At 48.0% G+C, this 113,522-nt stretch overlaps 2 protein-coding genes across 4 annotated transcripts; both read left to right on the forward strand.

Moving 5' to 3' along the window:
* Positions 1–41,120: 41,120 nt before the first annotated feature.
* MECP2 (methyl-CpG binding protein 2) lies at positions 41,121–100,957 on the forward strand. Of its 2 annotated transcripts, none has more exons than XR_009692051.1 (3): positions 41,121–41,256; positions 46,326–46,449; positions 65,855–67,731. XR_009692051.1 is itself a non-coding variant. In XM_061137378.1 (3 exons), the coding sequence occupies exons 1-3, from the start codon at positions 41,195–41,197 to the stop codon at positions 92,333–92,335; spliced, it is 1,497 nt and encodes a 498-aa protein (XP_060993361.1). In that variant the 5' UTR covers positions 41,126–41,194; the 3' UTR covers positions 92,336–100,957. The 2 variants fall into 2 exon arrangements, 1 of the variants encoding a protein (XP_060993361.1); XM_061137378.1 differs by lacking the exons at positions 46,326–46,449; positions 65,855–67,731 and adding exons at positions 89,818–90,168; positions 91,252–100,957 and having other exon boundaries at positions 41,126–41,256.
* Positions 100,958–103,265: 2,308 nt separating this feature from the next.
* IRAK1 (interleukin 1 receptor associated kinase 1) lies at positions 103,266–110,803 on the forward strand. 2 transcript variants are annotated; one of them, XM_061137993.1, is made up of 14 exons: positions 103,266–103,454; positions 103,554–103,721; positions 103,845–103,976; positions 104,111–104,214; positions 104,372–104,560; positions 104,806–104,870; positions 105,076–105,190; positions 105,573–105,691; positions 106,155–106,362; positions 106,611–106,676; positions 107,770–108,006; positions 108,581–108,992; positions 109,408–109,551; positions 109,838–110,803. In XM_061137993.1, the coding sequence occupies exons 1-14, from the start codon at positions 103,319–103,321 to the stop codon at positions 109,897–109,899; spliced, it is 2,157 nt and encodes a 718-aa protein (XP_060993976.1). In that variant the 5' UTR covers positions 103,266–103,318; the 3' UTR covers positions 109,900–110,803. The 2 variants fall into 2 exon arrangements, with proteins under 2 accessions (XP_060993976.1, XP_060993975.1); XM_061137992.1 differs by having other exon boundaries at positions 103,266–103,721.
* Positions 110,804–113,522: the final 2,719 nt, after the last annotated feature.

Raw genomic sequence — 113,522 nt, forward strand, 5'->3', positions numbered from 1 at the left:
TGTGAAGCCAATGTGGTTTGAAAAATGCACATTTGATATGATGGTGTCCTTAGGGGCTTCCCTGGTGGCTCAGATGGTAAAGTGCCTGAAATGCGGGAGACCCAGGTTCGATCCCTGGGTCAGGAAGATCCCCTGAAGGAGGAAATGGTAACCCACTCCAGTAGTCTTGCCTGGAGAATCCCATGGATAGAGGAGCCTGGTGTGGGCTATAGTCCATGGAGTCAGAAGGAGTTGGACATGAGTGAGCGACTTCACTTTCTTTCTTTCCTTTTGTATTCAGAAAGGACCCCTCCCCCATTCATGGCATCATAAAAGCTAAGGGGAGCAATGGGGTACAGAGGCTCTCTGGGGTGGAGGGGTGGCCAGCCAGCACACCGCTCACAGCCACTTGGGCCTGTGTCCCTGGAGGGCTGTTCCAGCCAGTCCGACCCAGCCTGCTTGCTCACCTCTGGTGGAGTTGCTGTTGGTGTAGGTGAAGATGCTCCCCTGGGTGCTCTCCTCAAAGTTGGCCTGTGGCTGCCCACCTGCAAGCCTTTGGGGGCCCCACTCGTGGGCCATGGCTCTGTAAAGCCCTGTCCCTGATGCCCGCCAGCCCTGGCACTGCCCAGGGGGCCACAGCGCTTTATATCAGCCTGTGGGATCAGCCCAGGCCTCCTCACCTTAAAAGCCCCCAAACTCTTCACCATCTGATCTCTTAATTGGGCCTGGGACTTAGACCTCCTCCTCCCCCAGCGCTGGGCCTGCTGGCTCCTGGGTGAGCCCATGGGGGTGGCTCAGAGGAATTTGCTGGGAGCCAAACTCTGAGCCAGGGTGCTGCGGGGGCCGCTTTGGGCCCTCGCTCCTGTTTCCCTGTCCTCTCTTCCTTTCTACCATCCAGCGCCTGCTCTAGGCCAGGCAGGCCCAAGCAGCGGGCTTTTCAGTCCAGAGCCCAGCCCCGCCTTTCACAGCGGCTCCTCCCCAAGCAACTTTGGGCCAGGACCTGGAGCCTCCTGGAGGGTCAGGCCGCGTTGAGGGACCAGGTGGCTACAAGTTGCACCACTGGGGCTACTTCCCCAGGAAGGGATGGATATCCCACCATCCATCCAGCTCTCCCTGCCCCTCCTACCTTGCTCCCCATGAGCTGCAGCTCCCCTGGTCACCAGGGGGCTCATCCAGGCCCCCCAGCAGCCCTCCTGAAGCCCCTGAGGGTGCCCACAGGCCCCACCTGTCCAACTCTCCCTCCCTTGAATTCACAACTTTCCTTGGACTGCCCTTGACTAGGACTTCCTCTAGACGTGCCTTCGAAAGCAAACCTCTCCGCAGAACGTTCCAGACAGGCTGCCTCTGCCATCCCGTTGCACCCACTACTGTCTGGCTGCCGCTGGCTGAGCACTTGGCAGGGGCACCAGTTACTTAGAAATCGCTCGATTCTCCAGCCTTGCCTGTCTTCACACAAGAAGGCAAATACGCATGTTCAGGGCAGCATCATTCGCAAGAGGTCAAACTGTCCCAAAGTCAATCAACATGTGAATGGACACCCAACCAAATGTGGTATATCCACGCACTGGAATATTATAAAGTCATAACAAGGGATGAAATCATGACACATGTTACAACATGAAGGAACGTCGAAAAGATGATGTTAACTGAAAGGAGCAGACACAAAGGATCTCAGATGGTGGAAGGCCCAGAACAGACAAACCCACAGAAACAGCAGATTGGTGGGTGCCAGGGGCTGGGAGGAGGGGCATGGAGAGGGATTCCTTAGAGAAAGAGGGATACCTTGGGGGTGATAAAATAATTCTAAAATTAGATGGTGATAGTACAGCCACTGTGGAAAACAGTTGGACAATTCCAAAGATTGAAAAATAGAATTACCATGTGACTCAGCAATTGTCCTTCTGAGTCCATGCCCAAAAGAACCGACAGGGCTTTTGTTTACAGCATGAACAGAGCATGTTCGATGGCACTTGATATAACGAGGTCAGATCCCAAGAACGCCACCCCAGGTTCTTTCAACTCCCAAGGCCATGCTTTTCTCTCGGGCCTAGATTGCAGGGGGCTCAATCTGCCTGTCCCCACCCGAGTCAAAGAATCAGCATATCAGAGAATGTGAAAGCTGGAAGTGGGCTCCCTCTGAGTGCTGGCTGCAGGACCGCCTGTTGCCAGCAAGGCCATGGACTGGCTGGGTGGTCTTGGGTGGGATGATCCCTCTGTCTCAGGCCAGGTTTGCCTTCTGTCTAAAGGAAGAAGACCCATCCTGCCTGCCCCCACCCACCCCACCCTCTCAGGGGGCTGCCAGTTGGATGGGGGAGGGGGTGCTCCCAGCGATGCTGTGCCATTGGGAAGCCCCTTGTGAATGTGAAGTGCCATCTCAGCCAGACATCCAGACATGCCGGGGAGCCTCCAGCCAGAGCCTCAGAGCTGACCCATCCCGCCTGCTGCCCCCAGACCCTGGGGAAGGGGGAGAGGGAGCAGAGGTGATAGCAGTGAGTCCTGGACACCCCCCCCAACCGTCTGCAGAGTGGGGGTGCTAATTGATGATTAGGGCTAACAGAAGATCAAGTCCCGTTTTAGCCAAAAGCAGATTACTGCCCTGGAAAGTCCCCTAGCACCTGGGTGCACACGTGTGCTCCCTGAGGCCTGGCGGAAGCTCACTGGGGTCCTGCATCCGACCCAAGGTGGAGAGAAGGGGCGGGGTTCTTGGGAGGGAGCTGGAGACCAGGAGGGTGGGGCCAAAATGTGAATGAGCAGCAGCTGGAGAAGGAGGCGGTGGGGAAGGGAGGAAGGAGAAGGGGCCAAGGCGGGAGGCTTAAGTGCTTGGGGAAACTGGGGCTCCTGGGCCAAGGCGAGGCCCTCCACGGGGCCCTGGGCCTCCCGCCCTTGCCCCACTTGGGGCCCCCCTGGTCAGGCTAGAAGAGGAGATGCCAGACTTGTCTCTAATCCGACTATGGAGAAGTGACTCGATGCAGGGTGCTGATTAGCAGCCCTGGGAGGTGTCACCTTGATTCTGCTCTTGGCTCTGGCCAGTAGACCAGGGGCTTAGTCATGAAGAGTCCGTGGCCACCACCACAACATGGCAAGGAATCCTTTGGCCATTTGCCTTTGGCTTTTTTTTTAACTGTGATAAAATATACATGACATCAAATTTAGCATCTTGACCATTTCTAAGTGTCCAGTTTGGTGGCATTAAGTACGTTCACATCGGTGTGTGGCCATCCTTACCAGCCATTCCCAGAACTGTCCATCTTCCCCAGTGGAAACTCTGTCCCCATTAGACACCAACACCCCCTCCCCCAGCCCGTGCCCCCTCCCCCATCCTCCTCTCTCTGTGTAGGGTCTAACGACTCTAGGCACCTCATACCAGTGGAGTCATATGGGATCTGTCCTTGTGTCTGGATTCTCTCACTTAGCACAGTATTTTCAAGGATCATCCATTGCCTTTGTGTTTGGCAAAGATTTATATACATTGAATTTTGATTTTTCTGTGATGAAATATGACTCCATTTCCATTTTTGTTTCTGTTGAAAAGTTCTCCCAACTTAAGCTCTTTAGATATCTGTAAACAGAGACCTTGGATATGAAGTCTAAAGACAAGGGCAGGCTGTTTCCCTGTTTCTGTGACCATTCCACCAAGTCCTGATGGCTCCACTCAGAACTGATAGTGAAGTGAGTGAAGTGAATGTCACTCAGTTGTGTCTGATTCTTTGCGACTCCATGGACTATACAGTCCATGGAATTCTCCAGGCCAGAGTACTGGAGTGGGTAGCCTTTCCCTTCTCCAGAGGATCTCCCCAACCCAGGGATCAAACCCAGGTCTCCCACATTGCAGACAGATTCTTTACCAGTTGAGCCACCAGGGAAGCCCAAGAACACTGGAGTGGGTAACCTATCCCTTCTCCAGCAGATCTCAGAACTGATAACCATCAGATTTTCCTCACCTGTCCATGTGGCTGATACCCCAAACCAGCTAAAAGTTCGTCGTCAGTCTAGTCTGCAAATGCTTACCTCGGGCCCACACTCCTAATCCATCTGTCTTCTGCGGTCATCCTCCAGGACCTTGAGCAAGTTAGCCACCATCTCTAGAGTGCATGTCCTCATTGGAAACATAGGGAGAACATTTACTTGCTGTAACGCTTGAATGAGGTCATCCTCTTGAAAAGTTCTAGCCATTCATTCCACAGCTACCCAGCAAGTGCGTCTTGTGGCCAGGCCCTGTTCTTGGCTCCAGGTGAACAGAGTCCTCTTGCAGCTGCCCTGCTCATTGGGGGCAGGAATAATACAACATGAACAACATGAACATTAGATGCAACAAATAAGTTGTGTTGAGCAGGATGGAGGATGAGAACAAGAGAACAAATGGAAAAAAATAAAAATAAAAAATAAAATAAAAAAGAGGACAAATGGAATGTAGAGGGTGGGGAGAGAACGGATATCTGTTTTCATAGGGCATCATGGTGGGACTCTCTGGGAAAGGGACGTGTGAGCAAAGTCTCAAAGGAGGGAGGGGGGCATGCAGAGATCTGAGGAGGGCATCCCAGGAGAGAGCCCAGAAGTAGTGCAAAGGCCCTGGGGCAGGAGGGTGCCTGGTATGTTAGAGGCACAGTAAGGAGACCAGGGCAGCTGGAGCAGAGTGAACTAGTAGGGCCTAGGAAATGGAAGATGACAGAGGGAATGAGGGCCAGTGTCTCTGTGTGTCCCAGAGGCCATTTTCAGCATGCTAGCTTTCACTGTGAATGAAATACAGAGCGTGTTATGATTTTTGGAGTCAAAGTGAAAATCACTTTCATCTAGAGTTATTTAGATGATGGCACACTCCCTCTGGTCGATGTTCTGAGAGTGTTAGGGGCCAGGGAGGTAGCAGGGGTATCATGTAACAGGCCCTGCGGGCATCCAGGTAATAAGAATGTCAAGGCAATCAGCAGGCAGGGCTCACAGAGCTTTTGGGTGGCTGCGGTGGAAGCCCGTGAAGGCAGGGAGGAGTCAAAGCCAGCTCCAAGGCTTGGAAACTGAGTAAGTACCAGATGGAGTGGTCCGCAGTCCAGAAGTCAGGGCGGTGCGGGTGTGGCTGGTGGAGGGAAGGTCTGAGTGGCAGGAATCCAACTGAACAATGACAAGAAGCCAGCATCTCAACCCACAGATGTTACCCAAAGAGGACAGACGTGCTGACAATTTGATCCCAACGGATGTGAAAATTTAGATGAAATGGACAGACTCCTAGAGAAACACAAATTAACCAAATGAGCCTGAGAGGAAACAGGGAATCTGAAGAGCTCTGTATCTACAAAGACACTGAAGCCCTAACTTCGAAGCTCCCCACTAGGACTGCCTCTGTTCTGTTCCTCATCCCCACAAGGCTTCAGTTGACTTTTGGCTGGAGGAGGACTTTTTTGGTATCACCTTCATCAGTAATTCCCACACCTTTGCAGCTCATCCATAGGTCTTTATTCCCACACCAACAACAGAATTAACAAGGGATACCTAAAAAGTTTGGGTGCAAATATCTGAAATTTGAATGGATTAAAAGTTGTCATGCCTCTGTCCCCCAATTCTGCTCGCTGTGACCACCACTGAGGAGAAACACACAGCTTTGTTCATTTCCAATGTTACAGAATTTAACTCCAAAAACACCTGTTGGGCTTTTGTTGCTTTTTCTTTGTTTCTTCTTCCTTGTATTTGAAAATTTATTTTTCACCTTTTTACTTGGAGAGAAAAGTATTTTATTTCCAATCTGATCTATAGTTATAATCCAGTTTACAGGCAAGCCTTAAACTGCAATTTCCATTGTAATTAAACTAGTTTGGAATATAAAGAGCCTTGAAAAAGACATATTCTCCAAAGCCAGTTACAAAAGGACATGATTCCATTTTTTAATGAGATTCCTAAAGTAGTCAAAGTCATAGGGATAGGATGTAGGAGGGTGGGGGGCTAGGGGCTGGGGGAGGGCAGATGTAGAATTAGTGTTTCATGGCCCCTGGCTGCACAAAATGTAACACTACTGAACTGTACATTTAGAAATGATGAGCTTAAGTGTGTGATGCAAATACAAATGAAAAAATATATATATATTTTTCATGATGCCGTCAACGACATCACACCCCTGTTGTGCCTTTTGGCAACAGCGTACGTACCCCATCAAGGGAGAATTGCTCAGCCACTCCCCTGCGACTAAAAAGAACACGAAGAAGTCGTTACATGGCTGGCACTGAGGTCTCTGTGGGCCTGTGACGGCGGGCGGCTCTGTGCCTTCGAAATTATTGGTGTCCTGGTTGCGACCACTCCAAAGAGGCCAACCAGGCATCTGTCTGAGCTAGAAGCTGCGTTGGGCCAGGGCCTGGGGTTTGTGGGAGCCGCCCCTGCCCACCTGAGGCCCAGGGGAAGCGTCTGATCTCGCAGGAACGTCCCGTGGGAGGGGGAACCCACACGCCAGCTCGTGCAGCGATGGGGCGCTGAACTTGTGGAAACCGGCGAGAAGGCGTGGGAGGGGCTGTCCGCGGCCACACCAGTGATCCTTTGAGCATCGAATGGAACCGCTGACAGTCGCGGAATATGTGCCAGCCTCCAAGTCCGCACTGGCGTGCAAAAATGCTTCGCTGGGTAGGATCGACTTGGCTCTTCTAACCCCCATCTCTCGGTGCCGGGACCCTACGGGGGCGAGGGGCGGGGTCCCAGGGGCGGGGGGCGGGTCCTGGAAGAGATCCGCTCTGAGCCCTGGCGCCGTCTCTCGGGCGCCCTCTCCTGGCGCCGCCGTGCCACTTCCCCTGGCTAGGCCTCGGCGCGCGGCCGCCTGGGCCGCTTCCGCCCTCTGCACCTCCAAATCCCCTCTCGGGTTCGGTCCTGCGTCCCCTCGGGTCCGCGCACCGCACTCTCCACGCGGCATCGGGCCGGCTCCCGAGGGGCTGGATCCCGGTCGGTGCGCCCCGGGGACGCCTGGGACCCTTCCTGCCGCCCTGCTGCCCTGCCACGCCCTCGTGGCTTCTGGTCCGACGGATTCTTGCGTTTGCCCGTTGTCTGTGCCTCCCGGTTCCACGAAATGTGTGAACTGGGGGTGGCGGGGGTTTCTGCGCTTTTAAAAGTGGAGGAGTTCGGGTGTTTTGCTGCTCCCTACTCCTCCCTGCACCCAGAAATCTCATTGTCCTTTTTTTCCTCTTTTTAAAAAAGTAGTTTTTAAATTGTGGTAAAACACACATAACAGAATTTACCATCATAACCGTTTCTCCGTGTACACTTCAGTGGCATTAGTACATTAGCACAGTCTTCCTTGTTCTTTTGCTATTGAGATCACGAATCTCATTTGTAGCCCAGTTAAAATTTTAAAACATTTTCACTATCACAAACAGTGGAAATCAGACAAAAGCTTACCCAATATTTATGCAATTAAATTATCAACAAGATGTGTGTATACAGTATGACTCCCTTTAACTGTCCACTCTGGTTCCAGATGAAATTCCAAACAGAAGCCTAGGGAGAAGCCTTTTTAACAGTACTGTTTGCTCAAGCTCAGGTCTCTGTGGTTTTACTGTGTGTATTCATGTTATCTGTTACTGTGTGTGTTCCTTTTGTCTGTTCTGCCTTTTATTCACACTTCAAAGAGAGATATGCTGCCTTGTTTTCATTGTTCTGGAAAGGTTTTTACTGTCTTTGATTCAGGGAGCCAAATGGAAGGTGCCCCTATTTCTCTGGGGAAGTGACCTGTTTGCTCCTCTGTGAGAATGTGAACTTCCACATCTTAGGCGATGCCCCAGGCCATTTTCTGCCTGGTTCATTCGAGCTTTCTTCTCTAAGTCTGGATGTCTGAATCTGATCAGTTGCCTTTTACCTTATAAGTGACATTTCTGGTTAGGTTGTGATTATAAATTCAGTTTATCCAGAGGCTCACCTTGGATGGACCGATGCAAATGACTGCTTTCCTCTGAAGCCCGGTGGCCCTTGGGAAGAGGCCCAGCACACCCTTGGCAACTGCCTTTGGTGAAATTCTTCGCTGACTTTGGCCTATGTGCTGGTATTAAGAGGTGAGGCCTTTGGACACTGATTAAATCATAAGGGCAGAACCCTTGTGAATGAGACTGTGCCCTCATAAAAGAAGTCTGAGAGAGACTTTTGCCATGTGAAGATACAGCCAGAAGTCTGAAATTCCAAAGAGGGCCCCCACTTGACCATGCTCATATCCTCATCTTTGACTTCCAGCCCTCAGTGCTGGAAATGAGTGAGTGAAATCAATATTTGTGTTTCATAAGCTCTTCCAGCCTATGGTATTTTGTCACGGGGGCCTGAACAGACTAAGACAGGAAATTGCTAATGAATAGTTGGGGTGTTGCTGTAACAAATACTTAAAAATGTGGAAGCAGCTTTGGAACCCTGTTGGGAGTAGAGGCTGGAAGAGTTTGGAGGTGAGTGACAAGGACCCAGAAGTTAAAGAGAAGAACCTCGGTCTTCCCAGGGAAGGCCTAAGGGGTCGTGAGCAGAATGTTGGTAAAGGTCATTCTGATAAGGTTGCAGAACAGAAGTGAGGAAGAAAGGCCCTCTCTGTTGGAAAATGGCAAAGAACGTGGCCACCCCGGGTTCGTGTTCTTCTAGTGTTTTGTAGAAGCTCGAATGTGTAAGCGTGAAATTGGATGTTTGGTGAAGGTGCAGCTTGCCTTCCTTTGAAAGCTCACTGTCCAATCTGAAAACAGAGAAATAACTTAAATATGGAATGACTAATCCAAAGGGAAACAGAACCTAACATTTTGGAAAATTCTCAGCCTTCCCATAGCGCAAAAAAAGTGGGAACACGTGTTCTGCAGAGAGTACTAAAGGTGTGGCTGAGGGAGCATTTGATGAGCAGACTGGCTTGACTGTGGCTACTCCAGCTGGAACTGAAGGGGACGGAGACAGGAAGGAGTGAAGGGAGGCCGTGGGACTTCTCAGAGTTTATGAGATGAGACAGTGGGATGATTCTTTAAGACCTGGGGTGGACCCCAAAGGCTACTTGGAGATCATCAGCACTACCTGCTCTAATCCAAGGCGGGGGGATATCGTCTGGGTTTCGTCAGGCCAGATGATCTCCATCCAACTGGTGGGGCAGGCCAGGGACCCAGGCAGAGGGCCTCAGCCCAGGGAATATACCCAGTGCAGCTGTGGGGCTGGGGCCATCCACGGAGCCCCCAGACTGGCCGAGCCATGGGCACGTGACTGGAGCCTGGAAGAGCTGTGGGCACCCAACCCTGGTCCATTAGAGCTACTGTGTGGACTGTGCCCAGCTAAGCCCTAGGGACAGGGACCCTGCAGAATGTCCGGAAGGCTGGGCTCCCACTCAGCTGGATCTGGTGAGCAGAGCACTGGGGTCAAGAAGCTGATACTCGAGCCTTTGCGTTTAATGTTTTGCCAGACCTTCTTGACCTGTCGGCTCTTTCTGATGTCTCCCTTTCGAAATGGCAGTGTCCAGCCTCTACCTGTCCTGTGGTTGTATTTTGGAAGCACAGAACTTGCTTCCTTTAGCAGTTTCCAGCTGGAGAGGAGTTTGCCTCAGGACGAATTGGATGTCGAGTCTGACACACAGCTCATTTAGATGCTATTTACATGTGGCTTTGGTAGCTCAGTTGGTAAAGAATCCTCCTGCAATGCAGGAGACCCTGGTTTGATTCCTGGGTCAGGAAGATCTTCTGGAGAAGGGAAAGGCTACCCACTCCGGTATTCTTGGGTTTCCTCTGTGGCTCAGCTGGTAAAGGATCTGCCTGCAATGCGGGGGACCTGGGTTCGATCCCAGGGCTGGGATGATCCCTTGGAGAAGGGAAAGGCTACCCACTCCAGTATTCAGGCCTGAAGAATACATGGACTGTATAGTCCATGGGGTTACAAAGAGTTGGACATGACTGAGTGACTTTCACTTCACTTCACTTTTGGACTCTAGACTTTTGAGTCAGCGCTGGGACCAGTTAAGACTTTGGGAGCTGTCAGGATGAAATAAATAATATTTTGCATATGAGAAAGATATGTCTTTAGGCAGGGGTCCAAGGTCAGAAGGGTAAGAGAGATATAAATGAATAAAAGTCAAGGTTAATACACTATCAAAAGACCAATTTCTCTATCAAAAGACAGTTGTGGACTTTTGAATCCATATGGGATCCAGTGAATCTGCACCTGGTTCTGTAGTTATCATCTTCGGGTTTTCTGGAACATTTTCTGCATGGTAGTACTTCCTGTTCACATGGTGACATCAGGGAAATCTAACGTGATCCTGATGTCAATGGGCTGTGAAGTACAATCTGCACAGGCGTAACCTCTTAAATTGAGAACGAGAGAAAGAGTAAGAAGAAAAGACTATTAGCAAAAGGGACACTAAGGATAATCACCCCAAATGCCAGGACAGATCATGACAACTGGTTCTTCCTCATCAATTTCACTTGTTCCCTGATCGTTTCTGATGATTACATCTTGCTCATGGGTCTTTGGCCAGCAGCCCACCTCAGGAAGTCATCTGCTTCTGGTCAGGGTTGGTCCTAGCAATCTTGAGGTTTTGTCCCCTCTCACTTGACATGGGTTCTTCACATGGTTTCTGGTTGTTCTCAGGAGTTTACATACATTGGATGATTTGGGCTGGATCTCAGGTGTTATCTGCTCTCTAGTGTTGCTTACCAAGCCACCCTGAAATCACAGTGATTTGTTATTTCTGAGTCGATGTATTGGCTGAGCTCTGGGGGGTGTTCTTTCATCCACATGGTATTGGTTGGGGTCCCTCTTGTGACTTGATTCAGCTGGGTGCATAGCCAAGGAGGCCCAAGCATTCTAGATGGCCTCAGTCCCATGTCTGGCAGTTGGTGCTGGCTGAGCTGGGTTTTATTATTCTCTTCCACGTGGCATCTCATCCTCCAGGGTCTTTCTCTCTGTGGGGTCTCTCAAGCAAAATAGCCCAAACTTTTTTTCCCCATGGGACTGGATTCCAAGAGGGTAAGTACAGAAACTGTGAAGCCTCTTCTACTTAGGCCCGGAAGCTACCCCGTATCACTTCTGCCACAGTCTTTTAGTCAAAGAAAGTAGCAGGGCCAGGCCTGGTCAGGAGAAGGGGAAAGAGACTCTGCCTCTTGTTGGGAGTAGGAGTGGTCCAGGTGTATTGCAGGAGGATATGCAGAATGGGAGCCACTGCAGGGGTCATCTCTGCCCGTCCACTGAGAAGTGCTGCCCGTGCCCGCATCTGAGAGAAAACCCAAGACCCAGGAAGACACTATTCAAAGTTGACGAGGATACCCAACATGATACTGTCTTGTGGGGCCATGTGTTTCCAGCCACCTTGGGCCTGACAATCTATTTTGTGTATCCCTAAGATTGTTAATAAGCAAAGGGATTTTAAACCTTGGAATATGCTCCATGGGCTTCCCAGGTGGCACTAATGGTAAAGAACCCACCTGCCCATGCAGGAGACAGAAGAGACATGGGTTTGATCCCTGGGTCGGGAAGATGCCCTGGAGAAGGGAATGGCAACCCACTCCAGTATTCTTGCCTGGGAAATCCCATGGACAGAGGAGCCTGGCGGGCTACAGCTCATGGGGGTCCCAAAAGAGTGGGACATGACTGAGCAACTTAGCATAGCATGATCTCTCAGCAGGTATAAAAGTCATTGTGCTTGGAGAAGGAAATGGCAACCCACTCCAGTATTCTTGCCTGGAAAATTCCATGGATGGAGGAGCCTGGTAGGCTATGGTGCATGGGGTGGCAAAGAGTCAGACACGACTGAGCCACTTCACTTCACTTCACCACACACTGGGCTTCCCAGGTGGCTTAGTAGTAAAGAATCCACCTGCCAGTGTGGAAGACACAGGGTTCAATGCCTGGGTCAGGAAGATGAACCTGGAGAAGGAAATGGCAACCCACTCCAGTATTCTGGCCTGGGAAATCCCATGGACAGAGAAGCCTGGTGGGGTACAGTCCATTGGATCACAAAGAGTCAGACATGACTTAGTGACTGAGCATGAGCACATATTACTTCTCCATCTAACCTTACAAATTTGCGTGTAGCTATGCTCTGGTAAAGACCATAGATGGGGCAAGGTTTTAGAGATCATCTAGTCCAACATTCCCCATATGATTATGGGCAAGATGTCATTCAGATCCTGCTTGAATAGTTTTATGAACCACTACCTCACCAAGTAATCCATTTTGCTAAGGAAAACTACAATTATCAAAAGTTCTTCAACCAAGCCATATTTATCTCCCTGTGGCTTTATTTGCTTAAAAGATTAGATAGTGATATTAATTAAGAAAGCACCATCTCATTTAAAACAGCTATATAAATTGATAAAACAGGCATTATATATCTTCATATCACCAACTCAGCTAATTGAGAAGACTTGAATCCAGACTGTCTAATGAAAATTGATAATACTAGGCCAATTCCTTTCCCACAGGCAATCTCTTCAACTATTTAAAAGAAGGGCTCTTAAGTTGGAGCCCATGAATAGTCAATGGGTCAGCTTTGGGTGGTCCATGGGACTGTTAAAATTGTGTTCACTATACACAAAAATAAGCTCAAAATGCAAAGATTAAAGGTCCAAATAAGTGTAAGACCAGAAACTATAAAACTTTTAGAGGAAAACATAAGCAGAACACTCTCTGACATAAATAATAGCAAGATCCTCTATGACCCACCTCCCAGAGTAATGGAAATAAAAACAAAAACAAACAAATGGGACCTAATTAAACTTAAAAGCTTTTAAACAATGAAGGAAACTATAAGCAAGGTGAAAAGGCAGCCTTAAGAATGGGAGAAAATAATAGCAAATGAAGGAACTGACAAAGAATTAATCTCCAAGATACACAAGAAGCTCATGCAGCTCAATACCAGAAAAATAAATGACCGAATCAAAAAGGGGGCCAAAGAACTAAACAGACATTTCTCCAAAGAGGGCATACAGATGGCTAACAAACATATGAAAAGTTACTCAACATCACTCATTATCAGAGAAATGCAAATCAAAACAACTATGAGGTACCATCTCATGCCGGTCGGTATGGCTGCCATCAAAAAGTCTACAAATGATAAATGCTGGACAGGGTGTGGAGAAAAGGGTACCCTCTTACACTGTTGGTGGGAATGCAAACAAGTACAGCTACTATGAGAACAGTATGGAGATTCCTTAAAAAACTGGAAATAGAACTGCCATATGACCCAGCCATTCCACTGCTGGGCATATACACTGAGGAAACCAGAATTGAAAGAGACACATGTATCCCACTGTTCATTGCAGGACTGTTTACAATACTGTTCACTGTTTACAATAGCTAGGACATGGAGGCAACCTAGGTGTCCATTGGCAGACAAATCGATATATGTGGAATTTAGAAATATACACATAAAGATGGTAATGATAAGCCTGTATGCAAGACAGCAAAAGAGACACAGATGTATAGAACAGTCTTTTGGACTCTGTGAGAGAGGGCAAGAGCAGGATAATACGGGAGAATGGCACTGAAACATGTAAATTATCATATGTGAAACAAATCGCCGGTCCAGGTTCGATGCATGATACAGGGTGCTCTGGGCTGGTGCACTGGAATGACCCAGAGGGATGGGATGGGGAGGGAGGGGGGTTCAGGATGGGGAACACATGTACACCCATGGTGGACTCATGTCAATGTATGGCAAAACCAATACAATATTGTAAAGTGATAAATAAATAAATAAAACTGGAAAAAAAGTCATTGTGCTGACTGCTTATCTCAGCTCTTGCATGAAAATAGGAGCATTTAAAAATTTATCTTAAAAAAATTTATCCTAAGAAGTTAGGCAATTGCCAAAACATATTTTAAGTGTTTTTATTCAAGAGCAATTTATATAACATAAAATTAACCATCTTAAAGTGTGCAATTAAGTGGCATTTAGTACCTTCACAGTGTTTACAACTATCACTGCTGTCTAATTCCAGAACACTTTCATCATCCCAAACAGAAATCTAGTGCCTGTTAATAGTCACTCGCCATTCCCTGCTCCCCCCAACCCTTGGCAACCCCCCATTTTACTTTCCATCTCTATGGATTTGCCTATTCTGGACATTCCATTTAACTGGAATCATGCAATATGTGGCCTTTTGTGTCTGGCTTCTTTCGCTGAGCATCATGCTTTTGAGATTCATCCAAAATGTAGCATGAAGCAGTATTTTATTCCTTTTTGAAGTGAAGTGAAAGTCGCTCAGTTATGTCCGACTCTTTGCAACCCCATGGACTATACAGTCCATGGAATTCTCCAGGCCAGAATACTGGAGTGGGTAGCTTTTCCCTTCTCCAGAGGATCTTCCCAACCCAGGAATCAAACCCGTGTCTCTTATGTCTTTTTATCAAAGACATAATTTATTTATGTATATAATAATTTAGATATTTTCAAAAATATCAAATCCTCCACTATTATTGTGGTATCATGGTATATCAATTTACCTTTTTATGTCTGTTAATGTTTGCCTTGTGTATTATGGTACTTTTATGTTGGCTGCATATATATTTACGGTCATTATGTCTTTCCACTTGGATTGATCTTTTGATCACTATGTAGTGTCCTTCTTTATCTCTCATGACAGTCTTTATTTTCAAGCCTACTTTGTCTGATGTAAGTATTGCTACTCTGGCTTTCTTTTTATTTCCATTTGCATAGAATACCTTTTCCCATCCCTTTATTTTCACTCTATATGTATCTTTAGATTTAAAGTGAGTCTCTTGTAGGCAGCATATATATGGGTCCTTTTTTTCTATCCATTCAGCTAGTCTGTGTGTTTTGGTTGGAGCATTTAGCCCATTTACATTTAAGGTAATGTAGTGGAAATCACTGCCACCAAACAGAAAAGAGAATGAAAAGAAATGAGGACAGTTTAAGAGACCCCTGGGAGAAAATCAAGCACACTACTATTCACATTGTGGGGATTTCAGAACAAGGAGAGAGAGAAAGGGACTGAGAAAAAAATTTAAAGAGATAATAGCTAAAAAGATCCCTAACCTAGGAAAAGAAATAGGTACCCAAGTCCACGAAGCACAGAGAGTCCCAGGCAGGATAAACCCAAGGAGAAACACACCAAGACACACTGTAATCAAAATGACAAAAATTAAAGCCGGAATATGAAAAGCAGCACGGGAGAAGAAATAATACACAAGGGAACTCCCAAAAGGCTATCAGCTGATTTTTCAGCAGGAACTCTGAAGGCCAGAAAGGGAGTGGCACGATATATTTAAAGTGATCAAAGGGGAAAACCTACAACCAAGAATACTCTACCCAGCAAGGCTCTTGTTCAGGTTTGATGGAGAAATCAAAAGCTAAAAGGATTCAGCACCAACCAACCAGCTTTATGACAGATGTTGAAGGAACTTCTCTAGGTGAGAAAGAAAAGGCCATAACTAGAAACAAGAAGATGACAAAATGGAAAATCTCACTGGTAGAAGCAAACGTACCAGAAAGGTAGGAAATCATCTACACACAAAGTTAGTAGGGAGGTTAGAAGACAAAAGTAGTAAAATTATCTGTATCCATAATAAGCAGTTAAAGTGAAAGAAAGTGAAATCGCTCAGTCATGTCCGACTCTTTGCGACACCATGCTTTACCATCTGGGGCTTCCCTGTTGGCTCAGAGGTTAAAGCGTCTGCCTCCAATGCGGGAGACCTGGGTTCGATCCCTGGGTCGGGAAGATCCCCTGGAGAAGGAAATGGTAACCCCCTCCAGTATTCTTGCCTGGAGAATCCCATGGACGGAGGAGCCTGGTAGGCTGCAGTCCACGGGGTCGCAAAGAGTCGGACACAACTGAGCGACTTCACTTTCTTTACCATCTGAGCCACCAGGGAATTCTTTAGCAGTTAAGGGATACACAAAACAATCAGACATAAAATATGACATCAAAAACAGTACTCATGAGGAGAGGTGAGTACAAACGCAGGGTCTTTAAAATGCATTTGAAATTAAGAGATCAGCAACTTAGGGGCTTCCCTGGTGGCTCAGCTGGTAAAGAATCTGCCTGCAATTAAGGAGACCTGGGTTTGATCCCTGGGTTGGGAAGATCCCCTGGAGAAGGGAAGAACTACCCATTCCAGTATTCTGGCCTGGAGAATCTCACAGGATTCTGTATAGTCCACGGGGTCGCAAAGAGTTGGACACGACTGAGCGACTTTCACTTTTTTAGGGCTTCCCTGATATATGTATGTGATAGAACAATAACATATATATATATATATAGATTGTTGTACAAAAACCTCATGGTAACTGCAAAACAAAAATCTATAATAGATATACACAAAAAAAAGATGAATCCAAACACATCACTAAAGATAGATAGCTGTCAAATCACAAGAGAACAAAAGAAGAGGCAAAAAAGACCTACAAAAACAAATTCAAAGCAATGAACAAAATGGCCATAGGAACATACATATGGTGCATTCTGATCAGGCTTCATTTCTCCTGACCACCCCCCGCCACCTCCCGCTTTATTCACATGTGCTGTATGGTGGGTCACTAAGCCAGGCAAAGGGGCAAACCTTGCTGTTTTCCAAACCCTGTCAGAGGAGACTGGTCAACTGCTGAATAAGAGCGCAGCAGGCACCCTAGAACCAGAAATGCCCATGGCCTTGACAGTGTAACCAGAGTCACAATATTTGATAACAACATGCAGGTGAAAGTAACACGATAACCAGTAAGAATTTTAGCTCCTCCGTGAAGGACGGTCCTTTGCTACTTGTTCTGTTTTCTTGTTTCTTTTCTTATAATTGGCCTCAGTTCTGAAATAACCATACCCAGGGGTGGCAGGACAGCACCTCTGCTAGCAGAATTTTGAGCTCTCAATGCCTAGTATGGTGATGCAAAAAACTCCACTCTCTAGGTACAATACCTGTGCTGAAAAGATATTGACTACTTAAAGACCCTTTCTCCTCTGTGTGCTCAGGCCTCTCTACTGTATTATACATAAGCTTTTAAAACATTTACTGACTTATTACACTTTATATGTATTATGCAAATTGACACAAACAGTGACAGTGAAAGATGTTCCAGTGGCAATATTCTTTAAAGTGTTAAGATTTTAAGGTTTTGAATATAATGAAAACTACCAGGCTGAACACAAAACAATGTTTATATTACAGTAATTTTCTGAATTTGAGTGTCATGAAGGGCAGTTTTGTTTATACACAGACAAGAATGTATCAGCAAGAAGTGATCATGTCCTTCTGTATTCTCTGTCTCTATGAATTTTAATTCCTTTGGAGATTGTCCAGGTAAAGATTACTTGCTAATTACCTCAATTTATTATTCATCCAAGGTCTCAAAGTCAATGGATTAGGGAATCTTAGAAATTATAATGGGTCAAGATAGAAGAAAACTATGCTCACAGTTCATGAATGAGAATCACTCACTGTACAATATGGAGTAGCTTTGTAGGGTTACACAGTTACTGCTATTGTTGGAAATTTAAAAGGATCAGTTGTAAAAAAAAAAACACATTAGTTTAACTCAATTAAGTTAAACTCATGTGTTTACATTTACATAACCATAGCTATTTAGTCTAATAAGTCCTAATATATCTGATCTATAAGATAACTCTCAGGAGTTTAGGAAGTTACATTTAATAGTTTCTTATAAAAAATTAATAAATACATCTCAAATCTTGCAAAAATCCAACATAGTATTTTCATGGTATTTTATATTGTGATAAAATTAGGGAGAAGACAGAGCTATCTTTTAAATGAAAATTAAAAAATCAATTTATTCAAGGATTTACTTTGCATAGAAATATTGAAGGAGCTAGGAGTTTCAGACTATTCCCTCGGATTTACTTTATCAAGTGGAGTACAAGTAAGGTCACGACTTGATACGTGGGTCCAAACATTTTAATCAGAAGATTAAACCAGGGTTGTGTCATTTGGAGATGAATGCAGTGACTGGGGCCTTTGCAATCTGAGGCCACCCAGTTAAATGGCCTTAGAATCCCATGACTGGTGGGAACTTGAGAGGACTCCCAAGTGTTGGAGCCTGGTCATTGTCCCTGGAGGTGTGTGGAGCAGGCAAACCTCTTGGATTTCCCATTCCGATTTGGCTCGAAGGTCACTGCCCAGTTTATCTCTCTTATGTTGTTAAAGCCCTTGACATATTGGTAAGTGTGTTTAATACGGAAGGGGTTCCTGAAGCTTCTTGGTCTCTGTTAACATTTGGCCTGATAGCAATATGTGTTTCCTTTCCCTTATCCTGTAACTTAGCAACCAGGATATTTCAACAATTACAGAAAAAAAAAATCCAGTTTTCCATTTTTCTCTCCTCCAAAAACTTTTTTAGAGAGAGAAAGTGCATATTGAGGAAACCCTACTGCTTAGACTTTTACTATAAGAGCCTAGTCAGTTTTACATGGTTAGGTATAGATTTTGACAACTTATTAGAATATAATAACCTCAAATTCTATGATCTTATTGATTAATGTTTCTCTTTTCCTTTTGGAGCATTTAGAAATTATCTTTGTGCACAGAAAAAAAACATGATGCGGTGTGGTGCCCACAAGATCAACTTCTTGAATTCACTTAAGGATCTGAATAGGTTTATCGACCAGAAATGCCAACAAATTACACACTTCAAACCGTTGGCTACTACCACAAAACAACAAAAACCCGCAAAATTCTGTTGTTGTATGATCACTTCAACTTGAGGGAACGATGTTATCTTTTTCTCACTTCATTTTGGCTGCACACTCTGATCGCATCTTTATAGGACAGTAATTGTGAAAACACGATTTTCTTTTGAGGGAATAGAATAAGTAAAGCTGTCTTCCTGCCAGCCTGCTTGATGGCAATGCCGGACTGTAGATGATTTAGAACAGTCTCTTTCCGTTTTACTGGTCCTTGTTGGGAAAGCCATCTTAGGAGCTTCCTCTGAGGTTTTTGCTCAGAGGCCCAGCTCTTGGAGGTGAGCTGTGAGTGTGCATGTGGCCCGGACCCTGCCAGCACTCCAAGCCAGCCCACAGTTTCTTCTGTGTCCTCACCTCGAGGGAGCAGGACTTTTACATCCTTGTGGGTGTGGAAGCTTCCACTTCCAAAGATTTGTGTCCTGAGACTCTTTGAGCCCAACCAGAACAGGGGTTCTCTGGGGTTTTGAGAACCTCAGTGTCTTTGCTTGTTCATTTCCTCTGGAAGCAGTTAGCTTTCACAGGAAACTCCTCCTACTGGTATACATACGGAAGAGAAAGCCGTGTCCTAACCCAGGAGAAGTATCTTCTTGAACTCTCTGGTGGGCTGGAGACTGTCCAGAAGTACTCCAATGAGGACAGGAGTCCCCCCTACTGCAACTGTGCCCCAAATAGGGGTCTTGATTGGATGCATAGGAGCTCAGGCACTCCTGGGTGTGAGTTGGCAGGCAAAGGGGACCTCCCATGTGAAGGTTCCAACCTCACGCTGGCCCCCAAAGCTCCTCCCACCCTCCCATCTTGGTGTCTTTTCCTGATATTCCTCTGCTTCTTCAGAGGGGAAGAAAGACAGAAAACCCACAAGAAGATACCATGACTCACGCACCAGGTGAACGAGAATGAACAATCCCAGCTCTGACAGTAGTGCCAAGTGGGCAAGGGACGCCAAGTGTCAGGAACGCTCGGGCACTGCTGCTGGGACCGTAACTTGGTGCAGGTGTCTCCCTTGGGTGACTGTTCCCAATGGAGAGACATGCTGGGCACAGACTCCAAGATGAACTTTCACAGAACGTTTGCCTCTTTGTCACGAGCAAAAACTGGAAAGCATGTAAGTGCCCATCAGCAGTAGAACAGAGAAATCAACTGTGCTGTATTCAGACATTGAAAGATCATATTGGAATGACAATTATTTAAGCATAGTTGGGTTGAACAACACGGTGAATCGAGTAAACAGTACGGTGAGTGAAAGAAGAGACACACAAACTAACACATAAAGTCCCAAAATAGGCCAAGGGAAACTCTTGTTTGGCAAGCTTCTTTAGCAAGCAACAGTCTAAAGAAGAATGAGGATGTGATGATTGCAAAAATGCAGACAAGATGTGGAAAGAGGGCTGACTGAGCTGCCAAGTGCTGACCCAGGTGTTCACTGCAGAATTGCTCTTTACAGTGTAAAACATATTTCCTGTGCTTTATTTCAAGTAGCTTTATTGAAGTATAACTTACATATGAAAAGCATATTGTTTAAAGTGACAACATGGTACATTTTGGCACATATATACACCTGGGAAAGCACCACAATCAAGATGAGTGTAGCCATCACTCCAGAAAGTTCCTTGTTCCCCCTCTAAATCCCTTCCCTGCAGCACTCCAATCCCTGGGCAATCCCCCTCTGCTTTCTATCACTATATGATTGTTCTCTGCATTTTCTAGAGTTTTATTAATATATCAATGGACTCACAATATAGACTTTTTTTTTTCTCTTGGCTTCTTTCACTCAGCACAATTACTTGGAGGTTCACCCAGGTGGCTGCATCTTTCAGTATTTCCTTCCTCTTTGTTGTTGAGCAGGATTCCCTTGTGTGACAGACCACAGTTGGCTCCTCATTCATACTCTGAAGGACATTTGAGATGTTTCCAGTTGGAACTGTTACAGTAAAGCCGCTCTGAACATAAAAATGCACAGAGTTTAATTTCAAGTTGAGAGAGCAGACTGCACGTCTGTATCTAATTCTGCCCTTCAGTAAACTACAGTCCAGAGACTTTTGAGAGAGAAAAAAAACATGAATCTCCACGAAACTGGAGGGCAGAGGCTAAGGCTCCAGCAATAACATTTTGTGAGCTGAGAAAACATGTGGGTGACAATACAGTATATTAACACATATATATGGAATTTAGAAAGATGGTAATGATGACCCTATATGTAAGACAGCTAAAGAGACACAGATGTAAAGAATAGACTTTTGGACTGTGGGGAAAGGCGAGGGTGGGATGATTTGAGAGAATAGCACTGAAACATGTATATTATCATCTGTGAAACAGATTGCCAGGCCGGGTTTGATGCATGAGACAGGGCACTTAGGACTGGTGCACTGGGATGACCCTGAGGGATGGGATGGGGAGCGAGGTGGGAGGGAGGGTCAGGATGGGGAACACATGTACACCCATAGCTGATTCATGTGAATGAATGGCAAAAAGCACTACAATATTGTAAAGTAACTAGCCTCCAATTAAAATAAAGAGAGAAAGAAAGAAAGAAAAAAAAAACATGTGGGTGAGTGGAAACTAACTTAGCCAACAACAAAAGTCAGAGAATCAAGCAAGGGGTCAACGGGTTGTGAAATTCTACCTGGACAGGGCGAGATTCTTTTTCCTCTGTACCCAGATTGGGGCCCCTAGGCAGGGTTTACAAGTGTCTTCTCTGGGGAATCCAGATGGGACTGACCTTCCAATCACTCTCCCAGAATTGCAGGACAAGAACTGCCAAATTGAGAAGGCCTCACCAAGACTAGCCAAATCAACACCCCCGATGCTTTATTCAGAGCACTGAGGACAAAGGGAAGAGTCAACAAATTTACAGAGAGAAGGGCCAGAAGTCACGAGAAAGACTCAAGATTCAGAAGGGCAAGCCTTGAAACCAGAGCTAAGGCACAAATTCCTCTAGATGCCGGAGTAGAATCATTTCCAACCTCAAACTGTGTAAGTAGCCCAATAGGCAGGATAGAGACATCATCAGACAGCGAGTTCTCATAAATGTCCCTCCTGCCTACTCCTCTCAGGGACCTGAAGGTCAGCCCAACAGAGGAAGGCGAGAGCTACAGGGAACCAAAGCGCTGATGGGGGAGGAACCCCCGGAGGAGGGTCAGGCCTAACTCCAGGTCCCAGGGCTTGAGGCAGCCAGCCTGGATGGGAAAAAAAAATGTTAAAGATAGCCACGTGCGGTCCTGGGTCTCCACCCCAGCCCTGCCAGATGCCCAACCAGGGAGCCCTGTTTCCCAGTAGTTGCTCATGACTGTGCCTACTGGCATCTCCGAAAGGGAGCTCCCTGAGAAGCAGAGGCCAAACCACAGCTCTGTCCAGCTTCCCATCTCTGGGGAGTCTGGATCCTTCCGTGATGACATGACAAAGATGCTATTTCCTTCCTGCTTCAGATAACAAAGGCAATAGACAAGCAGGTGTGTCTTGGGAGTTTCTCTGTTGGGACAACTGATGTTCGAATGCCAAGGGTGGGTGCAGAACAAGGTGCAGCCTTGCCCCCGTGGCGCATACCTTTGGGTGGGGGGATGAAACTCAGCACGTCTCTCAATCCTGTAAAGTTGGGGAGAGATGGTACCTGGAGTAGGTGCAGAGCTCAGGTGTGGAGTGGGACGGTATAGCACAGAAGTGGCAATTATAGGAGCTGTGGGTGGGGAGGACTTCTCCAAGCCCAGGACACTCAAGTGATTGCTTCCAATTTCCTTTGAAGCATACTCTGGGATCACTTTTTGTCAATTTCTCCTTGGAACCAGGAAAATATGTCTTCCGGTAGTATACTCTGTTAGGTCCATACCTATATCATGGAAGAGAGTTTTAGCTGACTATGTGCTATTGTAAATATTTATAATGTTTCTGTAAATTATGGGGCTTTGACATTCTGGCTGGGGAAACATGGCCCTTCCCTGGGCCATCCAATTTCCTGAGATAGCAAAGGGTCCAGGCAGGTGTATGTCTTAGATGTGCAAACCAATTTAGTGCCAGGCCTCCTGCATCTGTTTCAACAGCCTGGGAGGCAATATTCCTCCACCCTCATCATCCCAAAGCCAGCTGCTAGACTGCTAGCCAGCAACTAGAGACCCCCACCCCCAGCCCAAAGCTCACCAAGACTAGCCAAAGCAGCCATTCGTCATCACCCTGTTCACAGCTATTTATCCTGTCCTGCCTTGCCCTCAGAGACCCCAATAACAACCTTAACCTACAGCTTCTCCTGACTCCTGACCAACCTGGGGCTTCCCCATGTGGCCCCACAGGTCAAGCGTCCTGTCTCTAGGACCTGAGAAGGGAAGGCACTTTATTTTCCTGGGGCCCTGTCCCCTGTTGCTGCCTGGACCCACTGTATCAACCTTTAAGACTATGAAACACCAACTCAAAGTCTTTTCTCTGTCTCGCCCCAAGAAAAACGCTGCTATATTCCTGCCCATTTCGTCTTCAAGCATTTCCAGCAAATTGTGCTTTCTCTGCTTCAGTGAAAAGAAAGAAAGTAAAGTCGCTCAGTTGTGTCCAACTCTTTGCAACCCCATGGACTGTAGCTCAAGTGGAGCCCAAGGCTCTTCCGTCCATGAATTTTCAAGGCAAGAGTACTGGAGAGGGTTGCCATTTCCTTCTCCAGGGGATCTTTCCAACTCAGGGATCAAACCTGGGTCTCCCACATTGCGGGCAGGCGCTTTACCAGCTGAGCCACCAGGGAATCCCAGGGAATCATCAGTCACCAAGGAAACTGCTTCAGTGAAGGGCTGCTCATAAAGATTCTTCACAGTGACTTCTTGTTGGCAAAGTACTCTCCTCATTGACATGAAATGGTACTTTTTGGGTCCCACTTCATATTCTCTGAATTCTCCTTTGTCAGACACCAATGTTGCTTTTTCTATTAATTTATGAAGGGGGCAGCTGAGAGTGCACACTTCTCTGAAGAGTACAGCCAAAGCACACGCTGTTTAAATGAACTGGTACATCTAAGGGGCGAACTGGCTAGGAGTGGTAAGCCCACGGGGTGGAGGGGCACCAGGGTCATCTTTGTAACTGCTTCAGGTGTAATCAGCCCATTCTGGAAATGAGCGATTATCTGAAAGGAAACACTCTGTAGAAGGATGGTGAGTATGAAGTCCATGAAGATAAGGAGTTGTTGCACCAAATGCAACATCCGTGTCTGGAAGGGTGACTTTACGGAAATACTAATTCAGAAAAAGAAATCTGGGTTAGAGGGAGAAGAGACGGGAGAAATTTCCAGTGGACTGACTTCCTTATCTTTCAAGAAGAGCTATAGCACAATGTTGTTCAATCAAGTAGTATATTGTTTAATTATTATTTGATGATATTGTTTGATGATAATTATCTAATTATTATTATTATTGAAGACCCAGATTCCCCCACAGTCAGTCCCTCCCATCAGGAAGCTTCCACAAGTCTCTTATCCTTCTCCATCAGACGGCAGACAGAATGAAAATCACACTCACAAAAAAACTAACCAAGCTGATCACATGGATCACAGCCTTGTCTAACTCAATGAAACTATGAGCCATGCCATGTAGACGGGTCATGGTGGAGAGTCCTGACAAAACTGGAGTCCTGGTCCACTGGAGAAGGGAATGGCAAACCACTTCAGTATTCTTGTCTTGAGAACCCCATGAACAGTATGAAAAGGCAAAAAGATAAGACACTGAAAGATGAACTTCCCAGGTCGGTAGGTGCCCAATATATTACTGGAGATCAGTGGAGAAATAAATCCAGAAAGAATGCAGAGACAGAGCCAAAGTGAAAACAATGCCCAGTTGTGAATGTGACTGGTGATGGAAGTAAAGTTTGATGCTGTAAAGAACAATGTTGCATAGGAACCTGGGATGTTAGGTCCATAAATCAAAGTAAATTGGAAGTGGTCAAACAGGAGATGGCAAGAGTGAACACTGACATTTTAGGAATCAGTGAACTAAAATGGACCAGGATGGGCAAATCTAAGGGCAAGAATCCCTTAGAAGAAATGGAGTAGCCCTGATAGTCAACAAGAGTCTGAAATGCAGTACTTAGGTGCAATCTCAAAAGTGACAGAATGATCTCTGGTCATTTCCAAGCCAAACTACTCACTAGCACAGTAATCCAAGTCAATGCCCCAACCACTAATGCCAAAGAAGCTGAAGTTCAATGGTTCTGTGAAGACCTACAAGACCTTCGAGAACTAACACCCCAAAAAGATGTCCTTTTCATCATGGGAGACTAGAATGCAAAAGTAGGAAGTCAAGAGATACCTGGAGCAACAGGCAAGTTTAGCCTTGGAGTACGGAATGAAGCAAGGCAAAGGCTAACAGAGTTTTGCCAAGAGAATGCACTGGTCATAGCAAACACCCTCTTCCAACAACACAAGAGATGACTCTACACATGGACGTCACCAGATGGTCAATACCAAAGTCAGGTTGATTGTATTCTTTGCAGCTGAAGATGGAGAAGCTCTATACAGTCAGCAAAAACAAGACCGGGAGCTGACTGTGCCTCAGATCATGAACTCCTTATTGCCAAATTCAGGCTTAAATTGAAGAAAGTAGGGAAAACCACTAGACCATTCAGGTATGACCTAAATCAAATCCCTTATGATTATACAGTATAAGTGACAAACAGATTCAAGGCATTAGATCTGATAGACAGAGTGCCTGAAGAACTATGGATGGAGGTTTGTGACATTGTACAGGAGGCAGTGATCAAGACCATCCCCAAGAAAAAGAAATGCAAAAAGGCAAAACGGTTGTTTGAGGAGGCCTTACAAAAAGCTAAGAAAAGAAGAGAAGTGAAAGGCAAAGGAGAAAAGGGAAGATATATCCATCTGAATGCAGAGTTCCAAAGAACAGCAAGGAAAGATAAGACAGGCTTCCTAAGTGATCAATGCAAAGGAATAGAGGAAAACAACAGAATGGGAAAGACTAGAGATTTCTTCAAGAAAATTAGAGATACCAAGGGAACATTTCATGCAAATATGGGTGCAACAAAGGACAGAAACAGCATGGACCTAACAGAAGCAGAATAGATTAAGAAGAGTTGGCAAGAACACACAGAAGAACTATACAAAAAAGATCATAATGACCCAGATAACCATGATGGTGTGACCACTCATCTAGAGCCAGACATCCTGGAGTCAAGTGGGCCTTGGGAAGCATCACTACGAACAAAGCTAGTGGGTGATGGAATTCTAGCTGAGCTATTTCAAATCTTAAAAGATGATGGTGTGAAAGTGCTGCACTCAATATGCCAGCAAATTTGGAATACTCAGCAGTGGCCTTGGGACTGAGAAAGGTCAGTTTTCACTCCAATCCCAAAGAAAGGTGATGCCAAAGAATGTTCAAACTACTGTACAATTGCACTCATCTCACACATTAGCAAAGTAATGTTCTAAATTCTCCAAGCTAAGCTTCAACAGTATGTGAACTGTGAAATTCCAGATGTTCAAGCTGGATTTAGAAAAGGCAGAGGAACCAGAGACTGAATTGCCAACATTCGTTGGATCATAGAAAAAGCAAGAGAATTCCAGAAAAACATCTATTTCTGCTTCATTGACTACGCCAAAGCCTTTGACTGTGTTGATCACATCTAACTGTGGAAAATTCTTCAAGAGATAGGAATACCAGACCGCCTGACCTGCCTCCTGAGAAATTTGTATGCAGGTCAAGAAGCAACAGCTAGAACTGGACATGGAACAATGGACCGGTTCCATATTGGGAAAGGAGTACATCAAGGCTGTACATTGTCACCCTGCTTATTTAACTTATATGTAGAGTACGTCATTAGAAATGCCAGGCTGGATGAAGCACAAGCTGGAATCAAGATTGAGAGGAGAAATATCAATAGCCTCAGATACGCTGATGACACCACCCTTATGGCAGAAAGTGAAGAAGAACTAAAGAGCCTCTTGATGAAAGTGAAAGAGAAGAGTGAAAAAACTTGCTTAAAACTCAGCATTCAAAAAACGATGATCATGGCATCCGGTCCCATCACTTCATGGCAAATAGATGGGAAAACAATGGAAACAGTGACAGACTTTCTTTTCTTGGGCTCCAAAATGACTGCAGATGGTGACTGTAGCCATGAAATTAAAACACTTGGTCCTTGGAAGAAAAGCTGTGACCAACCTAGACAGCATGTTAAACAGCTACGGGACTGCCCCAGGCCTTTTTGGCCACAAAGCATGCCTCATCTCTGCCTTGCCCTTCTGGGGCAGGCCTCACTGCCTCCCTCTCCCAGGCTCTGGGCTCAGTGGGCTTCCAGCTAGGATGGATGGCAGGAGGCCTGAGCAGAGCCTAGAGGGTGGGAGGGACTGAGTAGAGGGGTACTGCCTGTCTCCCTCTCTGCCCCCAGGGCACCTGCTGCAGCTCCTACCGAGGCCCTCCCGGATTCCAGATCTTCTCTTGCCTTCTTCCAGTGACTTCATGCCTCACTTCTTCCCATCTACTTCCCAGTGGTCCTAGGTGCCCCTTTCCTGGCATTCAGTGCCCTCAACCAGAGTGGTTTCTGGGAGGACCCCAACGGATAGACTAGCCATTAGCCAATAGATAGGAGACCACAGTAAGGAACAGCCCCTGCTGGGTGTCATGTTCGAGCAGAGTGACAGATGAAACAGTGACCAAATATGAAGCTGAAACTCCAATAAAACAGAAAAGAAAGTAATCCAAAACACATGTTTGGCATAGAACGTTAGTAACAAAAATGGAAAAGAAAAGAAAGAAAAAGCCTACCTTTAGAATTTAAAAGGACTTGCTTTAAATATCATCTTTGGTAAAAAAAAAAATTCACAGGAAAACTTGTAGAATATTTGTATGTAGTAGAAATTGTAGAAAATTGTAGAAAACAGGGATGATGAGAACAGAAAGTACTGAGTTGGAACACAGAGAAATCAGAGAACTAATAAATGAATCTCTAAACTGGTTTTCTGAGAACCCAAAAACGAGACCAAAAGATAGAACAGTAGTCAACCTAAGCAAGGGAAAAAACAAAGGTAAAAACCTAAACTAGAGGGACTTTCCTGGTGGTCCAGTGGTTAAGACTTCACCTTCCAATGCAGGAGGTGCAGGCAGGTACCATCCCCTGGTTGGGGACCTAAGATCCACATGCCTTGTGGCCAAAAAAATAAATAAATAAAATAAACCCAAAGACAGAAGAAATATTGTAAAAAATTCAGCACAGACTAAAAATAAAAAAGAAAACCTAAACTAGGAAATAACAACACACACTGATGAAGTCTCTAATCTCCCAAGGCCTCACAGAAGTGGCTATAAGCCAGCCAAGGGCCACAGGCACCTTGTGATTGAGACAATGGACAAAGTAGTTATATCAGAGGAACCCTTAACCACAGAGAAACTTCTAAAGAGACTCCCAGGGCCTGATTGAGCTACCACCACCATTTCACATGTCATCTTCAGCTGGTCCAAGCAGATTAGAGAGGCTGAGGCCTACCAGAAGCCCCTGAAGGATCGGCCTGAAGTTTTCTTTGGGTAGAACTAGGTCGCAGGTCACCGCAATTCCTCGCAGCAGGATTTCTTTATGAATCACACAAGAGTGGAATTCAGAATCTAAGCAGAGTTCGGCTGACAAAGCAGAAAGAGGATCTGCCCTGACTGTGTCTGGGTCTTCTCAAGGGTCTTCTCAGTCCCGTTGATATTTTGCCTCTTTCAGCCCGTTGATATTTTGCCTCTTTCAGCGCGAAAGCTGCACTCTTTTCCTCTTTGTCATTTCCACGTGTGTTTGGGTAGCTGGTATGGCAAGTCTTCCTTTGAGTCAATATTTTCTTTACTCATTGTGTGCCTTTATTCTGATGAACCTTAGAATCATATTGTCATGTTCCATGACTCTCAGGTAGGAAAAAAATGGATAGGATTTCTTTGTTGTTGTTCAGTTGCCAAGCTGTGTGCGACTCTTCAAGACCCCATGGACTGCAGCACGCCAGGCTTCCCTGTCCCTCACCATCTCCTGAAGTTTGCCCAAGTTCGTGTCCATTGACTTGATGATGCCATTCAACCATCTCACCCTCTGTCACCTTCTCCTCTTTCTGCCTTCAATCTTTCCCAGCATTGTGGTCTTTTCCAATGAATTGGATGTTCATATCAGATGGCCAAAGTATAGGAGCTTTAGTTTCAGCATCAGTCCTACCAATGAATATTCAGTGTTGATTTCCTGTAGGATTGACTGGTTTGATATCCTTGCGGTTCAAGGGACTCTCAAGAGTCTTCTCCAGCACCACAGTCCGAAAGCATTAATTCTTTGGTGCTCTGCTTTCTTTGTTGTCCAGTTCTCACATCCGTACATGACTACTGGAAAGACCATAGCCTTGACTTAATGGATGTTTGTTGGCAAAGACATCACTTTATGTCTAGGTTTAACACCCTGTCTAGGTTTGAAATAGGAGACTGAAAAGGCTGGCTTAAAACTCAGCATTCAAAAAATGAAGATCATGGCATCCGGTCCTGTCACTTCATGGCAAATAGATGGGGAAACAGGAAACAGTGACAGACTTTATTTTCTTGGGCTCAAAAATCACTGCAGATGGTGACTTCAGTCATGAAATTAAAGGACAATTGCTCCTTGGAAGAAAAGCTATGACCAACCTAGACAGCACATTAAAAAGCAGAGACTTACCTGGCCAGCAAAGTTCCATCTAGTCAAAGCTATGGTTTTTCCAGTAGTCATGTATGGATGTAAGAGTTGGACCATAAAGAAAGCTGAGCGCTGAAGAATTGATGCTTTTGAACTGTGGTGTTGGAGAAGACTCTTGAGAGTCCCTTGGACTGCAAGGAGATCAAACCAGTCGATCCTAAAGGAAATCAGTCCTGGATATTCATTGGAAGGACTGATGCTGAAGCTGAAACGCCAATACTTTGGCCACCTGATGCAAAGAACTGACTCCTTGGAAAAGACCTTGATGCTGGTCGAAGGCGGGAGGAGAAGGGGACAACAGAGGATGAGATGGTTGGATATTATCACCAACTTGATGGACATGAGTTTGAGCAAGCTCCAGGAGTTGGTGATGGACAGGGAAGCCTGGCGTGCTGCAGTCCATGGGGTCACAAAGAGTCGGATGTGACTGAGCGACTGAACTGAACTGAATTGAACTAGGTTTGTCAAAGTTTTCCTGCCAAGAAGCAATCATCTTCTAATTTCTTGGCTGCAGTCACCATCTGCAGTGATTTTAGAGCCCAAAAGGAGGAAATTTGTTACTGGTTCCACCTTTTCCCCTTCTATTTGTGATGAAGTAATATGGCTGGATGCCGTGATCTTAGCTTTTTTTTTTTTTTTTAATATTGAATTTTAAGCCAGGTTTTTCATTCTCCTCCTTCACCCTCATCAAGAGGCTCTTTAGTTCCTCTTCACTTGCTGCCATTATAGTGGTATCATCCACATATCTGAGGTTGTAGATATTCCTCCCGGAAATCTTGATTCTAGCTGGTTACTCATCCAGACTGGCATTTCACATGATGTGCTGTGCATATAAGTTAAACAAACAGGTTGACAGTAAACAGTCTTGTTGTACTCCTTTCTCAATCCTGAACCAGTCAGTTGTTCCATACAGGGTTCTACTGTTGCTTCTTGATCCACATACAGGTTTCTCAGGAGACAGGTAAGATGGTCTGGTATTCCCATCTCTTTAAGAGCTTTCCACGGTTTGTTATGATCCACACAGTCACAGGCTTTAGTGTAGTCTGCAGATGGTGACTTCAGCCATGAAGTTAAAAGACACTTGCTACTTAGAAGAAAAGCTATGACCTCCTCCTCCACCTCCTCCTCCTCCTGCTCCACATCCTCCTCCTCCTCCACCTCTTCCTTCTCCTCCTCACCCCAAATGAACTGTGACTCCATAAGGCCCTCGTCCTCTCTTGGATCCTGAAAGACTTGCTCAGGCTGGTGGAGTTCATGCATCCCTTGCATGATGACCAGGGTAGAAGTGCAGACAGGAGTGAGGAAGGGGGACAGATGGGGACCCCGGGCCTGTGGCAGAGGGGGGTTGTAGTCAATGAAACAGAGTTAGATGTTTTTCTGGAATTCCCTTGCTTTCTCTATGATCCAGCAGATGTTGGCAATCTGGTTTCTAGTTGTTCTGAGGTTTCTAAACCCAGCTTGAACATCTGGAAGTTCTTGGTTCACGAAATGCTGAAGCCTAGCTTGGAGGATTTTGAGCATAACCTCACTAGCATGGGAGATGAGTGCAATTGTCCAGTTGTTTAGTACTGCCCGTCTTGAGAAGTGGGATGAGGATTGACCTTTTCGAGACCTGTGTCCACTGCTGGGTTTTCCAGATTCGCTGACATATTAAGTGCAGCACTTTCACAGCATCAAACTTTCAGGACTTGAAATAGCTCTGCTGGAATTCCATCACCTCTGCTAGCTTTATTGACAGCAGTGCTTCCTAAGGCCCACTTGACTTCACACTCCAGAATGTCTGTCTCTGAGTGAGGGACTATATCATCGTGGTTATCTGGGTCATTAAGATCTTTTTTCACAGTTCTTCTGTGTATTTTTGCCATCTCTTCTTGATCTCTTCTGCTTCTACTAGTTCTTTACCATTTCTGTCCTTTATCGTGCCCACCTTTGGGTGAAATGTTCCTTTGATATATCCAATTTTCTTGAAGAGGTCTCTAGTCTTACCCTTTCTGCTGTTTTCCTCTATTTCTTTGCATTGTTCATTGAAGAAGCCCTTCTTGTCTCTCCTTGCTATTATTCTCTGGAACTCTGCATTTAGTTGGGTGTACCTTTCCCTTTCTTCCTTGCTTTTCGCTTTTCTTCTTACCTCAGCTATATGTAAAGCCTCCTCAGACAACCACTTTGCCTTCTTGCATTTCTTTTTCTTTGGGATGGTTTTGTTTGCTGCCTCTTGTGCAGTATTATGGACCTCTGTCTAGAGTTCTTCAGGTGCTCTGTTTACTAGATCTAATCCCTTGAATCTATTTGTCACCTCCACTGTATATTCATAGGGGACTTGATTTAAGTCATACCTGACTGGCCTCATGGTTTCCCCTGCTTTCTTTAGTTTAGGCCTGGATTTTGCTATGGGGAGTTGATGATCTGAGCCATAGTTGGCTCTTGTTTTTGCTGAGTGTAAACAGCATCTCCATCTTCAGCTACAAAGAATGTAATCAATCTGATTTCAGTATAGACCATCTGGTGATGTCCATGTGTAAAGTCGTCTCTTGTGTTGTTGAAAAAAGGTGTTTGCTATGACCAGTATGTTCTCTTGGCAGAATTCTATTAGCCTTTGCCCTGTCTCATTTTGTACTCCAAAGCCAATCTTGCCTGTTACTCCAGGTATCTCTTGACTTCCTACTTTTGCATTACAATCCCCTATGAAGAATAGAACATCCTTTTTTTTTGTGTTAGTTCTAGGAGGTCTCCTGGGTCTTCATAGAATTGATCCACTTCAGCTTCTTCTGTGATTTCTTGAACACCTTCAAACCCCAATATGCTTTTGTTCCCTGAATTTCCTCCAGTCTCCTACCTCCGCCTTAGTGATTATCTTTTCATCTTTATCAGTATGGTATATAATGCTATGGTATTATATGGTATGTAAATGGTATATATGGTATTATATGGTATATAAATGCTAACTCTGACAATATAAGTGTAGCTGATACCAAGTGGTCAAAGATACATGGCTATAGAAAGTTAATAGAGCAAGAGATCTTAGTGTATTATTCAAACTTACAAAGAACTAAAGATAACAGTGTGAATATCAAATATGGTATGTCAGGGGTCACCAAGACCACCCTCAGAAACACCCAAGGCTGATGAGTTAACCCTTTACTACCCCTGGGGGGAAGAGAGCTGTGTCCCACCCTATAAAAAAACCTCTCTGTCCATGTTTGGTGCATAGGTTGACTCTAAAAGTTGAAAAATCAAAGACAAAAATTCACATTAGGATGTTTCTGTAAATATTTTAAAAAGTCCAATCAAAAAGAGGATTACATTTCCTTCTTATAAGTCTAATTTGAAAACCCCTGGGCCATTTGAAAAGAGAAGTTTCTTAGTGTCAAGGGCTAACAGATTCTCCTTTCTTAAACATCATCAACTGGTAGAATTATATTTTACTTTGCTTCTTATTTTGATGATAGCTTACAGTGCAGTTCTTTTTTCCCCTGCTGTTTCTAACTGCTTTCCTTATTTTCTTGAACTAATTACCATGATCAAATTCAATTTTCTTCAAACTCCCAATCACACTATCTAATATGTTGAGTTCACATACATACACTTTAAAAAGTTTTTTAAAAGAATTTTTTTAACTTTTCCTCTCTCCCAGAGCCTGCCATTCTCATCTTCCAATCTGGACTGATTGCCAATCAGGCCTTCTGCCCAGTTGGCAACCTTGGTATTTCCTGTCACAGCTTTCCTGGATTTGATCCACTGTCTTATGGATCCTATGTCTTCCTTTTTCTTGGCTTATGCTCTTGTTTTACTGGAGAACATCCTTAAGTAGCTTCCTAGTGAAAGTTGCTCAGTCGTGTCTGACTCTTTGTGACCCCATGGACTATACAGTCCATGGAATTCTCAGGCCAGAATACTGTAGGGGGTAGCCTTTCCCTTCTCCAGGGGATCTTCCCAACTCAGGGATCGAACCTAGGTCTCCCTCAATGTAGGTGAATTCTTTACCAGCTGAGCCACAAGGGAAGCCCAAGAATATTGGAGTGGGGAGCTATCCCTTGTCCAGCAGATCTTCCTGACCCAGGAATTGAACAAGGGTCTCCTGCATTGCAGGCAGATTCTTTACCGATGGAGCTATCATGGAAGCCCAAGTAACTTCCTAAGAAAATATATTTGAGAGGTAAATTTTCTTAGGTATTACATATTTTTATTTCACTGTCACACTTGATGGATATTTTGGCTGGTGTAGAATTCTCAATTGAAAATCATTTTCTCTTGGAAGTTGGAAAGCATTGCCTTATTATTTTTTAAAATTGTTGTCCTATTATCTTTTATCCTCCAGTATTATTATGAAGTCTGATTCCTATTTCTTTTTCTTGCTTTTATTTGACAAAAATTATTGTTGGCTGCTGGCTGGACTTCCTAGATCACTCACCAAAATCCTTATGTTTTCTCTCATATTTTTTGTCTGTGTTGCTTTGTTCTATTTTCTAGGAGACTTCTTCAGTTCTATCTTTCAATATTTCAATTGAAATTTGAACTTTAATAATCACATTTAATTTCCAATAATTATTTCTTATCCTCCACTCCTTTTACATAATATTCTGTTCTTGTTCTTTGGATAAAATATTTTCTTAGTTCTCTGATATGCTAATTAAAATTTTAAAATTTCTCATGTTTCCCTCCACATTTTCTGGGATTCTTCCAAGTTCATTTTTCACCTATAGTTGTATTTGACTATTTTTCACATTGAAGGCTCTCTTCAAATTTCTGATGATGCTTTTTGATTGGTTTATATTCAGCAAAGAAGGGCTGGATAGCTTTGGAGATTTAATCAGGTTTAAGGGGAATAGGTCCGTTTTCCTGCTATGAGTCCTCAGTGGAAAGCAAGGAGTTGAGGAACAGAGTTGCCCACATGCATGCAGGAAGCCCTAGTTTTCAACAGACGTTTCATTCAATTGCTTTAGAGAACCGTCAGGTATTTTCCCTGCAGGCCTGCTACAGCTGCTAACTCAGTTGTCTGGTAGAGGAGAGGAGGTTTCAAATGATGCAACCACTCTGTACTGGGGCCTGCAATGAATCCGCAGTTGTTCAGACCCATTTAATTCTATTGCCTTCCACCACATGCTTGCTGATTGTGAGCCTACTCTCTGGTGTTATATCTGGCCAACTGGCTCCCACCTACTCCATGGTCCCTCTGTCTAATATTCTAGGCTGAATTTTTCCTGCCTGTTTTATTCATCAACTAATTCCCATCTTGATCTCCAAAAAATTGTTGAAATCTGTCAATTGAGGATAACCTCCCATCCTCACCACATTCCCTTCACTCTGATGAATTTATACCCGTTTGTTCCTGGATACTTTTCTCGTAGTGAGCGTCTCACGATAAAGAAAGGCGATCCCCTGTGTGTGTACATGAGGGTGTGCACACAGAAATGTGAGCATGGTGTGCCAGAATCAATTCATTTCTTATCTATTTTCCTCTTTTTAGTAAGTCTAATGTTTCTTTGTTTTTTTATATTGAAGTATAGTTGATTTACAATGTTGTGTTAATGTCTGCTGTACAGCAAGATGACTTAGTTACACATATAGACATTCTTTTTTTAAAAAAATTCTTTTCCATGATGCTTTATCACAGGATATTGAATATAGTTCCCTGTGCTATACAGTGGGACCTGGTTATTTAGCCATCCCATATACAATAGCTTGCATCTGCGAATTGCAAACTCCAACTCCATCCGTCCTCTATATTTTCCTCTTTTCTAATAAATGTAGTTACAGTTATTAATTTTTCTAGATGACCAGTTTGGCCACATAGCATAGGTTTTAATATGTAAGGCTCTCATTGTTGGTCATTTCTAAAGAGTTTATAATTTTACTCTAAGTTTCCTCTTTAACCAAAGAGTTATTTTGAAGCCTATTTTAAAACTTTCAAGTGGAGAGTGCATTTTTGGTTTGGTTTTGTTTTACTTTTGCCCATTCTTTTGTTCTTAAGTTTTAATTTTATTGTATTGTTGCCAGAGACTGAACTGCACGATTTCTACATTTTGGAATTTACTGAGTTTAAAAAAAAACAAACTTTAATTCATAAGCAACTTTACAAAATGTTCCATAGTGTTTGAAATATATTTGTGTGTTTCATGTTTTGTGGTATCATCTGGGATGTTAGTTCTAAAATTTTGAACTGTTTTACCTTTCTTATTTTCTGTGGTCATTTTGGATTTACTCTAAAAATATATATGCTCTCTATCAGTTCAGGGGTTTTTAGAAAGACAGAGTAAAAGTTTATGATCTGCCATATCAGTAAAATCCTCCAGGTTGTGGTTTTTCTGTCAATTGCTATCTATACTATATTGTTCTTGTTTTTTATCTTATATAGTCCCATTTTCAAGGGGATGCATTTAAAAATTTTTTATAGTCATCTTATTTTTTAAATTGGCCAATTTAAAATTCTACTAGTAGATACTTTAGACTCTAGTTTATTTTTCTACTTTTCAATGGCAAGAGTGAAATTGTATCATTTAAGTCCCATTTATTCAAACTAAGAAATTTGTCAAGACCCTCACCATTGGTTTTCTGTTTCAAACATGTCTTGAATACTTACTCTTCTTGATCTAGAATTAACTTGTTAAAAGTCCATAAAACTGCCTAGATTTTTGACTCAGGCAAATAATTTCCAGATTAATTTATGAAGAATTGACATCTTTATTATGTCAGCTCTTCCTTTCCAGAACTGTGGTAGTTTCTATTTTTTCAGGTCTTCTTTTTTTTTTACTTAATTATTTTTATTATAAAGTTTTACTTTATTTTTTTCAGTAAAGTTTTATACTTTTTTAATATAGTTTTTAGCATGTTTTATTGTTTATTCCAAAGTGTTTATAAATTTTGTAGCCTAAGTTGAATGCTTTTTTTTCCCATTTCTTTTCCAGCTTGTCACTGGTTGGATCTGTATGCCTGCATCCTAACAGCAAGGGAATCTATTTGGGGTTAATGGGTCTTTCTCATCACAGTGAAACTCCAAGGATAAGGTTTAAAAGAGAACGGGTGGTGAAGGATGTGTGCTTTATTTTACACGAATGATGTTGCACCAAAAATCTTCTGTTCTTGCTTTGTTCCCATTAACACCATTAAACATGATGTTTGCTTTAAGTTTTTTAATAGGTGATTTTGATCAGATTAAGAAAATTCCCTTCTATTCATAGTTCTCTAAGTTGTTGTTAGTTTTGTTTTTATTATGAGTAGGTATTGAATTTTATCAAAGGCTTTTTCTGCATATATTGACATGGTCATATGATTTGCTTCCCTTAAATCTGTTAAGTCTGATTTTCTAATTTTAAACTATCCTGGGAATCTTAGAATAAAACTCAGCTTGGTTAGGATATATCAATATATACTGCTGGATTTGGTTTGTCTAGAATTTTTACATCCATTTCCATATTTTGTGTCATCCTTTCATTGGTTTGTTATAGTAATTATATTAGTCTCATAAAGTAAGTTTGAAGGAACTTCTTTCTTTTCTGTTTATGATTGGAATTGTTGTTGTTCAGTCACTAAGTCCTATCTGACCCTTTGCAACCCCATGGACTGCAGCATGTCAGGCTCCCCTGTCCTTCACTATTTCCCAGAGTTTGCTCAAACACTTGTCCATTGAGTCAGTGATGCTATCTAACCATCTCATCCTTTGCCACCTTCTTCTCCTTTTGCTTTGACTCTTTCCCAGCATCAGGGTCTTTTCCAATGAGTCAGTTCTTTGCATCAGGTGGCCAAAGTATTGGAGCTTCAGCTTCAGCAGCAGTCCTTCCAATGAATATTCAGGACTGATTTCCTTTAGGATGGACTGGTTGGATCTCCTTGCATTCCAAGGGACTCCCAAGACTATTCTCCAGCACCACAGTTCCAAAGCATCAATTATTTGGCACTCAGCCTTTTTTAGGGTCCAACTCTTACATCTATACACGACTACTGAAAAAACTATACCTTTGACTCTACACTTTTGTTGGCAAAGTGATGTCTCTGCTTTTTAATACGCTGTCTAGATATGTCATAGGGCTTCCCAGGTGGTGCTAGGAATTAAGAACCTGCCTGCCAATGCAGGAGACATGAGAGACATGGTTTCGATCCCTGGGTCGAGAAGATCCCCTGGAGGAGGGCATGGCAACCTGCTCCAGTATTCTTGCCTGGAGAATCCCATGGAAAAAGGAGCCTGGTGGGCTATAGCCCATAGGTTTGCAAAGAGTTGGACACAACTGAAGCAACTTAACACGCACAGGTTTGTCATAGCCTTCTTTCCAAGAGCAAGCATCTTTTTATTTCATGACTGCAGTCACCATCCACAGTGATTTAGGAACCCAAGAAAATAAAATCTGTTACTGCTTCTACTTTCCCCCCATCTATTTGCCATGAAGTGATGGGACTGGATGACAAGATGTTAGTTTTTGAATGCTGAGTTTTAAGCAAGGCTTTTCACTCTCCTCTTTCACCCTCATCAAGAAGTTCTTTAGTTCCTCTTCACTTTCTGCCATTAGGGTGCTATCATCTGTGTATCTGAGGTTGTTGATCTTTCTCCCCGAAATCCTGATTACAGCTTGTGATTCATCCAGCCCGGCATTTTGCATGATGTACTCTGCATATAAGTTAAATAAGCAGGGTGACAATATACAGCCTTGATGTACTCCTTCCCCAATTTGGAACCAGTCCATTGTTATAAGTCCAGTTCTAACTGTTGCTCCTTGACCTGCATACAGGTTTCTCAGGAGGCAGGTAAGATGGTCTGGTATTCCCATCTCTTGAAGAATTTTCCACAGTTTGTTGTTGTGATCCACACAGTCAAAGGCTTTGTCATAGTCAATGAAGCAGAAGTAGATGTTTCTCTGGAATTCTCTTGCTTTTTCCATGATCCAACGGATGTTGGCAATTTGATCTCTGGTTCCTCTGCCTTTTCTAAATCCAGCTTGAAAATCTTGAAGTTCTCAGTTCATGTACTGTTCAAGCCCAGCTTGAAGGATTTTGAGCACTACCTTGCTATCATGTGAAATGAGTGCAATTTTGCAGTAGTTTGAACATTCTTTGGCATTGCCTTTCTTTGGGATTGGAATGAAAACTGACCTTTTCCAGTCCTGTGGCCACTGCTGAGTGTTCCAAATTTGCTGACATATTGAGTGCAGCACTTTCACAGCATCATCTTTTAGTATTTGAAATAGCTCACCTGGAGTTCCATCACTTCCACTAGCTGTTTGTAGTAATGCATCCTAAGGCCCACTTGACTTTACATTCCAGGATATCTGACTCTAGGTGAGTGACCACACCATCGTGGTTATCTGAGTCATTCAGACCTTTTCTGTACAGTTCTTCTGTGTATTCTTGCTGCTTCTTCTTAATCTCTTCTGCTTCTATTAAGTCCTTACTATTTCTGTTCTTTATTGTGCCCAACTTTGCATGAAATATTCCCTTTGTAGCTCCAATTTTCTTGAAGAAATTTCTAGTCTTTCCCATTCTATTGTTTTCCTCTATTTCTTTGCATTATTCACTTAAGAAGGCTTTCTTATCTCTCCTTGCTGTTCTTGGAACTCTGCATTCACTTGGGTATATTTTTCCCTTTCTCCTTTGCTTTTCACTTCTATTCCTTTCTAAGCTGTCTTTAAGACCTCCTCAGACAACCATTTTTGCCTTCTTGTATTTTTCCTTGGGATGATTTTGGTCACTGCCTCTGTACAATGTCACAAACCTCCATCCATAGTATTTCAGGCACTCTGTCTATCAGATCTAATCCTTTGAATCTATTTGTCACTTCCACTGTATAAGGGATTTAGTTTAGATCATACCTGAATGGCCTAGTGGTTTTTCCTAATTTCTTCAAGTTAAATCTGAATTTTGCAATAAGGAGCTCATGATCTGAGCCACAGTCCACTCCAGGTCTTGTTTTTGCTGACTGTATCGAGCTTCTCCACCTTCGGCTGCAAAGAATATAATCAATCTGATTTCAGTGAAAGTAAGATCCAATGCTGTAAAGAAGAATCTTACATAAGAACCTGGCATGTTAGGTCCATGTATCAAAGTAAATTGGGTGTGGTCAAACAGGAGATGGCAAGTGTGAATATCAACATTTTAGGAATCAGTGAACTGAAATGGACCAGAATGCATGAATTTAATTCAGATGATCATTATACCTACTACTGTGGGCAAGAATCCCTTAGAAGGAATGGAGCAGCCCTCATAGTCAACAAAAGAGTTAGAAATGCAATCTCAAAAACAACATAATGAGCTCTGTTCGTTTCCAAGGCAAACCATTCAACATCACAGTAATCCAAATCTGTTCCCCAACCACTAATGCTGAAGAAGCTGAAGTCAATCGGTTCTATGAAGATCTACAAGACCTTCTAGAACTATTATCAGAAAAAGATGTCCTTTTTATCATAGGGGATTGGAATGCAAAAGTAGGTCAAGAGATACAGGCAATTTTCGCCTTGTAGTACAAAATGAAGCAGGGCAAAGGCTAACAGGGTTTTGCCAGGAGAAGACACTGTTCATAGATAACCCTATGGGGGAATAAAATGAGAGCAAAAGCCAGTGGACATCTAAAGAGCACCCCTTTCACCATTGCTTTAACTACCCCAAATTCTTATCACTATGTGACATTTTATTTTATACTTTTTGTATGTTCACTCTGAATCTTCCCCTACAAGAATGTTAATTTGGTGTCTTCTTCAGTACTCTGCATCCAGAGCCTGTAACAGTGCCTGGTACATAACATGGATTTAATAACTGAATGGGGGTGGGGTAGGGAGTCACATCAGAAGGTTCCTTCTTAACCAGAGAAGTAGCAAAAAGAGCATTGGATGTATTGGATGATAGCTGGAATCAGAGTAAAGTTGCTTTGACAGACAGTCCTATCCTGAACACTCCATTAGCTAAAGTGAAGTGAAGTGAAAGTCACTCAGTCGCCTCTGACTCTTTGCGACCCCACCCAGGCCAGAATACTTGGAGTGGGGTAGTCTTTCCCTTCTCCAGGGGATCTTTTCAACCCCAGGATGGAACCCAGGTCTCCTGCATTGCAGATGGATTATTAACCAGCTGAGCCACAAGGGAAGCCCCCATTAGCTAAAACTTTTTTCATACTCTTAAATATTTTTCTATACCAGCGTTGTGGGATCCCCAATCACCTCTTCCGGGCCGAGCGCTGACTTCTCTGTGTTCCCACTGCCCCCTCTGTCCACTCACCCCAAACCATCTCATCCAACCATGACAGGTTTCGTGCAAGCCTTGGCATGCACCCTCTTGCCCCACCAGAGTTGCAAGAAGGTCAAGGCTACAATTCGTTGTTCAGTTTATTCCCTGCCCCTCTGAGAGTGTGGCACACGGTAGGTTCAAATGAAAGAACGCCTTGGGTAGGCCTCGTAAACCAAGGTCCCTTGTCTGGAACAATGTAAAGCAACTTTGCTGCTTGTACTGAAGGTGGTGATACTGAGAAAATGTGGCTGTTGCGGGAGGCTTATAGCAATGTACTTTGTGTTTGCGGACAGCAGGTCAAGAGCCCGGGATGGTCGCTCAAACAGGCGTCTGGAGCCTAGGCCGTCGCTTGCCCCCAGCATCCGCAAAGGCCTATTAATCCTTAATATTCAAATTCCGCCCACTAAACCATCCCCTCAGCGCCCAAGCCGCCTATTTTCCCCAAATGACGGCCGTTGGCAGCCAATCGGCAGCTAGACGGGGCGTCCGCCCCCTTTTCCCTCGCCGGAACGGACACAGAGTCCCGCCAATTGGGGACGCCGCCACCGAGGCCCCGCCCCACCCCGGCCGCCGCACCCAATGGCGCGCCGGCTCGCTCAGGCACCGGGGGCGGGGCGCAGGCGCGCAGGTGCAGCTGCGCGCAAGCCGGCCGGGAGGGCGGGGCGCGACGTCGGCCGTGCGGGGTCTCGGCGTCGGCGGCGCGCGCGCTCCCTCCTCTCGGAGAGAGGGCTGTGGTAAAAGCCGTCCGGAAAATGGCCGCCGCCGCCGCTGCCGCGCCGAGCGGAGGAGGAGGAGGAGGCGAGGAGGAGAGACTGTGAGTGGGACCGCCGCGGCCGCGGGCGGGGACCCTTGCTGGGGGGCGGGGGGTAGGGGCGGGACGTGGCGCGGGAGGGGCCCGCGGGGTCGGGCGACACGGCTGGCGGATGGCGTCCCTCCTCTCTACCCTCCCCCTCCCGCTGGTGACGGCACCCCCCCCCCCCCCCGCGGCCCGTTACCCGCACTTGCGGGTGACCGTCCTCGGCGCGGCCTCCTCAGGCTGTCTTTGCCTGCTTCCCCCCGCCCTCCCGCCTTCCGCGCGCATCCCGGCCCCCCGGCCCTGCGGGCGCCCCTGTCGCCTGGGCTTCGCCTGTCGGGGCTGCGCGCGCGTCGTGCCCTTCGCGGGGCTTCGGGCCCGCGGCACCGTCGCGCGCCCGCGCCCCCGGCCTCTCCCTGGCTCGCGCTTTCCCGTCTCCCTCCCTCGCGCGCCCCCTCTCCCGTTACTCGGCCCCCCCACTGGCGCGCGTGCGCAGTTCGCCTCCCGTCGGGAGAGTGCGCCACAAGGGCTCCTGGGCTGTCGCCCCCATCTCCAGGCTTTGCCTCCCCCTCCTTCTCGCCCATTCCATGACTTTCTGCCCCCCCCCGCCCCCGCCGCGAGCGAGTTCCTTTCGCATCTAGCAGGAACAAGTAGGTGGGAATTATTGTCCACCCACAAAAGGCACTAGACATTGTGTTCTTGGCCCCAGAGCTCATCAGAAAGAGGCGGTGATAGTTGCCATCAGGAGCCTTGGGGAGGGGACGGGGTGTCCGGCAGCACCCGAAGCGCTTCGATGGGAGCGCGCCCCCAGGGCGTTTGGGGGGGCCATGGCCTCAGAATACGAGCGCCCTCCCATCCTCCCCCCCCGCCCGCCCCCCTTCGCCGGCGATCTTCCAGTTACATAAGTGGAGTGGGACTCAGTCTGTGACGGGCTTCCATAGTCCCGGAGCGCGCCCGCCTCAAGATCACCAGTACCAGATGGGGCAAGTTCACCGTATCGCCGGGGTGCCTATCACTTGATCCCTGAAAGTTTATTTTCTTTCTAGTTTGCTTCTGAGTCACCCAGACTGAAACTGAGGTGACTGATTAGTGGCGTGGCAATATTTTTTGTGGTTTTGCACTGAAGACTTAAGGTCATGGTGAAGAGTTTAAAAGATTGCTTTCACAGAGGATACCGTTCATGGCCTTGCTGAGTGTGGATTCCAAGGGGGGGAAGCTGGCTGTGGAATACACCACTGTGGCCGTCGCTTCTACTGTGAGTGTGTTCGGTGAGGATTGGTCACAGCTGAAATGGGCTCCACCACAAAATTGATATTCCTGACTCATGGTCAGGCAGATGTGTGCTTCTCGTTTTTCCAGGAACAGGAACGGGCTGCAGAGCCATTCAGAGTTGTGTCTGTGTTGTGCCGATCAGTGCCCCAAATTGTGAGATGGTAGCCTAGAATTCTGTGGGTGGTTGGTGATCACAGAACCGAACCTACTGGCCTGTGAGGCTGAGTGGCTTAAGAGTTGAGGACTCTGGCAAGTTTTAGACATTTTGTTACATTACGAAAATGAAGCATATTTGGGCCTTGGTAGCAAAAATCATTATTAACAGGCAGTTGCTATCCAGGAGAAATTTGGGTTCCACTGTCAGAATTTTCATCTGCATCTGAACGATTTCAACTAAGAATGCCATTAACCTCTTGGGTCCTTTGAAATATGCTGAATCTTTCTTTTTTTTTTAAATCTGGTTTTTAGTTTTAGGTCTTTTGGGAATTTCCACTAGGGATTTAGGGAAATAGATTTATTTATGGGCTTTGAAGGACTTCTAAATCCTAGTCCTGGAACCTAGGAAACATTTGCTTTCATTTTTTACACGGACGTATCAGAAGCTTAAAGGGCACAGTCAGTTTCAGAGGTGTAGAGTTGATTGAATAAGTTGCCACAGAACACCCATTCGTGGCATGTCAGCGAGGGGGCTGATCACTGAGGTGCATTCCTGTCTGCACACACAGATACACAAGCCTCAACGAAGATTCCAAGGTTTGTACATCTGAGCCTCAGATGTGACCGGCAAGGGCTGTTTTGTTTCACATCATTGGCAGTGTGTTAGCTGCCTCGAGTGCCCCTCCAGTGAGCCATTCCATCATACCCCTATCCCTTTAACCTGCACAGCCTCCAGAATATAGTTTGTCTGCAAAGTACCTGGCGGCATCTGAAGTCATGGTGTCCTAACAGCTTGAGGAAACCCTCTATGGCTTTCTTGCCAGTACACACCGTGCTCTTTTTTTGTTGTTACAAATTTGCCTGGAATGCTTGCAACCTAGAATCCCAGGTCTTTGTTTCACCTGACAGAGCATGATGCAGTCCAACCATACTCTAACTTTTGCGCTGCTTATGTTGGCAGGAGGGTTCGAGTACAGTTTTGCATTTTATTTGCAATTTCCAGCCACAGCCCTTGTTTCCCGGCTGGCCCTGCCTCTTTGTGGCTGAATCTAGTGGGATGGGGAGGCACGCTGTGGAATTTGACAGAAGAATTGGCTAGAGGAGTCCAATATGATGATGTCCCCCTCCTGAATACCCGTTCCCCCATGTGGAGACAGAATGAGAACCTTGCTTCTCGAACGAACCTAGAATAAAGAAGAACCGATGGAAAAGTGTTAGTTCCTTCCTGGAGGGCGGTTTCCACCGTTAATACACCTGCCCGGGGTTATTTACATGATAAATGATGTCTCCTTGAACCTGTGATCTTTTGTAAAGGTGAATATCAGTGAAAATCTTTTAACTGGCTAAGAGCAGTTTGTGGCCAGCCTGCCCGAGTTATCTATGAGAAGAAAATTATAGAAAGGGTTTGACATTTGCAGTTAACTAGTGTTTCAAGCACAGTGGGGGTAAAGCATAGTCCTAGACTGGTGGTTCCAGGGAGTGTGGCAGACACCTGTTTGTTCTCCCCGCCTTTGCTGGTGATATGCACGCAGACCAACCTTGTGTGGCTGAGGTTCGTGAGAACCTTGTTCTCAGTGCTTCTGTACCAGTGCCTTCCAGTCAAACTGTCATTGTCACCACTGTGCCTTTACCTCAATTTGGGTAGGATGGATGTAAATAAGTCTCTTTTCCTTGGACTCACTGACACAAAAGTTGTGCTCTTTTACATTTACCTGGTCTCTTCTGCCTTTCTTTGGCACGGAGCCCCTTCCTATCGAAACCTTGCTTTGTACGCCATTGCTTAAATACTTGGTTCTACCCCTTTGATGGTAGGTATGGTGTTGGGGGGAACTGAGAATGGGAATTCGGGGGCTGGCAGGGCATGGCCACCCCCATATTTAAGGGGAGTTGTGACCATTCTGTTACAGAGTAAAGCCTTGGCCTTTTTCACTTCTTCAAGGTACACTTACGTTGGTTCTGCTGGTGTATGAAATGTCTTGAGCATAGCTATTTTGTTATACTACAGAAGTCTGGACTCTTGGGATCAAGCCTTAGAAAGGCTTCCGTGCATAAGAGCTGGGGGCGCTCTATATACATATATATAGACCTGCAATTCACTGCTTTATTGGGTTTTCACCTAAGTGCTCTCATTTGCTGGCTCTTTATTATTTTTTTTCTCCACGAAATCTTGAGTTATCAGAGATGTTAAACTTTCGGAGCTCGAAGGAACCTTAGTCTACGTCCCTCAGTTTACAAATAAAAATGCAATTTACCAAAAAAAATACAACTGTGAGAAGTTGTGGCTTTTCTAGGGCCTCCCAGCCAGGATGCCAGTTTGATTTTTATTATATAGCTAGGTGAGTAATAGCTCAGCTGGTAAAGAATCCACCTGCAGTGTGGGAGACCGTGGTTCGATCCCTGGGTCAGGAAGATCCCCTGGAGAAGGGATAGGCTACCCATTCCAGTATTCACGGGCTTCCCTGGTGGCTCACATGGTAAAGAATCAGCCCGCAATGTGGGACACCTGGGTTCGATCCCTGGGTTGGGAAGATCCCCTGGAGGAGGGCATGGCAACCCACCCCAGTGTTCTTTACTGGAGAATCTCCATGGACAGAAGAGCCCAGGAGGCTACAGTCCATGGGATTGCAAAGAGTCGGACACGACAGAGCAACTAAGCCCAGCACAACTGAGTTATACTGTGACTTTGACTTCTGGGATTTTAGAGCATTCTATGACTCGACTGTTTAAGGGAATTTTGAGGCCTCACTGCACCTCAATAGATAATTCCAGATACCATCCTGGTAGTTCCAGATCAGCAATAAAAGACTTGGTTGGTGTTGCACTTCTGAGTTTGATTACGAGTAATTGTGTGAATGGTCTCTTTAAGTTGTACACGCTAGGTTTTTTTAGTCTAAAGATAAAAGTGCAACTCTTGGGCCAGCAAGGTATCAGAAATTAGCTAATATGGGGCGGTTGAGGTTTTAACAAGGAAATGATGGTTGTCTTGATGAAAAGTATAGTGGCAGAAGACTTTCTTTGAACATGTGTTCAAAGGCAAAAGAGAAAGTATCATACTGTTAACTCAGTTTGTTGAACATTTTACTGATCTGAGAGACCTAAAAGTGAGTGCTCAAAAACAGTCTTGTGTATATCTGAGGATGGCTTAGGATCTCCCGGGGTACTTGGTTTCTGTTGGTTCCACCTGTTTTTTTTCTCTCCTGGCTAAAGCCTCTTTACGTGATGTCACAGCAGCTTGTTGCAACTTCAGCTGCTTGAAAATGACAGGAGACTTTGCCTCTACATTTCATGTGTTCTTGGGATGACATTTTGATGTTGCGTGTTCTCTGGAACATATCTTCTGTCTCTGGGTATTTCTGTGTGACGTGTTGCACGAAGTACTTACTGGAGATCGCTTCCTAACTGTACGTTTTATACTGTCAAAATGTTCCTCAGAGGTGACAAGACCTGTGATAGTGTCAGTTCTAACACTCAAGAATCTTTCCTTTAGCACTGTGTGTTATCTGGCAGTAAATTTCAGTGTATCCTTTGTTTCTAGCTAGGTAAGCTGGGAAATAGCAAGGTACTTTGTCTGTATGTGTATCTTCAAAATGTCCCAAATAGCCCTGGGAAAAAGGTCGTGCAGCACGATGGGGGCTTTCAACTTACGATTTTCTTTGTTTTAGGCTCCATAAAAATACAGACTCACCAGTTCCTGCTTTGATGTGACATGTGACTCCCCAGAATACATCTTGCTTCTGTAGACCAGCTCCAACAAGATTCCATGGTAGCTGGAATGTTAGGGCTCAGGTAAGTAACCTTCCTTTTTTTTTTTTTAGTATATGTCCTGGTTTGGCCATCTGTTTTTAAAAAAAAAAAAAAGGAATCAAACAAGATCTACTACTCTTGAACCGTTATCAAAGTACCCCAAAGACTAAAGACATAACGGTGCCAAACTGTGCCATATAATAAAAAAAAGTCACTTCCCTGAGCCCTGAAAGGTCAGTTGGGTTAAGGCTTCTTGGTAGCCATGGTATGATCCGGGGGTGGGTGTCAGATTAGAGCTGGAACTGGTGACCTGCCCCTTCAGTTCACCTTCAAGCAGGTCAGCTGAGCGGAGAGCGCTGGGAGCTCTTCACCCGCTGCTCCGGCTCTCACCTAGCGGCCTTCAGCGTGGTGCTCTATTTGCTCTGGTCTCGGGTAAATGACTTCCTGGTCAACATTAGCGAGTGGCGGTGATGCATTTGCAGACACGGGAACCCTCGTGTGGTCCCCTAGAAGGACGACTTCCTGCAAGCTGTGGCCAGACAGCAGAAATAAAGAAAAGAAAGTGAAGTCACTCAGTCGTGTCCGACTCTTTGTGACCCCATGGACTGTAGCCCACCAGGCTCCTCCATCCATGGAATTTTCTAGGCAGGAGGACTGGAGTGGGTGGCCATTACCTTCTCCAGGGGATCTTCCCAGCCCAGGGATCGAACCCAGGTCTCCCGCACTGCGGGCAGATGCTTTACCATCTGAGTCACCAGGGAATTGAGTGTGTGTATGCTGCACACCTCCCACAGGGGCCACAGAGAGCACGCTGAGGCCCTTTGGGCTCTTGAGACTTTAGAGCAGGAGGAAGGCCTTTTGAGAAGCTGGGAAGCTAGGCCCTCTGAGTCTGCTGTGCAGGGGTCCTGTCACCTGTGTGTCAGGTGTTTGGGCACCACCTCCTGGCCTTTGTATTTGGTCACATCGAACAATTCCTTCATTTCTAAACCGGCAGGCTCAGTATCTTAAGCTTTTTTGGAGGCCACATCCACATTTGATGTTTTGACATCTGGATTGCAAACATCCCGTGTGGTAAGACTGAACACGCTAATTTGATTTCTCCATTTCTTCTCCAAAGAAAAACACGTGACTTTACACATATGCGGTTCTTGGGATTCCAGCTGACCCCCTCAAGTTGTGAGCTTAGTTGTCTCTCTCTAGCGACTTGTGATGCTTCAGTCTGAAGCTGTGTGGACATCCGTCTTGGCCCATTTCGGGGCTGGGAGAGGGGCAGAGAGTTTGGGTGGAGGAGCAGAAAAGGTGTAGACAGAAGTGAAGAGCATCACGCTGCCTCCAAGTCGCAAATTTGGTTCTGCTTGTGATCCTGTGACTTAAATTGTCATTCCCATTTACCACTGCGGGGTGTGCTCTGGGCCCTGCTGACAGGACGTTCTTTGTACACCACGTATTTATGCTGGTGGGAGTCGTTTGGCTGCCGCTTTGTGCATTGTCTCAGAAACTGTGTGGACGAAATGTAATACAGGCAGTGAATGGGTTTCTTCTGATAGATATTAGGCCTGAAGGGGTGATTGATGTTTTTAATAGTCTTTTTCTCCGATTGCAAATGGATTTCATAACACAGATGGTGGCGACTCTGTACAGTTTCTTCTAAACAATGTAGAAAGGAAGAGATGTTTTTAAAAAATAACTCTTATTACTTATGAATGGGAGAGACACAGCCGTTTGAGCTTCAAGGGACTTTGAAGTGAGTGTGAGTGTGAAAGGCGCTCAGTCGTGTCCGACTCTTTGTGACCCCATGGAGCATACAGTCCATGGAATTCTCCAGGCCAGAATACTGGAGTGGGTAGCCTATCCCTTCTGCGGATCTTCCAGGAATCGAACCAGGGTCTCCTGCATTGCAGGCAGATTCTTTACCAACTGAGCTATCAGGGAGCTTTGAAGGGAATTCTCAAAGGACAGAACCTGTCTTTAATAGATAAGTACTTGATCTCTTACTACTTTTCCTTTTTAAGAAATTATAAAAAATAATACATGCTTTTTTTTAAAAAAGAAAAGTCAAACTATTTTAAAGTATATCAATAAAAAAGCAAATGCTCCCAGTACTCTCCGCACCCACTACCCAAAGTAACCGCTGTTAATAGCGTAATGTAGATCCTTCTGATTCTTCTTCCCAGGCTCTGCAAATATGTTCTGTTTGTATTTTTGACAAAATAAGGATCACATGGTACATATTCTACATCTATCAATGTGATACGTTTCTCTTCCTCATTTCTGTTAAATGGAAGCATAGTTTGGTGCCAATTTACTGTCATGAAGTGTTCCCCTTTTTGGTTTTCTTGATGGTTCACTATTAAAGATGCTATTGGATTGAATGTCCTCAGGTGCCAGTCCTTATGAAGAATGGCTGCCTAGACTTGAAGTTGCTGGTGGGAACTTAACCACACCGCCTTCCAAAATGTCTATCCCATTTCCCGTGACAGTCTTAGCAAGTGCCACTTCCCTTATTTCCCATACCCTCCCAGAATTGGATGTCCTTTTTAAATATGTGTTTCTTGGGTTATTACTAGGGTTGAACGTCAGTGGTCACTGGCCATTTGTATTTGGTTTTTGTGAATTGCCTGTTCATGTCCTGCATTTATTCTCCCATCAGGGTATTTCTTTTTAAGTCAGTTTATAAGAACTATTAATATATTAAGGATATTAAATCTCTGTCATCATGCAGAGATTTTTCTTTGTTATGTGACATGACAATAATCATCTAGATTTTCTTTCTTCCTAAAAAACTTGATGATGTGCTATATTCGTACATACATATTTGATATATGCAAAAGATTCGTATAGGTAAGTTGTCTTATGTTTTTTGTATGGTATTTGGGATACTTGTTTCGGTATTTAACTTCGGGACGGGATGAGGTCTCGAGTCCCGCTAGCCAGTATGTCATAGCCATTTGTTGAGCTATCTGGTCTTCACCTTTATTGTATGCCAACTTCAAGTGAATAGAGCATCTTTTACTTCTTTCTGAAGTTTTTTCTTTGTGAGGCTCTTGAGGTCAAGCCCGTCCACAGATAATGGTTTATGCATTCATCCAACAAATATTTTCGCTCCTGCTTTGAGCCAGGGATGGTGCTGGGCCCTGCATGTGCTGCCTTCTTCACTGGCCGTGGGGTGCTGGGGAAGGTGACAGAGGTCGTGATGCCAGCTGCATGGCTCCCTTGCCCATTCCGAAAGACTTGAGAAAATAGCAGATCTTCACAAAAGTAGGTTTTAGGTAAACTAGGAGGACTTCAGAGGGTGTATATATGCATGTGTGTGTTTTAAATTCTGACACGGAAGTCGGAGCCATAGGGTAGACTGCAACATAAGCATAGTTTGTTTTCTAACTCGGATAATTGCGGGCTGATTTGTGTCTTGATTTATGATGAGGGCTTTTTGCCGTTAAAATAGTTTTATATTCAACTGCCTTGGTTGTGATGGAGTAAAAGTTGTGCTCTGATAAAAATGGTAATTTTCTTCTATGATGATTTTGAAGCTTTCTGTAATAGCTGATAAAAATAAAGACAGGGTTTTGGTGAATGTGATCTTTGGGGAACAAGTGTAATTTTTTGCGGCTGGCATCATTTAAATCTAATAAGTACCCTCAAAACTGAAGTGGAGTCCTAATTTCTTTTTGACTTAAAGAAATGACATAAGTGACATGTGATTAAAGAAAAGGCTTCTTGTGTAAGGCTGAGGTTTTTTAATGATTATTTTAAATACATATATAACAGTACAGCATTAAAAAGGTGGTATAAAAAGTTACATGGTATAAGATCTCTTTGCCATCCTGTCCCCAGACATCCCTTTCTCCCTGAAGGCAACCATCATTACCAGTTTCTTATTAATCTGTGAGTGTGCATGTGTAATTTTGAAATTGTGAAATGTTCATAACAGAAAATTTTCTGTTTTAACTATTCAATGTGCAGTTTAGTGACATTGAGTACATTCTCTTTGCTGTGTGGCCATCACCACCATGTATCTCCAGAGCCCTTTTATCTTGCAAAACTGAAATGATACCCGTTAAATGAGAACTCCCCACTCCTCCCCCTCCCTCAGTCCCTGGCAATTGCTCATCTACTTTGTCTTCTATGAAATGGACTATTCTAGATACCTCATATTATTATTTATTTTTATATGTGTGTTTATGTATATATTTTGTGCAAGTGGTTTTTTACCAAATAGTAAAACTGCACATTTGCACAGTTTGCTCTTTTTAGTTAATGTATTTTGATGCGTGTGTGATATCAATTTCTGTAGAGACATGTCACTCATTTTAAGGGTTGGTGTAGTAGTCCATTATGGATACATCATAATTTCTTAACTGATTTTCTCTTGATGGATATTTATGTTTCCAGTGTTTTTTATTTCATTAATGTTGTAGTGAATAGTCTTTTATATAATACCATTTTTCACAGTCAAGTTCTGTAGGAGAAATTCATAGAGCTGGAACTTGCTGGGTCAAAGGATATATGCATTTTAACTTTTGATAGGTAATGCTAAATCAAGGCTGGCCTTCCAATTGCGTGGTTTTAGAGGGGGAAAAAAACTACATTTGAGTAGATAAGCACAAATTTGTAGAGATTAGAGAGCTGTTTATTCGGGTAGGAAGAAATCATTTTCAGCAGTTAGCATGAGAAAGCAAAACTTCAGACGCTTCCATTTCACGACCTAGTGTGAACAGAGGAACTGAGACGGGACCCTTTATTTGGCAAGGAGAACGTCAGCCTGTTCTCATTTGTGGATCATGAAGAAAATGGAGTGTTTTTATTTTGGTACGTTCTAACTTGCAGCGGCTCCTTGGGACTCAGGGTTGAAGAGCGCCACAGCTGCTCAACATTCTCTCTCATTTGTGTTGTGATGTCATAAGGAGTACCCTGAAAGTATTCAGGACCATATTGCTGTCACCTCATTTCTCGTTGACTGTGGTACTCTTTCTATTGCAGTCCTTTTTTCACTTACCCTGGACTATTTGAGCATCTTTTATTTGTCAGTTCCTGCCCTAGATGCTAGGGACTGTTCATACAGTCAGTGATTTTCTGGTCTAAAAGACAACAGGCCAATACGCCTTTATTTTACAATGGGCTAAAGGCGACAGTGGCCACTTAGAGTGCACGGAAACATTAGACAGATCCCACCTGGTATCCTGGGTAGCGTCAGGGAAGAGACTTCTTTGAAAAATGACTCCCCCCCCAGGACCTGAATGATAAGGCACCTTTAGATTCCAGGAGGAGGCACATGCAGAGGAGAGGGCTGTCTGGAGGCTCAGACGGGAGAGAACTTGGAGAGTTCACGGTGAGAGGATGGGGCGGCAGGGGTCTCAGAGCAGCTGCGCTGGCAGGGATGCTGGTGGCAGAGCAGACCCAGCTGGCCCGGCTGTGCCAAATAGGCTCAGGCTTCCTTCCAGTGGCCTCACTCTGAGAGGGTCCCGAGCCCCGGGAAATGGTGGCAGGCACTCCGGCCACCTGGCCTGTCCCCCCAACCCTGGGCTCTGGAAGCCATCTGCCCATCAGACCCCAGGGGCTCCCGCTCCATGTCTCCCCCTCAAACCTTCCTTTCCTCCCTGATCCTGGAGACTGAGAGGCTGTCCATCCCCCAAAGGCAATGGGGTTACTCCCCAGCCAGGCTCCGTGCTGTGTTCCACGGGCCAATTTATAACCTTTGAAGTACTTTGCGAATTCCCAGGACAGTGCCCTACCGCAGGTGACATTCTGCAGCTTGTGCTTTTTAAGTGCTCCTTGGCTTTTGAGCCTGGGCCGTGTTGCTGTGTGCAGCCCTTCATTCATTTAACTTGTCTCCTTGTGCTGTGGAAACATCTTTACAACCGAAGTCCCACCAGAGCCCTGAGGGAGAATGGAATTGTCGAAAAACAGGGATTGACATCTGGTTTATGTTTACATCCTTCGGCTCTATTAACTGAGAAGATATTTTTATTTCGGTGTTTGTGAAAACTTTCCACAAAAAAAGGCATCCATTTTCTAGACTTATTAATAGAGCAGTCCGAAGGTTTTATTTTTAGTTTTGAAAGAAATCAAAGCAGGCTTCTGAGATAGGCACATTTTACCTCATTCCCATCTCCTTTTCACGTTTTGCTGCTAAGACACCAACTTCAGTGCTTTTCAGCAGGAGCTGACTGTCTTCATGTAGATTATTTTTGAAAAATGTAAGCACTTGGGTTTTTCTGGGGTTTCTTCTGGTACTTTTGACATTTCTTTGAAAAGTATTTTAAATCTGTATATACATTTTTAGTAATTTGTTTTTAAAATACAAATTTCCATGTTTCTGGGTTTTCTGTTTTTGTAAACAGCAGAAGGTATTAGTCCATATTAAGTACTAATTTGCTCTAATATTTTCAGCTGTTTTTGGAATTACACTTGGCAAAAAAAAGGAGACAAATGTCTGCAGTTGTGACAGTTTGTCTTTTTGTTCCTTTTAACTCCAGAATAAATAATTCTAGTGAATTTTTTTCTAGGCTTGTAAGAACACAGGAATGATTCAAGTCATTGTAATAAATAGTTAGGCAAAATTGAAAGTCTTTTTTTCAGTGGCATGACCCTGTAAGAAACTGTTAATATAGCCTGTGAGCAACTGTGTAAAATTTCTTAACCACTCTTCCAGATTGTTTAAGACAAAAGAAAATGAACAGCCAAACAAAAATAGTGTTCATTATGCTCTTTATTTTTAATTACATAAGTAAAGCATCATTCTAGGAAATTTAGAAAATGCATGTGGAAATTACTCTGGAAATTCCAGCATGCAGAGAAAATTGCTGTTACAGTTTGGTGTGTATCTTTCTAGACTGAGGGTTCTGGCTCAAGTTTGAGAAGTCAGGGGTTCTGTAACCTTGGATGGGAGAAACACTTGGCCTTTATTTTTACTAATCTCTCACTAAAAATTTAATAACAGATATAGGCAGCAGACCATGGTAGTGTTAGGAGTACCTGTACTTGTGTCACCAATAGAGATCAAAGATGCTTTCATATTGTATTCCATGCAGTTACGGAGATTTTGAAATATTGCTCGTGTTCATCACAACTCAAACTTAGTTGTCAGACTCACCTCCAGATCTGGCTATTTAGTGGTTTACTAAAGAGGCACATATTACTCTAATACCAATTCTTGAAGTAAGTTGTTAATCAATTTCTATGTATTTTATTTTATGCATTTGAAAACGTCCTTCTGAGGAGTGGTTCAGAGGGCCAAAGTCCATTATGCCATGCAACTCCAGATAAAAGAACGGCCAACATTTGAGTGGTCGCTATGTCGGGGAAAGAGATCAGGAAAGCCCTAAAACACAGGTGCAATAAAGAGAGACAGAATGACATGAAAAGTGAGTTTAAGTTACTATATCAAATATTTTTTATGAACACATTAATATTTTCCAGATCCTGTGCAAAGTGTACTGCGACTACAACTGGCAAATAATAACCTAAAGATTACCTTTGCTATTGGCAATTTAAATATCCTTCTAGAGTCTTCTTTACACACCTGTGTATACGTGTCTATGTTTTACTTATTGAATATTTATTTGTTTTTTAGCCGCACTGGGTTTCAGTTGTGGCACATGGGATGTTCACTCCTCGTAGTAGCACGCAGGATCTTTAGTTGTAGCCTGCACGGTGGATCTAGTGCCCTGACCAAGGATCGAAATCTGGCCCCTTGCATTGGGAGCATGGAATCTTAGCCACTGGACCACCAGAGAAATTCCTACATGTTGATTGAGATAAATGGGATCATATAGTATGTACTGTTGTAACTTGCCTTCTTTCCACATTGATAATGCCATAGATATCTTTTCATGTCAGTAAAAATACGTATCATTACCTTTCTCTAAAATGAAAATAACTTGTGTTTTCTAATTATAAAAGTAATAACTGTCTTGTGGGGGAAAATGTTTTTTAGAAAATTTGGGAAGAGGAAATGGAAAGATTGTCCATAAAACTGCCATCTACACATAGATAATGTTTTTATGCCATCATTTTTATTTTTTATTTATTTATTTTTTAAATTAGGGCTGTTTCCATTATTTCTGTGCTTTCATTTCTGTGTGTGGCTGTGTGCTGACCATTCTACTCTGTGCCTGTGTCTCTAGCTTGCATCTCTAACCTCATTTATTTTTGCTTTTCTTAATTACTTTATTTTAATTGGAGGATAATTACTTTACAATATTGTGATGGTTTTTGGCATCTCTAACCTCTTGAGCCCCGCATTGGATGGCCTCTTCAGTCTTTCCCCTGGAGTTTCTCCTAGCCATCTCAAACTTAACGAGTCCCAAACAGAACTCTTGCTTTTTTCCCTCCTTCAACTCTGCTTCGGACACAACTGAGTGACTGAACACCAACAACAATGGATCTGCTTCTCTTCCTAGTTTTTGTTTCATTAAATGTCATCAGCATCCACCCAGTTACCAGTCTAAAATTCTAGATGTCCTCGATTCTCACCTTCCTCTAATCCACCAGCAAGTACTGTGGGCCTCCACATTCAAAATGTACCCCAGAACCAACCACTTCTCACCACCTACACTAAGACCTCAGTCCCCACCACAAGTCACTTCTCAGACAGATGCTCTAAGAGTTCAGGTCACATGTTGAGCAGCTTTCTCACCCACACTTGGAAACAGCTACATACTTCATAGGCCTATTTTTTTTTACAGTGGTACTTAATTCTAAGTGATTAAATGTTTCCACATGCAAGTACTGGGTTCCTTGCTGCTCTGTGTTGAAGGATCTGCAGTTCATCAGGCTGTCATCCAGCCATTCATCCCATGATGGAGTTAGGTATCTACGGTACCTGGGGCAGTGTGGTAGGCAGGCTGTAGGGTGACCAACACAGAGTGGCATCTTTTTTGCATGGAGCTCAAGTGTGACTGGAGAGACAGACTTTAAATAATTCCTGAGTGATTATGTAATTACAATGGGTTCAGTGTTCTAAAGGAGGAGTTGGAAGAGGGTTCACTGTGATCATGTATAATGGAGGAATAGCCCAGCCTTGGGAGGGATATGGAGGCCCACCTGAAGGAGGCAGTGCTGAAGTGAGGGACCAAGGGGGCAAAGCCCAGAGTGGAGGAGGGCTTTCCAGGTGGAGAAGAGTACCTGTGAAAGCCGAGTCTGGCCAGAGCTTCATCAACTGAGATACTTAAGCAGGCTGCGGCAGAGCAGGGGTTAGGGGCTGAGATGCAGGCTGAGAGGCTGACACAGTGGGTGCAGGATTTTTGATGTTAATGTCATAATAGTAGGAAGCTATCGAAGGGTTAGGTTGTTTGGATTTTGATTTTATAATCAAAAGTATTATAGCCACTTGATAACAGCATAACCTCGAGGTTATAGTGAAAACAACAGTCTAGCCCTCTCCTTTCCTGTTCCATGACCCAGAGATGTGATGCCAGCTTTTCATGGTGTCTCCTTTGAGTTTCTTTGGTTCCTGTCAAAACTAAATTGTATGTTTGTGCATCTTTCTTTTTTTATGCATCTTTCTTGGTTTGACAGTGTTGGGGAGTTATAAAAGAAGACAGCTTACATCACCTCCCTTGTTGGCATTCATATTCACAACAGTGGTTCTTGTTCCATCACCTTTAGTCCATAAAACACTTCCCCTCTATGGAAGGGGATATAATAACCCTGGATCAGTATAAATATTAAATGTTTGCTTTTGATAACTAAATTCCAGAGTAAGGAGCTGGTGTAACGATCACCTAAAATGGTGGCAAAATATTTGCTGTTGTATTTTCTGTTCTCTTTCATGTCAATATAGACTCATGGAATTTTACTTATTAAATGTTCTACTCTGCAGCCAAAGTCACTATTCTTTCTTGATCAAATTATTCCAAATGTGGCCAATGAGATTCCCTTTATGCTGGCACCTGTGTCATCTTGGACATACCAAGATGTCATACCCTTATTAATTAGTCTTTGAGTGATTCTTTTCTTTCTGGGATAAGACATTCCATCCCAGTGTGTGCTTTTCCTACCCCAGAACTGGTTCCAGGAGTTCTGGATCCTTTTAGTGGGAAATGGTATTTAGAATCCAAGATTTTGGTGTTAGATGTGCACACTCTTACTGGGGTGCCATTGTATCTATGATCTTTCAGTGGACAAAGCTAGAAAACGTACTGAAAAGCTTTCTTACCTCACAAATACATAACGATATCTACAATGGAAATTAACATTAGAGGGTTTGTCATTAAATTAACATTAGTGGGTTTGTCTTCAACTTTATTTTACCCTTGTATATCGTTTTCTTACACAAAAAAGTTCATTCCTAATTAACATTAAAGGTTACTTACTTTATCTTGTAATATACATAAAATAATTATCAAATTATAATATCATTAGTACTGCGAAAATAATAATTATGAATGAAGTTTCAGATTTCTTCTTATCCTTAGGCTATATCTCACCAGGGACGTAAAATCAAGATTATTGTGTTCAAAAACCACCTGGAGGATTTGCTTCTAGTAGTAGTGAGGTAGCTCATTTTGGACTACCTCCCACCTCCTTGCAGATAACAGCTAACAACTTAAGACAAAAATAAAAAACCAGTTGTTTTAAGGCACTAGAGAGAGACTGAAAACAGGCAGAAACTAGAGGGAAGTCGATACTTGGAAGAAGGAAACTGCATTAGACGAAAAGCAGCTATTTACCCACAGACAGCCCTCCTCAGTGCTGCTGCAGGGAAACAGAGATTTTGATAGAGACCTAGACTCGAGGGTTAAGGAATAAGAGGAATGAAGGCAGAAATTCTGGAAAGCAGATTAGCCACAGGCAGTGGGGAAGGTAGGCAAATTCTTCATAGAAACTCTACTAAACTCCAGCTAAGGCAGAAGGAATGAATAGAGATTTCAACTGCTGCTCACCACAGGGAAGACTGAAGATCTCTTCAAGAAAATTAGAGCTACCAAGGGAACATTTCATGCAGAGATGGGCACAATAAAAGACAAACGGTATGGACTGAACAGAAGCAGAAGATACTATGAAGAGGTGGCAAGAATACACAGAAGGACTACACAAAAAAGATCTTCATAACCCAGATAACCAAGATGGTGTGATCACTCACCTAGAACCAGACATCCTAGAGTCTGAAGTCAAGTGGGCCTTAGGAGGCATCAATAAGAACAAAGCTGGTGGAGGTGATGGAATTCCAGCTGAGCTATTTCAAGTCCTAAAAGATGATGCTGTGAAAGTGCTGCGCTCAATATGCCAGCAAATTTGGAACACTCAGCAGTGGCCTCGGGGCTGGGAAAGGTCAGTTTTCATTCCAATCCCAAAGAAAGGCAATGCCAAAGAATGTTCAGACTACTGCAGAGTTGCACTCATCTCACACACTAGCAAAGTAATGATCGAAATTCTCCAAGCTAGGCTTCAACAGTTTGTGAATTGAGAACTTCCAGATGTTCAAGCTGGATTTAGAAAAGGCAGAGGAACCAAAGATCAAATTGCAAACATCCATTGGATCATAGAAAAAGCAAGAGAATTCAAGAAGAACATGTACTTCTGCTTCATTGACTGCACTAAAGCTTTTCACTGTGTGGATCACAACAAACTGTGGAGAATTCTTAAAGAGATGGGACTACCAGACCACCTTACTTGCCTCCTGAAAAATCTGTATGCAGGTCAAGAAGCAACAGTTAGAACTGGACATGGAACAATGGACTGGTTCCAAATTGGGAAAAGAGGCTGTGTATTGTCACCCTGCTTATTTAACTTATATGCAGAGTACATCATGAGAAATGCCAGGCTGGATGAAGCACAGAATGAAATCAAGATTGCCAGGAGAAATATCAGTAACTTCAGATATGCAGATGACACCACTCTTATGACAGAAAGTGAAGAGGAACTAAAGAGCCTCTTGATGAAAGTGAAAGAGGAGAGTGAAAAAGCTGGCTTAAAGCTGAACATTAAAAAAACGAAGATCATGGCATCCGGTCCCAACATTTCATGGCAAACAGATGGGGAAACAATGGAAACAGTGACAGACTTTATTTTCTTGGGCTCCAAAATCACTGCAAATGGTGACTGCAGCCATGAAGTTAAAAGATGCTTGCACCTTGGAGGAAAAGCTATGATCACCCTAGACAGCATATTAAAAAGCAGAGATATTACTTTGCTGACAAAGGTCCATCTAGTCAAAGCTATGGTTTTCCCAGTATGACTCTGGGAATGATCATGATTCTCACATCCCAGTCATGTATACGTGTGAGAATTGGACCATAAAGAAAGCTGAGCACCGAAGAATTGATGCTTTTGAACTGTGGTGTTGGAGAAGACTCTTGAGAGTCCCTTGGACTGCAGGGAGGTCAAATCAATCAATCCTAATGGAAATCAGTCCTGAATATTCATTGGAAGGACTGACACTGTAGCTGAAGTTCCAGTGCTTTGGCCACTTGATGTGAAGAACTGACTCATTGGAGAAGACCCTCATGCTGGGAAAGATTGAAGGCAGGAGGAGAAAGGGACGACAGAGGATGAGATGGTTGGATGGCATCACCAACTCGATTGACATGAGTTTTAGCAAGCTTCGGGAGTTTGTGATGGACAGGGAAGCCTGACGTGCTGCAGTCCATGGGGTTGCAAAGAGTTGGACGCGGCTTAGCAACTGAACTGAACATGCCATACATGAAATTTAATTCAAGATTAATTATGGATCTAAATATAAAGCTTTTAGGAAAAAGCAGGAGAATGTCTTCACAATCTTGATATAAAAGTTTCTTAGCATACAGAAAACAGTAATTATTAAAGGGGAAAATGGATTCATTGGACTTAATTAAAGCTTAAAACTTTTGCTTTTCCAAAGGTAAGATTAAGAAAATGAGAAGACAGAAGTCACTGAGAAATAGTTGACACAAGTTGTTAATAGGAAAGTCGTATATCTGACAAATGACTTATACCCAGAATATATAAAGAACTCTTACAACTCAATAATAAAAAAGACAGTCTATTTTTGAAACAGGAAAAGATTTTAGTAAGTACTTAATAAAGGAAGGCATCTGAATGATGACCAGTTTTCACGTGAAAAAATGCTAACATTAGTCATCAGAGAAATGCAAATTAAAGCCACAATAAAATACCACTACATACCCACTGGAAGGGCCAAAACTGAAAACTGACAACACCAAATGTTGCTGAGGATATGGGGTGGGGCTGACTGGAAACTGGTGCCAGGGAACTTTCTGTGACCATGATAACATCTTTTATCTTGATAGGTGTTTGGCTTATACAGGTGCATACACTTGACAGAACTCATCAGATGGTACACTTAAAATTTGTCATTTCACTGGATGTAAATTTTATCTAAAAAAATGAAAACGAGTTTTCATCTCTAGTTAATGATATACATGCTAACTTGTTTGGAGATGAAGTGTACTGGTGAACTTTGAAATGCATCAAAAATAAGATGGATTGATGTGTGGATGAATCATGTCAATAATGGTAGAATCTGGGTGATATATATGTGGGTGTTCTTTGTACAGTTTGTTCAATTTTTCTGTATGTTGCAAATTTTTCTTCATAATGTGTTGGGGAAAAGTCGTTTGGAATAATTCTTTTTTGTGTGGTTATGTTACTGATTTGATGTAGTTAGCTTTATTTGTTTTCAATGTTGTGGTTTGCCTTTTTCTCTTTATTTGTAGAATACGTATTTGATGGTCCAGCAGTCAAGCCTAATTTAATTGGCGAAGTGCTCCTTTAGCAAATTTCTTCAGTTATGATTGTGGAATAACAGTGTTATGATTTTCATAATGATTCTTTATGTGTGTGCTAAGTCGCTTCAGTCATGTCTGACTCTTTGTGACCCTATGGACTGTAGACCACCAGGCTCCTCTGTCCATGGGGTTCTCCAGGCAGAAATTCTAGAGTGGGGAGTGGATTACTCTTTCCCCCTACATGATTCTTTGTATTAATAGCCTATATGCACACTTAATGTACATGTAAACAAAATGTATGGGTTTTATAATTCTCTTTTGTTATACTTATTCTGATCAGATGTATTGAAATGAAATTTGGTATCTATTGAATCTAGTGTAACAGGCTTGAATTTAAAAAAAAAAGCCAAGCCTCAGATGATAACTAGACTTGTGGTGGTGACCACTTTGTATTGTATAACAGAAGTCAAATGCTGTATACCTGAAAGATATAAGTTTTAATAGGCCAAAAAAATTTTAATATGAAGAAGCTAAGCCCATATAATGCTCAGAAGTTATTAGTTTCTTGTTTATCCTTCTACTGCTTCCTCTTGCAAAAAGATAAACCAATATATACATATATTCTTATTTAACCTTCTTATACAAAAAACATGTTTGATATACCATTCTGCATCTTTTTTTGTTTGTTTTCACTTCCTCTGTCCTGGAGATCACTACCTACCAGCGTTGTTACCCTCCTTGCTTATAGTGGTATGGAGCTCTCCCTTCCGCATTCTTTTTGTTCCTGCTGCACAGACTCTGTTATGTGGATGAACCATGCTTTAGTCAAGCAGCTCTCTGTGGATAGACATTTGGGTACTTTTCAGTCTTTTCCTGTTGTAAACAGTGACGCTCTGTTGTTTTGTATTTGTGCCTAATCCATTTTTAACCTCTGAACTCCTGTTGTCTGTTTCTTTCTTGTTTGTAGATGTTTCTATTCTGGTTTTATGGCTAAATTATCTTTGAAAACATGAGAATATTTTCTTGTGTCCTCTAGGAACAGAATTGATCTCTCTTCCAATTGCTGGGTCTCTTCCCCGAACCCTGGGGAGCTGTTCATGTTGGGGACGGGAGGCCTGGGTGACTGGCCCCCTGCCCCTGCTCGCTGATGGAGTCACCCCTGTCCTGTAGAGTCCCTTCCCCTGGGGAGGGTGGGCATAGGAGTTTTATGGGAGTGGAGGCCCGAGCAGGGCAGGCCGACCTGCAGACTTGGCTCTGGTGGGAAGCAGACAGACGCCATGGACAGAGGTGGGCTTCGCTTGGGCTACTGTCAGCCCCACCAGGAGCCTTGCAGGGAGGAGAGGAAGGTTCCAGCCACAGACTTAGAAAAAACTGTCTGGTTTCTGGCCTGTGGGAGGAAGTGGCACCTTGCACTCCACGTGTGCACACTCACCAACCCAGTGCCATCACCCTCACTTGGGAGCTGGCTGAAAATGCCCTGTGCTCAAACCTTCTGGATCAGAATCTGATTGTCAACAACCCCCAGGTGACTTGTCTGTCCGGGAGAGGTTGAGGGCCACTGCTTGCCCCAAGTCTGGTCTGCTCTGATCTGAGCGTTTTGAGGCGTTTGAACAGGGGCTCCCCTCTCCTTTGTAGCTTCCTTGACTAACATTCACTCTGTTAGTCCACACACTATTTCCAGCATCTGGAAATTTGTGAGGCATATCTCATGTGTTCAGAAGTCTCCTCCTGCTATCATTTCTGTTGTCTTTTGGATGATTCTTCCTCTTTATACATCTGAACTTTGTTTCTTTGAGATTTGGAGGGCTAAGAGCACGTGCATGTACACAGTTGGTCATCCTCTAGTGAAGGATTTAAGCAAGGAGCTGGCTGTAACATGGGGAGCTTTATCAGAGGGAGTGAGGACAGAAGCCAGATTAGAATGGATGGGTGGGAGGTGAGGGAGTGGAGGCTGGGTATATACAATTCTTTCTGAGAAGTTTTGTTGTGATGAGGACCAGAGAAATAGGGGTGGACGGGATCAGTGTCAGTTGTGGGGTTGCAGAGGGTCTTTTTCAGGTAGATGGATCTGAGAGCATGTTCGCATGAGGAGGTGGAGATGGAGGAGATGGCATCTTGGACAGGCAGAGTCCTTGCTTGATGAGAGGCCACGGAAGGGTAGGCTCCAGGTAGGTGCTTCCTCTTTGAAAAAGATGGGGAGGGCAGAAGGTGCATAGATCCTTTGTACAAAGCTCAGGAGTCTAGTGAGAAGTAGAGCTCAAATAGAAGCTGATGAATTTATGAGATAGCTGCGTCAAAGGACCCCAAAGTGGGCAGCTTCTACCAACAGCAGGACATTCTGGCACGGTGCCAGAGGCCAGAGGTCTGAAATCAAGCTGTTGTGTGGTTCTGCTCCTTCTGGAGACTAGCAAAGGATTCTTTTGTGCCTCTTCTGGTGGCTAGTTGTTGTTATTCATTCACTCAATTGTGTCCGACTCTTTGCGACCCCACGGACTGTAGCACACTAGGCTTCCCTGTCCATCACAAGCTCCCAGAGCTTGCTCAAACTCACGTCAGTCGAGTCGGTGGTACATCCAACCATCTCATCCTCTGTCGTCCCTTTCTCCTCCTGCCTTCAATCTTTTCCAGCATCAGGGTCTTTTCCAGTGAGTCAGTTCTTCCCATCAGGTGGCCAAAGTATTGGAGCTTCAGCTTTAACATCAGTCCTTCCAATGAATATTCAGGATTGATTTCTTTTAGGATTGACTGGTTTGACCTCCTTGCAGTCCAAGGGGCTCTCAGGAGTCTTCTCCAACACCACAGTTCAAAAGCATCAGTTCTTCAGCATTCAGCTTTCTTTACAGTCCAACTCTCACAACTATACATGACTCCTGGCAAAACCATAGCTTTCACTAGATGGACCTTTGTTGGCCAAGTAATGTCTCTGCTTTTTAAAATGCTGTCTAGGTTGGTCATAGCTTTTCTTCCAAGGTGCAGGTATCTTTTAATTTCATGACTGCAGTCACCATCTGCAGTGATTTTGGAGCCCAAGAAAATAAAACTCTGTCACTGTTTCCACTGTCAGTGACTCTAGGATCCATGTGAGTTAGTCCCTCCCCTCCCTTGAGGCTGTGCACCTGCTGACTTGGGCCTTCCCTGAATGCCCTGTTTTTTCCAAATGGTAGCTTTCGTCCTTTTCTGATAGAATGTTTATCTAACCGTCTGTCATTCCTGCTGGGGCAGAACTGTCCAGGATGGGGTTATTTGCTATGTTCACTGAGGTGGCTTACTTACTTTGCGTGCTCAGTTGTGTCTGACTTTATGCAACCCCATGGACTGTAGCCTGCCAGGCTCCTCTGTCCATGAGATACTCCAGGCAAGAATACTGGAGTGGGTCGCCATTTTCTTCTCCAGGGGATCTTCCCAACTCAGGGATACAACCCACATCTCTAGCATTGCCAGGTGGGTTCTTTACCACTAGCGCCACCTGGGAAGCCCAAAGTCGCTCAGTTGTGTCCAACTGTTTGTGACCCCATGGACTATCCAGTCCATGGAATTCTCCAGACCAGAATACTGGAGTGGGTAGCTGTTCCCTTCTCCAGCAGATCTTCCTGAACCAGGGATCGAACCCAGGTCTCCCACATTGCAGGTGGATTCTTTACCGTCTGAGCCACCAGAGAATCCCAAGAATACTGGAGTAGGTAGACTACCCCTTCTACAGGGGATCTTCCCAACCCAGGAATTGAACTGGGGTCTCCTGCATTGCAGGCGGATTTTTTACCAGCTGAGCCACCGGGGAAGCCCAAGAATACTGGAGTGGGTAGCCTATCCCTTCTCCAGCAGATCTTCCCGACCCAGGAATCGAACCAGGGTCTCCTGGACTGCAGGTGGTTTCTTGACCAACTGAGCTACCAGGGAATGGTGTGTGGTGTCCCTGGGTCCTGAGAGGTCATGGCTGAGTGTGCGCCAGGTTTCTCTGCATGCTGTTGGGGGTCTGGGGCTCAGACGTCTCTCCACCCTCACCCCCGCCTGTGAGCCACCGGCTGTCTCCTCCATGTCTCCAAGCTGACTGGGGCCCCTGAACCCCAAACTTGCACATCCAGCACTGACTTGCCATCTCTGTTCAGCTTCCAGCAGGCTTCTCCAGCTGAACTTGTTTGAGCCTGAGCTCCTAAACTCCCGGTCCCTCAGGCCTGGCATTTGCCTGGCCTCCCCTTCCCAGTAAATAGCAACTCTGTCTTCCTGGTGGTCAGCTCAGAAAGCCAGTACTAGAGCCCTGAGCTGTTCACTCCCCAGCTCCACTCCTGCCATCCTCCTCCAGCCTCCCATCCACTGCAACCCCCCTGGCCCCTCCAGGTCCTGCCTTGCTTGAGGGTCTCAGCCCAGCTCCTCCCTCTGTCGGGAACATTCTTTCCCCAGGAATCCCACGGCTCCCTTTCGGGTCTCCTTCAGGTCGGCTCGATCGGCTCCTTCCCAGTGCTGCCCTCCCTGAAGCTGGACGCCTGCTTCCACCTGGCCACTTTCCCCTGCCTCACCCTCCCCTTCTCACCATCTCCTGTATGCTGTTTGACTTGGTTTCTCCCTGCCTCTCCCCTGGGGTATCTCCAAGGCCTGGAATCAGGTGCACATACTGGGTGGATGAAGTCTGCAGTGGGACCTTGCCCTAAGATTTTGTCTTATACTGAGAGGGGCAGCCTAGAATACAACCTGCTCTGCTACTGGGGGTAGCAGAGCAGGGGGGGTTGTTCTTTTTTTAAACTGATTTGGCTACCTCGGGTCTTAGGTGCAGCACCCAGACTTTCTAGTTGGGTTGTGCGAGCTCAGTACTTGTGGCACGTGGGCTTAGTTGCCCCAAGGCCTGTGGGATCTTAGGTCTGCGACCAGGGATCAAACCTGCATCATCCCCTGCCTTCCAAGGCGGATTCTTAGCCACTGGCCCACCAGAGAAGTCCTTGGACTTAGAGTTTAAGACACTTTTGGAGGATTTGCAGTTAGCCCAAAACATGGTATACATTGGTGAAAATCTAAATGGCACCCACACTAGTCCCCCACGTTTTTTTTTATTTGTTTTTCGGGCCATGGCACACGACTTCCAGGACCTCAGTTCACCGACCTCGGAGTGAACCTGGGCCCGTGGCAGTGAAGGTGTGGAGTCCAGATTGCCAGAGAATTCCCAAGTCCTCCATTTTTTGAACAGAAAGGCATGACTTGTTTCATCGTGCTTTACTTTACTAATAGTGTTTCACAGGTTGTATGTTTTTTACAAACTGAAGACTTGTGCCACCATTCTTTTCTCAGCAGCGTTTTCTGATTTTGTGTCTCTGTGTTACATTATGGTAATTCTCGCAGCATTTCAGGCTTTTTCATTATTACTGTATCTGTTATGCTGACTTCTTATCAGTCATCTTTTATGTTACTGTTACATGGCTCAGATGACGATTAGCATTTTTTAGTAATAAATGTTCTTAAGTAAAATCTGCACATTTTTTGGATGTAATGCTCTCGTACAACTTGATAGACTGTGATCTAGTGTAAACATAACTTTTATATGCACTGGGAAACGACAAAAACTTGTGTGACTTGCTTGATTGTAATACTTGCATTTTTTGTGGTGGTTTGGAATTAAACTTGCAGTCTCTCTGAGGTATGTCTGTACATCCTTTACGAGTGTATAATTTAACAGCACGATTTCCCAGGGCAGCTTTGCAAAACAGGAGAAAGGAATTTTAAAGGCTGTCAGGTGCCTTTGCCATCTGTGGCTTCATATTTGGGTAACAATATTTGTGTTTTGCCAACAGATGTGCAGCTTAAAGTACTCAGGAGAATGGCCTTTGAAGAGGCAGATCCTGCCCCCCAGCTGCTGGGCCTGGGGGCCTGACTGCCCCTCCCTTGGGCCCCGAGCGACCCCTACAGACATCTGGTGCAGGCCCTGTAGCCAGAAGGGACAACTGTGTCTGGCATGTTGCTTTTCCCAGCGGGTCATGAACTTCTGGAGCAGAGACCCCACGTGACTCCTCAGGGCTTTCCCCTGCAGACTCCAGCGCCCAGCATGAGTGACCAGTGGCACCCTCCCTGGGTCTCCTGGGAACCGTAAGGGACAGTCTTTCTGGCTCACCATGCAGCTTTGGGGCACACGTTTGTGCCTGCTCCCTGGACCTGGTGTCTCAGCTCACTCTGCAGGCTTGGACTGCTCCTTTACCTGCCTGGTGGCTCTGGTTTGGGAGGGCAGGATGCTCTGGCTAATCAACCTTTCTGAGTCTCAGCAATTCAAACCCTTGTTTTTGTCCTGGATGGATTACGACACCCACTACTATGAAGAAAAGAAAAGGAATCTGGTATTGTAGGAGGTGGTATGTGGTGTCGTTAATTGTTTAATTTTTAAGCTTTTTTTTTAATTTTGCAGTGAGTTCTTTGAATAAATAATTGCGAGAGCTTAAGTATTCGATACCTTTTTTGTGTTAAAAGAATCTCCTACTCTTTGTATCTTGGGTTTGAAGCAGGTGAATCCTAGCTTCTACTTTATTTTTTTTCCTATCTTCTACTTTAAAAAGCCTAAAGGTTGAGTTGGAGGCTTGTGGTGTCCCCTTGTGTGCCCTGAAGTCTAGAGGGAGGCTGTCCATGGCTACTGTTGTGGCTCCATAAGTATCTGGGATCCAGGGCCCCTCAGTCTTTTTCCTCCATCACCCTGTACAGATGACTTCCACCCTCAAGTTTGCCCATGGTCACAAGATGGCAGTTGCAGCTCTAGCCATTGCATCTTGCTTTCCAGGGAAGGAGGAGAAAGGCATGGGGGAAAGGGAAAAGGAAATTTCTGGCACACCCTCCAGTCCCATTCAGTAGTTTCCATTTCCATCTCTGTGTCCCTCTTTTTTTTTCCTGAGGAAGAATCAGTAGCTTCAGTAACAGTTGTTTCTCACTCATGGGTTTGGGTGGGATTCAGATCTGTTCTCAAGCCTGTTGTTCCACAGCCCAAGAGGGAGAAGCAACTGCCAGGGATGGTCTCTTCTAAAGCCAATGTCAGGAGCCCAGGAGGAGTGAATGGTCACACAAAGGCCTTTTAAAGTCTCTTCCTAATCAGTATTGTGAAAATGACTATACTACCCAAAGCAGTCTACAGATTTAATGCAATCCCAGCAAACTACCAATGGTATTTTCCACAGACAACAGCAAAAAAATTCACCATTCGTATGAAACACAAAACACCCCAAATAGCCAAAGCAATCTTAAGAAAGAAAGAAAGCTGGAGGAATCAACCTTCCTAACTTCATACTATCCTACAAGGCTACAGTCATGGAGACAGTATGGTACTGGCACAAAAAGAGAAATACAGACCCAGTGGAACAAGATAGAAAGCCCAGAGATACATCCACACACCTGTGAACACCTTACCTTTGACAAAGGAGGCAAGAATCTACAATGGAGAAAAGACAGCCTCTTCAATAAGTGGTGCTGGGAAAATTGGACAGCCACATGTAAAAGAATGAAACTGGAACCAACTTCCTAATAACCTTTCACAAAAATAAACTCGAGATGTATTAAAAACCTAACTGTAAGGGCAGAAGCTATAAAGCTCTTAGAGGAAAACATAGGCAGTACACTCATTGACAGAAACACAGCAAGATCCTCTTTGACCCACCTCCTAGAGTGATGGAAATAAAAACAAAAATAAACAAATGGGACCTAATTAAACTTAAAACGTCTTGCACAGCAAAACTGTAAGCAGGGTAAAAAGACAACACTCAGAATGTGAGAAAATAATAGCAAATGAAACAACTGACAAAGGGTTAATGTCCAAAATATATAAGCAGTTCATACAGCTCAGTGTCAGAAAAACAAGCCAGTCAAAATATGGGCAGAAGGAGGACTTCCCTTGTGGCCCAGTGGCTAAGACTCCATGCTTCACTGCAGGGGGTCTAGGTTCAATATCTGGTTAGGAAAAAGTGTGAAAGTGTTAGTCACTCAGTCGTGTCTGCCTCCTTGCCACCCCATGGACCAGATCCCACCAGACTGCTCTGTCCATGGGATTCTCCAGGCAAGAATTCTGGAGTGGGTTGCCGTTTCCTTCTCCAGGGAATCGTCCCAACCCAGGAATTGAACCCGGGTCTCCTGCATTGTAGGCAAATTCAGGGAACTAGAACCCATGTGCCGCAACTAAGACCCAGTGCAGACAAATAAATAAATTTAGTTTAAATGGGCAGAAGACCTAAACAGACATTTCTCCAAAGAAGACAGACAGATGGCCAGTAAACATGAAAAGATGGTTAACGTCACTAATATGAAATGCAGATTTTTGAAACTACAGTGAGGTATCACCTCACACCAGTCAGAATGGCCATCATCCAGAAATGTGTACAAACAATAAATGCTGGAGAGGAAGTGGAGAAAGGGGAACCCTCTTGCACTTTTGGTGGGAATGTAAATCGATAGAGCCACTATGGAGAACAGTACAGAGAGTCCTTTAAAAAAAACTAGGAATAAAACTACCATATGACCCAGCAATCCCACCACTAGGCATATACCCTGAGAAAACCATAATTGAAAAAGACACATGTACCCCAGTGTTCATCACAGCAGTATTTACAATAGCCAGGACATGGAAGCAACCTAGATGTCCATTGACAGATGAGTGGATAAAAAAGCTTTGGTACATATATACAGTGGAATATTACTCAGCCACGAAAAGTAATGCATTTGAGTCAGTTCTGTCTGATGAAGTCGATGAACCTAGAGCCTGAAGTATGTCAGAAAGAGAAAGACAGAGTTTGTATATTAACGCATATATATGGAGTCTAGAAAAAAAGTGCTAATGAAGTATCTGCAGGGGAGGAATGGTGACGTAGACATAGAGAACAGACTTGTGAACACAGTGGGAGAAGGAGAGAGTGGGATGAATGGAGAAAGCATCACCATATATGCACTACCGTGTGTAAAATAGATAACTGGTGAGAAGTTGCTGTATGACACAGGGAGCCCCGCCTGATGCTCTGAGATGATCTCGAGGGGTGGGTGGGACGGGTGGAGAGGAAGGAGGCTCAAGAGGAGAGTGGGATATGTATTATCACGGCTGGTTGTCGTATGGCGGAAACCAACACAACCCTGTGATTTGCCTCCAAGTAACTAAGAAAAATGAAGTCTCTGCCTCCTGAGTCCTGTCGGTGAAGCCAGGTGTGTATGAGCACGTGCAGAGCCCATTGGCAGGGAGGTGTGCTCTGCCCACAGTCCACTGGGCGAGAGCAGGAGATTCAAACAGGCATCATGTTCTGCTATGTTCTCTTCTCTCCCAGGACGCCGTCCCAGCTCTTTAAGAAGCGGGGAGATAGCTTTCTTTAGCAGAGCACAGGGTCCTGTGAGGAGAGCAGACAGAGGACCTGGGTGTTGGGGGCCAGCTGGCAGTGCCTGCCGCGGGGGACAGATAATTCCTTTCCCTTGGTCTTCCGAAGCTCGGGGGTGGCCCTGAGACCCAGCCTTGGCCAAACCCATTCTGCCCTCCAGGACTCTGATTTTTGAATCTTAGTTCCCTGACCAGGGATTGAACCTGGGCCTTCAGCAGTGAAAGCCTGGATTCCTGAGCCCTGGACCACCAAGGACCTCACCGACGTGACCTCTTGTCTTTGAAGAGACTCAGACTCGCGAAAGACAGTGAGAAAGAAGTCACGGTAACAGCCCGTGCAGCGGGAAGGCAGTGACTGATGTCTGATGATGGAGTCGTGGTGCTGCCCAGGGTGGAGGTCCAGACCAGGTGGTCCCCGCAGTAACACCTGGGCTGTGTTTTCAGTCAGGCAGCTGCTGCTGGGGGCTGAGTTTTCTAGTCTTCTCTGCATTTCCAGCTTCTTCTGCAGAACTCATTTGAGACTGGAGCTAGCTAGAGGTGGTTTCTGTTGCTTACAACTGGTACCTTGATACTTTCAGTTTTATCTTGAGTAGGCTGGATAAACAGGGGCTTTTGGAGCCATGTCACTTTAGGATTAAATCCCAGCTCACTCACCTACTAGCTCTCAGGTTCCATTTTCCCCCTCGAGCCTCAGTGTTACGTTTATTTAAATTCTGCTTCTGTGACGACAGCTGAGCCTTCACTGATATTGGGTGTAAAGCAGTGACTGGGAAAGTATCCTGGCCTGAGCTTTTTGATGGACTGTGTATCATTTGGGCAGTGGGTTAACAACGCAGGAGTACTATGAATAGCTCTATGAATAGTACTATGAACGGGCCCCTCTGGGCAGGGAGTGAGAAAGGACTGGAAGCCCTGTGGGGGCTCACTGTTAGGAGGCTGTTGGCAGACCCTGGCCTCTGGCAAAGCACAGTGGTACTTGACAACCAGAGGCTGTTTTCTGAATGGAGGGATGGTGCAGTGCAATTTCTTGGGATCCTGGCAAGTCGAAAGTCTTTGAAGAAAACAGTTAAGCCGCAGCTCACCCTCCAATGAATCTTCCTAGGGTTAATGCCTCCCACTGGGCAGTGGGAGCAGTGATCATCATGAGTGCCCCGGGACCAACTGTTAAATTTCCTTCTCATTCTAGACTTGAGTGTGACAATTCTTATTGCTAACTTAGTACCAGTCCACTCATGAGCAAAAACTATGAACAGGAAGCTTTTAAAGAAGAGAGACAGGTGGCCAATGAAGATAGGAAAAGAGTTCTGCCTTGGTGATAATTAGAGACACGCATGGAAACAAGCACATGCCATTTTTACCTACCAGATTCGTAAAGATTCAAAGGCTGGGTAGAAAGAAAAGACCTAGTGCCAGCAAATGTTGGGCTCGGCTCCACTCCATCTCTGTCAGCCCGGGTTGGCCTGCACATGTGGTCAGGTGCATGCCTTGCCTCTGGATGTATTTGGATCCACTATCGAGCAGGCAGCCTACACACATGGTTCACAACTCAGGAAGTGGGAGCTCTCTGGTGATGCTTGGTCTCTCAGTGTCCCTGCCACCACCTGGGCCCCTCTGCAGGGAATGACTGTCTCCAGGGGCTTCTTTGTGTCCTTTGAGGTGTTCTATACACAGACACGTATTTTTAAACCTACATTGATTTCCCTGCACCTGCTTGGGTCATCGTAGCTAAGGTGTAGTTTTGCCCATTTTGTCTACATTCCTAAGTTCACTAGCAAGAAGCTGTGCTTAGCTTTTCATCAACCTCTGCAACATCCATATTTGTCTCCTTTTTCCTTCTGCTATTGTTGTTTTGTTCCTTTTCTTTTTCCTTAGTAACCTGTGGGTTTTACTGGTCTTTGAAAAAGTGAACTTGTGGGCTTTGTTGTCCTATTTGACTTGTATATCTGCTTTCCAGTCCATTGAGTGGTGTAAAATTTTATTCTATCTTCTACTTTCTTGCAGTACAGTCTCTAGTTTTCTTTTTCTCACTTGTTAAGTCTAAACTTAGCTCATTGGTCTTCAGCTTTTCGAACATAAGCATTTAAAGCTGATCCTCAAACAATTTCAGCTGCATTGAGCCAGTTTCAGTGTATCGCATCTCCACTGAAAGTCAGCTTGAAGGGTTTTTTCAAAAATTTCCTCTTATGATTTCTCTTTGACCCACAAATCATTTAGAAATGTGTGTGTGTGTGTGTGTTTTAATTTCCAAATACATGGCTTTGTGGGTTTTTTCCTAGTTGCTATTTTTAGAAATCCAGTTCTGGCTGAATGGCACCATGCTCCAAGACTGTGATCTCTGGGGTGTCCACCTCATGGCTTGTGGAGAAGTGCAGGACCGGATGAGCATGGGCTGTTGGTGGGGAGCAGAAGCCAGAGGAAGCTCGTCTCCTTCATCTCGTCCATTATGAAAGGGTCCTCTCTTCTTACTGTTGTTCTACTTTTGTTCACTACTGGGGAGCATGTGTCACAAAGTCCAGTTTGCTTATTTTACCTTTATTATTTAAGACCAAATTTTAAGCTTTAGAAACTGTTTTGTCTTCCTGGTAAATCAAGCTGTTTGGTGTTACGAAGTGAACCTCTTGGTAATTAGTAGTGCTTTTGCCGTGACTGTTGCTTCATCTGATAGTAATGGTGCTATACAACCTGTGTTTTCGGTCAGCACAGCTGCATTGAATTTTCCTCCTTTTTGTGTCTTTATGGATTAGATGTAGCTCATGAAAATGGCAAATAGCTGGATTAAAAAAAATTCATTCTGTTTGTTACATCCATTAACATCTGTTTAATTACTAATGAATTTAGATTTGTCTATACCATTTTATTTTGTGCATTCTGTTTTTCCCACATTTCCTGTTTTTTTTTTTCCTCCTTTCTTGCCTTCAGCTGGATTAAGTTGGGTTTTTTTATCATCTTAAGATACACGTAACATAAACTTTACCATCTCCCCATTTGTAAACCGCTGCACCACCATCTCTGCAAATGAGTTTTAGTTGGTGTCAGGCAGTGTACATAGTGCCATACTCTGCTTTCCCCTTTACCATTTAACAACAGAACTTAAGCATCTCTTGTTATGAACTATAGTGTGTGTGTCCCCACAAATTCGTATGTTGATACCCTAACCCTCAATGGGAGGATGTTTGGAGTGGGGCCTTTGGGAGGTGACTAGGATTAGATGAGGTCATGAGGCTGGGACCCACTGGGATCAGTGCCTTTATAAGATGAGACCCCACAGAGCCCATTCTCTGCCATTTGCCATGAGGTGTACACAGTGAGAAAGCAGCCATCTGAAAACCAGGAAAAGGGCCCTCAGCAAGGAATCTCCCAGAACCTCGATCTTGGAATTCTGCATCCAGAACTGTGAGCAATAAATTTCTGTTGTTCAAGCCACTCAGTCTGTGGTATTTCACATGGCAGCCTGAGCTGAGACACTTTTGTTAAGAAAAACAGGGAACATTCCTTGCAGGCTCACTTAGATTCCATCACAAATGTAGCAAATCTTTCTCGGCTCCCTGTCCCTTACCTCTGGACGCTTTGCTGCTTCTCCATGTGAGGCTTTCCGCAAGAGTAGTTTCTGTTCCTAAGCTTCATGTCCCCCTTGGTCAGGTCCTGGGATCACATCCGCACTCAGTCCTTTCACTCCACACACACACACAAACTGGGGCGGTGGGGGGGGTGGGGTGGTTCTAGACCAGCTGCTGTCTGCCTGCCTGACCAGGATCCACTCCTGGAATCTTCCCACTGGGCCCACACTGGGCTGGTCCCTAACCTGTGCTCTCCAAATGAGAACATACCAGGCTCAGCATGTATCTTAGTAGCCTCTCCATGGCCTGTGAAAATTTGCATTTCCTTCTGGCAGCTCTTTGCTGGCAGAAAGGGGCGTTCAACCAGGTCATGCCCTTTGGCTCTTGTCTCTTCATCCCCTCCTGCTTCCCTGGGCTCTGTGGCCTTCTCTCCCAGTATCCTATGTGATTATTCAGTTGTCTGTTGCTGCACGTGTCTCCTATCAGGTGAAGCCACTGGGGGTGGGGGCTGCATCTTCTTGCCTACCTCAGACTCCCCTGGCGTCCTTGGGGTGGTATGTGTTCCTCTTCTTCTCTGTGAGTGACCTTCGTGAGTCATCAGAGCTCTGGGAAGAAGGCAGTTAGCAGCAAGGGATATAGCTCTTTGTTTTACCCCTCGAGCTGAGACATTTCAGTAGATTTTTCTGCATTCCCATATGTACAGAGTCAGTCTTCCTCAGCCTTCAGGTGCACGTGAAACACTGGAACCGGAAACAGCTCGGGTACGCTCAAGTGCCCCGGAGTTCTTGTCCCACCAAAGACCCATTTCAGAGGTGTGGTTCTCTCAGCCGGACCAGCTTGGTCGTGGGAAGCTGTGTGTTCGAGCAGAGTAGTCTCTGTGAGTGTAGCCAAGTCTGAGTGTGTCTCTGGGAAAGGAACTGAAGTGGAATTGGGTGTTATCAACACACACCTGTCTCTGTTAGCTCCAGGAAGCTCTGTCTTCCAGAAGGGGGTCCCACGAATCCTAGAGGCGTTTTCAGAGATCTAAAGTTGGCTGAGCAAGTTCTCCGGCACCCAAGTGCTGTTCCATCCCCTCCTGCCTCAGTGGCAGTCACCTCGGGAGCCTCAGGTCACCTGCAGATCAGTCCACAGGTGAACCTTGGGGTTTCAGCTGACATCCCATTAGGTGGCGAGAGAGCACTGAAAATGAGTATGAACGAAATCAAACTTGTTTTTCCTTGTGTGAGAGAAAGGTTCACTGGGTGGGTGTGTGTGTGAGAGAGAGAAAGGCTTACAGGGTGGGTGGGTGTGTGTGTGAGAGAGAGAGAGAGAAAGGCTTACAGGGTATGTGTGTGTGTGTAAGGCTTACAGGGTATGTGTGTGTGTGTAAGACTCACAGGGTGTGTGTGTGTGTAAGGCTTACAGGGTGTGTGTGTAAGAGAGAAAGCTTACAGGGTGGGTGGATGGGTGGGTGTGTGAGAGAGAGAAAGGCTCACAGTGTATGTGTATGTGAAAGAGAGAGAAAGGCTTACAGGGTGTGTGTGTGTGCATGTGTAAGGCTCACAGGGTACGTGTGTGTGTGTATAAGGCTCACATGTGTGTGCGTGTGTGTTCATCAGATTTTACTCTGTGTGTGTGTGTGTGTGAGGCTCACAGGGTGTGTGTGTGTGTGTGTGCATGTGTGTGTATGTTTAGCAGATTGGACCACGCAAAGGCACATAGGGTCCTGGCCCTTTTTTCTCCCTTCCCTTCTCCTCATCCCACTGCCCGCCCTCCCACTCCACCCCCCACTCCAGAAAGAAGGTGGATCGACCAGAAGGCGGGCAGGTGAGACCCCGGGTTGTCCGGTCTCTGTTGTGGTGGAAGGCAGCCCCGGTCCCACCATCTGGGAACGGGCCTTGCCAGCTCTGCTCCGCTCTTTCTCTCTCCCACCTCTCTGCCCTTGCCTCCCGGCCGCCCCGGCCTGGTTCAAGCCTTCCAGCTCTCCCTAACATCTCTCCTGGCCCCACGGGGGTCTAGTGTCAGACCTCACTCCACTACTGGACCCCCAGAGTGGGGCCCCATCCTCTGCTGGCATCATGGCCCCTCACCTGATTCCTGCCTCTTTCAGCCATGTTTTTCCAGCCGTGAAAAGCTGCACTTAGCTGCCTGGCCTTTGTCCGAGCTCCCCTGCTGCCCCTCCTCCTCTGCCAGGTGCTCGAAGATGTGAAGACATGCCCTCTTGGGGTCAGATCTGTCCTCTCGAGCTACAGCTTCCTGCAGGTCCCTCCCCACCGGAGGACAGTGTTGACTGTCCCACCCCGCACACCCTTGGCAGGAAGAGGAGCAGAAGTGTGTCCCCCACAGTCATGAGCCAGTCTATGAGGAACATCGGCTGTGATGCTTGAACTCCTCAAGTCCCCATGGCAAGCCTGCTTGCCCTCTGGACACCCCCCTCCATCGAGAACTTGGTGCCAGGCTCACAGGCTTTGTCTGGCTGTTCCCGACCATCTCATCCCACAGATAACTTAAGCAGGCATGTAGTAGGCTCAGATGGTAAAGAAGCCGCCTGCAGTGCAGGAGACCTGGGTTTGAACCCTGGGTCGGGAAGATCCCCTGGAGGAGGGCATGGCAACCCACTTCAATATTCTGGCCTGGAGAATTCCATGGACAGGGGAGCCTGGCGGGCTATAGTCCACGGGGCTGCCAAGAGTTGGACACGGCTGAGTGACTAACAGTAACAGAGGGTCCTCCTGGTGCTTGGCTCCCAACTTTTTTTTTTTTTTTTTTCACGCTTTAAGTAGACTTTATTGTTACAAGGGAGGCCCTACTGAGCAGGGCCTTATAAACAGATACATGTGGTCCCAGGATGTCACCGTGGAGAAATCAAGATGTCATGATTGCAGAAGAGGTCACTGTAACAGAAGGACATGATCCAGGGGAGGCCAGCCAGGAATGCAGCAGACATGATCAGGAAAGGCCGGGGTGGTCAGGTCTCGGGGTGATGGAGAGGACAGCTTCCATCACTCCCGCTTCTTGTAGCTCTCCAGGTGTGACAGGACCCAGCCGGAAGGCAGGAGGAAACACAGGAAGCAGGAGGTGAGCCCAATGGCGATATCCATGGTCCCGAGCTGCTCCCGCGGCGGCTTGGAATGTATCTGGGCACGCGGAACTGGGCTCCCAACTTTTGATCATCTCCAGTGACCTCAGCCACCCACCACCAAGGTCACAGTCTGCACTTCATCATATCCCTGGAGATTGCCCCACCCTTGGAGCGCTAGCACACAGCTTCCCTGGTGACAAAGACTTCCTGGAATCTGTCCGTTTTCCCTCCTTTCGTGAATCCTGCCCATCACTGTACAAATGTCTTTTCCAATTTCCCAGCTTCAACAAGCACTCCAGCCTTAGCTTCTTCCCAGTTCTCTGTTCCCTCTTTGCCTAAGCTTTTTATGACTTGTCTACTGAATATTCCCCTTTCCCACCTCCCAGTTTTGCTCCGCCCCTAGTGGATGTTTGCCTTACCTGGGCCAGTGGGGATTTCTCCCAACAAGCTTGTTCTCTCCTGGAATCCTCTTCCTGCATCTCTTCAGGGGTCCCACCCTAACCCTAACTCTCTACTGGTGCAGAGTCACTGGCTTCATTTGGTTTTCTTACTTCACATCTGAGCCGCCCCATCTTAGGAGTTTGATGAGAGACTCTGACTGGAGTCACTGAAAATGCTCTATGATTCTTTTTCATAGTTGCCCTTTCTGCTTGAACCACGGTTGGTACACTACATCTCATGGTCAAATCTGGCCCACGTCCTGTTTTTGTAAAGAAAATATTCTTACAGCCCAGCCCTCCTCCTTCCCGTATGCATTGTCTGAGGCTACTCTCCCACTTCACTGGCAAGTTGAGTGCCTCCTGTAAAGCAAAAAATGCTTGCTGTGTGGCCCTTGGCAGAGAAAAATGCCCTAAGCCCTGCACGGAGGTATGGCCATGTGTCGCTGGCTGGCTCATCAGACCCCACCCCTCCCCAAGGGAGCAGGGCCAGCTCCCCGGCCACAGTGGCTGCTCTGCTGTGGCCAGTGCTGCCCTCTGCAGGGTGGCAAATGCAGTGCTATCTGCCCTGCACCACCTTGGCAGCAGAATTTGGAATATTGTTCCCGGCTAACTAGATTCAAACCTGTTTCTCCCGCCCTCTGGCCCACCTAATAGGCTTTCATTCCCCCCAATTTTTGTTACTGGGGTAAAATACACTTGAAAAAAAATTACCGTTGAAGTGTAAAGAAAGAAAGAGAAGGCACTCAGGCATGCCCGACTCTTTGCGACCCCATGGACTGTAGCCTACCAGGCTCCTCTGTCCATGGAATTTTTCAGGCAAGAGTACTGGAGTGGCTGGCCATTTCCTTCTCCAGGGGATTTTCCTGACCCAAGGATCGAACCCAGGTCTCCTGCATTGCAGGCAGATGCTTTACCATCTGAGCCACCATGGAAGCCCCCATTTAAGTGTACAGTTCTGTTGTATTAAGTATATTCATACTGTACAAACATTACCACCTTCCATCTTCCAGGAGCTGTTTAATCCAGTCATGTTCTGCATAAATCAGCTTGAGTTGGTCTCTGTTGCTTACCACCAATAATCTGGACAGATCCACCTGATTGTCTTTCTCCTGCCTCGCTCCTCTTTGTCTCCTTTGCTGACTCTTTCTCCTTGTCACAGGGCCAGATAACGGGAGGGAGATTGTCCACACTCATATCTAAGGGACCCTTACTTGCTCGCTGGCCTCTTCAGACCTCCGTGCTGAGGACTACCAGATCTCTGTCTCTAGCCTCAAGCCCTCGAAGGTGAAATGCCTCAACATGGAAAACGTAAAATACAGAAGTCAGAGTCCTGGATCTCCAGCGCTCCACTGGCACACACATGCCCTCCCCTGATGGCACCTAGACCAACCACAGTGTCCCCTGCTTAGACTCTGCAGTAGCCCCCACAGTAGTCAAGGGGGTGACCATGCAGATCCACAGAAGGAGTGCAGTCTGCAGGCCACCCCCAGCTTCCAGCCCCTTTGGGCTTGGCCTTGGCCTTTGTCTCAGCTGTGAGAGCTTCCTTACCCAGTCAGGCTGATCCCAGGGCCATGGGTGGGTGATGGAGGGAGAGGGTACCAAACCCCTGCCCTGCCATCACTGCCCAAGGCTCCAGAAAGCTCTGGAGCCTGCATTGCACTTCAGCTTCTTCCCCCGCCCTGGTCTGCTTGCTCTTCCTTCTGTGCATGGGTGTCAGTCCCTAAGAAACATGTAGCATCCCACACTGTGAGTGCACCTGCAGCACCTCGTGTCTCCCTTCCACTCATCCTGCCCCACACTCTGTCTTCCATGAATGACGAGCCTCTTCAGACTGTTCATCTGATCATGTCACTCCTCTGAGAAAATCCTCTGAGGGCTTCTCATCCCTCACAGAATAAAATCTCATCTATTCCTGGACAGGCAGCCTATATCATGCTCAGGGCTTAGAAGAGCCATGCTTGGTTTAATGCTCCACTGCGACCAGCTCCAAAGTCTCCATTTTTTAAGTCCTGCATTCTTATTTGATACTGGGTCCTGCAAACGAGGTAGCCAGGCCTGCCTCATGTTGAGCTCCTTTTCTCTGCCTTGCTCACTTGGCTCCAGCCCATCATTCTTGCGTTTCCTGGAACGTGCCAGATTGTTCCTGGAGTTGGGGCCTTGGCTCTTCCTAGTCCCTAAACCTGGACCCCTCTTTACATGATCCCTTGAGGCCCTGAAGAATTCTTAATCCTTTATGTTCAGGACATTGACCACCATCCCTCTCACTGATGGTTTTTTTTTTTTTTTTTTTTTTAATTTCTTTTTTTTGGAAGCATGGTGTGTTACTTCAGCCTGCAGATGCAGCTCACCTTTGTCTCAGGTTAGTTCTCTTATATATCTTTGATGGCGTCTATGTGCCATTTGGGGTTCCCTACTGCAGGGACACGAATTATCCTTATGTTGGATTATCTTTGTCTCTCTTCCAGTGCTGTTAGCGTCACTCTAATTGCTTTTGCTTTTATCTCTTTCATCTGCATGCAGTGTTTGTCTGACTGAATTTTCAGCTATGCATATTCTGTTTCTGGCTGTTTTTAAACGTATTTATTAGTTCCGTAATGGCGCATCTTGGTCTGCAATTTGTTTCCCTAGGTTGGGAATTTGCCCTTTCATCTTACTGTGTTTTATCTTCTCATCTTTGAACTCTTATTGAGAACATGTTCTTATAAAATTGTGAGGAATTTCCTTCTCTTCCTTTTGTGTATTTGCTACTTGGTGAAAGTTTGCCTTTCCTGAGCCATCTTCCTCCCTGTCTCTCTTCTCTCTTTTTTTTTTAGCTTTTGGCCATAAAATGTTTCTAGAGGTACCATGTGGTTTTTTGTCAACTTGGCTCAGGCTTTGATGGCTCCTTCCAGTTGTTCTGTTGGCTTTGCTACAGAGGGGAGTTCTGACTGTCTCCTCCTGGTCCGCTGGCATGCCCATCTCAGTGCTTTCCCCTCTGGGCTGTCGTGAGCTTGTCTCTTGTGGTCAGAACCAAGTTGCACAACCAGGGGAACTGCAGGCAGGGGGACTCTTCGGCTACATCTGGAGTCACTAGCTTAGGAACAGTGTTCAGTGTTTTATGTCACGGCTTGCTCTAGCCCCTTGAAGGACATGCGTGCCATTCCTGGAAGGCGGCACCTCAGGCTCCTGCTGGTTCCCTGAGAGCTGGGTGGCCCCAAGCACAGGTGCCTCCTGCAGGGCTGGCCTGGCCCGCTGGCTACTAGACCTGGGACATATGTGTGCTTGTGCCTGGTTCACACTGTCACCCTGCAGAGACCAGCACACCCCTATAAAGCAATTCTATTCCAATGCAAAAGGAATTTTCAAGAGGGAGAGATGCCTCCCCAGTTCCTCCGTTCCAGCTTAATGGAGGAGAGGTCTCGGGGCTCTCATGAGCTCCCCAAAATGGCTTCCAGGGGTGGAGCAGACCCGCGGCTATTTTGTTCTCCGGAGCCCTTTCCTCAGCTGCCAGGTTGTGGCATGTGAGGTTGTGGCATGTGCTGCATGCGACATTACATCCCTTGCCTTTGTGGAATGAAATCTGCCCTTCCCACTCCTTGCTGTCTGTGTGTTTCCCCATCTTCTCCGGGATCAGGAAAGAGCAGGTCCGTGGGAGGTTGGAAGCCGCTGTTTGGACTGGATGCTCTCATCTGCGGTGACTTGATTGTGTCGTGTGCCTGCTGACACAGGGTCTCCGGAAGCACGTCCCAGCCCCGCCATCCTCTGTTGTCTTCAGCTCTTCCCAGGTGCGGATTCCAGGCGACTCTCCACCAGCGGGTTGGAAGTCAGTCTCCCATTGTATTTTCTACCCCGTTAGTGCTTCTACACAGGGCCACCGCTGACTTACTGATGTGTGTCTTCTCACTTTTTCTCCGGTCCCCAGAGTTGTTTCAGGGAGCGAGATTGAATCCCTGCTGGTGACCTACGGAAACCCCGCAGCCTGCTGGCGCCCTTACCCTACAGGCTTCTTGGCTCTTCCATCTGCCACGGGCAGACCGTGCTTTTCAGCCAGCCTGGCTCCAGGTCCCCCTGTTGTGACCTTGAAGATTTCCTTGGGCTCTGCTGGGGGGGGGGGCGGGAGCGGTTCCTGTCCCAGACCCCCCCCCCACCTGGCAGGTCCTTCCTTGGCGTCACTCATGGTGCCTCAACCATGGGTGTCACCCCTTCTTTTTGTCTTTTGTTGCTCCTTTTCTTCAGCGGCTCCTGTGTCGTCATCAGGAAGCAAGGCTGTTAGACCTGCAGCTGTGGGGTGACCTCCACTAGTGAGAGGAAAACAAATGGTATTGGGAGGAAAACTGCAGCAGGCGAGAGCTGTGGGAGTCTGTTGCTGGGAACCAGAGAGGCAGGCGCGACCTGAGTGTCTGTGCACACGGGCTGTGGGGACCTGAAGCTGGATATTTGGCAAGGGGGCCCCACAGGCCAGCTTTGCCCTGATGAGTGTCCGTCTGTTTGTGGGAGGACTTGACATGAGTAGTCTGCAGCACAGACGTGCACAGGGGCCTGGAGACATGGTGGGAGAGAAGTAGCTAGATGTGAAGGCTGGGAAGAGACAAAGTAACAAAAATGTCAGTCAGAAGACTTGAGTTCTGGGTTTCCTCTCATTCTTAGCGCGTTTATCCAGCCCTCTGCAGCCCCTCTGCTGGGAACGGTGGGTAGTGAAGCCACTCAGCTTGGCTTTAGTCATGGTCCACAAGTTTACCAGCTTCTCACACAGGACCTGATCCTTCCCACCCCAAGCAAGCCACACCACCTTCCAGAGCTCTCCCCTGGCTCTTGGTATCTCCTCTTGACAACACTCATCAAAAGCTCTTTAAAAGCTTGTTTGTACCAGGAGAAAGAGAAGAAATGGATGCAGGTAGAAAGCATGTCTTATTGCCGGAGCGTCCACTACGGAGTGAATTAGGTGGAGACGTGAAACACTCCTCCCTATTCCCAGTGTCCTGGTTGTGACAACTGTGTTCAAAGTTTGCCCCTCCCTGCTGGGCATTCCAGAGTAGAAGCCATTTCTGCCACCCAGCTTTATTCCTGTCGAGTTCTAGAACATTTTCATCACCCCTAGAGGAAGCCACATGGAAGACAGCCTGACGTTTCCTCAACAGGTTATACGTGGAATGCCCGTGTGACCCAGAAATTCCACTCTAGGTATAGACGCAAGTGAATCAAAAATATACACCTGTGCAAAAACTTGTACACAAATATCCACAGCAGCTAAAAGGTAGAAGCAACCCGGATGTCTATCAACGGATGAATGGATGAACACAGCGTGGTGTGTCTATACAGTGGAATGTTATTCAGCATAGAAAGGGAGGAAGTTCTAATACATGCCACAACGTGAAAGAACCTTGAACACATTATGCTGAGTGAAAGGAGCCTGTCACAGAAAGCCATATATGATTCCATTTATATGAAAGGTCCAAGCAGATCTATAGAGACATAAAGGAGATTAGTGGTTGCCAGGGGCTTAGGAGTAAAGGGCGCTGGGGAAGTACCTGCTTAGTGGGTGTGAGGTTTCCTCAGTGTGGGGGGGGGGGGTGACGAAATGTTCTGAAACTAAATAGTGGTGATGCTTGCACAACATTGTGAATGTACTAAGTGCTGCTAATGGTAAATTTTGTATAATGGGTTTTACCACAATTAAAAAAAATTTGATCAAACACCCTCAGAATATTTAGCCAACAACCTTCAACTTGGCTACATGCCTAGTCATTAAACTTCTTGGACTAAATTCCTTTCTGATTGTCATGGTTACCATGTTCTGGGCTTCGGAGATTTCATTTGGGTCAGCGTGGTCCAGTCCACCATGTGTCCCCATAGGTCCCCACACTCACCTCTTTCTCTTGAATGGGACAGCAGAGCTACTTGGCAGAGCATCGGAAAACCTACTGTAACGATTTAGGGTAATTGGTGAATTGGCTATCATTTTAGTGGGTTCTTAGGAAAATTAAGGTTGAAGTCACATACCATGACATTCACCCATTTAAAGGGTGCAGTGGTATTTAGTACATTTGTAACGTGCATTCTAATGGGAAAGATTGAAGGCAGAAGGAAAAGGGGGTAGCAGAGGATGAGATGGTTAGACAGCATCACCTACTCAATGGACATGAGTTTGAGCAAACTCCGGGGGATGGTGGAGGACAGAGGAGCCTGGCGTGCTGTAGTCCATGGGGTCACAGTCAGGCACGACTTAGGGACTGAACAACAGCAACAAATGTGCAGCCATTGCCTCTATCTAATTTCAGAATGTTTGTATCACCCCCCCCAAAAAAAATCCCTGTGTTCATTAGGAGTCATTCTCTATTACCTACTACGTCTGGCCCCTGGCAGTAAATATCCTACTTGCAGTCTCTGGATTTTCCTATTTCTGGATATTTCATATACATGAAATCTCATAATATTTGTTCTTTTGTGTCTGGCTTACCTCACTTAGCATTAACAGCTTCAGTTCATGATCCATCCATACTGTACCAGGTGTCAGAGTTTCCTTCTTTTTTTTTTTCCTTTTGGCCACCATGGGGCTTGTGGAATCTTTGTTTCCTGAGCAGGGATTGAACTCTGGCTCTTGGCAGTCAGAGCCCCTAGTCCTAAGCACTTGACCAGTAGGGAATTCTCAAGTTTCCTTCTTTTTAAAGCTGAATGACATTCCATCATATGGACGGACAACATTTTGTTTCTGCATTTTTATCTGTCCATGGACACTTGGGGTGCTTCTTGGGACCTTCTGGCTGCTGTGATGTGTGCTGTTAGGAACATTGTCATCCACGGACTCTTGTTTGAGTCCCCGTTCTCAACTCTTTGGGGTCCATACCTTGGAGTGGAATCTCTGGGTCATGTGGGAACTCCACATTTATCTTTTTGAGGAACTGCCTGACCATTCTCCACAGTGGCAGTGTTTTTTCAAACTTGCTTATCTTTCCCACATGTGGTGGTCTCGTGCTGTGACAATGAGACTTATCATATGGCACTGACTGCCTTCATTTGGGGAGGGTTCTATCTTTGGATAGCACAAACTGTGTTTTGTACAGCTTTTCAAAGCATAGTTTCTTGCATCTTCTAAAAACTGGGGTATTAAAAATACACTGAGTTCAGAACAGGGCCACTAAACTTTAGGTCCCACTGCTGAAGCCTTCAAGCAGAACCTCGTCCCTCCTCCTGCTCCACAGAAACCCCTGAGACCATCTTGCAGTGCCAGTTTGATTGCTCTCAGATCTTTAAAGGGGCAAAAGTTGGCGACTCACAGTGCTGATGCCTTGATGATTCGTGCAGAGAAGCCTCCTGGATCCTGAGATGCTGCAGCTTGTACTGGAGGGAGAAAGAATTGGAAGCCCCAAGGAGTGACTCTTCAAGACAGAAGCAGCCTCTGCCTGGAGGGCTGTTCTCGCCTCGGATCCCAGACTATTGACATGGGGAAGTAGTCACCCCCTCGTCCTTCTGGTTTGTGGCTTTGTAGTGATGCTTGGGCTCCTGAACGGACTCCACTGGGTGGCTGACTGGAAATGAAAGGTGCTGAGACACGCATCTCCCGAGATGGGGCTGACGCAAGCGTGACTGAAATTAGGAAATGTCAGGATGTCACTGGGGCTCTGGAAGTGTCCTAGAGCTCACTCTGGGGGAGCCTGATTCCACTTCAGGGGAAGAATACCTTTTCAGCTGCAGCCTTCACCTGGCTTTGTGGTCTGTCTGTCTTTAATCTGAAATCCTTGGGGGTTGAGTAGTCCCACCTAAGTGGCCGTGGTCTGATCAGTGCAGGTGCCTGATGTCAGTGATTGCACCCCTGGAATTCACAGGAGCCATGGATCCAAAGAGAGCCTGGTACTGTGTCCCAAGGCTGCCTCCCGCATGATTACTGGAGGTTCCTTTCGTTAGGAAAATACAGTCAGTTCTCGCCATCAGACCCCTTGGGATACAGTGATTTGGACTGAAGTCAGGATTCCTGCAACTCTTTTTCCTTTGCTAGATCAAAGCAAGGATTTGATCTAATGTTTTTTTGTTTCACCGGCATAATTAGCAGATGATTTTATTTACACAAGAGCCTCCTCTCAGTCTTTGTAGACGTTTAAGATTTGTGTAGCCCTTCTGCTTCAGTGTGATACATGTATTTCCTCCCCAAATCATGTGTTCTGCTAATCACACATTGAAAAACAGAAGTTATTATGGGAAAAACTGGATTGGGGTAGACCATGAGAAACCTGTGTGATTTGGTAATCAGAGTTCACAAAACCAGTAACCTTTATGGTTAAAGGAGCACCAGGGCTCACTGAAGGCTCTGTTGGCATTTGCAAGTGGCATCAACATCAGCTAACTGGTTTTTGCCATGACCCCCAGATTGGTGCCTCCTTCCCTGCATTGCACAGGTTAGTTTTTCCGTTGATATTAAAAGCTGGGTCTTGGGCAAGGCTGCCTTTGGCAGTGATTTTTTTTTTTAAACACAGGGAAACATGTCAACACTTTTTCTTTCACACTTGTAGCTGTACCATCTAGAGCATAATGCTATTGAAAACGTTGTGGTGCTTTGAGCCACTAAAAAAGGCACTTCTGCAAGGTTTCCAGTCTTTTCTCTTAATATATTCACGTGAAGTGAAGGCATCTTCTTTAATTGTGAGACAGCTTGGGTGAAATAGCTTCGAAATCTTGGTGTCAGGCAGCACAATTTCCAGTCATGTTGCCGTCACCTCCACCTCTGTGGACATGCTGCCCCTGCGCCCTGGGCAGGCACGCCATCACCCTCCTGAGGCCTGAAGGCTGACTCTGCTCCAGGCATCCATCTGGGGCAGTTGGAGCCCTCGAGGACTTCAGCATCACCTCCCTGGCTGCCTTCAGATTAGTGAGCCAGTCCAGGCTGGCATGGCACTCCTGGGTGGCCCATGTCTTCAGTCACCGGCCCTTTTTCTGCCCAAGCCGCAGCCCATTCTGAAGAGTCCATGCCCGCTGCTACGTGGGATGCCCCTCTGTTTCCAGGCCTTTCCTCGTGGCCTCAGGAGGCGCTGCTATCACCGCTTTTCCCTGTTCCCGGCTCTTCTGCTGGCCGGCCACGGGGCGCCTGCCAGAGTCCTCACTGAACAGGACTCCCTTCCTCCCTTCCCAGCCTCTTTAGCCTACGTATTCCTTAGTCTCTGGCCAGTTTGTGCATATTCGTCAACCTTTGTAAGCACTGTCTTCTATAGCATCTTCTGGAAGTCGTTCAGTCCAGCAGTTTTGGTAGTTTCAACCAGAGGAGTCTGCAGGTCTCTCTGCCTCACTTCGGGGAGCTGATCCATGGACCTGCACCCCAAGCATGACCATCCTCTGTGGCCACACACTCTCTGTCACTGTAGGTATCACTCTTGGCTTTCCTGGGCCCTTGGTGGCTACTCCGGCACCCTCTCCTGCCAACTGCAGGTCCCAGGCGCCCATAGTCAGCATGTCCTGGCTGCCTCTTTGAAGCTGATGGCCAGGGGGTGTCATCGTCCCTTGGCACACGGTTCCTGAGTAGGGGGACGACAGGAAAGAGGACATGTGTGCTGTCTGGGGCACTGCAGGGAGCAGGAAAGGCCTCTCAGAAGTCGAGAGCCAGGGTGACACACGGGGCTTACCCTGACTCATTCATTCCTCGAGGGAGGGGCGTCCCAGTGGTGGCAGGATAGAGCTGTTGCTGGGGTCACCCAGGCCCACCTGGTCTGCCTTGCCTGGAGCACTCATCATCAGCCCTGAAGACCTGCTGTGTCTGGCCTGCCTCTGGCCTGGGACAGAGGACAGGGTCACCTTTGGCTACCTCCCCTCATCTGCTCCCCCAAACGGGGAGCACTTGAAGCCTAGAGAGTGAGTCTGATTCTACCCTGGCCTCCCCACCCCGAACTGAGGCTGGCTGTGGGCAAGGGCCATCGACTAGCACGTGTCATCTCAGACATGACCTCAGACAGGTGACCTTGTCTGGTTATCTCTGCTTTTCTTTTGACCTATAACACTGAAGAGTTGATCAGGTGGATACCCGCAAGTGTCAAATGGATGAACTTAAGAGCTAGGTGCTCAGTTCTCACGGTCCTCTCCAGGGCGGTGTGTATGCACGTGCACATGCACACAGAGATACACAGTCTGATGAAAGGGGGAATGAAAAGAGGACTGTTTGGTTTCTTTGAAATTGTGTTTTAACAAATCCCATAACCCTCATGCTGGGGGGCCTCAAGTATTTGTCTGGCCTCCCTCCTTCAGGTTACCCTGCCACCGAGCAGGCAGCTGAGCCAGGAGTAACTCACTTGGATTACCTGTTTGGCACCCTTTTTGCCTTCACTTTGCACCCAGCAGAATGGCTTCGAGGCTTCTTTGTGGACTTTTGTTTTCAGTAGCGGTCAGAAAATCCAAGTACCAAACCACCTCTGTGCCTGTCAGTCCACAGAATTGAAAATCACCATATTTTCTTAGTGGCTTCAAGTAATTTCAATTTGAAAGAGCCAGGACGTCATAGATAGTTAAAGGCTGTCTTCTTCCCATCTTTGGTGCTATTAAAAACTCATTTTTCGAACACTTAGAAACACGTGAAAGGGCAGATTTTACGTTATGTCTATGTGATCGTAATAAAAATCTTTCAAAGCCCACACAATTCGTTTAGGCCAAGTCACAGTCTGGGCACAGGGGTCTCCTCACTTGGTAGCCGAAGAATTCTCTCCTCCCCTCCTTGAGCTTCTTTTTAGTTGTTCCTTTGTGTTGAAGTGGAGACAGCTTATAATGCGATGTTAGCTGCTCCTGCAGTTCCTCCTTGCGGGGCTGGCTGTTGCTCCACCCTGCTGCTGGCCCAGGTTTCCCCGTCCTCAGTTGGTGGCACTTGTCCCCATACTGGCCAGCTGTGTTGCTCCACCTCCTGGTCACATCCCGAGTCCCCACCAGCCTCACCTGGGACTGTGCCTCGAGAGCCCCTGGAGCGGTCTGCCCTGCCCTGGGCATCACCCCCTGAGGAATTGCCATCCCCTGCCCTAGATCATCAAAGTGACGCTGCTGCAGGACTGCTGTGTCATGGAGTTTAGCAGGCCTCAGAGTCCCCCAGGCCACCTGCTGCTCTCTGGGGTCTCCCGCAGGCTACTCTCCACACAGCAGCTGGAGGAATCCCATCACACCCAGAATCAAACCCGACACAGCTCCATGACCTCCCCTTGAGGCCTCCCTGCTGCCCAGAACCTTCTTCCCCATAAGACCCTTGAGACCCTCCCTCACTTTCTGTCTTTCCCTCCCCCCCCCCCCCACCCCGACATCACCAAGCAGGTTCTTTTCTTAGCTGAAATCTAAGCAGTTCATGCTTTTGGACCTTCACTTTCCCCAGCACAGGCTGCCCTAGGACCTGGGCCAGCCTGCTTCCCCTCCATGGATGCTAGACGTGTTCTAGTCTCTTCCGTTCTGTCTTCATTTTCTTTTTGGTTATGTAAACTTTTACATGATTCAGAAAATGAAATTCTGGTCCACACACCTGGCGAGTTCGGGCCCTGTGCCAGTCCTCACCTCAGTCCTGCCTACCCCATGCCGGACCAGTTCCGTGCATTTCTGCCCTCTGCTTCCTAAAGTCTTCTCCATTTCTCCCCTGGAGGGTGGCCTACCGTGGACCGTGAGCCCTCACAGTGGTTCCTGGGGGTCCCACCCCGGGGTCCAGGCTTCCTGGCTCTCTGTAGTGTGCACATGTCAGTGTTGGCCCAGTAGGTCTCGGGCGGTGGCTGTCTGGCTTGGCCGCAGTCTTGGGCCAGTAGAAAGAATGCTATCACCAATAGCATTATGCTCAAATGCAGAATGTTGTTTTGCGTTTCCGTGGGTATGTCTTCCTGGTAAATTTCCAGAAGGGCTGGCCCTAGATGGCATTGACACCCTTGCTGGTACCTAAAGGGCATTCCTGGGGCACGTGGTTCATGCCAAAGCTCATCGTAGTTACAGTATCCGCAAACGCACGTGAGGGCTCTGAAGAAGCCAGACTTGGCTATCGGGGCCACGTTTTGCTGTGGCCTGGGACTGTCTGGGTTTCCGACACAGAGCTAAGCCTAGGCTCACCCTCGAGCTCTGCTAGAGACAGCCAGGATAGGTAGGAGGGCGGGGTGTGCTCTTTCCACGCCCTGTCTCCTCAGGTCCAACCTGTGAGTTCCTGCTGCGAGCTCACCTCTGGGGACTGAGCCATGTCATTCGAGTCTTAAGGCCAGGGCAGGCCATGGTGCCTTGGTGGTGGTCTTCAGGACATGGCCAGCAAGGGAAGTCACTTGGGGTGGGCTATTGTGAGCCACACGGATCCGGGGGCTCTGGGGATGAGATCTGGAATACAGATGAGTCTGGCTTTTTTCCAGAATGAGCTTCTAAGAGAGGGCTTTGCAGGTGACTGGCTGTGAGCCCACAGTTCTGGTTTCCGGGCCTCCCTGGCCCAGGTGATGCTCTTGCCCTATTGGCCCAGCCAAGAGAGCAGCATGGCCAGACTGATCCTGGAGTCTGGAGCCTCACAGTAACCATTGTCCAAGGAGATAAGGAGGAGGCCCTACCAGGCGGGACCCACACATAGGGGAGGAGCTGGTCTGTCAGCATGGAGGAATGGGGATGCACCCGCCCTGGAATCAGGCACGTCCCAGTGCCAAAGCCTCGCATTGTCAGGAGAGTCTGGTGAGAAAGACTCCCCCAGCAGGGAACTGCTCCTTTTCTTACGTGAGAACCCTGGGCAGCAGTGTCTGGTTGCCCCATCCCACTGTTTAGACAATGCCTTTGTGACTCTTCTCTGTCTAGGGTGTTGGTACCCACCTTGGTTGTCAAGATGAGGAGACTGAGGCACAGGACGTTGAAGTCAGTTGTGCAGATCCATGTTTGGAAATGGCAAAAAGTCATGATTTGGGCTCGGTGTGGCTTACTCCAAATCTGCAGATTTTTCCTCAGCACTGCACTCGGCACCACCTCCCCAGGGGCAGTGTTGGGCTCTTCCCATCATCAAGGTGTACTGTGCGGTTTTCATTGAACACCCGTTTGAGAAAACCCCAAACACAAAAGCTTAGAGTAACACTCAGGCTAGGCCCTGGGAAAGAGGAGCCCCCTCCTTTTTGGTGAGTAGGTCCCTCTCCAACAGGCGAGAGAGTCTCTCGTCATCCGTCCAACCCAGAGGTCCTAGCTCATAACACTGAGAAGCCATCTGGGCAAGCCTACTAGGGATGGGCCTCAGGGTGTAGGGTGCTGCGGGCCGTCACTGTCAGCAGCCCCGGGCTCTCAAGTCATCTGTAAAGGGGAAGGGCATTTCGATCTGGGGGACACTGGCAGGACAGCCCCTCTCCTGGGGCACTGCCCGTGTCTGGGCACCCCAGACCTGCTGGCGCCCACTTTTTTCTGCACACCAGTTTGTTCCCTGTGATAATGACATCCTTGTTTAACACTTCAGGGAAGAAAAGTCCGAAGAGCAGGATCTCCAGGGCCTGAAGGACAAACCTTTGAAGTTCAAAAAGGTGAAGAAGGATAAGAAAGAAGACAAAGAGGGCAAGCATGAGCCCCTGCAGCCAGCAGCCCACCACTCTGCCGAGCCCGCAGAGGCCGGCAAAGCAGAGACCTCAGAAGGGTCAGGCTCGGCCCCAGCCGTGCCAGAAGCTTCTGCGTCCCCCAAGCAGCGGCGCTCCATCATTCGCGACCGGGGCCCCATGTACGATGACCCCACTCTGCCCGAAGGTTGGACCCGAAAGCTTAAGCAAAGGAAATCTGGCCGCTCCGCTGGGAAGTATGATGTGTACTTGATCAAGTAAGTGAGGGTGATTCCTGTCTCTCCAGAGCAGGGAAGGCTAGTGGTGGGGGAGTGGGGGGAATAGTCAGGGACTACCACTAAGAAACTAATGGGGACCCCTTGGAGTATTAGCTCCTTGCAGCTCATGGATCAAGAAAGTGTGTGTGCGTAACCCCACTTCGAGTCTGGTCTTGAGTAGTGACCACTGCTGGTGGGGTGCGACCAGGTATGCTTGGAATGACCACCTGGGGAGGTCACTGCCCTGAGGGAGATGTCCATCAGGGCCTTGTCTGGAGGAAGAATAGCACTGGGGATGCAGAGTTTCACCACACATACTCTGCTGTTGGTTTCCCAGCAGGGGGGCTGTCCTCAGAACCTGGGAACCTCTTCTTTGTGGGAGAGTCCTTCTTTGCCAATACTTCATGAGCCCTGAGAAATACGAATTCATAGGGTTCAGTCTGTTGTGTGAGGCATGCTGGGAAAGGGGGGCTGTCTGATACAGCCTAGAGAGAGCCCCAGATGGGCTTGGAGTGCCTTTCTCACTGTCCCTCTGGCCTTTGTCCAGCTGTGGACTGGTGGTCCAGTGTTACCTGTTGAAACAGAGTCACTGACGAGTGTGACTACGTTCATTTCACTTGTCCCCCTTAGATGACTCCAGACAGGTTAGCCATTTTCAAAAGTCACTCATAGACAGTCTCATTTAATTCCAGTAACTCAGATAAAGGTGAGCAAAGCATCATCCTACTGGCGAATGAGGAAACTGATTCCTGGAGAGTTCAGTCCGGCAGGTAGACAGGGTCCCCGGGCCAGACCCCTTTGGGGGGCTGAGGAGTGCAACTCCCGGGGGCATCCAGATAACAGCAGGCCACACAGGCACCTATGACCTGGTTGCTTCCTGTGTAAGTGGGACCACAGCTCCCTAGTTTTAGCTCACCTCAGCTTCTCTTAAGTGTCCTTCTTGGTGAGCTGTATCATCAGGCATGTCAGTTGCAGAATACCTCCCGTCAGAGGGTTCACCACCCACCTTCTCCTGTGCTCCACCTCCAGTATTGCTCTGGAAGCTTCTAACCATTCTTTGTGTGTCTCCGCTTGTTCCCACAGTCCCCAGGGAAAAGCCTTTCGCTCTAAAGTGGAGTTGATTGCATACTTCGAAAAGGTAGGCGACACCTCCCTGGACCCTAATGATTTTGACTTCACGGTAACCGGGAGAGGGAGCCCCTCCCGGCGAGAGCAGAAACCACCTAAGAAGCCCAAATCTCCCAAAGCTCCAGGAACTGGCAGAGGTCGGGGACGCCCCAAAGGGAGTGGCACCACGAGACCCAAGGCAGCCGCGTCAGAGGGCGTACAGGTGAAAAGGGTTCTGGAGAAAAGTCCTGGCAAGCTGCTCGTCAAGATGCCTTTCCAAGCTGCGCCGGGCAGCAAGGCGGAAGGGGGTGGGGCCACCACTTCGGCCCAGGTCATGGTCATCAAGCGCCCTGGCCGGAAGCGAAAAGCAGAGGCCGACCCCCAGGCCATTCCTAAGAAACGAGGCCGAAAGCCGGGCAGTGTGGTTGCCGCCGCTGCTGCCGAGGCCAAAAAGAAAGCCGTGAAGGAGTCGTCCATCCGGTCCGTGCAGGAGACCGTGCTCCCCATCAAGAAGCGCAAGACCCGGGAGACGGTGAGCATTGAGGTCAAGGAGGTGGTGAAGCCCCTGCTGGTGTCCACGCTCGGCGAGAAGAGCGGGAAGGGACTGAAGACCTGCAAGAGCCCAGGGCGGAAAAGCAAGGAGAGCAGCCCCAAGGGGCGCAGCGGCAGCGCCTCCTCGCCCCCCAAGAAGGAGCACCACCACCACCACCACCATGCAGAGCCCCCGAAGGCCCCCGCGCCACTGCTCCTGCCCCCGCCCCCACCCCCGCCTGAGCCCCAGAGCTCCGAGGACCCCGCCAGCCCCCCCGAGCCCCAGGACTTGAGCAGCAGCGTCTGCAAAGAGGAGAAGATGCCGAGAGCAGGCTCGCTGGAGAGCGACGGCTGCCCCAAGGAGCCTGCTAAGACTCAGCCCACGCTCGCCACCGCGGCCCCGGCCACAGAAAAGTACAAACACCGAGGGGAGGGAGAGCGCAAAGACATTGTCTCATCCTCCATGCCAAGGCCAAACAGAGAGGAGCCTGTGGACAGCCGGACGCCCGTGACCGAGAGAGTTAGCTGACTTTACGCAGAGCGGATTGCAAAGCAAACCAACAAGAATAAAGGCAGCTGTTGTCTCTTCTCCTTATGGGTAGGGCTCTGACAAAGCTTCCCGATTAACTGAAATAAAAAATATTTTTTTTTCTTTCAGTAAACTTAGAGTTTCGTGGCTTCAGGGTGGGAGTAGTTGGAGCATTGGGGATGTTTTTTTCTTATCGACAAGCACAGTCAGGTTGAAGACCTAACCAGGGCCAGAAGTAGCTTTGCACTTTTCTAAACTAGGCTCCTTCAACAAGGCTTGCTGCAGATACTACTGACCAGACAAGCTGTTGCCCAGGCTTCTTAGGGTGTGCCTGCACCTCCCTCCCACCCAGTCCCCCCACGTGGTCACTAGGGACAGAGAGCGCTTGAGAAGACACTCCTGGTTTGGGGGCCATCGGTACCCCAGTCTCAGCTCTCCTTCCCCCCACCCTGCCCGGCCTCGAGCTCCCCCCAACCCCCCACCCCCCTTACGCCCACCCATGTCAGGACCAGGAGGTCCGAGGCAAGAGAGACAGTTGGATCCTTTAGAGATGGTGGAGACGGCCAGTGGCTCCAGCCCGTGTGATCCCACCCATGGGGGCACACAGACGGCTCCCTGCCAGCCCCAATCCCAAATCGACCAAGACATTTCACAGGATGGGGATGTAGCATCTGTCGGCCCCGGTTCTGGCCCGGCTAGGAGGGAGGCATCCTTTGAGCCCCCCTGGGTGTCGACTGGCCTGCGCCGGAGGCGACATTGGCCCAGGGCCGGCCTCCAGCGGGTAGCGCTAAACAGAGGCCACCAAGGCCACGGGCCAAGGCCCCGGCAGACTGGCCCAGGCTGCAGCCGGCGGAGTGCCGCGGGCCAGGTGGAGGGCATCCCTAGCTGCTCAGAGCAGTTGTGCCCGCTAGTTCGAGCCTTAGTAGATGGGGCCGGGGGCCAGGGGGAAAGCAGGGGAAATGTTCTTCCAAAACTTTTCCAATTCTCAACTCCTTTAGGGACAGCTTAGAACTATTTGCACTATTGAGTCTTCATGTTCCCACTTAAAAACAAACCTGCTCTGCGAGCAAGCTAGCGGGCTTGACTTGGTGACCCTTTGTCCCTCAGGCCACTAGACGTGACGGTGTTGACAACTACCTGGATCTGTATATACCTGCGCTTGTTTTCAAGTGGGCTCAGCACATAGGGTTCCCACGAAGCTCCGAAACTCTAAGTGTTTGCTGCAATTTATAAGGACTTCCTGATTGGTTTCTCTCCTCTCCTTCGGTTTCTGTCTCCTTTCATTTCAGCCTTTTCATTTCTCCCCCTCCTCCCTCGTCCTCACTGCTCCCTTCTGTTCCAGGCAGCCGCAGTGCCCAACTGTACCCCGAGCCGACACTGGTCAGCTCAGGCCCCCAGAACTCCCCCCACCCTTGGCCTTCCTGCCGTCCGCCTCAGCCCCGGCTCCCACCCATTTCTGAGCCCTGAGGAAGCCCCAGACTCTGCTGAGTTCCCCCAGCCCTAGTACCCCAGCCTCTCTGAGGGGCACGGGAGAGGCAGGATCTTGCTCTCCCAGGACTCCCCTCCTTTGGTCAGACCCTGGATCCCAGGTCTCCTCAGCCTTCCCACTCAACGGTAGTGGGTAGGAGAAGTGGACCCAGATTGGGACTGCAGAGCCAAGGGCAGCACAGAGACTCGCTGTGGCCTGCCAGTGTCACAGAGTGGCCAAGCCCTGACCTTGGCCTATGCAGGACCCGGCTAGGGTGGGGTAGTCGGGCCGGGCAGCAGGCAGAATGAGTCCAGATACCCCCCTGACACTCCTCTGAGCAGGAGTTCTTCTCTGCTGGGCCCCGTGTGGGCTTCACTTGCTGGAGGCTGTGGGGGGTGGCTGGTACCTCATGCTTTTCCGCATCAGCACCAGGGCTGTGGTGTTGGGGCACTGAGGCTTGGGCTTGTTGCGGGGTGTTCATTGGTCAGTTTCAATTCGAGACCCTGTGCTTTTACCCTCTGTTCAGGAAGTCCTTATCTAGCTGCATATCTTCATCATATTGGTATATCCTTTTCTGTGTTTACAGAGATGTCTCTTATATCTAAATCTGTCCAACTGAGAAGTACCTTATCAAAGTAGCAAACGAGACAGCAGTCTTATGCTTCCAGAAACACCCACAAGCACGTCCCACGTGAGCTGCTGCCATGAACTGTCAAGTGCGTGTTGTCTCGTGTATTTTAGTTACTATCCCCCAGCTTTTCTCACTGCGGTGTAACCATGAAGGAGTGAAACATCTTAGAAACCATCTAGCACTTCCTTGCCAGTCCTTTAGTGATCAGGACCCCTAGTTGACAGTTCCAATCAGTAGCTTCAGAAAAAAAATGAAACCGTGTCTCTCTCTCGCAGAACGGTTAGAAGCAAGGGAGTTTGCCCTGTTCTGTTTGTGGAGTAGTAGCTGCCCTTTCTAGCATTTTTGTATCTGTTTCTTGATGCTGCAAAAGCAAGTCCCCCAACCAAACCCACTCTGCTGTCCACCCGCTGGGCTTCACTTCTGAGTCCTCCCCCAGGAAGGGATGGGAGTTGGAAGAGGGGGCGTGTCTGTCAGGTTCCCTCTTTCCTCCAAGGACAAAAGGCTCCTGGCACTCTCAGAGGACCCCTGTCCACATGAGCCCGCTGTCCAGCCCGTTTGTCATGGAGGTACCATCCGGTTTGCTGGGTCAGGTTTTGAGGCATTAATTACACTGAATCCATAAAACGGGGCTCCTGGGAATGGTCTCCAAAGCTGACCTCCCCAGCAGCTTGGCACCATCTGCTCCTGGGCCAGGGAGAGCTGGGCCTGCCATGCCCCCCTTTGACCTGTAACAGTTGATTCTGGGGCTGACTGATGGTGGTGGTCGAGAACACCGAATCTCAAGTGGCATTTCCTTTCTGCCCAGCCTGACCTACAGGCCCCTCGCTCCCCAGCTCCCACCCCTAGAGTTTCAAGGCTGCAGGTGGCACCTTAGGGTTTTCTCCCCCTTTCATCCACATTCCCTCTCCCCCAGATACAGACATTAGGAGCGAGTCACCTTTGGGCAGGTGTGCTGAAGGTCCTGTACCACTTCTGTCCTGGAGACAGGTGGACAGAAGGTTGGAGGGCAGGCTTAGCCTTGAAACTCTCACCAGCTATGTCTGGCCCAGTTGGGGAGTGTGATGTTGATTCTGTGTGTACTTGAACACTGTGAAGATTCAGGGGGCATCCCTTAGGGACTGTGTCCAGAAGGCAGGAATTGATAAGACAGCTTTCAGATACCCTAGGGGCTAGGTCCGTACGTTGGGTCTCCCTGCCCTGTGCCTGTCACTCAGCTTTCCTAACCCATGTTGTTGCTGGCGTTGACACCACAGTGAGGCGGGGCCCCTGGGCCATGGCAGGGTCCAGTACACGTCCCTTCTGCACCGTAGTCCTTATCAAAAGGCACAGGAGACCCCCAGAAATGCCCTGCTCCCCCCGCCACTCCCCTCAGCTCCCTGGACGGTGGAAGCCACAGTGGTGGCCCGGGCATGCCGGCCACAGCCAGCACCTGACTTCTCTCCTGAGCCCCCATGCCGGTGCTAGTAACAGTCTGCTCAGCGGTGGTATGCCATCTTAGAGGCCACGAGCAGTGGCGATGGGACTCGGAACAGCACCAGGTTGTCACCTGCCTCCCTGCCTGTCATTGCCGTGACAGCCATCATGAAGGAGGGTGCTTAATAGCCACAAGAACGCCGCCATCTTTGGTGGGAGAGGAGTTGGCTTAGCTGACAGGACGTCTGGATTTGAAGTGACTTCTAACAAAGCAGCGTGAGCCCAGGAGGGAACAGAGGGTGTAAAGGGAAGCCACCAGGTATGGCAGCCCGGAGCTCGTGGCGCCTGGCAGCTGAGCTCTGTACCCCTCTCCCGAGCGTTCCTGCCAGGCCCGACAGGGCTAGGGGAGGTCACAGGCATCAGCCCTAGCTTGGTGCATCCATCTCTAGTGGGGTCATGGCCCCAAATTGTTTTCCTGATGCAAGTTGCCCATGTGGGTGGCCCAGACCATCCAGACCTCGGGGAAGTGAGCTTTCTCTAGAACCTTGTGGGTGTCAGCCTACCGACCCCCTGAGTACTGGCCAGTGCCCAGGGAGGGCTGGGGCACAGGCATGTTGCCAGGCTCATAGTGGAACCTCTGCTCTCGAGCCCGACAGCCCTGCCACGTTGCGTTCCGGCTCTCAGTTGCTCTCTGCAAGGGCCCCATCTCAGCGCTCTGTGCGTGAACCTGTCTACCGGAGGGGTTTGTTGAGTCTCAGTTTTTGCTTTTTTCTCTTTTTGAAATGGTATCAATCTTTAGAAAACATAGCAGAATTGTTAGAGCTCTCTAGGATACTGCCTCACCCAGGGTCTAAAGTTCCATGTTCAAGGGGGAAAAAAGGGAACATTGAAGCCCCTTGTCAACATTGCAGAAGGAAGACTTTGAAATCTTGAGCAGGAAACTACATCTTGATGTTTCTGAGTGAATAAGAGCAAGCTTTCGCCAAAAAAAGGCTGGTCTAAGAGGACTTGGAGCCTGGCCTGCTGTGTGGTCAGCGCTGCAGGTGAAGGGGAATCCAGCCTGAAACTGCTGGGTCTGCGCCTTGGGGCCCTTGGGTCACTGGAAAATCTGTCTCTCTCTCTGTTTCTCTGTCTCTCGGGTAGTGGTCCCTGCAGGGAGACCTGCCTGTCGCGAAGCTACAGGAGCCCAGCTCCAGGTGGGAAGGGGGGTGCTCAGCAGGGAATTGTGAAGGCGCGCAATCTCCTCGCTACCTGATTGACCTGTTCCTTCCTCCTCTGTCATCTCCAGTGAGCCTACCCCAAATGCCAAGGTGTCAGGAAGAATTGGTTCGAATTAGGGCCCAGGCCACTAAGCAGGAGAGGGTGATGTCTCCTCCACAGCGTCTGCCCACGGTGCGGCCTGCCCCCGAGGACAGTCCCTGGCTCTGCCCTCCTTGGGGCCTGGGGCTGAGGGAGGGCAGGGGAGAGGACCCTCATGGAAGGGGCTCCAGCTGGGGGTTTCCAAACGTTGGGGAAACTTGCCTTGGCTCTGCCAGCCGCCGCCTCGGTCATCTATCTCCTCGATTCCTGCTCAGCGGTGAGGGGGAAAGGCCACAAGGTTTGGCTCCTGCCCAGTGGTAGTCCCTCTCCCCAAAGTGTCTGTGTGTCAAGTGACAAAGCTGTTCTTCCTGGTGACCCTGATTATATCCAGTATCTTCTAGACTATACGCATAGACCTGCTTGGTCTTTTCTCTCCTGGGCGTTTGTTTTGCTCTTTAGTTTTGCTTTTCCCTCTCCTGTCCCTTTTATTTAAATACACCAACTAGACACACAAAGCAGTTGAATTTTTATATATATATATCTGTATATTGCACAGTTATAAACTCATTTTGCTTGTGGCTACACACACACGTGCGCGCACACACACACACATACACACACACACAGACTTGTTAAAATTATACCTGTTGCTTAATTACAATATTTCTGATAACCATAGCATAGGACAAGGGAAAATTTTTAAAAACCAAAAAAAAAAAAAAGAAAAAAAACCACAAACGAAGAAAAAACAACAACAAAAAAACAAACCGACAAATCCGTCTGCTGGTCACTCATGTCCAAGCAGAGCCGTGGTCTTTCCTTGCTTCTTTCAAGGGCTTCCCAGTGCCGAGCGAAGGAGGCAGCTCCTGGGTTTCGCACTGTTTCTCCCGAGCTTGTTAGAGAGGCCCCAGGGCGCTGGCATAGGCAGGACAGTTCGTTTCAGTGGGTGGATGCAAGCGTGCTCCCTGGCTCTGGCGAAGCCCAGGATGTAGTTGACACTGCCTGGTCCCCTTTGATCTCTGGGTGGGGCAGCTGGCATTCATGGGGGTGGCCTGCCCCCCCCCCCGACACCCTCCAGTGACCCAGTCAGAGTGATGGTGTGCAGACAGGCAGCAAACCTCCCCACTGGTAGGGCCCCTTTCTGCCAAGTCCGGGGACCGCAGGGGAGACGGAAGGCCGTGTCTTGATTCAGAAAGTGTGAGCCATACCAGATAGAACATCAGGGACCCCAGAACCACACGTGTGGTCCAGCGGGTCCCTTCCAGGAGGTAGCGAAGACTCCAGAAACGTTCCTTCCTCTTCCCCCCACCCCATCCTACGAGTAATTGCATTTGCTTTTGTAATTCTTACTGAGCAATATCTGCTAGAGAGTTTAGCCGTAAGTTCTTTTTGATCATTTTTTAAGTAAGTAAAAACACCAAAAAAAAATAATAATAATATCCAGAAACTTGTTCTTCCAAAGCAGAGAGCATTATAATCACCAGGGCCAAAAGCTTCCCTCCCCGCATCATTACTTCTGAGGCCTGCATCCAGAAGAAACCCGTAGAGGCCCTTCAGGTGGCCAGGCACCCCTCAGGCCCCCAGGAGGACCTGGGCCTGGGGGCTGGGCCCCACCTTTGGTTCAGTATTAGTGGTGGGTCCCTGCCTCTTCTCCCACCCAGCCTGGGCTGGGGGGTCAGAGGAAGCTGCTGCAACCGCTGCTGTCCAGCCTCTTGCAGATGGGTGTTGGCGCATGTCCAGTTCTGCCCGAGATCTGAAGGCAGCACCGAGTTAGCCTCAGCCGGTGACCTCTCGCCTGGCCTGCCCCAGGCAGCAGGGCTCACCCGGTGCACTGTTCCTGGGTTGCTGGACGGTGGCGTGGCAAAGGCTTGCAGAACTCAAAACCTGCTCCTTCCCTTGCTCCCAAGGCCTCCTTTTCCGTTTGAGTTGTCACTGCTTCAATCAATAACAGCCGCTTCAGAGTCAGTAGTTGATGAATATATGACCAAATATCACCAGGACTGTTACTCGGTGTGCCGAGCCCACTCCTCGTGCGGGGCTCCTGTACCCGGACACTGTACCGTGTGCTGTGTTTGCGCTCCTCCCCTCCTCCGCCCTCCCCTCGTCTCTTTGGGGTTGTTTCTGTTTGGGTTTGGTTTGGTTTTGAGTTCTCCTTTTGTGTTCCAAACATGAGCTTCTCTCTACTGGTCCTCTTAACTGTGGTGTTGAGGCTTCTATTTGTGTAATTTTCGGTGGGTGAAAGGAATTTTGCGAAGTAAATCTCTTCTGTGTTTGAACTGAAGTCTGTATTGTAACCATGTTTAAAGTAATTGTTCCAGAGACAAATGCTTCTAGACACCTTTTCTTTACCAACAAAAGAATTCGGAGGGAGGGGATGGTAACCAGGAGAGGGGCTGTCCTCTTGCCCCAGGAGGGGGAGAGCCAAAGACAGGACCCCCTGCCCAGATCAGCCAGAAGCCACCCAAAGAAGTGACACCTAGAGCTGACAAATCGAATGGCTGACGTGCTGCAATTTGTGAAGTCAGAGCAAAACCAGGTTTTGGTCCACTCCCAGATTAGTAGCATCAGGATTATTTTTTTTAAGGATGGACAAGGCTGACATTCCTGCAAGGAGAGCCAGGAGGGGTGTGAGCAGAGCCACACCTCGGCGGGAGGAGGTCAGGGTGGGCTTGCGGGGCAAGGCTTGGCCAGAGGTTGGGCGTCTCCCTGGAGACCTCCACTGTGGCCACAGGTCAGGTGTGTGTGGACAGGGCATTTTGATTCAGGGGGGGCATTACCGTTCGGGGTACCATCATCAAATCCACCCCGCCCCACAGTGCACGACACTAACATAACCTCTGGATTCCCCACTTTCCCAGATGAGGAGATGATGGCAGGGTGGCGGGGGGCGCACACCCTTGGCTGTCATCTGATCCCCAGCAAAATTTGGATGTGAGAAACCACCCCCCTTCTCGTTTCATGGCAAAACCCGATCCTCTTCAGAGTAGCCGTTACCTCCCAGACACTGTTGAGGACTGACGGAACAGGGGTGGCCACGTGCTCCCTTAGCGCCCAGGGGCCCCCCCTCTTCGAGGACAGTGCTGACCATTCAGGCATGGGGCTTAGGAGCGAGAAGAACCAAGCAGGGTCACCGCCCGCTCCTGAGTCGCAGGGACCCTGGTCTCCCTGTGCAGAGGGAGCTGGCTCCAGCCCAGGAGGAAAAGGGCTGGAAGTGTGTGTGGGGTGCGGGGAGTCACCCAAGACAGACTTGGCTGGAGATGATCTCCTAAAGCCCTCTATCGCATTCACCTTCAGTTTTTGTGTTTTGGGACAATTACTTTAGAAAACTTAAGTAGGTTGTTTTAAAAACAAAAAAAATATTGATTGCTTTTTTGTAGTGTTCAAAAAAAGGTTCTTTGTGTATAGCCAAATGACTGAAAGCACTGATATATTTAAAAACAAAAGGCAATTTATTAAGGAAATTTGTACCATTTCAGTAAACCTGTCTGAATGTACCTGTATACGTTTCAAAAACACCCCCCACTGAATCCCTGTAACCTATTTATTATATAAAGAGTTTGCCTTATAAATTTACATAAAAATGTCCGTTTGTGTCTTTTGTTGTAAAACCAAGTGATTTTTTCATAAGGTTCTTTTACTATTTGAAAAGATGGGCAGCACGCAGTTTTATTTTATTTTTGTAAGTTTTTTAATACGTGTGAAAGCCAAGAATACTCAGCATGCCTTTCTAAGTGACGCGTTCGCACCTTTTGTTGGGAAGTACTGTATCCTGTGCTGTTAGCATTCTCGATAAATCTCTCTGTGAAAGTGACTCCAGGTCTGGGCTTTCATTATCAAGACAGCTCCCAGGACAGCAAGGTGGGGCACTTCCTGGGAACACACAGAAGCCAGCCGCTTTTTGGGCGCCCTGGGGAGGACAGGGCACTGGCCGGCACCCCACACCGGCCTGCCTTTGGGGTCCACCTGCCCAGAGGGGAGCTCTGAGCCGGCAGGCGGGAAGGGCCTTCTGCAGAGCAGCACAGCTTCCCTGTCCCAGAGGGCCAGGGCAGCATCCTGGCTGTCCCTGATGGGCTGCAGGGCTTTTGGAAACCCCCCAGCTCTGACTCCTCCGGTGCCTCTTGCCTGAGACCCTCCCAAGGTCTCTGCTGACCTGATCCTGGCCCGAAGGACACGCTGTGCGCCGCCGCCCCCCCCCCCCCCCCCGCCCCATTCCCAGGCTTCCGATGAGGTGGAGCGCTCTCTGGAGCTCGTGGTTCCCCTACAGCCGTCCTCCATCAGGCTGCTGATGGCTTGGAGGTGACAAGAACTGCTCAGAGTTCAGCATCACAGGCACATGTATGTGAACACAGCTACTTGGAGGTGCACTCGAGCATCCTGGCCTTAAATGGTAAAACAGAGGGTTGACATTCATGGCGTGTGTGTATCCTGAGCATCCCTGAGGTGCCAGGGCTGTCCCAGGAGCTGCAGTCCAGCAGAATTGGAAGTGGGACCAAGTCCTGGTTCACTTAGTGTGTGTGTGCCCACTAGTTCCCTCCTCAGCTTGGGAGTCTCAGTAAGAGCTGTCCCTGTCGGAAGCCACTGGGGCTCAGGGCGTGGCCGGCCTCCTCTTGGGGAGTGGCTGCAGCTTCTGGGAAGAGGCTGCCATGGAGGTGTGTCTCGGGCTGACCTGTTTTCTGCAAACCACTATTGAAGTCTCTGGATGGACAGCCTGCGGGCAGGGAGGGTGGCAGCCCTCAGGGGTCAGGATCAAGTGGACAAGGGAGTGGCTAGCGAAGACCTGCCTTTCAAACTGGCATCCAGCTGGAAAAAACAGAAGAGGAAGGTGCCCTGGCTGCTTGACAGGGGGCGGGGAGGGGTGTCGGGGAAGCAGATGAGTGCTGAGGCTGAAGAAGGACGCGCCAGGGGACGCCAGGCCATCTTCCAGCTACCTGAGTATCTGCTGGACGGAGCTGCAAGTGCAAACCCGTGAGGGTGGGAGCCCTGGCACATTCTCGGAACCCCAAGGAGTTGTGGCTGGGTTAAGGCTGCCGCTGAGTGCCAAGAGCGAGACAGGTGGGCACAAAAGGGCCACGTGGTGACAACGTCAGAAGCCGTGCTGAAAAGCTGCGATCCCTCCGAGGGCTTCAGGAACCCCGGGAAGGTCTTAAGCAGGAAAACTGGTGTGGAGTGCTTTGTGCCTAAGGAAGACCCCTGAGCCGAGAGGAGGCAGGGAAGCATGTTCGTCTAGGTTCATCTAGGTCAGAGCCCGGTGGGGAAGAGAGGAACTCCGGAGAAGTTTAGAGAGATGACAGTTTCCTGGTGGCTGCTACTGTGGCTGCTACTGCTACTGCAAATGATGGAGGCATGCCGGAGGCCTGTGGGGAGATGCCAGACAGGCCAAGTATGGCGTTCTGTGAGCTTCAGAGAAAGGGGTGGGAGCCGCCAGAGCCCGCCATCCTCATGCATGCCAAGAGGGAGGAGGGCAGCCGGAGCAAAGGTCTGTCTCTAAGAGACGTAAACACGTTTTCTGTGCTAGTGGAAGGAGAGAGCGAAGAAGCAAAGAGGGCAGATGCTGCAAAGACCTAACCACCGCTGGAGCAGGTTCCCAGAGGGCCAAGAAAAGATGGGATCCAGGACCCAGGAGGTGGGTGGAGATGCTGCGAGCTTCCAGATCTTTCTTCCTGCCCCCAGTCTCACAAGTCAGCTGCAGGGAGTCGGCAGGGAGCCCTGGTGTGACCCACATCTGACCCTGTCCCGCCTGGATGTCTTGACTCCTCTCCACCGCTTTCCCCACGAAACGGAAACCTAAAGAGGACCGGCCAGTGGCTCTCCGAAGCCCTGCTTCTAGCCCATTCTGGAAGGCCTTCGCTGTGCCCATCGTCCCTGGGGCCGAGAAACATTCTCCTGCAGCCCTCGGAGCCCTCCTCCCGCTCCGGGAAGCTCACCCGTCCGCCTAGCCGGGCCCTGGGTGCTGCCCTGGGAAGCGTGACCGCGCGCGGCGCCCCCTTGTGGCCGGGGCTGGCGGCGGCGGCGGCGGGCGAGCTGGCAGCGGCCCCGGGTACCGCCCCTTCCGGCCCGCCGGGCGTCGCACGAGGCCGCCTTAAAGGGGAAGTGAGTCAGTGTTTGCGGACCCGGCCGGCCGAGGCCCGCGCCCGCCGCGGCCCGGAGAGGCCCCGGCCCGGCGGCGGTGGCCATGGCCGGGGGGCCGGGCCCGGGAGACCCTTCGGTCCCCGGCGCCCAGCACTTCTTGTACGAGGTACCGCCCTGGGTCATGTGCCGCTTCTACAAAGTGATGGACGCCCTGGAGCCCGCCGACTGGTGCCAGTTCGGTGGGTGGCCGCAGGCCGGCAGGGGCGGGGCGGGGCGGGGCGGGCCGGGGAGCCGCGCGGGGACCCGGGCGCCGCAGCCTGACGTCCCCTGCCCCGCAGCCGCCCTGATCGTCCGCGACCAGACCGAGCTGCGGCTGTGCGAGCGCTCCGGGCAGCGCACAGCCAGCGTCCTGTGGCCGTGGATCAACCGCAACGCCCGCGTGGCCGACCTCGTGCGCATCCTCACGCACCTGCAGCTGCTGCGGGCGCGGGACATCATCACTGCTTGTGAGCGTGGCCCCGGGGACCCCTGGGACCCCCAGGACCCTGGGCCAGGGGCCACCCAGGGCTTACCCCAGAGCTCCTCCCTCCAGCCTGGGCCTAACGTCCTTTCCTTCCCCGGCCTCCCAGGGCACCCTCCCGCCCCCCTTCTGCCCCCCAGCACCACCTCCCCGACACCCAGCAGCATCTCCGCACCCTCCGAGGCTGCGGCTCCCGGCCACCGGAAGTTGCCGTCTCTGGCCTCCACCCTCCTCTCCCCAGGTAAGACAGCCCGGGTTGGGGTGGTTCGTGGGGGTTGGCCTGATGAACCTCAGGAAAGGACCCCCTTGCTCCTGGCCACACCAGTAGATCCTGCCACTGGCCTCTGCCTGCCTCTGACTGGTGTCTTTACGAAGCTTTTCCAGGCTCTCAGACTCACTCTGACTCTGAGCTCTGTCCTCGACCAAGCCCAGCTGCCCACCAGCCACCATTGCCATCTCCAGCCCCCTCATCTACCAAGGTAGGTGGGTCCTGCCCCCCACCCAGAGGTTTGATGCCAGCAAGCAGTGACAAAGCCGCCTTTGGTCCCCTAGGCCACCCCAGGCAGCCCAGCAAGGGTGGGCTGAGGCAGAGGGGAAGACACGGGACCTCACCTGATACAGGGTCTCTTCCCACAGCCCAGCCCGGAGACCCCCGTGTCCCTCCTGCCAGGGGCCCCCTCCTCTTCATTCTGCTGGCCCCTCCATGAGATTTGCCAGGGCACACACGACTTCTCAGAGGAGCTCAAGATTGGGGAAGGTGGCTTTGGCTGTGTGTACCGGGCAGTGATGAGGAACACTGTCTATGCTGTGAAGAGGCTCAAGGAGGTTTGTGGAGCATCCTCGCCAGGGCCCTCGATGGCTGTTCCCAGACTCGGGCTTTTGTAGTCCTCCCCCGCCCCCTTTGCGACCCCACAGGGTTCCTTCAGCCCTCTGATTTCGCAGTCCAGGGCCCCCAGCCCCGTGCTCCTTCTGGGCCCAGAACAGGTGGCAGGGGGGGTGGCTGTGAAGTCTGGGCCACAGGTGTCTCACACTGCCAGTCCCCCCTGCCTCATTCTCCCCGAGGGCTGCAGGAGGCCGACCTGGAGTGGACCACAGTGAAGCAGAGCTTCCAGACTGAAGTGCAGCAGCTGTCGCGGTGAGCCTGCGGGCAGGAGCAGGGCCCTGCCAGGACCGCATGTCTGGGGACCTGGCTCCCCCTTGGTCTGCAGCCTGCCAGGCCCAGGCGAGCCGGGGAACCTGGTTAGGGACCGTCCGCACCCCACACCCCACCCTGTGATGGCTGGATGGAAGGCGTGCTGGATGCTGGGAGCAGAGCTCTGAGACCCCACTGTTTCAAGTAGGTTTCGTCACCCCAACATCGTGGACTTTGCCGGCTACTGTGCTCAGAGTGGCTTCTACTGCCTTGTCTATGGCTTCCTGCCCAATGGCTCCCTGGAAGACCGCCTCCACGTCCAGGTAAGCCTTGCCCGGCCTGGCCTGGCACACTGTGTCACGCTTGGCACCTGGTCTGAGCGGGACACGGGGCCAGGGCCCTTGGCCTCGGTGAGCGGGGCCTCTCCGTGCTCAGAAGCCGAGCTCACGGGGCCTCTGAAAGGGGCCCTGTCTGCTCCCCTGGGCAAGCATTGTAGCGGAAGGGTCTTGGTGGCATCACCCAAAGGGCAAGAGGCAACAGACAGTCACTGGGCCCCATCTAGAGAGGCACCCACAGGATGCAAGGGCTGACCAAGCCCAGGACAGGAGCATCTCTGACCTGACACTTCAGCACTCAGGGGAAGCATGGATAGGCGTCAAAGACGGTGGCTCTGCAGTCTCCCCTTTCTTCCTTGTGCTCCTCCAGACACAGGCCTGGCCCCCTCTCTCCTGGCCTCAGCGACTGGACATCCTTCTGGGCACGGCCCGGGCAATTCAGTTCTTACATCAAGATAGCCCCAGCCTCATCCATGGAGATGTCAAGAGGTGAGGCGGGGACACGGCTAGCCCCTGGGGGCCTTTGAGGTTGGCAGGAGCCCTATGGCAAGGGGTGATGCTCTCACACCTCCCACCAGCAGGGACCGGGGGTGCCTGCTGCCTGGTCCCTGGGAGCCTGGCCCTGAGCGATCCCCGTGAGGACAGGGGACGTCAGGGCTGGGGTCTGCGGGTCACTGAGCATCCAGTGTGGGCCAGGGGTGGACTTGGAGGCCAAGGATGGGCCCCACTGGTGAACAGGGCCTCAACTGCAGGATGGGGCTCTGGGGGCCACTTGCTCAAAGCTTCAAGGGGCCAGAACACCACAAGCATGGGCCACGATCCGCCACTGAGGTGCACGTCAGTAGCTCTGGTCTGATTGTCTCAGGACCAGGCAGGGGGCAGTAGGTGCAGGGGTTGATGAGTCGCAGAGAGGGCTAGGGCCAGGCTGACACCACCGCCTTCTGTCCCCAAGTTCCAATGTCCTTCTGGATGAGAGACTGATGCCCAAACTGGGGGACTTCGGCCTGGCCCGTCTCAGCCGGTTTGCGGGGGCCAACCCTGGCCAGAGCAGTAGCGTGGCCCGGACTCGGACAGTGCGCGGCACCCTGGCCTACCTGCCTGAGGAGTACGTGAAGACCGGGAGGCTGGCCGTGGACACCGACACCTTCAGCTTCGGCGTGGTGAGCTGCAGGGCCCTCGGCCAGTCTGGGGGTGGGGGACCGTGGCCCCCAAAGAATCCCCCAGCAGGCCTGACCAGCTTCAGCTCCTGGGACCCGTCCTCCCCAGCTCGGGCGCCCTACGCAGTTTCACACCTTCATGTCTGTCGTTTTCCATTCCTCTGCTCCATGTGGGCCCTCCAGACCCCCCAAGCTTGAATCCCGTGAGCGGGTTCTCAGTGGCCCCAGTCTGCAGCCTGCTCTCTCTGCAGGTGCTGCTGGAGACCCTGGCTGGCCAGAGGGCTGTGAGGATGCATGGCTCCCAGCCCAAGTATCTGGTGAGTCTCCTCCCGAGGCAGGTGGGGAGGGAGAGAGGGAGGGTGGAACAATCCGGAATGCGGGGCCCCGCAGGAGCCAGTCCGGCCGCTGCTGACTCATCGTTGAGAGTAGGCAGGGCCCCAGACAGCTGTATCTGCCTGGCCGGGGACAAACCTGTGTCCCCGGCAGGTGCCATGGGCCCTTCCAGACCCCACTTGGGTTGAGGGGGGTCAGAGAGGGTGGGGTGCAGCCTGATCACAGTGGAAAGCAGAATCAAGGGACCTGGGAGAGGCAATGGTTGGGAATCGGACCATGTCCCCCCTCACCCCAGACACCTTCCCTGGGTTTTGGGGGGCAGGTCTGCTCCTCCACGGACTGACCCAGAGCCCAAAATCCGGCTCCTCTCTGCTTAGTCGGCAGGATCCTTCACACTGTATAAGCCAGTGTGTTGCCCAGGCTCGGGGCTGTTTCTGTCCATTCCCGGGTCTCGGAGGGGTCTGCGCCAGAACTGGGCACCGACTAGATCAGCACTCAGGCCCATTGTCAGCACTGCTGTGGGGCAGCATGCCAGACCCCATAGGGTCCCCGCCACGGCTTCTCTGGGCAACCACCAAAATGCTCTTTCAGAACTGTGAGGAGGTGGCAGAACCCCTTTACCCCCGCTGTGCATGGGGTGAAGGCCCAGGCCCTTGACGTGGTTGCCAGCTTTCTGTCTGTCCTCCAGACCTGGCGGCTCCCTGGTCCTCTGCCTGAGAGGCCACGCCCTCTGACCCCAGGGTCTGCTCCTGGTCCTTCCTGTCTGGTCCTGTCCCCCCAATCTCCCTGCACCCCGCCCTGTCTGGCTAGTTGTTATCTTTTGATCAGAGCCCGAGTGTCACTTGCTTGGGCCCACCCCCAGAGGGGCCTCCCTGCCGCAGTTTCCCCTGGTTTTCGAGGCATATCAATGTCTCTCCCCTCTCAGGAAGTCAGCTCTGTGAAAGCCAGCCCAGGTGCTGGGCGTGTGGCTGGATCCCAGGGTCCCAGGTCAGCACTGAGCATATGCAGACGAGGGCCAGGGGATGGCAGCGCAAGGCACGGCCCACAGGGGTCAGATTCATGTTGCATGTCCCACAGAAAGACTTGGTTGAAGAGGAGGCCGAGGAGGCCGGGGTGACCCTGAAGGGCACCCAGACCACAGTCCAAGGCGGGCCGGCTGCAGACACGTGGGCCGCCCCAGTTGCCGCCCAGATCTACAAGAAGCACCTGGACCCCAGGCCGGGGCCGTGCCCACCAGAGCTGGGCCTGGCCCTGGGCCAGCTAGCTTGCTGCTGCCTGCACCGCCGGGCCAAGAGGAGACCCCCAATGACCCAGGTAGTCCTGTGAGCTGGGGTTCGGGAAGTGCTTGAGATGCCAGTCTCCACATGTTGCTTGCCTGCCCTTTGTTTCGGCTTGAGTCCCCACTGAACCCGGCCAGGTACAGAGAGGGAGGCGATTGGCTTTTTACTGTGCCCCCTTCTGGGTGCCTGGCGCCACTGCATCTGCCTTTTTTGTGTCCCTTCCACCTCTGTCTCTCTCTTTTTTTTTAATTTATTTATTTATTTTAATTGGAGGCTAATTACTTAACAATATTGTGATGGTTTTTGTCATACATTCACATGAATCAGCCGTGGGTGTACATGTGTTCCCCATCCTGAACCCCCCCCATGTCCCTCCCCATCCCATCCCTTATTTGTCTCTCTTGAGAAAAGAAAGAAGCATCATGGAGGGCATCAGGGCAACGAGGTTTGCTTTCTCGAGGACAAAGAGAAGCCGCTCTCAGTCCTTAGCTTTAGTGGCGATGATTCTCTTCTCTGGCCCCGACCCGGAGCTGCCCTGCAGTTCCGCCACCCTCTGCGAGGACCTGGACAGGGCCACTCACCCTGAGAGCCCCGGTCCCTCCCTGCAGGTGTACCAGACACTGGAGGAGCTGCAGGTGGCGGTGGCAGGGCCATGCCTGGAGCCGGAGGCTGCCAGCCACAGCCCTCCTTCCCCGCAAGAGAACTCCTACATGTCCACCAGCAGGAGCGCCCTGAGCCGTGCCAGCCCCCGGCAGCCCCTGGTGGCACCCTCGGGGGCTCAGGCCCAGGCTACAGACTGGCCGCAAAAAGGTGCCAACCAACCCGTGGAGAGTGACGAGAGCGTGTCTGACCTCTCCGCTGCCCTGCACTCCTGGCATCTGAGCCCCAGCTGCCCTGCGGGCCCAGGGGCCCCCAGCTGGGTGCCAGCACCCCTCGGGCAGGCTGCCCGCACCCAAGGAGGTGCTGCCCGAGAGTCAAGCTTGGGGAGCGGCCCGGGTCTCCAGCCCACAGCTGTGGAAGGTACCAGCAGGGGGACCAAAGGCCTCCTTTCCGGGCAAACCCTCCCCACCCCAGCCTTCTGGGCGGAGAGACCCAGGACCCGCGGTGAAGCTCTGTCTGTGCTTAGAAAGTTGCAGGCTGCCGTCTTGGGTTGGGCTGCTCACCTGACCCAGGAAGGTCCACAGAAGGACCATCCTGGGCCATCTCATCTCGCTGTGCCATGCCCCCAGCTGATTGAGGACAGGCCAGGAGCAAGGCAGGCCCAGTCCACAACTGGACTGCAGGCCTTGCCCATAGACAGACAGAGCGCTCAGGACCTCTGTCCTTCGGGAGGGCAGGGAGGGAGCTAGGCTGGGGATGGGGAAGGCTCGCGAGGCCAGCAGTGAGTATCAGCAGGAAGTTCCCAGAGGCTCACAGGGTCCTCTCTCCACCCCAGGGCCCCTCCTGGGCAGCTCCACGTCCTCACAGCCCCCGCAGATTGTGATCAATCCAGCGCGACGGAAGATGCTGCAGAAGTTGGCGTTGTACGAGGATGGAGTCCTAGACAGCCTGCAGCTGCTCTCGTCCAGCTCTCTCCCAGGTAGCCCCCGAGAATGGTGGCCTTTGAGAAATCATGTGCTCTGGGCACAGCCCGGTCCTGTCCTGTCCCACCTCCCTGTCCTTCCAACACTCCCCCTCCCCGTAGTCCAGGATTGCCAGCCCTGCCTGTGCTTCCGAAACATGTGAAGCCCCCGCTGGGCAGGTTCCATTCAAAGAAGTGCTGCTGAGGAATGGAAACCACTAAGTCCAGAGAGCACCCTGGGAACAAGGGGGTAGGGCAGCCCCACTGTTGGCTAACTGACTGGCATTTCCTACCCACTATGCAGACTCGGGCCAGGACCTGCGGGACAGGCAGGGGCCCGAAGAGAGAGACGAGTTTCGGAGCTGAACCGCCCGCCTGGGCCGATCCCCAAACCTGGAAGTCCAAGTTCTCATGGTCAGAAGTTCTCACGGCCCTCAACCCCTTGACGGCCTGCGGGCATTGGGGGTAGGGGAGCTCCATCCGCCTGGAGGAGGGCGCGTGGTGGCCCTGGCACTCTTGGGGCTGGGCTTGGAGCCCCCTGCCCTGAGTAGGGCAGGGATATCTCTATGACCTGCCCTCGGTCCAGCATCTGCAGAAGCGGAAGGCCACTGGCTCTGGAGGGGCCAAGGAGGAGTCAGGAGTGGGCACTGCCAGTTGGGCAGGGCATCTGTAGCCCAGGGCTACAGGGTACAGAGCCGTCGAGGCGGGGCCCCTCCCAGCCTTGTAACTGGGAAACACAGAGGTGTGGCTGGCCCGTGGTTCAGTCCACAAGCTGGAAGCGGGGGTTCCAAGAGGCCCCGGGGAGTCCTGTAGCACCTCTCGCCAGGCCAGTGTCTGCAGGCTGCCCCAGGGGGGCAGAAGCTGGCCTACCACCCAGGCCACCTCTCAGTGCTGCAGACGGTCACCGAGCCAGGCCGGGCTCTCCAGACCACAAGTTCCGCCCCAGGCACAGCTTGTGGCAGAGGGGTCATGCTCCGCCCCCCTCCAGATTTGGCTTGGCACACACCATGTGTCACCCAGACTGTGAGAAGCCCCAAGAAGGCAGGAAGTTGGGAGCCAGGCAGAGAGGAAGGAAAAAGACAAGGGGACTCCGAGTTTTCGGAGCAAGTCAGGGTTTTTGTCACTGAGTGTCTCTGAGAGCAGCCCAGGGCTGTAGCAGAGGCTCCAGATGCTTCTGTGTCTGCAGTCATGAGTCACACTACAGGCCCCACATAAGCGAGGCATTGGTGGAGTCCAAGTTCTCCTGGAGTAATAAAAGCTTACCCTTCCATCTCTGGCTGTACTCATAGACTTTGTGGCAAAGCCCTGAGCTTGTCCAGGGCCTTTCTTCTCAGGGTTGACTGTCCAAACCCAGACACCAGTCTCCCACCCCATCCCCAAATCCTCTGCAGGTACTTGCTTCCTCTCCCAGTAAGCCGCCATGCTGGTAACAGGTCACACAACACTACTACCCAGCAGTACTTTCACAGGTTGTTACATTTCCCCCTATGTTACACATTTTTATTGTAAATGGCATATTTGTTTCCTTTTCTAACTGCTCCTTACTTGTGTATAGAAGCACAATTGAGTTCTGTCCATTGGCCTTACCTTCTGTGACCTTGCTTCAATTTACACATTAACTCTAATAGTTGTTTGGTAAATACTGTGGGATGGCTTATGCACACAACCATCTCATGTGCAAATAAAGACTGTTTTACCTCTTCCTTTCCATTCTGTATGCTGTTTAGCTCTTGTTCTTTTTTTCATTTCTTTCTTTCTTTATTTTTTTGTTTGGCTATACCGTGTAGCTTGTGGGATCTTAGTTCCCTGACCAGGGATTAAACCCAGGCCCATGGCAGTGAAAGCGCAGAATCCTAAACACTGACCCACCAGGGAATTCCCTTTGTTCTTTTTCTTACCTTGTTACACTAGCTAGGGCTTCTGGTCTGGTATTGAATAGAAGTGGTGAAAGGGGACATCCTTGCCTTGTTCTCAGTATTAGGTGCAAAGTGTTATATTTCACCGTGAAGCATGATGCTACCAATAGAATTGTCATAGGTGTATTTTGTCAATGTAGTAAATCCCATAAGTTGATTTTCTAATACTAAACCAATTTTATATTCCTTAGATAAAAACAGCACTTGGTCATGATGTTACCCTTTTATATATTGCTAAATTCTATTTGCTAATACTGTTTGAGAATTTTTGCATCTGTTCATGAGGGATACTGATCTGCAGTTGTCTTGTAATATCTTTACCTGGTTTTGCTATCAGATAGGCTTTCATAAAGTAAGTTGGAAAGTTTCCTTCTCCTCCTAGGTTGTTAAATGGCTCGTATATGCTTAAGTGTCACTCCTGTAAATGTTTGATGTAATCACCAGTGAAGTCCTCTGCATCTGAAATTTTTTTTTTTTTTGAGTCTTCTTTGAGGGAAGGTTTTTCATTATAAATTCAATTTCTTTAATTAGATATCAGGCCCTTCAGATTTTTTTCATGTGTCAGTTTTAGCGATTGGTGTCTTTCAAGGAATTTGCCCATTTCATCTAAGTTCACATACACTTAATAATGCCCCCTTACCCTTTGATATCTATAGGATATATAGCAATAGCCCCTCTTTCATCCCCAATACTGGTAATTTGTGTGTTTCCTTTTTCTGAATTTATTTTTGGCTGTGCTGGATCTTCACTGCTACACACAGGCTTTCTCTAGTTGTGGCGAGTGGAAGCTACTATTTGTTGGGGTGCACAGAGGCTTCAGTAGTTACAGCTCATGGGCTTAGTTGCTCTGTGGCATGAGGGATCTTTCTGGACCGGGGATTGAAGTCATGTTTCCTGCCTTGGCAGGCGGATTCCAAACCACAGGGCCACCAGGGAAGCCCCATGTCTTTCCTTTTTTTTTTTTTTAATCAGCCTAAATAGAGGCTTATCAATTTTATTGATAATTTCAAAGAAGCAAGTTTGGTTTCACTGATTTTTCTCTCTTGTCCATTTTCTCTCTTATTAAGTTCCACTATCATGTCCTTTCTTTTACTTGTGTTGGAATAATAAATCTTATTTGGGGTTTAATTTGCTCATCTTTTTTCCAACTTCTTAAAGTATAATCCTAAATCAGTGATTTTAAAAGTTTCTTTTTCTAATATAAGCATTTAAGGTTATAAATTCCCTTTGAGAACACCGTTAGCTGCATCCTACTGATTTAGATATGTTGTTTTCATTGTCATTCAATCCATAATGTTTTCTACTTTTCCTTGTGATTATTTTCTTTAATGTCTTACTTAGAGGTGTATTTAGTTTCCAAATACTTGAGGATGTTACAGATACCTGTATGTTATGTGTTTTTTAATTCTGTTGTGGTCAGAGAATCTACTCTGTATACTTGCATTCCTTTGAAAATAATTGAGACTTGCTTCATGACTTAACATATGGTTTAGCTTGGTGAATGTTCTATGTGTATTTGGAAAGAGTATATATTCGGCAGTTGGGTGGAGTATTCTATAAGTGTCAGGTCAAGATGGTTGATAGTGTTCAAGTCTCTGGATTGCAGTCTCCAGCTGTAACTCCATCTTTCTCCTTTCAATTCTTTTAGATTTTGCTGCATGTATTTTGACATTCTCTTTGGGTGCATACATGTTTAGGATTGTGTTCTTTATAAATTGGCTCTTTCAGCATCATGAAATGCCCCTCTTTATCTCTGGTAATGTTCTTTCTTTGATGTCTGCTTTGTCTGGTGTGGATAAAAGTGGCTACTCCCAACTTCCTTGTGCTTAATTTGTTCCCTGGTATAGCATTTTTTTCAGTTCTGTGTCTTTGAATTTAAAGTGCACTTATAGATGCATATGGTTCAGTGTTACTTTTTGTTTTGGTTTATCTTTTTTAACCAGTTTCATAATCTCTACCTTTTTAATTCATCTGTTTAGTCCATTTACATGTGATGGTTAGGTTTCAATTTATCAACTGCTTTTTTTTTCAGTTTATCAACTGCTTTTTATTTTCTGTCTGTCACATCTGTCC

Source organism: Dama dama, chromosome X (assembly GCF_033118175.1).
Source record: "Dama dama isolate Ldn47 chromosome X, ASM3311817v1, whole genome shotgun sequence".
Lineage (NCBI taxonomy): Eukaryota > Metazoa > Chordata > Mammalia > Artiodactyla > Cervidae > Dama > Dama dama.

What these genes read in the sequence shown, in the direction of transcription:
- MECP2 (XM_061137378.1), top strand. Translation starts at nt 41,195, where the DNA reads ATGGCCGCCGCCGCCGCTGCCGCGCCGAGCGGAGGAGGAGGAGGAGGC. An exon ending in GGAGGCGAGGAGGAGAGACT is followed by an intron (nt 41,257 to 89,817) that starts GTGAGTGGGACC and finishes TTAACACTTCAG; the next exon opens with GGAAGAAAAGTCCGAAGAGC. An exon ending in TATGATGTGTACTTGATCAA is followed by an intron (nt 90,169 to 91,251) that starts GTAAGTGAGGGT and finishes TTGTTCCCACAG; the next exon opens with TCCCCAGGGAAAAGCCTTTC.
- IRAK1 (XM_061137992.1), top strand. Translation starts at nt 103,319, where the DNA reads ATGGCCGGGGGGCCGGGCCCGGGAGACCCTTCGGTCCCCGGCGCCCAG. An exon ending in CTGTGAAGAGGCTCAAGGAG is followed by an intron (nt 104,561 to 104,805) that starts GTTTGTGGAGCA and finishes CGAGGGCTGCAG; the next exon opens with GAGGCCGACCTGGAGTGGAC. An exon ending in AAGACCGCCTCCACGTCCAG is followed by an intron (nt 105,191 to 105,572) that starts GTAAGCCTTGCC and finishes GTGCTCCTCCAG; the next exon opens with ACACAGGCCTGGCCCCCTCT.